The sequence below is a fragment of the Puma concolor genome, chromosome D4 (assembly GCF_028749965.1).
Source record: "Puma concolor isolate L17-30 chromosome D4, mPumCon1.1.hap2, whole genome shotgun sequence".
Classification (NCBI taxonomy): domain Eukaryota; kingdom Metazoa; phylum Chordata; class Mammalia; order Carnivora; family Felidae; genus Puma; species Puma concolor.
Window position 1 is genome coordinate 79,214,937 of NC_141679.1, and position 134,758 is coordinate 79,349,694.

The 134,758-nt window shown below is 40.3% G+C and overlaps 2 long non-coding RNA genes across 3 annotated transcripts; one reads left to right on the plus strand and one right to left on the minus strand.

Moving 5' to 3' along the window:
* Positions 1 to 53,297: 53,297 nt before the first annotated feature.
* LOC147575021 (uncharacterized) lies at positions 53,298 to 101,749 on the minus strand. Of its 2 annotated transcripts, none has more exons than XR_015243341.1 (6): positions 101,315 to 101,749; positions 91,983 to 92,093; positions 59,800 to 59,933; positions 58,939 to 59,018; positions 58,062 to 58,360; positions 53,298 to 53,659 (listed from the first exon to the last, which is right to left on the minus strand). It is a non-coding gene; the product is annotated as an uncharacterized LOC147575021 (long non-coding RNA). The 2 variants fall into 2 exon arrangements; XR_015243340.1 differs by having other exon boundaries at positions 59,800 to 59,936.
* Positions 101,750 to 102,117: 368 nt separating this feature from the next.
* LOC147575022 (uncharacterized) lies at positions 102,118 to 121,504 on the plus strand. The gene is made up of 3 exons (XR_015243342.1): positions 102,118 to 102,207; positions 120,688 to 120,787; positions 120,923 to 121,504. It is a non-coding gene; the product is annotated as an uncharacterized LOC147575022 (long non-coding RNA).
* Positions 121,505 to 134,758: the final 13,254 nt, after the last annotated feature.

The window sequence follows — 134,758 nt, forward strand, 5'->3', positions numbered from 1 at the left end:
AATCACGGTGGATTATTTGTCAGAAGACTTTTTAGCAGATGATAGAGGCCCAGTCTCTAGGTCAACTGAAACAATCATTTCATAAGTGTGTCAGAGAAAACACCAGCTGTGAAGTCAGTAGAGTATGGTCTGGCATTTTCATTTTTATCAGGGTGAGTAGAGTGAAGCCACTTCTTTTCATTTTCCATGTACCCATCAGTAAAATAAGGGAGCTGCTGGCCACTGCCTTACTTAGCATCATTTATGCTTATGGAAGCATTGTCCTTAATCTGCCCGGTGTCCTAAATGGCGTCTCATGAACTTATGCCACCAAGATGTTTGAGAATTGACTCAGGGATGGAGTGGGGTTGTTAGGAAGCTTATGACATGAAAACTCCCAGGACCTACCCCAGTGATTCTAATTTGGTAGGTCTGAAATGGGTCTCAGAAATGGAAAAATTTTAAACACTCCTCAAATGTTGTGATGCAGCCAGCTTGGGACCCACTGAAAGCCAACCTTTGTTTTGACCTTTGTATTTTCACTCTTTATAGTGAGACTTGGTCCTGCCCCATCTGCCCCCTGCCCCACATCCTTCTCCCATCCCAATTACTGCCCCAGATTTCACCTTAAAATGTGGATTATCTGCTCATTCTCAACAGCAATCTAAGAAAAAAAAAAAAGGTTTTTATTGAGGTAAATTGTAGGCAACCCACTTACGTTGATATACCAGAAGGTTCCAAAAGAAATTTTGATTATACAGCAGTAACAGATCATCACTTGCTGTATGCCAGGCACTGTTAATTATTTTTACATTTACCAACTGATTTGATCTTTACAACAGTCTAATAGATAGATAACCCATGTTCTTATCCTTACTCTATAGGTGAGGATACTAAGGCACAGAGGTTAAGTAATTTGTCGCAAGATAATGCAGTAGAGCTCCAGACAGTGTGGTTCCAGAGTCTTTCCTCCCAAGCCCTATTTATAATATCTCAAACAATCCAGAGAATAGAAATGATTCCAATAATCGCATACTATGAAGTACTTAAAATACTGAGACCTTTAAGAATCTGATGAAAATTATGAAAACCTCTCCCAGAGAACATTGGCTGTCATTTGGAATGGCAACAGACTTACTTCTGTGGTTTTGGGTGAAATTATAAAGACAGCACATTATGATTAAAGACAAAGGAACTGACATTTTTCTTCTTTTCTTTTTCCAGTTTATTTATTTTGAGGGGGAGGGGCAGGCAGGGGGAGAGAGAGAATCACAAGAAGCCTCTGCACTGTCAGCACGGAGCCCCACAAAGGGCTCAAACTCTCAAACCACACGAGATCATGACCTGAGCTGAATCCAAAAGTCAGATGCCTAACCGACTGAGCTACCCAGGTGCCCCAGGAACTGACATTTTTAATAATCAGACCTGTTGGAGATTTTGATAGAGTTGGACTTCTTAAGGAGGTAGTGAGCTAACTAACCATTGCAAGGGGTTCTCAAAAAAATGCTGAGTGGCAAATTCAGAGAGATGCTACTAATGGAATTTTTCTATAATAAATCAATTGCCTTTCTGGGAAAAGAAAAAAATACAACTTAATATTCTCTAAAGGAGGTTACCAAAATAGAGTCTCAGTAGCATAGTATCTATGTTATTCAGTATATTGTAGTAGTGAAAATATTACTAGTTACATGAAAAAGCTAGAAAATGTGACCCCAAACTTGGAAACTGGCCCTGATACAACCCAGCTATTGAAATTAGAAAAAAAAAAAAAAAAAAGAATTTAAGGCAACTATCATAAAAATGTCAGGATTTAAAGGAGTATGGACATAATAAGTGAATCTCTAGCAGAGATTTTTGTTTCTAGAAACAAAAATATAATATCTAAAATGAAAAATTCACTGATCTGGTAGAATAGCAGATTGGAAACAGCCACAAAAGAGATGAGTGAACTTGAAGATATAATAATAGCAATTAAAAACAGCAAATCTTTAGCGACTTGCAGGACAATATCAAACACTGCAACAGGCATATAATAATTTGAGTATAAATAAGAGATTATGGGACAGAAAAACAATGGAAGAAATAATGGTAGAATCACCCCCAAATTTGGTGGAAGGTATAAAGACACAAATCCAAGAACATCCAAAAGGGAAATGAGAAAAATTCCCCCGAAAGGATAAAAGCGAGGAAAATGACATCTGGGAACATTACAGTTAAACTATCAAACATTTAAAAAAATATATTGAATGAATCCAAATAAAATGACACATCAGATATGGTAAAACAAGGATGTAAATGATTGGTGATTTCTCACCAGAATCAATGGAGAACGAAAGATGACATCTTTCAAGCACTGGGGATGGGAGTGGGAAACTGTCAAGCTAAAAGTCCATATCCAATGAAAATATCCATGAAAAATGGAGGCAAAATGAAGATATTTTACTTTTTTTTTTAAATTGAGATAATTTGTGTCCTAAAGCTGGAATTCAAGAAAGGCTGAAGGAAGTTCATCCTGCTAAGGGAAATTGACAGATTTTTAGAAAGAGGTAGTGGTAAGCATAAGGGCAAACAGAAAAGACAATTTTTAAAGTTTTCTTAGTATATTTCAATGCATATGATTATTTAAGGCAAAAATTATGCCACATATATATTGCACACATATTAGGTACAAGACATAAAAAAATAAGATGGTAAACAGAACTCTACTGTTGCAAGGACCTTTCACTTTACTGGAAATAGTGACATTAAGTAGAGTGTCATAACTTAAGGGTGCATATTGGAATCCTTAAGGCAATGATTACCAAAAAAAAAAAAAAAAAAAAAAAAAAGTGAAGAGGTATAGCTGAAAAGCCAATAGAGGAATTAAACTTAAATGCTAGAAAATATTTGATTAACCCAAATGAAGGCAGTAAAGGACAAATAGAAAAGTAATAAGAAAAAGGTAGATGTAAATCCAACTATGTGAATAATAATATTAAATCTAGACGAACTCAGCATGACAATTAAAAGGTTAAGATTATCAAACTAAATAAAAAAGCAAGACGCAATGCATCAGGGAGTACTTCAAATATGAAGTCGCAGGTAGTTTGAAAGTTAAAAGATGCAATAAAAACACGACGCACACATTAAGATGAAGAAAGTTGAAGTGACTCTATTAATATCAGACAAAATAGAGTTCAAGACAAGGAGCACTTTAATTTTAAAATTGTTTCAGATGTGTAGAGAAATTGTGAAGTGCTTTTAAGAATTTTTGTATACTCTGCACCCAGATTCTCCACATGTTAACCTCCACTCCTCTCAATATCACTCTTCCTGTGTCTCTTTTCCTCTTGTTCCTCCCCCGTCTCCTTTCCCTTCCCTGTGTGACAATCTGTCCACACACACCCAGGCCTGCAGATTTTGTTTTTCCTGTGCCCTTTGGGAATATGCTACATACATGATTCTCATTTACACTTACATATTTCATTGTGTGCTCCCCCAAACTAGCACAGTCTCTTACAGAAACAGGAATACAATGATAAAAATCAGGAAATCAACATTGCTACCATATTATTACCTAATTTACAGATCCTGTTTCATTTTTCTCAATCATCCCACTGAGGTCCTTTTTTCCCCTTTTTTCTTTTTTCTTTCTTTTTCTTTTTCTTATTTTTTTTTAGCAAGTCTAATTTTTCTTCTCATTGAGAATTTAATCTGGGATTAAATGTTGAACCTAATTATTATATCCCTTTACTTTCCTTTGACGTAGAAAGACTCCTCGGCCTCTGACCTTCATGACCTTTAGTTTTTAAAAAAATCACAAGTCTTCTTTGGTAGCATACTCCTCAATTTGGATCAGTCTGCTGTTTCCCCATAATCAGGCTCAGGTTATGTATTTTTGGCAGAAGTACCTTGGTAATGATACTGTGTCCTTTTCTCTGCAAAATATTAGGAAGGAAATGTTGTCTATTTGTCCTGTTTCTGGTGATTAACTCTGATCATTCAGTCAATGTGGTGTCTGATTTTCTCCTCTAATGTTGCCATTTGTCATTAATAACTATCTTATTGGAAAATTCTTTGAGACCATGTACCATGTGAATATCCTGTTTCTCATCAAGCTCTTACCTACTGGTTTTAGTATCCATTGGTGATCCTTACCTGAAACAATTATTACTCAGGTAGTTTCCATTTGAAAGCAAGGAGTATAGCCAAAGATAAAGAGCAACAATTGATATGGTGAATTCATTGGGAAGACATAGTGATCATAAATGTATACATGCCTAATAACAGAGCTTCAAAATACATAAGGCAAAACTAACAGAATTGGGGGAAAATACATAAATCTACAATTATCACTGAAGATCTTAAAATTGTGAAGCAAACTGACTAAAGAAAGATAAATCCTCAATCATAATTGAAGATTTCAGTACTGTTCTTCAGTAAGTGATAGATAACAAAAAGTCAGTAAGGATATAGGTATGAGTAACACTATCAACCACATGGACATAAGTGACAATTATACCACACTATACCCAGGAACTATAGAGGGTACAAACTTCTAGTATATATAGGATGTTCACCAAGATAGACTATATGCTAGACTATTAAATAGATCTCAGTAAAATTAAAAAAAGATATCATATAGAGTATGGCCTCTAATCAAATGGAATTATATTAGAAATCAATAACTTTAAGGTATCTAGAAAAGCCCCAAATATTTATAAATTAAAATGCTACTGGAGTACACAATGCATTAGCCAAGGAAGTGACCTTATCAACAAGTTCTAAACATAACTTCCACTGTATGATGCGCTTAGAGGGTCTTGAGAGATAAATACTATCATAATGTATTTTGTTATTGCTTGATATTTGCGTATTTCAACATTATGAACAGGTAAAGAAAGGATGACAGTTATAACTAAGTACACATGCAGATGTTTAATCCCATGACTTGGCAAACACTTTTATTGGTGAGGGAAGTAAGGCCTGGGCCAGACCCCATGCCACCCTACTGGCTAGACACAATGATTCCCCCAGACGTATATAGGAAAGAGACCCGGTCCATTTCATAGGACCTGCATAGGACCCCGTGGGTTCAGTGGCTATCTTCTCCATAATTTTGGAAGGAGGGGTACCTAACAACACTGCTTTCCCTAGGTTCCAGCTTTTAGAGAAGTGGACATTATTCTGGCTCAGGGAACTATAGAAATGAAGCAGCCGCCACAGAATTACCTGGCAGCACATCTCTGCATAAATGCCACAGGAACTTTATTAGAATGGGAACAGAATGCTTCAGAGCGGCTGACCTCAGGGGGTTATTTCTGCCAGTAGACTGTGGAATGAAATTGCATCTATATCCAGAAATACATGTATATATTTTATTTTCTTTTGTTTCACCTCTAGTAACTGATTTTTCTATTATGAACACTATTCTTTATATAAGATACATATATGTGTGTGTCTATAGTTTTTTTTTATTTTAAAAGGAAAACTGAATTCAATGCTTATAGCAAGGGAAGTTTTTCTTTGTTCATTACCCTCTTAGAACATGGTACTGTCCCTGTTATTTTGGGAGGTAAATCAGTGCTTTAAAATGATTAGGAAACTAAAGGGGGAAAAGTCACACTTGATTTGTTTTTTTCAGGTGATAAACTTCACACTTGGGAGGGAGAAAGGGAACCGAGAATGTATCTGTGCAAGTTAGGAACCAGTGTGCTAGTCAAAATGGGTGTCAGGAAGAAAAAGGCAGAAGGGGGGCATTGCAAATTAAGAAAAAGCAATTCGGTGATGAAGTGACTCAAAAGGTCAGGCTGATAAGAGTCCCTGCAGGGCGAGAACCAGAAATCACAAGATGCAGCCCACGCAGGCCCACATGAAGGACCAGAATAATTGATGATACGGGAGCCAGGATCTGCGTAATTCACAGGATCTTAAACCACCCACAGACGTGCAGCCCAACTGTCTCTGCAAAACTCCCAGAGTCTGGGCAACCGTGGGAGGTTTGGGGACCGCAAGGTGATAGGGGAATGAAAGAGAAGGTTTATACAGACTGAGGCCAGAAACTCACCCGTTTGCCCTCCTATGGTTTGACGATAAACAGGGACAGTGCTCACACAAGAATCAAACTCCCCACTCGGTGTGAGTGCGTGTGCCAGTCTCTAGTAACACAGGGCAGAAGTCTCTGGTCAGAAGCTGGGACGGAGTTGATGTATGGCTTCAAAGGTTAAGGAGACATCCTCCTGCTCCTCAAATCTGACTTGAGCTGCCACACTCAAGCCTGCTTGGGGGAGAAAGACATGGCTGGTTCCCAGTGGGGACTCTGGTGTAACTTTTGCTTTCTGCCTCTTGAAGAGGTAAAGGGCGTGCAAAAAGATGCTAATATCTAGTCCCAGCTTTCTAAGGCACAGTAAGCCTGTTTACTATTAACCTGGCTCAATGAGTGACTCAGACTTAACCAATCAGATGAACAACTCTTCCTGCCTTGGAAGACAGCCAGGCAGTGGGTGAAGAGTGGCCAGCCTGGTGTGGAGAGAGGGGCAGAACTGTCCCCATATGCCATCCCAGGGAAGGAGTTGTCACCTTCCAGCATGCACATTTCAGCACGTGTGAGCCTGGGTGTTGTTTCCTAACCATTTTTCCCCTTGAAGGGACTCTGGCTTCTCTTGATAGCTATTCTCAGTGCTTCCTAAACCCACAGTCTTGTTACCTTGGACCTGACTCTGATGACCATCTCTTTGCGATTTCTCCAAATCAAAGCCAGGAAGGGTCAGCTCTTGGGCTGGTACAGAGGGAACTTGGGAAATCACTGAAACCCTCTGGGTCTGCCATTTTTATTAATGTTGAGATTCATTCGCCTGGTGCAAAGCCTAGTGCTAGGAACCTTGGGCACAAAGGTGAACAGCTGCTGTCTTAGATGTTCTCACAATTCAGTAGGGGAGGGAACAAAATCATACATACGGTGGCAGGCGCCAGTGGTCTGCTACGGCTGCCATAACAAAATTCTCACAGACGGGGTGACTTAAACAACTGACATGGTCTCAAAGCTTCTCACAGTTATGAAGTCTGGAAATCCAAAATCAAGGTGTCAGCAGTGTTGGTGTCTTCTGAGGCCGCTCTCCTTGGGTTGCAGGTGACCACCTTCTCACTGTGTCCTCAATGATCTTTCCTCCAGGCACACGCTCGTCTGTGTCCTAATGTCTTCTTATAAAGACATTGGTTGTTTTCTATTAGAGCCATCCATATGACCTTGTTTTACCTTAATTGCCTCTTTAAAAGCTCTCTCTTTAAATGCAATCACATTCTGAGGTACTGGGGGTGAGGACTCCCACGTGAATTTTAGGGGAGGGGGGACACAATTTGGCACATAAAATAGGCACTGTTTCAGGCATAAAAATCAAGAAAATATAGTCCCCACCTTTGAGATATTTTCAGGCCATTGGGAACGGCGAGACGCCCATCTAAATATAAATCCAGAAGGGATTTAGCACTTTAGAAGCTTACATTAAAATTGAAGAAATAAAACATGTTTGCAAATACATAGTATTACATGTATATTTGGAAAGTTTTCATGGAAGAGATAGGAAGAATGTTAGGCCTTGAATAGAAGGAACTTTCCCTTCACTCCCTACTAATAACATTGATCCTTATTAGGACATTTGTCTTCCTAACCAGGAGTAAACTGTCAACACAATAATGCTACTGGGGTAGGTGGGGGGAAGCAGGAGGGGTGAGAATCTGGGCCCTGTAGTTCAAACTAGCACATCTCATTTGATAAATTCAAACTGTCTTTTGTTCAGCATTCTTTATATTATCAAAGATTGTTATTAAGTATTGCCATTCAGCCTAGCAGTCCTAATTCATTCAAATATACCCATGCCACGTAAGAGCTAGAAGGAGCCTTAGAATTCAGGGAAATCGAGAAGGAACGCGGGTGGTATCTAGGGAGAGCTGGGATCCTCCGAAACAAGAACCGATTTTGTGATTGTGTGCATTGTATTATGGATGGGGTCCAGATTTCTCATTGCATAAAGATCATGTCATTCCTTTACAGACGACCCCCAAAGGCTTCTTTCCATGGGACTTGGAATGAAGTCCATTCTTGTTACCAGGCCCTACATGATCTGACCCTGTTTACCCTCTAGCCTCATCTCCGACCACTCTCCCCCTCAACTCATTGAACCACAGCTACCCCAGCCTTCTTTCTATTCTAAAAATACACCAAACTGATTGCTGCTTCAGGAAATCTGCACTAGATGTTGCCTCCACATGGAACGTCCTTCCACAGATCTGTGTCTACCTCGTTCCTTCTGGTCATTCAGATCTTAACTTAAATATAACTTAAAAATCACCAAATTATTAACTTTCTCAAGCATTGTTTATCACATGACCCTCACCATCCTCTTTTGTTTTTGCAATAACCCTATCATGATCTGAAATTATTTGCTCTGTCAGTGGGTTAACTTGTTTATCTCCTCTCCTATGAGTAGAATGTAAGCTCCATGAAATCAAGGCTTATGTTCATCCACGACATCCAAGGATCTGCAATTGCACTGGGCACGTGGCAATTTGATGCCTGGATCCTCAAAGTGATCCATCATCCAGTGTTCTATCGAATGCTCATCAAACAAACAAATAGCAAAGAAGTAACACCGAGAAACACTAATTGCACTGAATCTGTTCATTTTTTTTAAATGAGAGAAGCACCTGGGTGGCTCCGACGGTTAAGCGTCTGACTTCCGCTCAGGTCATGATCTCGTGGTTCGTGAGTTCGAGCCCCACATTGGGCTCTGTGCTGACAGCTCAGAGCCTGGAGCCTGCTTCAGATTCTGTGTCTCCCTCTCTCTTTACCCCTACCCCGCTCACACTCTGTCTCTCTCTCTCTCTCTCTCTCTCTCAAAAATAAACATTAAAAAAATTAAAAATAAAATGACATTTATATTTAAATAAATAAGTAAATAAATAAATAAATAAATAAAATGAGAAAATGAGGCCCAGAGTTCATTCATTTTAACAAGCCCTGTATCATAGCATTCCAGCCCTCTTGCCATCCAGGAACTCTTGTTGGGGTCTGATCCTATTGTCAATGTTCTTCCTGAAACATAGCCCCAGAAACACCTCATAATAGGGTGACTGGAAGAGAACAGAATGATGTCCTCGCTTACCCTGCCCTGCCCCCCATACTTTGGATTCTCTTTCAGTATCTTCCTTGTGCCATCAGGCAGCTCATCCCTTGCAGCTCTTTTAGAAGCAGCTGCCATATTTTCTGTTATTCGTTATTACCAATCCAAACAAGCACTTCAGTTTTCCCAAACTCTAGCAGGAGATATTTTTTTAAAGGCCATCTTAATTATGCATAAGCAATGGAGAATCACAGAGGGTTCATTAACATAATAAACAGAAGTCAGTTTCCAGCATATCCGCAAAGCAAGGTGATATCAAAACAGCCAACCTTTGCTGCTCAGCAACTATGAATTTCTTTTCCAGTCTCCTCCTGGCTTCCTTAGTTTGGGGGGGACTCGCTTTCACCTGAGGGCAAGGGGAGGACTTTAAAGAGGAGGTGGAGCTTGATCTTTGCCTTGAGAGAGAGATGGACATAACATCAGGAATTCAGCCCAATAGAGAGTCTTAAAACAACAGAGATGTTGAAATATGAAGAAGAGTGGAAATAGGGCACGGTCTTAGCACCAGAGAGACAGGAGATCCAATCCCAGTTCCACGACTCACTAGTAGTATAACTTCTCTGAGTCTATGGCATTATCTCCTGCTTCACTGGGTTATGAGATAAATTTGCAAGTATGGGTCTCCTAGACGAGTGCCTGGCACATCCTCAGAAACTCCAGTTCCCGTCACCCAAAGTCTTCAGTAGAGTGCGACGCCCTTCCCCACCTCTTCCCCTTATCCTGACTTGGGAAGTTGACCGAACTTGATTCTTCCCAGGGCCTCGGGGCTGGATCGAGAAGCCTGCAGGCTCCGAGTGGTAACTGCCTGCCAGTTGGCAGGAAAGAAGGGTGTTCTGGAGTGGAGATTGAAGTGTTGCCATTGGAGATGGCAACAGATGCTTCCTGGTTGAGGCTGAGTTGGCTAAATCATGGCTCTGTGGTTTGAGACAGAATCCCAATTATTTCCAATTAGGAGATCGCAACGACAGCTGCTCTTTACCCAGCCCCTCCTCTCTGCTGCCGACCTGGCCTCCTTCACTGGAGAGCTGTAACCTGAACTAGAGATTTGTATGGGAGAGCATCTTCAACACACATTGTATTTGAATTCTTTAAATCTGTCTCTGTCTCTGTCTCTGTCTCTGTCTCTCTGTCTGTCTCTGTCTCTGTCTCTGTCTCTCTCTCTCTCTCTGTCTCTGGACCTGGCATCCCACACCCCTTAGCTTAACAGTAGCTAAGTAGCTTCTCCCTTCTTCCTGGGAGAAGGCAAAGGCCAAGAGAAGAATTGGATTCAGTTCCCAACTCTACCACTTGCTGGCTGTTTGACTTTGGGCTTGACCTTGGGAACCTGTGATCCTCTGTTTTCTCATCTGATATGAGGATGATAACTTGAGGCCTGTTTTGGTGCTGAGAGTGAGATGCCCAGTGTGAAAGGGCGTTGGGAATGGGGAGGGCCTCTGTGCAGTCCTCTGTGTCACTGGCGGCCCCTTCACTCTGAACTCGGCCTGATGTAGCCAGTGGCAGGTGAACTTGAACTCAGGGCAAAGTCAGATCTGGATGATGCCAATATGCTGCAAGGCTTAAGCCAGTCATTTACCCTCTCAGAACATTTTTGTGTCTTTCAAATTGAAGTAGAATTAATAGTGGGTTGCTTGCCTCACAGGGCTTACAGTTTTATGAGTGTAATGTGGAGTCCTTTGTAAACTGTAAAGTGCTGTGTACACATGAGCAATTATTATTATGTTCTTAGGGCTTTTTTTGGTTTGGCACCAGTTGAGTCAGCTGAATGCTCTGAGCAAGAACAATCTGTTTTCTTTCCTCTTGGCAAAGAGCACAAAAGACAGAGCAGCTCAGAGAAACTGGGGCAGGAGAGAAAAGTTAACTCTGTTTCTCTCCCCCTCTCTCTTTCCCCTAGACACACACACACACACACACACACACACACACCCCTATTCAGGACTCCCCCACAGATTCCCACAAGTCCAGCATCCCAAATACCACAGAGGAACGTGGGAAGTGGCCTCATTTCTTAACCGGTTTCTGTATCCCTAGTCCCGATGCTCCCTGCTCATGCCCAGATATAGTTAAGATCTAAATTAAGAACCAGTCCCTGGCAGCAGGCCTTGTCACATTGTGTGCAGCCCTAGAGTTGGACCCCAGGTGACCGACTCTGCCACTTTAGCTTCTCCTCAACCCCCTAGTCAATCAGGCTCCAAATTATGTTCATTTTATGTCAGAAATCTCTGAGACCCACCAGCTTCTTTTCCATCCTAACTTAGGCCATTACCCCTCCTCTCACCCCTTCCTTCCCGTCCTCCCCTTCCCTCTCCCCTCAACTCCTCCTCACTCCTGAAAGAGCCTCCTTCCCACTCCCTGTGTCTACTCCAGCTCTTGTCCAATGTACGCCCTCCACTCTGCACCAGAGGGAACTTCTTAAAATGCAGGAGTCACTCCTCTGCCTGAAACTCGTCAGTCTCCCTGCCCCTCTATGGGGAACATACAAAGGCCTTCACAGCTCATAGGACCCTGCACGATCTGGCTCTCTCTGTTTTGCCTCTGCAGCATTGCCCTCTGAACACCAGGAATACTGCCCCTCTGTCTGTTCGGGGAGCCCGTTCTGTCTGCTTCAATCCATCCGTGGAATGTCTCTGGCAAGCCTCTCCTACCCTGCCTACTTTGGCCCACTTCCAGCTAATTAACCCTGCACTCCTCTGCGGGTGCTAGTTCCCAAGTCCGTCCACCAGGAGCATCTGCCTCAGTTTCTCAGAGTGGGTTAATCCTTGTACCGTACATGCTGATGGCACCTAACCTTTTCCTGTATGGCTGTATCCCCGCTTGCCATTATTTTTGTATTTCTGTGGTGATGTCATCAATGAATCATAAAATCCTGAGCTCTGGGAATGCAGGAATCGTATGTTTGCTGACCACACGGTTGTAGCTTCTCACACACTCCATGGTATAAAATATTTTTGAAGGAATGAATGTGAATTGGGGCAATTCATGTATCCTGTCTCCCTGTCTCCTTTCTCATCTACAAAGTGGAGATAATATTACTTTCCCTACCTATTTGAAACGATATATAGAAGAGACAAAGGAGATAATTCATTTGATAAGGGCAGTGAAAATAAAACATCATCTTTTGTGGGCACCTGGGTGGCTCAGTCAGGTAAGCATCCTATCTTGATTTGGGCTCAGGTCATGATCTCATGGTTCAGTTCGTGAGATTGAGCGCCTTGTCAGCTCTGAGCTTTCTCTCTCTCTCTCTCTCTCTCTCTCTCTCTCTCTCCCCCCGCGCTCTCTCTCTCTTAAAAATAAACATTAAAAAAAAATCATCTTTTGAACCAGCACAATGTCAAGTGAGTCAGCAGAGGCTATAGAAGTCAGAGGGAGGAGGCATTGCTTGGGTTTGTATCCCAGCAGTGACACTGTAAATTCAGCATAGGCATCTACAAAATTGGGTTATACACCAAAACTGCTGCATTATTGTGACTCTCAGGGATTATGTACATAATGCAGCTGGCAGCGAGTCTAGAGCATATAGGTGCTCAGTAAAATTTATTACCATTACTGGTACTATTATTATTACTGTAGGTACTCAGGAAAAAAGTTGATTTTTACTTTGCTCCATTTCTTACCTCCCTCAAAAGAGTATTTCCTGCAAGATGTAGTTGGCATTGACTTCCTTTTCTGACAAGCCATCTGCATTATGCATGTCAAATTCAGTATCATGAAATGTATGTATTTTTGTCATCCATTAATTAATGTATGTTTACAAATCCTGCCAGTCCTTAAGGGCAAGGACTGTTGTATGGAGCCATTTTATCACTAGCTGCCCAACCCCTAGTGCAATATGTGTTGCAGGTGTTTGAAGAACTGATTCAGGAGATAGGAGTAAAGTTAACTCACTAATTAACACTTCAGTAATTTGCACTTTGCAGTGAGTGGATCAGGAGCTGAAGTGTGTCTGTAGGGAAGCCAAGCATATTCACAGATAAAGCCCGGGTGTTTAAACTGAGGGGGGAAATGGAAGTCTTTAAGAATAATTTTGGAATCAACTTATCATTAGCCTCCACCAAGAGGTGAATAATTCACAAAGTAGAGTGGAGTTGGATCCTAAACACAATCCACTTGGAGGGACGTCTAAGGCGGGTGACGGCAAGACGTTGGTGAGTCCTCGCTGCAAAATCAGGTGTAAAACTAAATGCATTAAATTTACTCCGATGTCAACCTTGTGAGAAAGCAAGACAGAGAGAGGCAGAGTGAGAAATATAAACATTAATATAATTTGGGAAAACGTTCTCAGCAGGCCACTCAATGTGCGCATGCTCGAGGCGCATCAGCAGCTCTCACACCAGGGAGGGAGTCTCAGTCCGCGGCTGCCCCATCCTAGTGTGAGCATCTTGGCAGGATGGGTATGCTTCTGGTGCTTAAAGAAATGATGATACGCCATGACCCCTAAATCAGGTCAGCTACTGAAATGAGGAAGGCTATTTTATGGATAAAAGGCAGTACGGTGTGGTGGTTAAGGGCAGTTCCTGGAGCCACATTGGTTAGTTAGTTCTAACTCCCGGAAGCACCATTTCATAACAATAGGACACTGACAAATGATTCGATCTCTCTGCGACAATGTTCTCTTCTATAAAATGGGGATGATAATTGGGCTTCCTCATAGGGTTGTTCTGAGGGCTGACTGTACTCATATACAAAGTACTGGGCACATATTAAGTACTCTCTACTAAGTGTTGTTATTATTTGAGGGATTTTCAAGGGCAATTTAGATCACACAAAATTTTTGCCTTCAGCATTGACTATGGAAACTTACACCCAAGGAAGGTACAGCTTCACTAAATCTATACGATAATTACAAATTATTTTAGGTGATTATTAAAGGAGATATTTCATGGACCTGGCTAAGGTAGTGATTTGTCATCCCGATTCAAATAATTGACTTTGTTTCTATATACTCTTTAAATGGTCATAGGATGCACCTGTATTTAGTACAAGTCCATTTTTTTTAATCCTATAAACCTGACTTTTCATTAATTTCTACTTCCTATCTTCCTCCAGTGTCATTTGAAATAATAGGGAAGATTTGTTTCACATTACTCAGCATAAACTCCAGTTGGAAACTTTGTGACTCACTGGGTAGCTGGAAGTCTCTGTGCCAATCAGCTGTAGCAGCATATGGGGAAGAAGAGGCATTTGGAAGGAAATAAAGCATAGAAATTCAAAACAAGTCCTCTGGATTTGGATATGGTAATTAATCCCTGAAGATTAATTTACTTATCTGGAAAATGGGGGATGATAGTGGCATAAGTGTCAGGAGATTTATTGAGATAATAAATGGATATCAGCTGTACAGTATAGCTGATTCATACATACTGTTATCATGAACACCTACCTATGCCTGTGAACATCCCAGTTGTCTGCTATTCATTTAGGAAGTGTTTGCTAAGCTAAATAAAACTCAGAGTTGGGAATCATCAACTAGACAGTTTGGGGAACTGATCTTTCAGAAGACCCTCCTCCCAGACACATTTCTTTTTCTCACAGGGAACATTCAAAATGAGTTTTAAAAATAATTTTTACACATCTGTACATCTCCTCTCCTCTAGAATTGTAGAAGACCTTGGGTCACGAACAGGTTGACTGAGAAGCCCTGTTAAGAGCATATCTAAACATGGGTTTATGCCCTTCCTTTAGGACAAAGTACTTACCAATTACCTGAGGACCTGACAGGTTCCAGATGTGATGTCAGTGTGTTCGTTGCCCAAGAGAAATAAAACACTAGACGCAGATGATCTCAGAGGCTGTGAAATGTCCCTTCCTGATCCTCTCCATCGGACAAAATAACACCTATTTCTTAAAACACAACTCACTAGCCACCTCCGTGTGAATTTATTACTGATCATTTCCAGCCTAAACTGAGCACTGCTTTCTCTGAAGTCTTGCTCAGCACATGCTGACCATCTTCCATGAACACCTCTTGTATGCTTCATTGGACCAAAGTTAGACCCATAGATTTTGTATCTTTGTATATTCTTTTCAGACATCTGGATTTAAATCCCAACTTCTTTACCTGTTCGCTGAGTGATGCTGAAAAAGTTAGAGCTTAAGCTTCTGGAAGGCAGATGACAGGGCCTCACCAGAGTTTTCCAGGATGTATCTGATGAAAATGAAATAAAAGGCAACTTCTGTGAGTCCATAGAGTTTAGCTTTTGTAGGAGTCAAATATTTGGTAGTGTTTCCACAGAAACCTTGGCAAGTGCTCTCTGATGAATTTCTGGAAACTATACATAAATAAGGTGTGGGCTCTGATTTTGTACTTTTTTTTTTCTTGGGCTCCCTTCAGTCTCAAGGATCTGCATGAACATCCTTAGAATTAGTAGACTTGGGATCCTATCCCACCTGCCAACTTTTTCATTTACTCTCAGACCTAGATTAAGTCTTGGTTTACTTATATGAAAAGAGGAATAATTTAATTTTAATTTTTAACTAAATATTTAACCCATAAGATCCTTATGAAAATTTATTTGGATCAGCAGATCCTCAAGAATGTTCTGTAAAATGTTATTCACAGAGCACACAAACAGATATTTTAGGAAAAAATAAAAACCTGGCGTGACCAAATGTATTTGCAGATTGCTGGATTAAAAACACAATTAAGCAGATTTATTTAAGGTAGAACTTCATAAGACTTTTATTGTCAATATGCATTATAAATCTCCAGAAATGATATGTAGAATTCAATGTCTTCCAAAAATACTGTTGGTAGAATCTGTGGTCACCAGAGCCCTTGATTACAAGTGAAGGAGACCAACTCAAAATCGAGGGAGAGACAGAGAGAATGCATTTGCTCTTTAACTAAAAGGTCTCCAGGAAGGGCTATATTCAGAAGATCCAATGTGGTCATTAAAACTGAGTCTGTTTGTTGTTAAGTTCTGATTATTCTTCAGTGTTTTTATTCTGTAGATACAGAATTGGGTTCTTTATCCATCTCTGAACTGACCAGTGATTATAGTCAGATGGATTTGATGCTCGAACCCTGGAGCCTCAGATAAACTACTTTCTTTATTACTTACATAGGTTAACAGTAGGAAAGGAGTGGCTTGAGGTCCCATTATTAGAATGGGTGCAAATAGGTTATACATAACAAGATATATACTACCGAATTGTGCCCTCTTCTTTTGGGTAGAAAATGAAATGACACAAATATACAATATTCTTTGGGAAATATGAGTTAGACAGGTGTTTAAAGGGCCTGGCCATAGTCCTCATGAAATATCCATCTCCTTTATTATTTTTTTTCAGTCCCCATATGTTATGTCAGTGTCTGGATGGGCCAATCAAACCATGTGGAAAATTCTGTTAATACCTAAAACTCAATCCAAGTGTCAAGTCTTACAACGTAAATCAAACTTCCAAGCACTTGAGAAATTCTTTAACCTTGGTCATGAGATCAGTCCTATAGGATGCCTGACTATATTCTACTGAGTATTCTTTAATTGAATACCAGAGAAATAGCCATGTTTCCAAATACCACACATCATACAGCCCCTAAGAGTTATACATATTTATTACTTTAAATGCCACAGGAAAGACTTTCACAACTTTTTTCCATTACTAAGGGTATTTTTTTTCCCCATTCTCTCTGAAGACATTAATACTTCAAGGTGGCCTTGACCTGTCTCTCCTTTCTTCTCTTCCCTAACTGTTTTGAGCTTCCACTTTACCTTTCTCACCTCCCCTGACCCCTCTCGGTTTACGTCTTGCACTCCCCTTGCCCAGTCTCTCTCTGGCATCAGGGCAGCCTCTGCCCCTGCCTTCTTCTTGATCTTTATCTATTTTTGCCATTGTGTACCTCCTCTTGGACCCTTTGGACGCCTTTCCTCTTGAACTTCTTTCCTCACCTTAGACCCTCATGGCATTGCATTCTTAAATATTGTGTCCCCCAAATGAGAGTCATATGACCTTTTGTTTGCAGAAATCATATCCATATTCATAAGTAGCAAGGCATATTTTATAAATCATCGTGAAATACATTAACCCCCTCCTGCTGTTTCAGCTTGCCCAAAAGAGGAAGAAGCTGCAGTCTCTTGCAATTTTGTTCCAGGGAATACAGGCAATGTTTGGCAAATGAGAGCTCAGTCTAGCTCCTGCTGTAGGGAAGATGCCAATAAATCATACTCTGCTAACCTGCTGGGGCTTTTGTCTCCTCAGTAGTTGCTCTGAGTGCAGGTAAATAATAGTAATAATGGAATGGGGTTGTGCATACAAATACATTTGTCATCGGGAGGTTCCCCTCCTTATCCTCAAACACCTTCGCTTCTGGAACAGTTGTCAAGCATCCAACTCTGTTGTCCAAGAACCAAGAAGGAACTAACAGCCAACAAAGAACTAAGCTAAATTACTGACTCTTACGGTAAAACAAAAGAGGAGATAAGAATTAGTGTTTATTGAATATTCCTTGGCAGCAGTAGGGTAGATATTTGACCTTATTTGAGCCTTAAAATTGCATCAATATGTATCTATATCTATATCATCTGTATCTATGTGTAGATATGTAGAGATATACATAGAGATCTAAATAGATCTGAGTCAGCGTAGGCTGCTATAACAAAATACTATATACTAGATGGCTTAAATAATAGGAATTTATACCATACAGTTTTGGAGGCTGGAAGTCTGAGATCACGATGCCAGCATGGCCCTATTTTAGGAAAGGCCCTCTTCCTGGCTTGCAGATGGCTGTTTTCTTGCTATGTCCTCACATGGCAGAGAGATCAAGCCCCAGGCTCTTTCTCTTCTGATAAGAATCCCGTCATGAGGCGTGACCTCATCTAAACTTAATTACCTCCCAAAGTCTCACCTCCTAGTATCATCACACTGGCGGTAAGGGCTTCAACATATGTATTTGGTGGAGGGGGGTGGGGAGGAGCACAAGCATTCCCAGCGCGTAACAGTATAAGATCCCAGTTATTACAGAAGAGGGAACTAAAGCTCTGACAGAGCCCAAGATTACACAGTGATGGAATAGGGTGAGTTCTGAGCCCCAGTGTCTCGGGCCTGGTACATTTTAGGGCTGATTCCTAAAGAGAGAGAGAGAGAGAGAGAGATAAATTCAAGTTCACTGTGAATGTTACAGTGTTAGGGAGCACACTTCCTCTCAAGCCACCCTGGTGTTTTTATAGCGTGGGCATTGAGGCATGGATTGAGAATTGTTCTCACCTAGTTTTTAGACTTGCTGCCTCTACCAGTTCCCTCTCTGGGGCTCCTCATTTCCTAAATAAAGGGGTTAGGAGGTTCTGTATAAGCTCTTTGTTCTGAATGCTTAAAGCTCTTATTTGTAGAATGGTCACAATGCACAGGGCTTAGTAAGTGCTCATTTAAACCACCTACTGGCAACAAACCATTTTTCAGATGAGGAAAACAGGAGCTCAAGATGTTAAGTAACCAGGCCAGGTTAATCCAAGTAGCAAATAGAGGGCATTGGAGCCCAGATCTGACATCAAGCGTGAACTCAACCACAATTCCAAGCAAGAGTTTAAATATTCTTTCCCAAGGAATAAAAATTCCTCTCAAAATGCAAAAGGCAGAGCCAGTGTGGTCTTCCACATGGAGGTGGCCAGTGAACCATCACCCCATTGATCTGTCTGCTATAAACACAGACCCTCAAAATGAAGGACATATGCAGTCTTCCTCCAAGACCAAATCCAAGCCCCCGCCGAGGCTGAGGATGATTGCAGTCCATTCACCCAACCACAGCCAGAGGATGAAAACATTGAGGTTTCTCTGCTGGGATTGGAACCTGTGCCTCCCAGCCACCTCAGGTGTGTGCAGGTGTTGTGCTAATTAGGCCCTCCCACTGACTCTGCCTGCCTCACTGGCTGTATGTCATCTTTGTTAGTTCCCTGCACACCATGCCTGTACTGCACCAATACTGTGCACTCTGATAAAACCTTTCATCTTCATATCTCAGGCTGCTTTACAAACAGTAATTAATTAGGCCCCATAACCCCCTGATGAGATCATTATGTATAAACACAGTCCTGTGTGTGGCCCGGGGAATTTTGTCATCAGGAATTGTGAGTTCAATTCACACCTCCACCATCGACCTCAGGCTACCTCCAGAAAGGCAAAAAGAAACATGAGAAAGAGTGACATTGGGATTCAGATCATGAAACCCCTACTACTGAGCAAAAACAGAAGTATTTTTGAGCGCACAAAGTCCATCGGTGGCGTGACGGTCATTCGTGGAGCACTGGAGTTGGGGGATGGAAGAGGACCAAAGTCACAGTAGTGATGTCACCAGTGTGGTCTCGGGGAAGCTCATTAAAGCCCCTAAGCTTCAATTCTTCATTTGGAACTGGAGATAATGAGTTCCTGTTTTACAGACTTTGAAGAAGAATCCTTCAATCAAGTCAGGACATAAATAACAAAGTGTTTTGGGCCTGCGAAGTGTTACACAAACATGAGTATTTGCGTATCATTATGATCTGAGCTCAGGATAACCTGCAGGACAGAAAGATCAGTGTCGTTCCATTTGCCATGTACCCACAGAGCACCTGGGGATCCTTGCAGTACTTTTGGACACAGAAGGTGTAGAGATAAATAGAGTTCATTTTCTGAGGGCTTGCTGCCTCCTTGGGTCTATGCCAGGATACTATGGAGACAGATTTTGGAATTTTAGTCAGCACTGGTTGCAATTCTGTAATCATTCCCTTGTTTGCTTTTTGTTGTTGTTGTTGTTGTTTTGCTATTCATGGACACTGTGAACACAACCTCAAGGTGGGGTAGCTATAGTCTGAATATTTCTCTTCCCTCCCCCGATTTATATGGAAAATTTAACCCCCAAAGGTGATGGTATTAAGTAGGTGAGGACTTTGGGAGGTGATTAGGTCATGAGTGGAGCCCTCATGAATGAGGTTAGTACTTTTATATGAGTGATCACAAGGAGCTCCCTTGCACCCTCCACCATGTGAGAATCCAAGAAGTCTGAGACCTAGAGTACCCTCACCTCACTAGTTTCTGTTGTTTCTAAGCTATCCAGTCTGTGATTTTTTTAGAGAAGCCCAAAGGAATACAGCTAGCCCCTGATGGGGTTTTGGAGTGATGAGGGTCTGGAGCCAATGACCCAGAAAGAACTTTCCAGACATCTGTGGTGCAAAAAGGTGATTTTATTAAAGCATGGGGACGGGACCTGGGGGCAGACAGAGCTGAACCGGTTGTGAAGAATGACTGGTTATTACTATGGAGTTGGGGGAGATAAATTCAAGAGGAAGTTTCCTAAAGGGATTTCCATATGCTAAAGAAGACTCACAGGTTACTGCAGGCCTAGCTATTGTCAAGCTAAGGTTGTTTTTCCCTCTGGCAAACATTATCATTAAGACAGTAGGGAGTTCCTGGAGATTACGCTATTGATAAGATTTATAAACTGATGGAGACTCTATCAGTTTAACCACTTGTTTTCGGTCCTTTCCAATTTGTTCTTGGGCAGCCAGGAGTGCCTGAGGAGTGTCATATATCCCACCTGGGGAAGGGGGTGGTTTGTGGGGTGTCAGCTTGCCTTATGCTCCCTCATCAGCCTCCTTGGCAAGGCTGTGCACTTTTCTATAACATAGGACAAGATCCTACTATCATATGACAGAAAAGGGAAGCAGTATATATCAAAAATATGTTATTTGTGGTTGGAATATAAATAGCTTCTCTTGCTTAATAACATACTACCTGTATTGCTCACTTTGAATCTTTTTCATCAGATTTATGGTATTTTAAACTCTACGTACATAGCATTGTGCTGAAATTTATTTTTACAACAATCATAAATCCGAGGACTTCATATTTCTGAAAGCAGTTGGGTGATCAATTTAATATGTACAATGACCCCTCTCGTGACTCTATTAAGAAAAAAGAAACAATTTCTCACAGAGAAACTTGTTGTAGAGTTATTTCATGGAAAGTTGAGGTCCTCTGATTCCATTATTCATTATTAATAAGGTAATTAATTAAGAAACTATTAATTTAACAAATATTTATTGAACATGTGAAAATTAGTAGCCTCACTAGAACAGAGTCGGGAGTTTTCAGCAGGGGACGTTCTCACCCTCTATCACTCCTAGTCAGTTGCAGACCCAACAGGAAGAGAGGGACTTGACCTTATGCGGACTTGACCTTGTGGTTGGATACTACTCTACTACTCCAGCCAGAGGAAGAGATGCCTTCCTTATCCCCACCACAGGGCAACAATGGCTCAGCCAATGAAAAGCCACCACACTTCAAACTCCCAGTTTAGTCCAATGAGCTTTTAGTTTATAACAGCCTTCTGGACTCACCCTTGTCTCCTTTAAAAAGCGTGCGTCTCCTTTGTTCCCCTGATTTGCCTATGGTTTTGCTGCAGCTGCATTGTCCCTGACTGCGATTCTCTTTTAGTCATGAATAAACCCCGTCTTCTGTGGGTAAAATAACTGTCAGTTTTCATTTTTAGGTGAACTAGGAAACATTACTGGTAGAAGGTGCAAAATGGCACGGGTTTTGACAAACGGTTGGGGAGTAGCTTATAAAAATAAAAATACCTGCCTACCCTATGATCCCAAATTCCCCCAATAGAAATGAAAATATCTCTTTATCCACCCCCTGCCCATCCAAAAAGAGAAAATAACTGTTCACCAAAAAAAAAAAAAAAAAAAAAAAAAAAAAAAAAAAAAAAAAAAGACTTATACAGGAATGTTTGTACAGCTTTATTTCAGCTTTATTTAAAATAAAGTTTATTCCAGTTTATTCCAAGACCTGGAATAATGTCCAACAACTGGTGGCTGGATCAACAAATACGGTATATCCATAGTATGTGACACTAATCAGCAATACAAATAAACTCCCAATATATGCATCACATCAGAGTGATGGTTCATTTCTTGTGTCAACTTGATTAGGACCCAGCTAGCTGGTTAAACATTACATTTGGGTGTGTCTGTGAGGATGTTCCAGATGAGATTAGCATTTTATTGGTAGACCGAGTAAAGTAGATTGCTCTTTTTTAAAAAAAAAATTTTTTTTAACATTTATTTCTTTTTGAGAGAGAGACAGAGTGTGAGTGAGTGAGGGGCAGAGAGAGAGAGAGAGAGAGAGAGGGGGAGACACAGAATCCAAAGCAGCCTCCAGGCGCTGAGCTGTCAGCACAGAGCCAGATACAGGGCTTGAATTCACAAACCATGAGATCACGACCTGAGTGGAAGTTGGATGCTTAACCGACTGAGCCACCCAGGTGCCCCAAGCAGATCGCTCTTACTGGATGTGGATGAGCTTCATTCAATCTGCTAAGGACCTGAATACAGCAAAAAGCAGAGATATGTTGAATTTGCCGTCTGCCTAACTACTTGAGCTGGGACATCAATCTCTGACCCTCAGACCTTTGACTACATGGCCAGCTTTCCTTGATTTCCAGCTTATAGATAGTAGGTCTTGGGACTTAAATCCTACATAATTCTGTGAGCCAATACCTTATTAAAAGTCTCTTTATGTAGATACTATATATGTATGCTACATAGACTAATTGCTATACACTATGCTATATTATACTATACTATACTATACTATACTATACTATACTATACTATACTATCTGTGTATATATCTATATCTGTCAATCTCTATATATCTATATATTGTGGTAGAGCCCCTCCTTAAGGAATGTGGTGAAAACTTCAAGACAAGGGGAGTCAACCTGGCTATGTGTGCATGTGCGACATTCCTTACATCTCTGTAACATAGACCACCCTTTCAGACTGTATCCTACCATATATGGGAGACAAAGGAGCAAAAATTGTACAAAAGGCTATACCCCCTGCTCTCGGGGCTCAGGTTTTTTGCGTATGAATCCACTGAGCCCATGCCAGCACAACAAATAAAGTAGCTTTCTGGACAGAAAAGCCTCAGTGTCCCATTTCTCTGTGAGAATTCTGCTACAATACACACACACACACACACACACACACACACACACACACACACACACAATTTCTCTGGACAACTCTGACTAATGCAGTCACTGAATCTCAAAAACAGTATGCTGAGCAAATGAAGCCTGACACAAGAGTATATTCTGTGTGATTCCACTTACCTAAAGTTTTAGAATAGATAAAATAATCTATTGTAATAGAAGTCAGATTAACAGTTGCCTGGAACAGTGGGTGGGGAATTGACTAGAAAGGAACAGAGTGGAGCTTTTGGGGATGATGGAAGTGATCTGTCTTTTGATTGAGGTAGTAGTCTTATTGTTGTGAATTATGCCTCAGGAAAGTTGATTTTAAAAGTGTAGACAATGATTTTTATCACATTAAAAATTGTCAATAATATTGGTTTCTTCCTCACAGTGTAACACATGACTTATTCATTAAAAGAGAGCTTTTAAAAAGCCCCCCCACCCATTGTGAGTTTCTATGTATCTAATAACCCATTTGAAAGTCTAGGAATTTGAAACTCCACATGGAAATTTTTTTTTTTTTCATATACAAAGGGATAAGCTGACAGCACCTGGTCTGATTTGTCAAACCAAAGTTATCTCTCCCATATGGTATCTCACAACTTTGGGAACTGAACCAAGCCTTTCAAATAGTACATGCACACATTCAAAGTATGTTTTGGGCAGGGGCGGGGGGAGGGCGTATATATATGTATATACCCATACACACACACACACATATAGTTCTACCTGTAAGTACCTGCTGTTCAGATGTGCTTAACTCATGGAAGATTAAAATATCTCATTCTTAAACTTTCTCAGCAGAATGTCATGTTTTTTAAAAAAAATTTTTTTTATGTTGATATGTTTATTTTGAGAGAGAGTGAGAGACAGACCACAAGCAGGGGAGGGGCAGAGAGAGAGAGAGAAGGAGAATCCCAAGGAGGCTCTGCACTGTCAGCACAGAGCCCAATGCAGGGCTCCATCCTGCAAACAGTTGAAATCACGAGCAGGACACTTAGCCAGCCAAGCCACCCAGGTGCCCCGAATGTCATCTTTAATCGACCCCTCTTCTGTAAGGTATCTGAAGCATAAAGTTCTCACTTCAAGGCTAGGGTGCTATATAAGCTTCAGCTCTGGATAACAAGTAAAATTTGCTGAGTTCTTACTCTGTTCCAGGCACTATATTAATAATCATTTTATGGACATTACCTGGTTTATTTCTCAGAGCAACTTGAGAAAATATGATGTTCTTCCCTTTTTGAGTGAATAAAGTGACTAGTGGAAGAACGCACAGGGCACATAACTATGACGTACCTGGATTCCAATCCAAGGGGAGTGGTGACAAGCATGTGTGTAAACCATGGAGTAGCCTCTCCTTCCTTGACGACACAGCACCTGCCAGAAGCTGACTTACGACTCCTGGTTTTGGAGACAGCCCAGATAATGTAACTTCTATCCCTGGATGAAGTCCTATCATCTGAATAAAGTTGTCCAGAACATATGATCTCAGGCCACTGGCAGAAACATCATCTGTGATTCTCCCCTCAGTTGTATCCTCTGATTTGTGGTAGGCCAAGGCCAGGAGACTCCATTTTAACTGCATTTGTGTTTATGTTTTTTAAATAAAGCCATAGTAGAGCATAAGATCAGCAACATAGTTTGCAGGGATAAGGGCAAAATACATTGTTGGGTATTGGCCAAGGGTGGAAATGTCAGTCTCCACTTCCCACAGGTCCGTTGCCCCAGCGCATGCCACAGAGGTTTCACTCTAAGAGATTTCCAATCCTCACTGACAACAGAGGTGTGTTAAGTGCTTGCTTGGATCATGGGTAAGCAAGAAGTCACTGCTGTGACTTGCCCAGTGAATGCATCATGGTGATGCCAAGGCACGGCAAGACACCCACTACCTTGCCCCATCCCAAGATTCCACAAGACACATGCCTGACTCCAGCCTGCCCTGTGACTTCATGCAGGCCCCCAGTGGGGACAGGAGGTGATGGTGAAACATGAACTTTTTGCTCTGTCAGTGTGATCTGGTCACCACCCTGGATGAAGGGTGGCAGTGGCCAAGAGGTAGGGTCGAGAGGTGGAGTCTGGACAAGGCCCAGGACACCATGGATAGAAAGCTGAATCTGAGAACACATCTCAAGGAGGTGGAACCACATGTAAGCAGTGGCTGTCCACCCTCAGGACATGCTCCATCATCCCATCCACCTTCACTCACAAAACAGAAATTCAAAGGTAAAATTATGAAGACTTTGAAGACAGCAACAACAGAACATTAAACCCCACACGTGGAACCTTTCCAAGTCAGAGGAGGTCTCCGTGTGGTGTAAGTGCATTGGCCACACATCCACAAAGCCACTGGCTGAAGGCAGTGTACGTGATGAGTAGGAGCATGGATTTGGGGGTAAGACCACGTGGATTCAAATCCCATTCTGTGATTTAGTAGCTTTAAGACTTCTGGCCAGTTCCTTAACCACACTGTGCCTTACTTTTCTAATCTGCAAAATAGTGTCATTAAGAAAAATTCAATGTATAAAATGCATTCGGCTCACAGGCTATAGTACCTGGCACATAAAAATTTATAAGTGTTAGCTATTTACTGATTTTTTATACATTTTTCCCACATAAATGTCCCAAAGCCCTTGTATGCATGTCTCTAAGCGATTTTTTTTTTTTTACCTCTAACTCACTGATGTGAATTATAGCAAGCGTGCTTCTGTATTTAGTCATCTCCTGCTGCATGTTTTTATTATTGAATAGATGGTTTCAAAGCAATATTAAAAAACAATTTGTAAAAGGGAAAAACAAATCTTTAAGGGTACACCCGTACATAATTACTTCGGTGTTTGCATATAAGATGCTAGTACTTGCCAATATGCATGCATATTTTTACAAGGCTTTTCTATAGTACTGTATATATCATTTGATATGTTTTTCACTTACCATGAAATTGTAAGCATTTGTTCATGATGCTGCATTGTCATAATTATCATTGTAATGGTTGCATAATACCCTATTATGTTGATACATCATAATTTAATATAAATTATTCCCCTATTGATGGACATTTAAGTTGTTCCTTTTTTTTTCTGGCAATTACAGCTAATGCTATAGTGATGGGCTCTTAGCTTTATCCTCTTGTTGAATTATTTTGTAGAGATCCATTTCCAGGAGGGGGATGGCTGGGGCAAAAGGAATACATATATATATGTGGGTCCTTACTACTGAACCATTGTTTTCCCAAAGAGTAATTGCAGTAACACTAATAGTAATAATTATGGCAATAAGGGGCATTTCATCTGAAGACTCTGTCCTAAACTCTCTGTACATATCATCGCATTCTATCTATGGCCCTAGGTATTATAATCCCCATTTTACATCCGAGGGAACTGAGGCCACAGTTCAATTACTGGCCCAAGGTATATACTTACTAAGTAAAAAAGCTGGAAAAGGAACTAGTCTAGTCTGGCAGTAAAGCCTGGTGGTTAAACCAGGCACTGAAGCCCTGAAGCCACTGACGTACTCCCCATACTTCTAGCTGTTGATATGGCTAGCATCTTATAAATTATCTCATAATTTCCCTTCAGACTCCCCAGAGAGAGTCCCCGCTAGCACCCACTCACAATGAATGCTTGCTCCTTTGAAATGCCTTCTTATCCTATGTAATCTCAAAAAATAATGACAGTTATTTGTTCTGCCTTCTTCTCTTCCTTTTCCCTCCATTATCCATCATTCTTTTCCTTTCCTTCTTTCATTCTTTCTCTTCTTCCTTCCTCTCTGATTTTCTTCCCTCCTTCCTTACTGCATACTTGAAGTATTCATCTTTTATGTGCTAAATTTCATGAGAAGGTGATATGACATCCTTATTTTCTTTGTTTTATTCAGTGGCCATCACATTTTTTCCCTTCCAAGTCTTTAAGCAATTGTGCCAAATGTTAATATAAATTTTCATCTACTTTGCATTTACTTTTTGTACTTACTTGGAGTCCTATTAAAATTTAATTGGTAAGTTCATATTTTTCTTTAAAGACTATAAGCTTTTAAAGAAGGTTACAGAAGTCTTGACTAATTTGTATCCATCTTGGGACTTGTTTTCCCAAAAGAACATTTCATCATATATATCATGTTTTCATCATATATATTTTCACAAGGTATGAGAGAATCAGTCTAGATGTAGGTAGACTTTCTTCACACACCTTTTAAGAACAATCATTTGACATATTTGATTCTACAAAGTTCATACATTGTCTAAACATTTTCAGCATGGAGTTGCTCTAGTCTTGTTGTTTTTGATATCATTTCTTTTTTTTTTTTAATGTTTATTTTTTTAGAAAGAGAGAGGGAGAGAGAAAATCCCAAGCAGGCTCCATGTGGTCAGCACAGAGACCCATGCGGGGCTTGAACTCACAAACTGTGAGATCATGTCCTGAGTTGAAATCAAGAATCAGGCATTTAACCAACTGAAGCACCCAGGCACCCCATGCTATCATTTCTGTTGCAGGAAGGGAATGTTCAGATGGCTGTGAGCAAACATTTATTTAGCCTCTATTATGTAACTTGTAAATAACTATGAGAAAAAAGAGACGGGGAATTAAGAAGTTAAAAAAGGAAACAAAGAAACAAAACACAAGAGGGATTTGAACAGGTTGCAGAATGTCCTGAAGTTGAGGAATCATTGCACGCCCAGCACATTCCATTACAGGTGTTCCAAGGGCACTAGAGACAGTCTCTCAACGTCCAACACATAATTCAGTAGTGAACTTTAGAACTAAGCCCAGCTGAGAAATAACTTTCTGGATCACAACGCCCATCTCTTGGGTCTCACACGTCCCTCTATCTCATTCCTTCCCTCCTCACCTCTTTCCCCCTTAATCCCCTTTCAATCTACAGCAAAATGAAACATTCAAATACATTATTCAGTCTAGGAGAAAATGTCAGCTCTTTCTTTCCTCTCCCTATGTATTGTTTTCTCTGGTTTTCCTCCCAGTCCTGCTGCAGACATGGGTCTCAGTGGTTTTTGCCTATGATAGTTTGGAACAGAAAAGTTGCAAGGAAACATTTCCTTAAGCACAGGAGAGTTGAGTGCTGAGAAGCAGAAAATCAGAGATTTCTCCTAGTGCCCTTTGGCTGTGGTTGTAATAGGGTGCCAAGGAGATAGGATGCAGATTAAAAAAAAAAAAAATAGGTAAATCTGTTAGCCTCTCCTAAGACCTAAGTCATCCTCAGGCCCCAGGGGATACTGGGGCCAAATTATCTTTTTCAAAAAAAGCCTTGAGAATACCCGAAATCTGAGAGACATTTATAGAGCAGTAATAATAGTCAATTCCAATGGTTTTCTACCAAAACTGGGAGACACTTCAATTTTTTTTTTTTTTTTTTGCAATGCTCAATGCCTCAATGTCTCTATAATATTTGCATCTCATTTCTCCATCACATAGGAGGTCTCCACACACAGAACTGTGCTGGGTTATCTTTGAATACACAGAGAGTGCAGATACACCTTTGCTGAGTGAACAGCCATGGGAGGCTCAGTCTCACAATTGTGAGATCATGACCTGAGCCCAAATCAGGAGTCAAACGCTCAACCGACTGAGCCACCCAGACGTTCCAAGGCCCACATAATATTTTTAAGGGAAAAATTTTTTCTGCATACAATATACAGAATTAACCAATTGTTCATACACACTTGGTTATGAGCTAGAATAACCAGAGCCAGAAGAATGAGCTAGAGTAACTAGGAAGTTGTCTGTGTGGGCTGGTGTGCATCGTGTCATTAGGTCCTCGCAAGCCATCCCGAGAGACAGGTCGTGACATCCAGTCCCAATTTTTCTTGAAGAAAATGAGAGCCAGAGAAGTGGCGTCACTTGCCCAGTCACACAGGTCAGAAGTGGCAGTGTGGAGACACAAACCCAAGAGAAAGAAATCCAGGGCAGTGCCACTGGCTACCAGATGCTGCCTCCCAACCACACTGTGAACAGTGGCGTCCCTGGGGGTGAGATCATTGAGGAGCATTTACTTTCTATTTCGTGGACTTCCATTTTATTTCGTTCACTTTGACTTTAAGTATTGTGTTTATCGTAAAATAATTTGTAGTTTGAAAAATTAGAAAGCAGACTACAAAATGCTTTAGGCGTTATGATAAACCATTATCCTGGTGCGGGGTGGGAGGGTGCAGAGTTTACAATTTCAGTGATGGGAGGAGTGAGGAAAAGAAGGGGAAAGTGAAGGAGGGGGGAAGAGGGAGGAGCAGTGAGAGCAGAGGGCAGGGGGAGGAGGAGTTGAAGCAGTCTCCTTTGCTTTGTCTATGGCTATGGGGCTCCAGGGAAGCTTAAGAGGACCCTAAAAGAAAACAGCAACATCAACAGCACTAGTTTGCATTAGCAAACTACAACTATCAATTTCGTAATATTTATTTTTGAATCCTACAAAACCTCTTCTTTTCTTCCCTCTTCCCCTGTGCCCTTTGTCACCCCCACGTGACATGCCCTTCCGTGGCCTGTTCTGCACCATCTGTGATGATGAATCCAATTCCAGGCTTTAAAAACTAGACTTTTAGTTATTTGTACAGTTCATTAACACAAGACTTTGTTGCACAATAACTGGTTTCTATTATTTTTAATTGAATGAGGCAACCCTGTGTGCAACGTAGGACAGGAATTGGCCTCGCCCTACAGTGATGCCCAAGGAAAAGAAGGAAAGGAAGCAGTGCTGAGGTTGAGGCCAGGCAGGGAAAAGGGAACTCGTACCCAGCATCCCTGTGACCTCGAGGGAACCCTCCTGTGCGGGGACTTGGTTGGCTCAGGTGATTGCGCTGGCACTAAGTGCCAGCCTGGCACTAAGTGGCTCCCCTGGCACTAAGGTGCCAAGGTGAAAGCTCAAGTTAAAATGTAGGATAGGAACTCTGTCCTTGGACTGTGCAGCTGGGAATGAGTCTGACACCCCAAGGGATGCGGATAAGTAAAGGCAATTTACTTACTCATCCATGAGCACACGACTTAACTAACCTGGGCTGCCATGAACAAAATGGGCCTAATTGCCCACCTTTCCAGGACTGGCACAAATACCAAGTCGGATAATGCATGTAATGCTCCTGTTGAATAGTAGGTATAAAACATCGTTCATGCTCCCCTCTCCTTTCTTTGTGACTCCTATGCCCACGTCTTGCCAACGCCTGTTTCCCCCACCCACAGAGCTTCCCACTTCTCTTTAGGAGGAAAAAAAGAAAAGAAAAGAAAGCCCAAGTTCTCCTTTAATATATGATTTAGAGCCTAGATTTCTGAAGCTTTTCTGGTCTAACACCAAGCAGCAGTGGTGCGCATGGAACTGTATAGCCACTCCAAGACTCAGTTTCCCCACACGCAAAGTAAGATGGATTAAGGGAATAATTTGAGTCTTTTTAGATATTAAAATCCCTTAAACACGCATATTTTTGTTTCTCTTCCTCTCTTCCTTCCTCCGTGTCTTCCTGCCACTGTCTCCTCTCTGCATCACGGTCTGCTAGTGAGTAGAATACAAACCATAAATCAGCTTCAGGTGTTTACTTGCATCAGTCACACATAGAAGATCCAATCGTGCAAGAATAGGTTCCCCTTTTTCTGATGGAATTAGTCAGTTCTGTGTCTTTCTCCTCCCTCCCTCTGGATCTTCCTTTCTTTCTATTTTTAGATAGACAGTCTGAAAAGTCTTAATATATCAATGACATTTATAACACATGTTAATATCTAAAGCGTCAAAGCTCTATTTGTAGAAATGACGGCTGATGTGATGAGATGCTTTCATTATATCAGTGACTTTTATGATAAATAGGATGAAGCTGTGCACTCTTTTTTTGGAAAATTAAATAATAATAGTAAACTATTCTCTGTCCCAGTTTGTCCAACCATTAGCTTCAAGTACTAGGTTTTACTTTTTTTGGTGCACTTTTTTATAAATTGCTCTTTACAACTTCAGGGTGAATATCTGTCTCCTGGAATAGATGACAGCAGGTTCTTCTGAAAGAATGCATTAGGGAGGTAAGTGCAGACACCGGGGGATCCATTTTATAATCTTTGTAGCTTTTCAGGCTCCCTAATGGGTCCCAGCACCTCAGAACTCTGGGGGTGGCCAGTGCTGCAATCTTTATAGAAAATGTATAACCCCCATCTCTGCCTCACCACATTTCCCCTATCATTAAAGTGCATTTCACAATTATATGAGTTGGAAGTTAAGAGCATCTGTTTTGGGAGCACACAGACATGGGCTGCAGTCGATGCTGTGTCCCTTACCAACCGTGTGCGATCGAAGAAGAAAAAGTCTCCAGGTAGACCCGGAACCATGGTCAGGTGTGCCAACTGAATCGTTACCTAGAGTATTGCACTGCAGCACGAGGTGTGGGGACAGTTATTAATAATTTAGTCCTGTCCTATTACCATGACTTGTTTATCTGGGAACTCCTTGGGGCCCCATGGAAGCGGAGGTGATTAACTCTACAGAAGCCTTACATTCCTAGATTTCTGATCCTGACACCATATGATAGCACCAAAATTTTAACCTGGATTTAGAAGAAATAAATCCAAGCTCTTGCTTACTTCAGTTGCCAGTGGAGACAGCCTGAACACAAATAATGCTATCACAGTGAGCCAAGTACACAGAGTGAGAAGAAGTATCAGTGTATAGTCAAACAGCATTATTACACGAATGATTTTAAGGATCGGGTCTTACTCTCCCAGGCTGCCACTTTTATAAGCTGCGTGATTACATTCTGCGTTTGGGGACCCTACAGGGTATCAGCTATTTGTCCTATGGCCTTTACGAAAGTTCACATACTTTCTAAAGGAGAAGTTGTTCCAAACTGGCTCTCGATCTCGGCTTCCCTCCTCCCTCCAGATTTCAACAAGTTCATAAAAGCATATTGGATGTTACTCGTGCCTTCAAATGTCCCAACTCCGGAAGCCGTGGCAAGTAAACTGATACAAAGAAAACGGGGAATGATTATGAAATAGTCTAGCAGAAGGCACATTTGGCAAAGATGAATCATAGTGAGTTAGTTAGCTACTGCCATAATAATGATGTAATAACAAACCACCCAGAATCTCAGTGGCTGACAATAGCAAACATCCCTTTTCTCACCCCGGAGTCTGTGGGTTTGCTGGGACAGCTCCCGGTTCTGTCTGCAGATCTAATGGGGATGCTCCTAGGATTCAGGTTGGTTTTGGTCTGCTCCACGTGTCTCCCCGCTCTCCTTGAATCAGCACCTCCTGAGATATATATTTACCATGGAAAGTCATAGGAGTGCAAGTGAACAAGCTGATGTGCCCAAGCACGCTTCTGTCTCCGCTCACATTATGTCTGTTAGCATTCTGCTGACCAAAACAAATTACATGGCCAGGCCCGTTACCAATAGTTAGGACTATGTGCACAGTAGGAGGGCATTGCCAAGTGGCGTGGCAAAGTGTATGAGTGAGTCATTGGGAATGAAGAATGGGGACCGAATATCCACCCCAGCACATGTGTATTCTGCAGTTCACTCCCTGTGCACACAGGGCATGTATCATTTCTCCATCAAAACAGTCTTTCCTTTGTCTTCTCAATGCACCGAAGGATGGAAATTGCCAGTCCTGACGCTGGTTGTTGTTCTTGCCAATAGGCAACCTCTTTCTATCTGTGTCTCTTTAAACAACTCATTTCCTCTCACTGGGTCTCACTTTTCTCATTTGTAAAAGAAAGTGGATTTGATGTTTTCTAACATTTCTTCAGCACCTGTGCTTTGGGGACTTTTATTCTTCAGATGGCAGTATGATACAATAATCAAGAGTGGAGGCTCTTAAGTCAGACTATCTGGGTGTGTAACTGGGCATCAAAAGTTTGTGCAACTTCAGACAAGCTATTTACTTTTTATGGTCCACAGTGTCCCCATCGGTAAAAGGGGAACAATAATGGCACCTATTCATAAAATGGTGGTGGGTAGGAAGTCAATTGATGCACATGAGGTGCCTAGATCAGTGCCTAGCATGGAGGTCGCTGGCACTCAACACAAGTTCCCTATTATTTGAAGGTTTAAACGATTCACTACTGGTTGTTCTTTTTTCATATTTCTCTTCCCTCTTTGTCCCTCTCTCCATAGGTTTCTTTCTTTCTTTCTTTCTTTCTTTCTTTCTTTCTTTCTTTCTTTTCCTCCCTCCCTTCCTTCCTTCCTTCCTTCCTTCCTTCCTTCCTTCCTTCCTTCCTTCCTTCCTTCCTATCACCTCTGTTCAAATCCCTGTGAACTTGTATATTTTGTGGACCATGGAGAACTCTTTAAGATAAAGAGTGGTCAATAAGATATACTCTGTGATATAGAAAAGTACGGTAAACTCTGTGATAAGAAGTAGACATCAGAACAAAAAATAGAACAGTTCAGTTGGTCATCCATCCACCCACCCATTCATATAAAAATTATTTATTAACTACCTACCTACTGAAATTGGATCCAAATCAAAAGATCCCAAAATATGATGGCTCCACCAAATTGAAAGTTTATTTTTCTAGAATCAAGCTGTCCAAGACTTACAGGGAAGCTCTGCCATTCTCAAACATGTCTTTCACTTCTGGGTCTAATGTAACTCTACAGCTCTCATCCCCTTCCAGGCATCCGGGAAGGGGAAAGGGGCAGTATTGTCTACAACCATTTCTTTTATATAGCATACATCATTTCTCCTCACATACTAATGCTACAATGTAATCCCTTGGCCATAACAGGCTATAAGGGTACCTATGATATATAGTCTACAGTTCAGTGGTCACATGCTGGGGGAAAATTTAGGGTCTCTTGAATTAGATAGGGGAGAACAGATATTGGCAAACAATTAGTAATCTCTGCCTTAGGAACTGTACTAGACCGACAACATTGTAAAAGATGGACATGTCCCTACCCTCATGAATTCTTGTGGTCCACTTGGGCGACATACAATTAATCTGGCTGGGTACAGGAGTTAACGAAGAAGAAAGGTCAGTAATAAGACCTGCCTAATGGGGAAGGTGAACCAAGTAAAAGCTGGGGGGAGGGGGAATAAAAGGCATCACCAACAAATGGGACTGCACAAATGTCTGGAGAGAATAAGTGATAGGATACATTTCAGGAACTGAAAGATGTTCTGAATGGAGGGGTAGGGACGGAGGAGAAGGTGAGGCTAGAAAAGCAAAGACAGCAGGAAAGAGGGGTTTATGCCGTATTAAGATCTTTGGTTTTTATCCTGTGATTGGTGGCCAATACTACATTTTCAACAAGGAAATAAGAGATCACAGGGGCCTTCACAAACCAGAAAAGAATTGGATGACCCTCAAAGTTGCATAATCAGGGAGCACGCTTTAAAACTATATGCTTTGTTTGGGAGAGAGGGTGAAGAGGGAAGTAGAATTGGAGCAGAGTAAGAGTAGGGAGAATATGTGAAGGAATTAGGATGGTTTAAGTTTAGCTACTTGAAGGCACTTTGCCAGAGGCCCAGAATCCAGCGTGCCGGAGCCCCAGGGCAGGTGACCGCACCTCACCTCCTGTGTGTTGCTGGCTTCCCCTACCTGATGGCCTTAAAAGATTCAAGAAGGGTGACCAGGGGGAATGGGGGGGGGGGGAAGCTAGCTGAACTTTCCTACCTTCCCACCACCCTGGGCCATTTGAGAAGTGAAGTGATAGCGGCTGAGGGCAGAGTTGAGACAGGTGCACATATCCTTGCTTGTGTGCTGTTGGAAGGAGCAGGCACCATGCAGAGGTATTGTGGACCCTGCCTCCTTTAGTCTTTAGAATAAACCCCCAAGGATTTGAGATGGGAGTAGAGCAGTCAGTGTGCAGGCCAGCCCCGCTCCCCTCAGGAGTTACAGCAGCGCGGCCCCTAAAGAGAGCAAGCAGAAGGCCTCTTAAAATCGCGAGGATTCTGGCTTGTTTACATCTTCAGCTGGGTTTGGGGGACACTTTGTTCACCCCTCCACAAATCCCCCAAGGAATGCATACATCCTTCTTTTTTTGCTACTGTTCAAGAAAGGAATCATTTGGGGGCGCCTGGGTGGCGCAGTCGGTTAAGCGTCCGACTTCAGCCAGGTCACGATCTCACGGTCCGTGAGTTCGAGCCCCGCGTCAGGCTCTGGGCTGATGGCTCAGAGCCTGGAGCCTGTTTCCGATTCTGTGTCTCCCTCTCTCTCTGCCCCTCCCCCGTTCATGCTCTGTCTCTCTCTGTCCCAAAAATAAATAAACGTTGAAGAAGAAAAAAAAAAAGGAATCATTTGCTTAGAGATCACCCATGTGTGCACGTGTTTGTATGTGTGAGTGTGCGTGTGTGTGTATGTGTGTGCCCGCCCCTCCTTAGCAGAAGCTAGTCTTTTCTCCCCTCCCTTCCTTTTCCTCTTTCTGTGGCCCCACATTAAGAGAGCCTCTTGCCTGTCCCTGACAGGACATGTCGCCCGGCAACATCTCTGTTCCTGTAAGTGGTCTAAAAATATTTTGCTTGCCTGGGGGCCTGCTGACCAGAGTTGGGTTTGGGGACTTGGGAGTATTGCAAAGGGAAACTCAGAAAATAACTCTGGATTGGAAACCTTGAGTCCTAAGTGTGTAAGAGTCACGAGGAGTGACCTTTAAAGGTCAGGCAGGATTTAGAGGTCATGGTGTGGACTAAAAGGATGTTCAGGTGTTAAAGCACAGATCCTCTATTTATTTTCTTAAGTCTCCCTATTTTGATTTATTTTTTAAATTTTCATTCCAGTGTACTACTTGTTTCTGGTGTACAGCATAGTGATTCAACCCTTCTGTTCGCCACCCGGTGCTCATCACAAGGAAGCACAGACCCTTTAACTCAGCAGTTCGACTTCTGAGAATTTCTCCCGAAAGAACGATTGCAAAGGGATACAAAGATAACTAGCAGGACAGTAGTAACCTCATATTTACAATGGGAAAAAAAAAGAAATGAAATGAAGGGGGGCAAATTTTGCCATCCGGAGCCATGCCTCTTTGGCATGGGAATGATTTTAAGCTGGGTATTTTTAAGAAACAGCAGACTCAGGTGAAGCTCTAAAAATGGAATAGAAGTTACACTTTTGTAAGAGACATTTACATTAATGAGGGAAATCTCTGCTGGTAAGGATGTCTCCTTACCAGAAAATGGGAGATGTCAATCTTGGAAACTCTTATCAGTGGAGAAGCCAGGGACTTAAATCTGCATAACAACATTACCTTTGTTTACTGTGCTTTTCCTAGTGACCTCCCCTATCTGACTTCCCAACCCCAATATCTTCTTTTGTCTTCAGCTAAAAACGGTATTTAAGTGACTTCAGCCATTTCAGGGAGTTAGTTTTCAATCTTCCTTTTTGCTTTTTTCTGGGAATTAAAAATAGATCTTTTAAAAAAAATGGAATTTAAAAATGTTTGTAAATAAATAACCTTGTTTTTGTACAATACTTTCATAATTACTATTTGTTTGCTCCTCACAGCTATTGATGCACAAGGAGCGATGAGGGGGAGAAGAGAGAAGGCAGGAGGGACACGTGCCACTGGGCAGGAATCTATCATGGGCCAGGTGTTTTACATACTTGACCTCATTTGGTCCCCAGGATACTTCAGGGAGCCATAGGTGAATTGTTAATCCTGTTTGCAGTTAAGGAAACTCTCAGATCAGGAGGTTGATGTTCAGGGCAATTTTAGAACAGACACAAGTTTATCAGTTCACACTGAGGGGGAGCAGGATATAGCATTCCAAACTATGCCACTTTGGTATATTGATTATTTTGAATGAAAGTTACTTAAGAAACAGCCTGTGCCAGAGGACATTCTGATCTCCCCTGTCCCTCTGAAAGCAGGAAATATCTCTCCCATGAGAAAGGTGTTCTCCTGTCCCAGGAGGGGAGAAGGCATCCTCCTCACCAGACACAGAGTTCAGCACTGTGAAAAGTCCGTATAAACAAACCTTGTTACTTCTTCACTAATACACTTGCCAAGCCCAAATCCTTTTGTCTTATCAATTCTTCACAAATGTGTTGCTTTCTTGTCTGAAAGGTATGAAAGCTGCCTGCCTCACTCATGTCTTTGAGTCTCATATTTTTATGGGTTACCGTATATATGAAATTAATTTTTTTCTCCTGTTAATCTGTTTTATGTCAGTTTAATTGTTAGACCAGCTAAAGAAGCTAGAAGGGAAGAAGGAAAAGTTTTCCTCCCCTTCAGTACCTCCATCAATCCATGAAATTGAGCAGGCCCAAGTGAATTAGGGAACTCCAGATTGATATCCAACACTCCTCGGAAATCAAACACAAAACGAGCCTCTTGCTCAGTTTCCCCCTCTAATCCTCTACCCCATGCCGGTAGCTTTCCTTCCTCTGGTACAGTTTATATATCTGTAAAATGAGGACAGTAATAATTTTCTGAAAAGATTAGTGGTAAGAATTAAATTAGTTAATACTTTAAAGCTCTCAAATAAGGCCAGATGTATAGTAAACTCTAAATAAATATAATCTATCTATCTATCCATCTATCTATCTATCATCTATCTATCTATCTAATCATTATCATTGTTAGTATTAATTAGTTTTTGGCCCCAGTCTCTCGTAGATAAAACCATACACAATCACCATAGGGTCTTCCATTTTCCTCAGTGTCTTCCTAACCCTCTAATCAGGCACCCAGTCCTGTGGATTCCAGCCTTCATTGTATCTCTCATCTTGATAGCCTACTCTTCGATAACTCAGGGGAAAAAAATTACAGTAGGGATTTTATCGATATGGCAGTTATCTCTCAGGGCTTAAGCTGAAGGATCAATGCTTATGAGGCTCAGGAGGACAAGATGGCCCTCAGAGGGGCAAGATAAAAAATGGAAGGCTGATTAACAGGCAAGATAAGTGATCACTTCGGCACCTAAAGATGTCCCACTTCCCCTGGTTTAACAGGTTAAGGGAGAAAAGAAGATTCTCTATCTACAAAGGTCTTTTCAGCATCTAAACCAACCTCTGTTCTGCTAGCTTATCCGACTTAACAGAGAGCAATCAAGCTACTCATCCTAGACCTGTGGATGCAGGAGCCACGTAGAAGGTATTTTAAAAGAGGCGGTAAAACAAGGCCAACATTAAAAGCAGAGAATGTTGCTTTCATTACTGGCTGTGTGATTTTGGAATATGTAACTTCACCTCTCTGAGACTTGTTTCCCTCCTTGGTACTTAAAGATTATAATATCTGGGGCGCCTGGGTGGCGCAGTCGGTTAAGCGTCCGACTTCAGCCAGGTCACGATCTCGCGGTCCGTGAGTTCGAGCCCCGCGTCGGGCTCTGGGCTGATGGCTCAGAGCCTGGAGCCTGTTTCCGATTCTATGTCTCCCTCTCTCTCTGCCCCTCCCCCGTTCATGCTCTGTCTCTCTCTGTCCCAAAAATAAATAAAAACATTGAAAAAAAAAATTAAAAAAAAAAAAGATTATAATATTTATTTCATGGGGCTTTTATGAAGATGAAATATATGTAATCGATCTGGCACATGGGAGGGAATCAATAAATGGTGGCTATTATCATTACCAATCATGGTGATAAAATGAGTAAGACACAGCTCTTCTATTCTGGTAGGAACGTGAGGAGCAAGTGAATGTTAATTGAGTAATATTTAACGAATGGCAATTACATGTCATATGGTGTGAGTGTATGTATATATTCATACACGCATATAATCAATGCTTATTGTTAATAATTAAGAGCTGTTAAGAGCTAGCGGTTGTTAATTGGCAATGGTTGTTCACAGTGCCTTAGCTTTGACAATAGTATCCCACATTAGGATGATAAAAGTTCTGAACTCAGAGCTCAGAGGGGCTTCCTGGTCGGTGTGCACATCAGTGTTCTGGAAGGGGGATGTGCTCTGATTCCACAGGGAGAGGGCATGGAAGCCCTGTGTTTCAGACTCTTCCAGATCTCACCCTCTATGTGTTCACTTCGCTGTTCCTAAGTTGCATCCTTTATAATAAAACCGTATTAAAAGTGTAATAGCACTTTCTTAAGTTTTGTGCATTGTTCTAGCAAAATATTGAACTTGAAGTGGTCGTGGGAACACTGGAATTTGTAGCCAGTAAGCCAGAAATGTGAGTAACCTGGAGATGCCATGAACTTGTGGCTGGCACCTAAAGTGAAGGCAGTCTATGGATTCTTGTGGGGGATCTGTGGTACATCTGAAGGGCTAGTGCCAGAATTAAACTGCAGTACACCAGTGAGTGTTGGAACAGTTAGGGCTGAAACAGAAGAGTTGATCTCAGAATCGTAATCCACCATTCACAAGCAAAAGAAAAAAAATCACATGATCGTATCAATTAATGCATTTTTAGAATTTCACAAATTTCAACATTCTTGGTAAAAACTCTTAGAAAAATGGGAACAGAGGACTTTCTCAACACGAGAAGAAGTGTTTGTTTTTTAAAAAATAAACGATAGCAAACATTACGCGTAATAGTAAAAGGCTGAACCATTTTGTCTGAAGATTGGTAGCACGGTAAACATATCTACTCTCACCACTCTTATTCAACATAGTGTTGGAAGTTCTAGTCTGTGCAATAAAGCAAGAAAATGAAGTAAAAAGGCATACAACTCAGAAAAGAATAAATAAAAATTTCCCTATTGAAGATGACATGATTGTCTACACAGACTGTCCCAAGGAATGTGAAAAGAAGAAGAAGAAGAGGAAGAAGAAGCTAGAACTAATGAGTGAGCTCAATAAGTTGTCACAGAATATAAGATCAAGGTAAAAAAAAATTGTATTTATTTATATTAACAATGAACATGTAGATGCCAGAATTAATAATACGCTACCGTTTCCAATGACTGAAGAAAGAGGTGTAAGCATTGCAAAACATGTATAGGACTTGATTACTGAATGCTACCCAATATAGGAGGAAATCAAAGCTCTAGATAAATGGAGAGACACAGCACATTCATGATTTGGAAGATTCCATAAAGATGCTATTTCCCACAAATGGATACACAATTTTAACTCAATTTCTATAAAAATCACCCCAAGGTTACTTTGTAGATATAGACAAGATTATTTTTAAGTTCTGAAAAAAAGAAGAAGAAGATGGTAAGAATCCGTCTCCCTGATCTTCAGACTGACTATAATAAGCTACACCAATTCAGATAGTGTGGTATTGGCACAAGGATAGACACATAGATCAGTAGAACAGACTAGAGCACCTAGAAAAAGAACTACACAAATGTGCCCTACTGATTTTTGGCAAAGTTGTTATTTTAAGCCACTAAGTTCGTGGTCATTTGTTATGCCAGGAAGTGAAGATTAATACAGGGTCCTTTTAAAAGGACCTTTTATAAGATTATTTATATAATCTTAATAATATAATTATTAAGATTATATAAATGGGTCCTGAGGCCAACCATTTGAGGACCACTCTCCTGTGATCTTGGGCAAATATTTTAAATTTTACTAGCCTCATTCAGCTTCCACCCCTGTAAAGTTAAGATAACAATTTTCCCAAAATAATAGGGCTTTCTGAGTATCAAATGAGATCATTCATTTAAAGTAGATAGCAAAAATGTTTGGCATTTGGTTAGTGCTAATATGTGTTAGCCATTATTATTGACAGAACTATAGTTGGTTAGATCAGAGTCACAGAGGAAAGAGGAGGGTAAAGAAAAGTACTAAAAATGAATAAACACAGTAAATAAAAGTCCTAAAAGTATCTTTTTCTTTAATGAACCAGATTTGACTGCAATAAAAATAAACTCTGTTGGGTGACCCTTCTCCTGAATCACTTTTTATTGTTGTGAAAATATTGATCTGTTGAAGCAGGTTCTCCTCAAAGTGTATAAAATACTATAACTCTTCAAAAAACAACAACAGCAAAACTCACACCAACTCTTACTGATGTGAAATATAATGGCCGATCCGACACTTTTAATTTTATTTCATTTCTGCCTATCTTGGCAAATGTCTTGCATAAGAAAGGCCTGGCCTTTTCACAAATTATCTTGATGCTTAAGAGCACATTTTTCTGAGCCTAATCTTCTGTCTGCATGCCTTAGGAAGGATAGACCCCCAAAGATCTCCTTTCTTAAAACCACTGGGTAGATCAACTGTCATCATCTGATCTTCGGGGATAGGGATGAACATGTTCTTGTAAAAGCGACCAGGCTGGACCTCACAACCCAAAAAGCAAACATACTAACAAGAAACAGAATTAACATCTTTAGCCTTCCACTACCCCCTTTTGATCTCAAAACCAAGTTCATGAGGGGGTGCTGTTCTTTATTCATGTCTCCAACCATTAAATATATTGAGCAGGTACCATGCGTAAAATACATTTCAAGTCCCTGGGAATGTGCTTCTTGCTGGTGTAGGTCTATAGTCCAATATTCACTATAGTCGAATCCTTATTCACGCACCATGCACCGGTAATTCAATTAAATATTCCATATAGCACTCTGTACCACCCAGGTCCTAAGACAGTGCGTGCTGGTTGTTATCATACAAAGTAAAGAAATGAATTCTTGTCATTCAGACTCTGTTCTGAGATTCTTCTTTTAGAACTTGATCTAACCCAGCCCTCTCCTCCTTTCTCTGAGTTACTTTCTATCATATCAACCCAATTTTTTCCTCCTTCTGCTTCTTCATATCCTTTGGAGCTGTCTGAAATTATTTTCTCCACTTGTTCTTCTACTTGCTTGTTGTCTATTACCCCCCAATTAACCAAAAATTCCAGGAGAGAAGAGATGTCATATAACTTATCTCTGTAGCCACGTGCCCAGATCTATATGTGCCATAGTTAGTGCTCAGAACACATGAGTGTATAGATAAGGGAATCATTTGCCAGTCTCACTTCTTTTGGTCTGGAACTTCACTGCCCAATATGGTAGCCACACATGGTTGTTAAGTACTTGAAATGTGGCTAATGCAGAGTGAGATATGTTCTAAGTAAAAAATACACATTGGATTCCAATGACTTGGTCCAAAAAAGCTTGTAAAATATTGCATTAATAATTTTTATGTTGATTCTATGTTAAAGGAATAATATTTTGAATATATTAGATTAAATAAATATATTATTAAATACGTTAAAAGTTAATTTCACCTTTTTTCAACCTTTTGGAGTGTGGCTACTAGAAAATGCACAATTTCATATGTAGTTCACCTTTATGGCTCGTGTTATGTGTCCATTGGACAGCACTGGTCTACAATGGTAGCCATTGAAAACAAATTCCAAGAAATACAGAGATGTGGATAGGTTAATTACTACCAGGGCCCAGGAGAAGAAGGAAACATTTGGAATAAATTCAGATTCTGGCTCCAGGCAGCTTAGAGAATGATCATTCCAAATGAAAAGAAGTGGTACCTTTATGTCCAGTGAGGTGTTTAGTAGAAGCCAGACGCCGCACCCACAAGCCGCACTTTTGGGAAAAGTGGGCTAGGATTAAGGCTGCCACAACCACATTCCAGACCTCTTCAGAAACCGCATCCCTCCCCTTGATGTGTGACCCAAATACTATCAGGATGTTGGGCAGCGATTAATGGTGACAGTTTTACGAGCACAGTGGTGCACAGGGATACAGACAAGGAGCTCCCCAGCTGCTCAGGAGGGACTTTTAAAGGCCATTAAATCAATGCTGTGATATTTTATGTTTCACTCCAACGGTCCTGGCTTCAGACGGGCCAATTCAGAGAGGGATCTGTGTATGCATGCGTGAAGCTTCTCTAGAATTACAGTGGAAAGCTTTGATAACAGGCTGGTTCTGCTTTGCCTTAAACACGGGGCTTGGAGAACTTCTCAGGTAAGGAGCCTTGTCTTACGCAGTTTTCCCAGTGGAGAGAGGCTGCCTTTTGTTCAGGGTTCCTGATCTCTATTTTTTTCTTTGGACACTTGAAGTATGTGGACGTCCAGAAAGCCAGGGATGGCTTTTTCTGATATGGCTCTGAGACTTTTCTCGACTACTGCTTTTATTTTTTATTTATTTATTTTTTTACATTTATTTATTTTTGAGAGACAGTGACAGAGCATGAGTGGGGGAGGGGCAGAGAGAGAATGAGACACAGAATCCAAAGCAGGCTTCAGGCTCTGAGTTGTCAGCACAGAGCCCAACACGGGGCTCGAACTCACAGACCGTGAGATCATGAGCTGAAGTTGGACGCTTAACTGACTGAAGCACCCAGACTTCCCCTCAACCACTGCTTTTAAACTGCAGCGGGAATAAAATTCCCCCAAAGGAGAAACAGCTGATAATGCTCATGTTCTGCTTCCGTCCCAGGTCTGGAGCTCAGGAATCTGTTTTTAAGCCCAAGTAATTCTGACGCCGATGGTCTATGTAATTCACAGTGATCTGAGATATTTGCCTTCTAGGACAATGAGGGACTTGAAGTCCCCATAAGGAAAGGAGCTTGTCCGAATCTCCACTGAACCCCAACTTCTGGGGATGGTGTAGTCATGACGTTTTTAATGGCTCACTGAGACAAACCATGACCAGACTTTCGGCAGAACTGTTAAGCTAAACACTTGGGGGTGGAGGGCGGGTGGCACGTTATGATCTTCGGTGCCTTCCTTGACTTGGAGGCTGATCCCACTCCTACCCTATGCTCAATTGTCTTTCAAAATAGAAGCTCTTTGTATGACCTCCCACTCCTCAAAACACGTGAAAGGGGACATTAAATGGTGCTTCCAGGAGACTGAGTTCAAGGGTAAAGTTAGATTTGGAAACTACTAGGTTTCAAAACCAAATAAGATTTTTGTTTATTCATATATACTCTGTTTACTTATAGCAGGGCTTATCAGGGTCTTTAATACATTCATGGCATTCAATTAATTTAACCTCAGAAATCTCACAAAACCCTAGGTAGGGAAACAACAAGGACTCTAGCATATTCAATGTTATAGTATTTTAATATTTATTACTTCTTGCAGTTATGACCACTCTCGTGAGGGAAGGGTTGCTACTAGGACCTTCCACAGTTAATGGATGAGGGAAGCTAAGGTACAGGGGGTTAAGTCACTTACCCAGAATCACAGAACTCACACTCAGGTCTTCAGCCATGAAATCTAGGATTTTTTTCCCAATGTCCTGTGCACTGGGTTAGTGGAAAATTAAGGGGTCTTATTCAGGAAAGGGCACTTTCTATTTTGTCCTTCTCTCCAAATTACTTTGCACTTTTTTCCCCCTCCCAGACCCAGCTAGAACCCTGCAAACAAAAACGTGCCAGTTTCAACACCCCAGATGTGGAATCTGTGGATGAATAGGTTCGCCACCTGCCTGCTCTCCACCCTTCACCACTGACTATGGATCCCATGCTTTCTTGATTGTCAATTAATATTTAACTTAAAAACAACACCAACACACACACACACACACACACACACACACACACACACACTAACAAAAAAACAAGAGCATGGAAAGTGCATGATGACTTCAGTGCTCACATTTCGGTGACCATTGTGACACCTCGGAACAGAGGAAAGTTGGGAATGAAGGGACCCTTCTCAGTGACCAACCCAAGCCTCAGACCCTCCATTCCTGTGAGGCTGGCAGTCTCCCCCACTCCAAATCCAGTCCAGTGAGAGTCAGATATGACCAAGAAACACAGTCCTTTTGGAACGTACCAGTGAGCAGCACCCAGGATCAAGCATTTGAGAGATACAGAGAAACAGAGCGTAAGAGGGGAGGGGCAGAGAGAGAAGGAGACACAGAATCCGAAGCAGGCTCCAGGCTCCGAGCTGTCAGCACAGAGCCTGATGTGGGACCCGAACCCACAATCTTCGATTGAGATCATGACCTGAGTCGAAATCAGGGGCTTAACCAACTGAGCCACCCAGGCGCCCCTGGGGTTCCCAATTTTTTGTCTCCTATGTACACGTATACCTCTGGCTGGTAGGCCTGAGTCAGAAGCATCATAACATGGCAGTCTCTCTGGACCTAGATTCCACATTTCTTTTTTATAGATTTCCATTTCCTTTTATTCTTGTGTTTGTATGAGTGCGTGTGCATTGTGTATACATGAGTGTGCATATATGTGTGCAAGTGTGTGCGTGTGCCCCCACTGAGTGCACTGACGAGAAGGAGAGACGTTTACTAGTTCCTTAGTGCCACGTCGTAGACTCGTGTTCTCTCTATATAAACACATTTCTGCAAATGACAAATGCAGTCATTAATTATTCAAGACCTCAGCTATCCTGGCATTCACCACCGGGAAGCCCTTGTAGAAGAAAGTAACAGACTTGCACAGGGGAAGCAGGACCCAGGGATATTCCCAAACACCCCCCACAATCTTATCTTCCGTTTCTACCTCAAAGGAAACCACTGAGCGCTAACATTACAGACTAGTGCTCGATAGCACCATGGTTTAGATGCCCTTTGTGATGAAGAGCTGGCCACCTCGGGAGAGTTCCCCGCTACTGTTTCAGGTTCTCTGTAACAACTTCTGTTGGTCCTCAGTGGCTCTGTAGAGCTTTAAGGAGCTAACCTGTCCCTTCTACCTAATAGCATTTCCTATCTTTCCTCGGCCCCCGGCAGGAAGAAAAAAATTAAGTTTTAGAACATTAATAAACAATACCACTTTTCCTTTACAACGATCAGAGCTTATTAAGAAATAAGATTCAAGAAACACAGCAGTGAAACTAAAACCTCCCCGATTTGTTACTGACAAAGCTTATGTGGAAGGTAAACCAGGTCAGCAGTCATTAAGGGCTTTATTTTACCTCACCTCTGAATTAAATTTACCCACCCGTTGTATGCAGCACTGGGTCACTGAGTGCTCCCCATGTCCTGACCCCAATCTGGGCAGAGACTGCCTCTGTAAACTATCCACTGGGAAAAGGCAGACGTGTAGGTCCTGTGGACAGGGGCTGGCTCTACAAAGAGGTAACTCAGAAGGGGACGAGATGAGCGAAGCCAGTGTTTTCCTCTCAAACAGCAACCATGTAAGTGAATACTTATCCTCTGGGGAAGAGGGGAAGTTAAACCAGAGAGAAACAGTAAGTCTCTTTCCCCTTTTTTTTGCAGTGGGATAAGATTTCCCTCCCTCGGCAGATACTTGAGTTGTAGAGAAGAGGAACATCCCTCCCCCTCCCTAGCGATTGATATCTCTTGTTCGGCTGGCCTCATTAACTCATAATCCTGGTTGACCTTCTCTGGAAGTCATTTGTGCTTCAAATTTCCCTTTTGCTTGTGAGCCTGAGAATAGATAAAACTATGATGTCTAGGCAGAGCAGGGTCCAGTTGAGGAAACTGAGGTCCAGAGTGATTAAGTGGCTCCTTCAGGATCACACATCCGCACATCAGACCCCTGCCTCCTCCCCATCAGGGTTCTTTTTTTGCCACAGCACCTCTCGCTGCCATGCTGGCTCCCCAGGTGAGGACCATTAGCAGGGCAGACTATTGTTACAGTATTATCTGTCAAATGAAATAATGATTCTGAGATCCTGGCAGCCTGAGCCAGATGAAAACTGGCAGCCCCAGGAGGAGAGAGTATTTGACTCAGCACAGTCCCTTAATCCATCCTGTCTTCTACTTCCTCCTTGCACGGCACAGGGGGAGAGTGGTAATCTGTCTCTATTGCCTTGGCAAACAAGCGGATGTTGAAAGCAAGCTGAGAACTGACGACCGGAAAAGCAAAATGGGGGAGGAATCTGTATTCTAAAGGAAGATTTTGATTTGATCAAAGGGGAGGAAAATGAGAACAAAGGGATAAAAATGAGACAAAATGGTTTAAAGAGGGGGAAAGTTTCACTGTGCCAGAGCCGGGGAATAAGAAAATAGGGAAAGGTGATCATCCCTCATTAATGGAATCCCATGCCTTGCACACCCTTGGCGGGTGACATCCATGAGAATCTTGTTCAATTGGCCTGGTTTTGCAGCCAATCGGAAGTGAAGCGCTCAACGTGATCTATTTTAAATGTATTGCAGCTGAATTATTTAATTCGAAATTTAGCTGGTGCCACAGGCGCTGGAGCGGGAGCAAGAAGAATGAGCAAAATTATTTCATTGGAAAACGGTTTAATTTTTAATTATGAGAGGGAGCACTTTGGGGGAATGAGGTGATTGGTCCATGAAAGCTCTGTCTCCTGGATTCATGTGGAGTCAGGACAAGCACTTCAGCGTATTTAATTATCCTGTCCTGGTGTCTGTCCACTGATTCTGGGAACAAACAGGGAGAAGAGGCATAACCAGCAGAATTATAATAATAACAATGATAATTGCAACTCATGTTTGTGTGGAGGAAACTTCCATTGATTTGCTTGTTATAGATACCATAAGGTAACCTTGAATTCTTTTTGTCTTTTTGTATGAAAAGAGGAAAGGATACAAAGCCCTGTGCAATAGTAGAAAGCACACTTGGGCTGGGAATGAAGAATACAGTATCCTCTCTTTATTATTGCCACGGTAACTATAATCATGCAACCTTGAACAGGTCACTTTACCTCCCTATGTGGCTGGGGACTTTTGTGATCCCTTTCAACGTTAAAATGTGCCTCTCCTATGTGACTCTAAACCAGAATCTGTTCTCTGTAGATGAGGCTCTTTGGGAATCCAATCCATTCTACTAAATATCATTCTTATAATGCATCATTTAATAACTCTTTACTAAGCAGTACGTGGTCCATATGACCTCTCAGAGTCAGGCAGACTTGGATTTGAATTCAAGTTATGATAGTTCCTAGCCTGGTACTCCTGAGCATGTTAGTTGATTTCTCTGAGCCAAAATCTTCCCAAAAAGAGGAGATTTTGGGAGAATGGTAGTGTAGCTGACTCTTGAACAATGCAGGGGTGTGGGGTGTCAACACTCCATGCAGTTGAAAATCCACATGTAACTCTCGAGTCCCCCAAATTCAACCACTAATAGTCTTCTGTGACCAGAAGCCTTACTAATAACATAAACAGTCAATGAATACCAATTTTGTATGTTCTATGAATTATATACTGTATTCTAATAATAAAATAGAGAAAAAAGTTATTAAGAAAATCATAAGAGAAAATATGTTTTTAGTACTGTACCGTATTTATTTTAAAAATTCATACAATCAACAAACTAAAAGACAACCTACTGAATGGGAGATGACATTTGCAAGTGACATATCCAATAAAGGTTCAGTATCTGAAAGGTATAAGGAACTTATACAACTCAACACCAAATCATCATCATCATCATCTAGTTAAAAAGCAGGCAGAAGACATGAATGGACATTTCTCCCAAGAAGACATACAGTTGGACAACAGACATGTGAAAAGATGGTTAACATTACCAGTCATTAGGGAAATGCAAATCAAAGCCATAATGAGATATCACCTCACACCTGTCAGAATGATGAAAATCAAAAACACAAGAAATAGCAAGTGTTGGTGAGGATGTGGAGTGAAAGGAGCCCTTGTGCACTGTTGGTAGGAATGCAAACCGGTGCAGCCACCATGTAAAACAGTATAGAGGTTCCTTAAAAAGTTAAAGATAGATTACCATATGAACCAATATTTCCACTACTGGGTATTTATGTAAAGGCTACAACACATTGATATATGCACTGCTGTGTTTATTGCAGCATTATCTACAATAGCCAAATTATGGAAGCAGCTCAAGTGTCCATCAATAGATGAATGATAAATAAATGGTATGCACACACAAACACACACACACACACACACATATGCACACACAGTGGAATATTACTCAGCCATTAAACAGAATGAAATCTTGCTATTTGCAACAACATGGATGGATCTAGAGGACATAATACTAAGTGAAATAAATAAGAGAAAGACAAATGCCTTATGATTTTACTTACATGTGGAATTTAAGAAATAAAACAAATAAGGGGCACCTGGGTGGCTCAGTCAGTTAAGGATCCGACTTTGGCTCAGGTCATGATCTCACAGTTCAGTTCGTGAGTTCGGGCCCCGTGTTGGGCTCTGTGCTGACAGCTCAGAGCCTGGAGCCTGCTTCATTTCTGTATCTCCCTCTCTCTGCCCCTCCCCAACTCGCATTCTGTCTCTCTCACTTAAAAATAAACATGAAAAAACAAGTTTAAAAAAAAAAGAAAAAGAAACAAAACAAAGAAACAAAGAAAAGAAAAGAGCCAAACAAACAAACAGACTCTTAACAATAGACAACAAATTGATGGCTACCAGAGGGGAGATGGGTGGAAGGATGGGTGAAATAGGTGAGGGGGATTAAGAGTACACTAGTATACTTACCATGGGGCACCTGGGTGGCTCAGTCAGTTGAGCATCCAGCTCTTGATTTCAGCTCAAATCATGATCCCAGGGCCATGGGATCAAGCCCTGCATTGGGCTCCATGCTGACCGTAGAGTATGCTTAAGATTCTCTCTCTCTCTCTCTCTCTCTCTCTCTCTCTCTCTCTCTCTCTTTCTCTCTCTCTGCCCCTCCTGTTTGTGTGCACACACATGCATGCTTGCTCTCTCTAAAATATATATATTATATATATAATATATATTAAATATATATAATATATGTATATTATAAAAATATATATTAATATAAAAATTTTATAAGAAATATATATATATATTCTTATTATGAAGAGCACTGAGTAATGTATAGGACTGATGAGTCACTATATTATACACCTTAAACTAATACAACATTGTATTTTAATTATTCTGGAATTAACATGTGTTTAAAATATTTATAAGTGGATGTGTGCAATTCAAACTCCTCTTGTTTAAGGGTCAATTGTACTTGCTTCAAGGTTTGTGGTAAAAATTAAATGATGTTGTCCTTGTAAAGTACTTAAAAGTGAAGTTCAGTAAATACTAGTTTCATTTGTCATTGGCATCATCATCCCCATCACCATCATCACCATCACCATTATCATCATCATCGTCAGTAATATCATCACCATCACCATCATCATCCCCATCACCATTATCATCATCGTCACCATCATCATCAGTAATATCATCACCATCATCACCATCATCATCACCATCACCATCATCATCATCATCTCCATCACCATCATTGTCATCATCATCAGTAATATCACCATCATCATCATCACCATCCCCATCACCATCATCACCATCACCATTATCATCATCATCGCCATGACCATCATCACCATCATCAGTAATATCATCATCACCATTACCATCATCACCATCGTCACCATCATCATCAGTAATATCATCACCATCATCACCATCACCATCACCATTATCATCATCATCGCCATCACCATCATCACCATCATCAGTATCATCACCATCACCATCATCATCACCATCACCATCATTGCCATCACCATCATCACTATCCTCGTCAGTGATATCATCACCACCATCATCATCACCATCACCATCACCATCACCACCATCATCACTATCACCATTATAACATGCTAGGTTCTCTCATAGACATTGGGAAAATGGAGCTGAATAAGATGTAGTTCCTATTACCAAAGGGACATTAATAGTCTAAGGAAAATAGACACAAACTGTAAATGTTGTCATTCAGGTTTGAACAAGGGACTCTAAGACTATAGAAGAAGAATGGGAAACTGTGGCCCATGGAGATCACATGACTTGCCCAAGAACATCCAATGTGTTATGCGTAGTGCTGGAACAAGAAGCCCAGCATTCTGTCCTCATTGAAAATAAACACAACCTCCCCCCCCAAAAAAAAACCTTTATAAGAAGATATTTCAAGAAACTAAATGAAATTAACGTCCTGAGTCTAACCTCTGCAAATTGTCCAATAGTCTCTTCTATTTTCCCATACCTCGGGGACTATCAAACAAAGATTTTTACTATTTTCTATTCACAACTCGGTTTTAAATCAGTAACAAATGGTGCAAAACATGGTACATTTATATACATATGTGTAATCTCGTGTGAATGTGTAAGTACAAATATTCAGAAATGTGTGTCTGTAAGCACATGTAGCTGTATATAGCGATGCATACTTGATCCCTATGCACAAACATTAGTCTGTTTGTGGATAGCCCATGTGCACATCCATATGTGACCATGCATATATTTATACACAGGCATGCATGTGTTCAAACATACATCCACACAGATACATATGCACAGAGGGTGTTTTGACAACACTGTGAACAGCTCCAGCAGCAAACACCGTGGAGATTCCTATAATTTAATTCAGCAATTGTCACTAAACTTTGATTCTTGTTCGGGAGGAGCTGGGATCTCCAGCTGCACTGGAGCCTTAGCTCTCAATCATCTTAAGTCAATTAAAACAATGCTTTAAAGCATCAGGCTTCTGCCTTAACTGCACATCTAAAATATAGAGTTTGTACTTCGTCCCAAGTAAATCAGAGAATCCTAGATCAAGAATAGAACTTGACAATGGGTCTCCAGTGCTATAACAACTGCAGGAGCATGCTTGAGATGCCCATCATTCATTCTCAGTCCCAGAGACTCTAAGTCCAGACCCAGGGGTCTATGTTTTACAAGCCTCATCGGGGGCTTAGATGTGGTGGTTTGTGGAATATCTTTTGAGAAGTACTGCATTTGAGATGATCTAAGCCTCCTTATTTTGCAAATGTAGATAGAGATCCCAGATGGTGATGTGACTTTCCAAAGTTCTGCTGTTGTTGATGGCAAGATGGGATTTGCAACACAGACCTTGTGCCCATTTCTCAGCAGGTTTGTGTATGGTGTTATTATTTTACCTGTGCAAGTCCCTCATCTTCCAACAGGGTTTTAAGCTTCCCAGGGTAACCTCTTTCTCCTCATTCTCTCTTTCTATTTCTCCCTCTCTCATTTCTATCCCTATCTCTATCTCTGTCTCATCTCTATCTCCAGTATTTGAATACACGTGATAAACCAAATGAAGAGAGCAAAACGTGGAGAAATGCATAAGAAAAATAGCTTGGTGGAAAAGGGGGTGGCCTGCGTCTGGAAGAGAGTGAATAGTTACTGAGTTTCTATTTTGTGACAGGCGGTTTGTTAGAGCTTTCTATCAGCTAGAACTACGATTGCCTGCAAGTAACCGAAAGCCTAACCAGAGGGCTAAAACTAATAGAAATTTATTTTCGTTGGTCAAATATGGATCCAGAGTAAGGGCTTGACAGTATGGAGACTGGTAGCTGTATGTTAATAGTTCTGTTTGCCATTTCCTTGTCACCTCCTAGTCACAAGATGGTTGCTGCAGCTCCACCCATTGCATTTGAAATCAAGGCAAGAAGAAGGCTGGCTAGACATACCAGTTTCATTTTTCCTTTTTATTGAGGAACAAAAGTTTTCCTAGAAAATTTCATGAGGCTTTAGGTTATGTATAACCGGGGAAATATTTAGCTGGAAGATTGTTCTGAGAAGTAAAATGGCTTATTTGTTGTTAGCAAAGACGAAGAAGGATCGGCTTTGGGATATTTTGCATCTTCACACTTATATCATGATGGAGAAGGGAAGGAATAATCCATGTGATATAAAGACAAAACGGTCGGCCCTTCTTTGCCAATGTTTTGTAGGTGATGATGGGAAAATTGTGTTTTCATGCAGCAGGCAGCATTCCAAATTTACTTTACATACCAAGAACTGAACAAATTTCCTTTACATACCAAGAACTAGGTGCTGTAAATATAAGATAGAAATAGACATGATTCAAGCAATGGTTACACTTAAGGACCAACCATGGGAGCAACATTGAAATTCAATATAACATGTGCTACAATGGAAACAAAGTGTTCTATTTTTGCATGCCATTTGCATGCCCCTCTAAGCCTTGATTTGCTCTCCCTATGTCTTAGGACAAAGAACTAAACCCCACAAAGTTCAATATGATCAAAACTGGGACCACCTTACCAGACTCATCCCTTCTCATTCTGGGCACACATCCATCACAAGCTTTCTGTAATTACTGTAATGGGCCAAGCTTCTTCGTACCTCAGGCCCCTTGCACATGCCATTCCCTCTGTTTAGAATTATGTTTTACCCACCTCAACACACTTCACCTATCAATCTCTATTCATTCAATCTCAGCCCTCATATGATATCTAGCCCCTTTGACTAGACCATATCCCACCCTTCTAACACTCATAGTGCCCATCACATTTTGCTAGTATATGCTTGTGTGACAATTTGATTGATATATATTTCTTGCCCTATATTTTAGACTCTGTGAGGGCAGGGGCTATGTGTACTTGGATAACCATTTCACCTCCAGCACCTAGCACATAGTAGGTACTCAGTAAACATCTCTTAAATTGATGGACACATGAATGAGTAGAGTGAAGCCTCAAGTTCTGTTTAGGCTCCATGAGGTCTATAGCATTTGAACTTGTCCTCCTCGATCCTTTATTTTACCACCTCTTAAATAGATAGGACACAGTGATGATCGCTCAGGGGTTTCCCAGCTTTATTTTTTACTGAGACCTACTCCTGAGCTCTGACTCCAACGCTGCCTCTCTATGTGACCCTGGGCAACACGCTTAACCACTCTCAGTCTCAGTCCCCTTCTCTGTGAAACCAGTAGAGATGATCTCTAAGGTTCCTTCCACACCTGAAACATCAGTGAGTTTTTGAAACTCCAGAAGGAACATGAAAACCACAGGATGAGAGCCGGAGGGATTCTGCTGAGTTGTGGGTTTTGCAGGTGTATCTCAGCAGGTTCCCGGGAGCCATTCTTGAAGGGACTCAGCGTGTTACCTGGACTAATTTATAAAGGAAATGAAAAGGAAATGGACTCGTTATAATGAACACCATTAATTCACCACTCCAGACTTCACTGTTTGAACAGCGAGTATCAAGCCATTCAATTGTCATCTGTCGATTGAATTCTGCTATTTTGCCTGTTGGAAATGACCGGCCAACACAACAGCGTGCAGACAACGACATGACTACTAATTAGCATATATATTGTTTGTCCTGGTATAAATTTATGGCAAACAGAAATATTTTACACTCCAGTAAAGTTAATAAATGAAGCTTTGGGCTATAAAAATTTCATGTTCCTTTGTGCAAAGGTCAATTATAAATAGTTAAGCACATATTCATTCAAAAGTGTGAGGCCTCGCAGCCAGGAGAATGAAATATATTCTGGTCAATTTACACTCTGGCTGGACTTGCCTCTCATTTTATAGCTTTGATGGCATCCCTCTTTGCTGGTCCACACTGGCTGGTTCCTAAAGAACTCCTCTGGCTAGAGAGACTGAATGAAATGAGTGTGTACATGTTCCCAGGTCTGGTTTGACACCCACAGTGTATTCAACAAATGTTGGTTTAAACTGAAGGGGACAGCCCATGTGAGAGAAGGAGGAAGGGATCCAGAGCAACTCCTAAAACGCTTTGCTCATGGCAAGAACACTGGATAGATAGGGGTTCTGGTCCCAGTTCTGCTATGAATCCACTAAGACACCTTGGCAAAGTGACTTTCTCCTCTCCAGGTCTTTTTTCTTTTTTTCCTCTCCAAATGAAAAGAATGGATCGTATCAGTATTCCAGTATCTATGGCTCCCTAAAAATTACCCAAAGGTAGCTTGGTTTGTTGTTTTTAAAACATTAATCATTTTCGTACGTCTCATGCTTTTGTGGTGAGGAAATTAGACTGGGCTCCATAGCAGATCCTTCTCTTCTGTCTCAGTGGAGACCGTAGTATTTCCCTGGCAGATAAGCTGGTGTGGAGAGTGCAAGATACCTACTTTCATTTGTCTGGTGCCTTGGGACTATGGCTAGAAGGCTGTGCTCCGCTGAGACTGCTGACTGGAGCACCTATGGGTGCACACCCTTCCAGCACGGCATTAGCAGGATAATCAGACTTGGCATATGGCACCTCAGGGCTCTAAGAGAGTTTTCCAAGGGGCAGGAGGTGGATGCTGACAGTTTCTTACAATCTGCACCCAGAAAACTGGTATGGCACCATTTCTGCCACATTCTACTGCAGAAAGCGATCGTAGGGACTACCCACATTCAAGTAGAGACAACATAGACCCTGCTTCTTGATGAGAGCGAGATCAAAGATCTTTCAGCCACCTTTAAGCTGCCACTATCTGTGCTTTTGATTTTGCTCCATATTGAGAAGTGTTACATGGAAAAGGATTTGGTGGATAAGTAAATTGAGGAAGTTGAACCATTGTTTTTAAACAACCAGACACCTCAGAGTCTTTTACTTATCCTTCACTCTCTCAACACTTACTGTTCACTTGTGAGGCTACAAAAAATGTAGGAGTGAACAAAATGGAACTTACCTTCTAGAGAGGAGGCGGAGTTAAGCAATAATAAATGCATAATGTCTGGTCCTGGTAGGTATGTATTAGGAAAGCAAGCTGCAGTGACAAAATTAACATTTCAGACGGGGCAATTAGATGGGTTGAGGAAAGCATATGTCAGGAGGTAGCTGAATAGTTAGAATGGAAGCCATACAGAGAATCTGCACCGTACCAACAGCAGGGTCCGAGGCCCTCGGGGTGGATGGGTTATTGGCCGAAATGGCTGGGATGGAGTGAAAGAGAACCTAAGAGCATAGTGTTGAGTCAGAGAAGTAGGCGGGGCCTTGGGGAGCCAGGAAAGACTTAGGAATTTATGGAAAGGGTAATGGAAAACAGCTGGAGGTTCCTGGGTAGAGGAAGGATACAGTGTGACTTTCAAAAGAGCTCTCTGCCTGCTCTATAGAGAATAAACAATGAGGAGTAAACACGTAGAGGACTGGTTAAGAAGTCATTGCAGTATTCCAAGTGAGAGATGATAACGTTGGCACGACCAGTGATGGAGATGAGACTAGGAAGTAGGCGCACTCTCTCCTCAGATGAGTATATTTTAAAGATGGCTCCCAGGCCCTTGAGAAAGACATTTCTGGGTTATAAAACTTGCAACAGTCTGGGAGAAGATTTACATCTCAAAGGGACAGAGAAAGAATTTAAGACTGGAAGTTTTCTGAAGCAAACGCTCTACGAAAAGGCAGGTCGTGTTCAGGAAGAAACCTGTCGAAGGCTTAGTTAGACTAGGGGCAGTGTTAAGACTGCCTGCTCACTCTGTCATCTGATGCTTCCAGGTTCGGAAACTTTGGCACTTGAGATGGAATCTCAGCAGCCTGGGGCTGTTCTGCCACAGACTGCAAGACCCTGCACAATTACACTAAATTATCTTTGTCTCCACTTGTTAATTCTTCTACCTCAAAGCCTTTGCATGCTGCTTCTTCTTTTTTTTTTTTTTTTTTTTGTTTCCGGAAAGGATCTTCTACCAGATCTGGGGGTGTCTGACCTCCTTATTTCCTGCCAGTCTTCAGTCTTAGTGAGGCCTACCCTGACCACTGTATTTAAAGCAGCAACTGTCCCTCTGCTGTCCTCTCTCCCCTTTATCCCTTATGTACTATTTCATTTATTTATTACATTTCTTGTTTATGATCTATCTCCTTCTGCTGGAATGGCAGCTTTATGGGCCCTATAATGTAGTCCGTCATAGAATTACTTATGATAAGAAGAAATTTAAAATTAAAAACACTGTAAGGACAACATTAGAGGAAGCGTCAAGGAAGCTGATGCCTCTACTCAGAGGAATAGTATGCAGTCACTTAAATTATGTTTATAGAGAGAATCTATCAGGAAAGCATGCGTATAGAGAGGATAGTTTAAAAGGTTCACGTAAGTGCTATCTTATAAACACCAAAATTTAAAAAAATAACTATGAATAGAAAAAAACATTGGGAGGAAATGTGTCATGGCATTCATAGAGATTATCTTTAGGTGATATTATATCTATACTTATATATGTATATTTATATCTAGATAAAAAGATGCCTATCTATATTTATGTAGATATATAATGTTTTATTCTTCTCTTAACTTTAATGTTTTTTTCATTTTTAATATTTTTTAAATTTATTTTTGGGAGGGAGACAGAGCATGAGTGGGGGAGGGGCCGAGAGAGGAAGACACAGAATCTGAAGCAGGCTCCAGGCTCTGAGCTGTCAACACGGAGCCCGACGTGGGGCTCAAACTGGTGAACCACGAGATCGTGACCTGAGCTGAAGTCAGACACTTAACTGACTGACACCCAAGCGCCCCTAATGATTTGCAACTTTTAAATAATGAGCAGGTTTGTTTTTAGTATGGAAACGTAAAATATTTAAAAAATTAAAGACTCTATAAGACTCTTAAGATTATAAACTTCTGGTCCCAAATTTGGGACACATCCATTGTCATCCAAACTGCCTTGGTGCTTATAATGGGCCATGTCTTAAAATTTTTTAACTGATTTATTTATTTGGAGAGACAGAGAGAGCCCAAGCAGGGGAGGAGCAGAGAGAGGGAGAGAGAGAGAGAAAACCAAGCAGGCTCCATGCTGATAGCATGCTGAGCTCGATACGGGGCTCGAACTCAAGGACTGTGAGATCATGACCTGAGCCGGAACCAAGGTCGAATGGCTAACCTACCGAGCCACCAGGCGCCCCTAATGGGCCACGTCTTGATGTGTATGAGGTATTGAGAACAGAGAAAGCTGAAGCCTATCTTTTGAAAAACTCCCATGGAGCAGTTTGGGGACAGACGCATGCCCACAGGGTGCTTTGGGGACCCCGCATACCACAGAGAGGAGCTGGGTACGCAATGCAGCAGGTATTATCAATATTAGCCCAGTAACTAGGCAACTAAAAGATTTGTAAAGAAAGCACAGCATCACGCGATATGCAGGGATGTGTTTTAAGGAGACACGGTGGGGATTAACAGCCCTGTGATTCATGGAAACAGCAATTTGTCACCGGCGCTATCTGCAGCCGGTAGGGGACAAAGGTAAAGACAATGCAGAACTGTGCCAAGGAGCTGAGTGATAAGCACAGACAGGCAGAGCACCAGCATGACTTTGCTTTAATTATTCTGAGCCTTCCTCTAAGCAAAGTCTGGGGGCATTGTTGTCCCACTTTTCTTTGTTTTCCTGTTTGTTTTTAAACACTGAAGTCAGTTTTTCTAGGCTGTCTCCTTGGACCAAAGGGAAGACTCTTGTTTTATTGCATACCGACTAGGTCCAGCCATTAGCTACAGTGGTATCTTTTAAACCTCTCCGTTACCAGCAGCATGGGCATTATTATTATTCTTATTTCAGACATAAGTAAATTAAGACTTACCAGAGGTGATGGTGCAGTTTTGTTACAAGATTATACATTAGTAGCTGTAGGCTCTTTGTATACAATTCCTGTCTACCCAGCCTTCCTTAATGTCCGCATCTACATTGCCAATTAAGTTATACTTGTGTATCGAGTGTTTCCTCTGGAGCTGGGTTCAGAGAGACCTCCAAACCTGTTGCTCAGAGTTGGAGAATTACAGACGATTGCAAAAGGAACCACAGCATTTGGTGTTGGGTCTGTCAGTTGTCCAGGCTGCACACTGATGTGACAAGTTCACAGGCTTCTCAGCGTTCGATTTTCTAGCAAAATGGAAAATGCAATTACAGTATTCCGTAAAATATCGTTGTTGGTTCAAATATAATTAAGCATCTTATTAAATCACTGTTTTACCAAGTGGGATGCAGAGACTCGCCAGGGCTTCCTTAGAGAAAAACAGAGGCTGCTCTGAAAGGGGGGGGGGGGGGGGGGGCGGGGCAGTACATCTCCAGGGAGTTATAGTTAATAACCAGAGTTCTTAGGAGAAAGTGCTGCAAGGCGACTCCCTTATAAGGCAGACTCTGTTATTAAGAGTTTAATGGTAAAGTTGACTGAAGCTGACTCTTTCCATTACAATAGCTTTGGAATTTATTTCCTGGGGATCTACTTTCACTGCTTGACATTAAGGGAGTTGGCTGCAGGGAGAAGATCCAGGAGGTGAAACACCACTTGGGGAGATACTTACCTTGTCAAGGAGAATAAAAGAAGCCTCCATTAGAAAGAACCATAAGGACTGAGCATTTACTGTGCACCTACTATGCTCCAGGCACTGGGTAAGGATATTGTCCATTTTATTTAGAGAGAAAGAAGATGAGCAATTAATGTCCACGAACAGACTCACATGTCACTGAGCTTCTTTTCTGTGCCAGGCACTGTGCAAAGGTACTGATCAGGCAGTTTCTCACTGATGGCCACGACAGCCTGAAGAGGCATTTAGCAGGTGAGGAACCAGATCACAAAGAGATTAACAAATTGCCTGTGCCACATGACTAGTAAATAGGAGATATGCTAATGATTTCCAGAATCTTCATCTTTGGCCACTGTTTTTAAATTTTTTTTTTTTCAACGTTTATTTATTTTTGGGACAGAGAGAGACAGAGCATGAACGGGGGAGGGGCAGAGAGAGAGGGAGACACAGAATCGGAAACAGGCTCCAGGCTCTGAGCCATCAGCCCAGAGCCCGACGCGGGGCTCGAACTCACGGACCGCGAGATCGTGACCTGGCTGAAGTCGGACGCTTAACCGACTGCGCCACCCAGGCGCCCCAGGCCACTGTTTTTAATTGGCAGCTAAGAAAACTAAAGCTCAGACACTAAAGAACTTATTCTACACTAGAAAACACCTCATGCAACATTACAAGTTTAAGGGAAGACGCACCTCATTTCAAAACCTAGTGCTGTTCTAGGATTGTAGGCAATTTCCTTTGCCTTTCTGAGGCTGTGGCCAACGTTACTGACACAACAGTAGTCGTTAGAATCATGCAAAGGACTTGCTGAAAAGTCCAGATGGCTTGGTTCTACCCCCAGGGTTGTTGATTCAGTGTGTCTGGGTGGGCCAGAGCACTTGCATTTCTAGCAAGTTCCCGTATGACACCGATACTGCAGACTGGGGACGCCACCTGGACAAACCCCACTCTGCCATACTCAGAATTCAAACTCTGGTTGTCCCTGGACCAGACAACCTTGGCTACAGACTTGGCTACAGACTTGGCTGTAGCATCCGGGACATTGATGTTGGAGACCTGGTCTGATCCTTCCTTCTTCATTGCCTGGTTGTGTGGTCTTAGGCAAACTTATTAGTTCTTCTGAGCCTCATACTGCTTCCTTTGTCACCACCCTGCTGATGAGGATTATAGGGAGTGTTGTATTGGAAAGTATCTAGCCTATGATCTAGCCAAAATTTTCAATAGATACCGATTGTCAACATTAGAAAATTATCAAGATGATTTCCATGGTGCATGGCTTCAGACTTTCTTTACTTTTTTATTCACTAAATATACCAAGCGCTGCAACATTTCTTGCAATATTTTCATTTCTTCAGTCTCTGCATTCCTAGTTACCAAAATATGCTGTAGGTCCACTGTAAACCATACAGAGAGCAAACCCTGCACCTACACCTCCCATCATTATTGCTGGAGAAATATTACATATGTAGTTTTAGTTCAGAAGTCATGATTCACAGAATCCCCTAGAAGACAAGGTTCTAAGTGTTTTTGAATCTTAAGTTTCTGTAACCATCAAGGACCAGGAATCACCAGGGAGGAAGCCCAGAGATAAAAGTCAAGTTGGAAGACGGGTAAGTCCTTAATGCCAGAGGGACTGTGTCTCAAATTGAGAAGCTTCTCACCCTCTTCCATTAAGAAGGCGTTGCTAGTGAATCTACATTAATAACTGTTGACCAAACCAGTTAGAAACTCTATTGGATTAAAAAATATCCTTTAGTAGTTAAGATAAAACCTTACCTCTCCCAGCCCGCTCAACCCCAAGCAGAAGCCACTAAATACTACATTCTTTCTGTCTCATCTTTTGTTCAAGTTGAAAATCAGTCCATCTGGTTCACCTTGAATCCTGAGCTGCATATTTTTAGCAGCATAAGAACCTATGTTGCCAGCATTGCTGGGGAAAAGGCAGAGCCCACGGTGTTCTCTAGCCAGGAGGAGGGCAGGAGGCTCAGAGGAGCTGAGCACCTGAAGCTTGGATGGTTCACCAGCCTTGATTCTTAACTAAGGAGCATGCTGGCTGGTGCCATGACCAAAAGACCGTGGGCCAGGAGTTAGAATTCCCAAACAGGAACTCTGATCTCAGGCCACCAATTCTTTAATGATCAAGATCAGTGTGGGAAGAAGTTTCAGAGTAATGAAGAGGGCTCTCATGTACTATTATTGTAATTAATACCAAGCAGTATCTATTAAGGAATGGACATGTCATGTAGTAGGAATTATAATAGTTAACACTCATATATGCTTGCTGTGTGCCGCTCACTGTTCTAAGTGTTCTACCTTTGTTGGCTCATTTTATTATCATAACATTTCATAGATGAGAAAAACAAAAAACAAGGAACTGAAAGGTTGATGAACTACCAGGTGCTGTGTCATTAATTATCCTGCGATTTCGAGGGAAGGGTATTCTTGAAACCCTAATTTAGCAGATGAAAAAAAATGAAGGTGACTTCCCTGAGATCACACAGCTTGCTTGAGACAGAGCTGATAGATTCTGAGCCCACAGAGTAGAAATCTTTGCTAGATTAGTCTGAAGGTTTCCCAGAGGGGATGAGGCTTGATAGAGCTTTGAAAGATGGAACAAACCATATTGAAGAGTGTATCTTGTTAAGATTCAGGAAGCCCAAGTTTGGAGGAAGGTTTTCAGGATGGCCCACAGTCCCTGTGCTGGTTAGATGTCCAGGGTTATCAGAAAGGCCAGGTGTTAAAATGGATAGAAACTCTGTCTGGAATACCCTTCCTCTGACAGATCCACACAGCAAACTCCTGTCATCTCCCGAGCCCTCCCATCAAGGGTCATCACTCTCAGAGGCCGTATCTTACTCTCCTTCAGTCTTTGGGGAAGGTTTTTTCTCTTTTTCATTTGCCCCCATGCTTTCTTTACTTACTGCCCTGCAGATCCTTAGCAGGAAGCCCTATCTTCTTCACTAAAGTGAGGAGAGCAGAGTCTTGCCTCATTGGTGTCCTCAACCCTGTTGCTAGCAGGGACAGTCACACAGCCAACACTCGGTAAGTGTTTAATTAATTGTATGAGTGGACTTTTCTCACCCAGGCAACATTTGCCTCTCCTAACGTAAAAGATGGCTAGACCATTAATTGCACAAACATTTATTGGGGTGCTCTGAGCAGGACGCTGTGGCAAATGTGGGGGATACACGTGTGCACATGACAGAATAGACATAATTTAATAGAGGACACAGCCAATGAACAACTTATGTTTTTTAACCATTTGCATCCCCCCCGAAATTCATATGTTAAAATACGAACCCTCAAGGTGATGGTAGTAGGAGGTGGGGGCCTTTGGGAGGTGATTAAGACAGGAAGACAGAGCCCTCATGAGTGAGACCCATGCTCTTATAAAATAGGACTGACAGAGTTCCCTTGTCTTCCTGCCATGTGAAGTGACATTAGAAATAACAGCCATCTAGGGAGCAGGTTGTCACCAGACACCAAATCTGTGAATGCCATAACCTTGGATTTTCCAGCCTCCAGCATTGTGATGAATAAATAAATTAATTAATTAATTTATAAACCACCCAGTGTTTTAGTGACAGCAGTCCGAATAGACTAAGACATCCATATATCCACTGAATCATTCATCAAAAATCATAAGCATTTATTCTATGGCATGGACCGTGCAAGGTACTGAAGATAATCTTCAACGAGATCTAATCCCTGTCCTTAAAATGCTTATACCCTAGCCAAATCCCCAATTATAATCAATGAACATAGCCCTGGGATTTTAGCTACAAATATAGAACTAGCAATTGAAGCAATCTTGCCTGTGATGGCTGCAGCCTGGCTTGCAGAATTTCCTCACAGCTCCCTCTTTCCTCCTGGGAAAAGAGGACCGTGGTTCCCAGGACACCACGCAGCAGTGACATTTCCTCTGGCTATTAATCGGCACCTTGCCGATGAAGCTGCAGCAGCACCATGGGGACAAGGGTGTGGAGGAGGCCTCAGATGCTATTTACTGTCTCTCCAGAGAAAGTCTCTGACCTCAATTTCATTTCTTGTTTTTATTGACCCGTTTCATGCTAGTGGAGTGAATTTCAAAGCCCTTTAGGGACAAATCAGCTTCTCTTGTCCTTGTTAAGTGGACATACTCCATGCGGTCATGGCTGGACACAGCCTTATCATTGGAAAGATAAGTTCTGCAGTGCTTGATTTGGCTGCAGTTACCCAGAGTGTGTCTAAGTCCTCAGAAATCAGGCTCTAGTGGCTGCATTTCATGAGCAGAACCTAGGATGGGTTCCACATTCTGAGACTTGTTTGAAACAGGAGGAGGGCAGACAGAATGATTCTGTCCCTAAATTCAAGTATACTCATGTTTCCCCAGGGAGACACCCCCACTGAAGGAAGACTGTAGAAAGGAATTGCACAGGACCGAAAGACAGAACGAAAAGTAGAAGGAAAGAGGTAGTAACAGAGGAGGAGATGGAAGACCTGGGGCGTTGTGATTAAGCAGAGAAGATTCCCAGGAGGAAGAGGCGGGACATTGAAATGAGCAAATTGGATGGATGCATCAGTTAAGGTGGACTGTTGCACTGTAGTAACAATCAACTCTGAAATCTCAGTGGCTTAAATCAACAAGAACTTATTTCCCATTTAAGCCGCATGTCTATTGTGTGTCAGAAGTATGTTGTGGCCATTGCTGTCTTTCAAGAATCCAGGTGACAGAACAGGCAGCCTCACAACCACGGCTGGTCATTGTGTCAAGGGGAAACTGAGTTCAGAAGGGTCTCACACTAGCAGTTAAATGCTCTAATAGCGACACACATAACTTTTGTCCATCCTACATTGGATGACCTAGTCACATGGCCCCACTCTCCCAAAAGGGGCCAGAACCATGTGCTCAGGAGTCAGAGAGCACTAACGTCTACCCCAGGGGAGCCAGGAATTGAAGGAAAGCCCTCGAAGGCGTTTATGCCAGTATATTGTTTCAGAAGTGGACAGGTCTCCAAACACTCTCTGATTAAGATTCCAGTCCTGGTAGGAACGTGACCCACGCTTCCTTCCAGTTGAAGAGGAAACCGGCAACAAAGCCTAGGAAGGAACAATAAGTTCAAAGAGATAATGTTTAATGAGCTACCATTCTATTCGTTCATTTCCGTTTTTCTGTGCAAGTTTGAATGCCAGCTACACCTTTCTCTAACTCTGTGACTTGAAGACTTTCTCTTTCTTTACTTTATAAAATTCTTTACTTTATATTTTTATATTTTATATATTTATATATATATATAATATATATATATTTATATATATATATATAAATATATATATATTTTATACTTTATATTCTATTCTTTACTTTATAAAAATAGGGATAACCAAATTACCAAATCCCCAACCATTTGTGCATGTTAAATAAGTTAATACAGGGCTTAAGACAGGTCCTGACACATAGTAATAAGTATCCCATGGTGTTAACCATTCTTCTTAACAACTCAATGCAGTGGGCTATGTGTTATGTTTAATGGGTTGGGAATCGAAACCTGGGGAGATTTAGAATAGTCAAGATCACGTACATTGTCAGTGGTGAAGCCAAGGTTCACATTCAGGCACTTTGATTCCGGAGGATGAAGTTTATATTCCACATCAAAATTATCATCCCCTCAATTGATCCCCTCAGTAGCCCTGTGGGCTAGAGTCAACAATATTTTTCCTATCACCAACCCTCTTTCTACTATTATGGTCGTCACTACAACTTCCAGACATCATTCATAGAGTGCCCATACCTGCCTTCCATAAATCATGTCTAAGCCTTGCAACACTTCCCTGAAGATCGGGATGGATATCCGTTTTTATACAGCAGTAAACTGAGCCTCAAAGAAGTTAAATAGTGTATCAGTCATCTAGGGCTGTCATAGCAAAGTTCCATACACTGGGTGCTTTAAATAATAGAAATCTGTTTTCTTAGTCTTTCTTCCTGGAAGCTGGAAGTTGGAGACGGGTTGGCAAGGTTAGTTTTTATCTATCTATCTATCTATCTATCTATCTATCTATCTATCTACCTACCTATAGAAAGAGAGAGAGAGCCAGTGAGGGGCAGAGAGAGAGGAAGAGAAAGAACCCTAGGAAGGATCCATGGCATCATTGCTGAGCTTGACCTGGGGGCTCGATCCCATGAACCATGAGATTATGACCTGAGCCAAAATCAAGAGTCGGACACTCAACCCTGTGAGCCACCCAGGCACCCCTGGGTTGGTTTCTTCTACGGCTCTGTTCTTGAGTTGCACATGGCGGTCCTCTCCCTGCGGCTTCACATCATCATCCCTCTATGTGCGTCTGTGTTCTAATCTCCTCCGTAATGACACCAGTCATATTGAATTAAGGCCTACCCGTATGAATTCATTTTACCTTAATCACCTCTTTAAAGGCCAGATCTCCAAATACAGTCACATTCTGAGGTATGAGGGGCGGGAGTTCAACATATGAATTTTGAGGGAACACAATTCAGCCTATAACAAGTGGCCTGCATCCAGATGGAACATGGATTTAAACGTAAGATGTTCTGATTCCGAAACGACATCATGCTTCCACCTTCAAGCCATTAGTACAGCCCTACTACATGCTCAGCATGGTCCCTGGTGTTTTCCCTTCCTTTTAAACATACAGTCCTCAGAGGAAGTGTTGGTTCTTTCGGATAGATGAGAAAATCGGGGTTCAAGGTAGAGGGGAATTTCTCCCAGTCTGGTCACCCTCGATCACCTTGAGATGTGTTCAGATCTTCTCTGACTCCTGACTAAGAGAAACTTTCTCTCGTAGCTCACTCCTTTGGAGAGGAGGCAGTCTTTTTAAAATGATGCCACATCCATTCTGTCACCAATAGTTAGCATTTTTAAAGTACTACTACGTGTGGTCACGAAGACAGGCACTTACCACACGGAAACCTTAGACACAATGCCAGTTTTCTAGGAAATTGCAACCGAGATGAAAGGACAAGTAATAGGCAGTAAAACATAAATACCGCTCGATCTTCAGTGAGAGGCTCTGTCAGTAAATCCTGTGAAAATCCAGGGGAAGATAGAAGTACTATAGCCTGCGTACTCAGGGAACACTTTTTGCCAGTGTTTAAGGAATGCATTTGGAGGTTGGAGGGGTTCAAATGCCGGCAGCAACAAAGATGGAGGTTTGTGAGTCGTGTTCGTGGCATGATTTCTGGTCATACTCTGGCTTATGTATGAATGGTTCACCATTGTCTTCAAGGTGAAATCTCAGTGTACATGTTGCATCCGCCCTAGCTTATGCTTCAGCTTTATTGTCCGCCATCTCTGCACTGTGCAACCTTGGAGTAAGAGCCTCGCGTGCCTTTCCTTTCCTGCCTCTGGTCCTTCACCTGTGGACGGACGCTGGGGCGTCGAGGTAGGGGCCCGGTTCTCCATCAGGCAGGTCTGAATTCTGGCCCTGCCCCTTACTAACTAGTGGGACATTCGACAGGTTATTTAACTTCTCACTTTCCTCCCCCATAAAGTAAGAAGAGTAATAACCTCCTGGCAGGGCAGGTGTGAAGATTTAATGGAATGAAGTCTATAAAGCACCCTAGTTACTGCCTACTCTATCATGCATACTCGGGAATGGTAGTTATCATCATAATAATGATGTTTTTCTTGGGCCAGCAACTCACGACTACTGCTTCTTAGCCTAAACAATTCCCACAGCACTTTTTCATATTTATACCTTAGCGTTGTATTACCGCATCATCTTACTTACAGAGAGAGGCAGAGCAATGTTTAGGGGCTCGGTCCTGGCATCTGCCTGCTTACCATTTATTAACTGTGCGACTTTGGGCCAGTTACTTGGCCTCTCTGTGTCTCAGCTTTCTTACGTAAAGTGGAGATTAAGGCATTGTCTCTTCTACAGAGACAGTTTGAAGATTGGATGAGTTTGCATCACAGGGCCCGGAATTTAGTACATACTCAATAAATGGTAGGTATTGTGACCTCCACTGCAGAAAGGAGGAAAGAAACTAAGGAATTTGACCAAAGTTGGATGACAAGCGGGACAAGAACTTTTAGCATCAGAATTTTGAGTCAGATGGCTCCACAGTCTGTGCTCTTTATCACCAGGCGTTTGGCTTCCCCCATGAATAAGAAACACGTCCACCTCCAAGTCCTTCCTCACTGTCATTATCAGATCCACATACTTGACAACTCCTCAGGCCGTGCGACAATCAGACTGGAGATACAGGACAAGCTGCCTCCCACAGTCATTCACTTTAGAGAGAACTCTGCATCGGTACCACCCCACTCCCTTTACCCGCCCTCAGCTCGTCCAACTTTTGCATGAAAACGGAAGGCTCCGAGATAAAGCAACATGTGCAGGGTCCCACAGAAGACAAATGATCGAGGCCGAAATACAGATCACATCTAGGTGATTGTGTATTTTGGGGCTCCTGCTAATTGTCCTGGCCAGTGTTAGGCACTGGTGTTGGAGACTGGGACGTGTGTGTTTCATCGTGTTAGGAACTGGACCATGATTCCATGGCACACAGTGGGCACTCAGTGAACATTTATCGAATGAATGAATTCATACACCTATCTACTCATCTCTCTCTCCCTCCCTCTCTCCATTTCTCTATCTACCTACCTAACAAAGCCCCTGCCTCATCGAATGGGGGAGAAAGAAATAAATACTTCCTATATGTTGCATCAGGAGCTGTGATAAGAGTGGGTGCTAAAGGCACCAAGAAAAGCTGTCATGACTAGCAAAATGGTACATTCTGCTCCGCCCAAGGTGCCTTCCTGCCCACACCAGCACACCAGAAAAAAGTCACGATTACAGTGAGAGCTTATATAATGCCATAGTTTTGCTTTTAGCAAGCAGCAACAATCGTGAAAAGAACTTTAAATACAAATGAAACAAAGAATGGAAGAAATCAAGTTGCCTTCTCCAATATGGAAAAGTAGTACTTTTAATTCTTTTTTTTTTTTTTTTTGCCCTTTTAGGAAAACAGTGTGGTTCCACATGAAGACCAGAATCTGTAGTACAAAATAAACACTGTTCTTTTTTTTTCAAGTTTATCTATTTATTTTTGAGAGAGAGAGGGCAAGCAGGGGAGTAGGCAGAGAGGGAGGGAGAGAGAGAGAGAGAGAGAGAGAGAGAGAGAATCCTAAGCAGGCTCTGCACTGTCGGCACAGAGCCTGATGTCAGGCTCCATCCCACAAATTGTGAGATCATGACCTGAGCCAAAATCAGAAGTCAGACACTTAACCACTGAGCCACCCAGGTGCCCCTAAACACTGCTGTTTCTTAATTAGCTGAATCTTAGAGTCCCTAATATTTTTCTCTTGGCCAAAAGGTCTTACTAGGTACCTAAACAAGCTTCACCTCTTTTCTATTTTCTTTGTTAATTTTGGGTTTCTCAGCTCTTCTCGTTGCTTACTCTCTTATTTACCAGTAGCTTTTCTATCGCTTGTTTTGTTCTGGTTTGGTTAACTTTAAAGATGTATCAATGTTTTTAATGAATCGTGCGAGTGTGTGTACTCCATAGATGTCTGGTAAGTAGAAAGCCTCTAGGTACAACAAGGAAAACATTACTTCATCTGTATGTCATGTGTTCAAAATAACATACTGGGGCTTCCTTGATGTTTTCCTCACTTTCATTTCTGCACCTTCAGAGTCACCAAGGCTTGTTACTTCTACACCCTAAATTTCTCTCACACTCAACCCTCTCTGGCCAACCTTAATAACTGCCTTTTTGCAAGCTGTCACCAGTGCATGGACCATCGCGAAGGCATCTGAAGTATCCGATCTCCATTTGCTCTTAAGCAATGCCATTCATCCCCGAAAATGTTGCCAGAGGGATGCTTCTGAAACCCAGATCTGATCGTGCTCTCTGCTAATTCAGTGGTTTTCCATCTGTTGGAAGATTCAGTCTCCTTGCATGACACGATGGACTGACCTAGCTTGACCTGGCTTTTGCTTATGTCTCCAACTTTGCCTCTAACCCAGACCAACGAAAAAGTAGAGATATAGTAACTTGACTTTCAATGTTTGTCCATTCTCTGCAAAAGGGCTTAAATCCCCTTGTCCTTTTTCCATACTGTCTCTCTTGCCTGCTTGAAGAGTCTCCACAATTTTTGAATACCTATTGTCTGTTTTTTTTAACTGCGAAACTCAAACATCAACTTCATCCCTACAAAGAGCATTTGTAACCCCCTTCATTTTAATACTAGAATAAGTATTTTATGGGTGCTGTTATCTTTACACAGATTACATTGAAATATTATTGCTCTCCTTTTTATTGTAAAGTAATATACACACCTTCTAAAAATCTTAAGAAAATATAGATACAGAATGGAATAATTAAAATCATGCATAATTTGGTCACTCTGATGCAACTCTTGTTAACATTTTGGTGGACTCTACCTCTAGTCTTCTCTCCAAACATATGTAAGTGTTTATTTGCAAAAATATGGTCATACTATCCATATTGTTTTATCACCGGCTTTTTGAAATCGAAGGGGATGTTGTAAAAATCACCTTGTCTTTAAAGTTATTTCCTAACATCACTGTCAATGCTGAAAAGTATTTCCTTGGATGAATAAAATAATTTTCTATTACTGGAACTACAGTTATGTCTAAAAGTTTTTATTACAAACAAGGCAATTTCTCTCTTTATAGCCAAATCTTTGAGTGTGATCGTGATTATTTCTGTTTGATAAATTCAGCAGGAGTAATTTCTCGATCAACGAGGATATACAAGTTTAAGCCTTTTGATACACATTTTTAAATTGTCTTTCAAAAACATGCTATTAACTGGTACTCCCAAAAGCAATATATGTCCATTTCCTCACAAAGGTAATATAAATATATGATATTTAATAGCAATTGAATAAGCAAAAAATATGACTTGTCTTAATATAATCCCTCTGTGAGGTATAATATACTTTCTTTGCATACTCAACTCATATATATATATGTTTCTTTTGTGATTTTCTTAATTGGGTCCTCTGATTCACTTTCAACTGCAATGTTTATCTCTTTTTTTCATTGGTTTTATATATCATCCTTTGTCTGTCATGTATGCCTCACAAAAATTTTTATCTCTTTTTGCTGTCTGCCTTTGAATTTGAAAATGATTTATGATACAATTCATCCAATCCCCATTGATTTGAAATGCTACCAGTGTTATATATTGATTCATATATATGCTCAGATCGGTTTATGAACATTTAAAAATAATACATCAACCTGTTCCTCTACCACTATTCTATTTTTAAGTTAACTTTGGTTCATATCAATATTATTTTTGTTATTATTATTATTAACACCATTACTGTCATAGCTACTATTTCTTGATCATGACTCACATATTTCAGCATGCAATGCTTAATACTTTTACAAACTATATCTGATTTATTCTTTCAAACAGCTCTGTGAAATAGGTACAATTATTATATACATGCTTCAGCTAAGGAAACCGAGACTTATTTATTATCTAGTAGAACTGAGATTAAAACTCGAGTTGTCCTGACACCAGACCTACAAACTGAAATTCAGAGCAATACTTTCTCTTTACTCATTTTCAAAGCATTTTTCTGCCTATTCTCACATGACTTACTCTTGGAGATAAACTTTAAAATAACTTTATTGGGGCGCCTGGGTGGCGCAGTCGGTTAAGCGTCCGACTTCAGCCAGGTCACGATCTCGCGGTCCGTGAGTTCGAGCCCCGCGTCGGGCTCTGGGCTGATGGCTCAGAGCCTGGAGCCTGTTTCCGATTCTGTGTCTCCCTCTCTCTCTGCCCCTCCCCCGTTCATGCTCTGTCTCTCTCTGTTCCAAAAATAAATAAACGTTGAAAAAAAAAAATTAAAATAACTTTATTAACCTTATAAAGCCAGTCTTTGAATCTATTTAGTAGACTTTTTATTGTGGTATAGCATACATATGTACATGAGCCATAAGTGAACAGATATGTGCAGCCCACACCCAGACCAAGAAATTTATCAGCACATCAGAGGCCCCATAGTGTCCTTTTCCACTTGTTACTACCCCCCACAGGTAAGCCCTGTCCTGACTTCCACATCACACATTAGTTTTACTCAGTTTTGGGTTTTAAAGGAACACATGCATTATGTTCCTTTATGTTTATGTTATCGAGGGTCTTTTATGTTCCTTTTGGCTACATGTAGATCTTCTATTATGAAACATCTTTTATTTTTAAATTTTTATTTGTCTGAGTTGAAGCGTCCTTTATCTATTGTTATACTAGCATTTATTGAAAATACTCTGTCTCTGTTGAATCACCTTGGAAACTTTCTCTAAAATCAATTAAGTATATAAAAACAGAGGTCTGTTTCTAAACGCTTTCTCCTGTTCCTTGGCCTATAAGTCTTTTATTTTGCTAATATCACACTGCCTTGATTATTTCAAGCTATATAATAAGTCTGTTACATAAACGTTCACTTTTCTCTTTACTTCCAAAAATTGTTTTAATTATTCTAGGTCCCCTGTACTTCCACATACATTTTAGAGCTAGCTTGTCAATTTCTAAAAAAAAAAAATGACTGGGATTCTGATTGGAGTTGCAATGAACTCATGGGTCACTATGGGAAGAGTATTGAATCCTATTGTCCACGAAACTGGTATATGTCTCTATTTACTTAGGTTTTCTGTAAATTCTCTCAGTATACACAAGCCTGACATATCCATTTTACTATGCTTTTACATCTGTGTATACTCAAGGGACTTCCTCAAAAAGGAGCTCTTTTGGAGGCACCTGAGTGGTTCAGTCAGTTAAGCATCCGACTCTGGGTTTTAGCTCAGGTCATGATCTCACTGTTCATGAGTTTGAGCCCTGTATGGGGGGGCTCCATGCTGTCAATGCAGGACTTGCTTGGGATTCTCTCTCTCCCTCTCTCTGCCCCTCCTCCCCCACTCACTCATTCTCTTTCTCTCTCTCAAAATAAATAAACTTTTTTTTTAAAAAAAGTAGCTCTTTTTCATTGTATTTCTGGTGCCTTTGAAAACTGAGTCACTAGTGAGTATCTTTCTGTTTTATGCTTTCCTTTGGTCACCTTTTTTAACATGCCAGATAACTTTTAATTGAATGCTACCATGTTATTTTCCTCCAGAGATGTTTACCCTGTCCTTTGGTGGAAAATAGACTGATGGTGGATCACCTTAATCTGACTAGAAACAGGGTTGATATGAAGCAGAGTTGCAGTTCTTACAAAGTATCATCTACCTCTGGTTAAGCACACTCCTTAATTCAAGCTCTCCATGGATTCCTAACTGAGATCCTTGGGTATTTAATAAGTTCCCCTGCCCACAGCTTCACAACCTTTTGTGGTTTCTCATCTCCAATTTTTATCTTGTCAGCTCTGAGAGATTTAAAGACAACTGTTCTACACTCAAAAGTTTTATGCCTTGCTTACTATTCCCCTGACCTCTACTATTGAAGAATTTAGCAAATGCCTCAAGGAGAAACCAACAATTATGCTCATTTCAGTGAACTATCCTTTTCATTAGAATTTTGGCTCCCTAGGTATTGGCTGCGTTGGCAGTCAAAAAAGCATTTTTTTCTTCTCCTTAGATTTATGAGTTCACCAACAGTTCTGCTGAATACTTAACCACTCAGGAATGGGCACCTGGCTCCATGTTCCAATAATTAGCAAATGCCCTACGGAATAATGTGGGTGCGTGCTGTATGTGAGCTACCCTCTCCATGATTCTCTTCACTCTGATTCTTGGAATTTCAGCCTCATTTCCCTCAGTAGTTAGTTGTCTTGTGTCTTTTTAAAAATTATTTAAAATTTTCTTCTCCTCCTTCTTCTTCTTTTCCTATTTTGTTCTTTGTGGGAGACTGGTCTTATACACAAGCTACTGCATCACAGCCTGAGAGAAATTCTTTTTGTATGAGATTTGCCTTTCAAGACATTTGACCTTTTTATTTATATCATCAAATTTATTGGCTTGAAGTAGTTCATATTATTCACTTATTATTTTTCAATGTTTGTAATGTCTAAATGATGCCTTCTTTTGTTCCTGATATTGGTAATTAGGGCATTCTCTCTTTCTTCTTGATCAGTCAAGCTAGAAGTTTTTCAGTTTTGTAGACTTCCAAAAACAAAACAAAACAAAACAAACTCCAAAAACAAACCAGCTTTTGGCTGCAGTGATTTACTGAATTTGTTCAGTTTTTAAACATTTGATTACCACTCTGTTATTTCTTTATTTCTACTTACCTTAAGCTTACTTTTCTTCTCTTCCTTTAACCTCCTAAAGAAGAAGATTAAATAAGTGTTTTTAGACTTTTCCTGTAAATTAATAAACAATTTAAAGGTATAAAATTCTCTATAGGCACTGATTTTTGATATATGACCTGCAATACCTATCTATATCTATCTATGCCTATATCTACATCTGTACCTATATCTTACACAGCTATGTTACACTCAACAATACTCATGGAATAAAGTTTGCTTTAAATAGCCATATGTCTTTTGATATTTTCTGTTTTCATGTATATTTGAATTCAAAATAATTTCAATTTTTTGTGTAATTTCTTTCATCCATTGGTTGTTCAGAAGTGTATTATTTAAATTTCCAAATATGTAACTTCCAGATTTTTTCTGTTGTTTTATCTCGAATACAATTATGATAAAAACATGTTTTGTATAAACTTATTATTTTAAATTTATTGAGACTCCTATGGTCTAAACAATTACCTGTGTTCGTGAATGTTCCATGTATGCTGGAAGAGAGTGTAATCTCTTGTTGGGGATGGAATATTCTAGAAACATCAAGTAAGTTCAATTAATTAGTAATGTTCAATTAGTTTAGTAGTAATTTCTTCCATATGCTTGGTGAATTTCTTTCTGTTTGTTCTATCAGTTAATGAGAGACAACTATTGAAATCTCAGATATAGGGGGAGCCAAGATGGTTCCCTTCACATGGAAGTTTTGTGTGTGTCTCTCATTTGTGAAATACAGCCAGACCAACACTAAACCATCCAGAAAACTGATCTGAGGATTAACACAACAACCTGCACAACCTGAAACACAGAATTCAGCAGGTACACAGCACGGAGAGGTGAACTTGGGGGAGAGAGAAGCCACGGAGGGCAGGGAGGTGCTCTTGCGTGTGGAAAGAGGACAGAGACAATGGCAAGAATACGGGAAAAGCATCACTTTCCAAAAGCAGCTGGAGAGAAAGTGGAAAATTGGAAACAGCCACAGGGACTAAACTAAAAAGGGAGAAAGAAGAAAGGAGAGGGGTTAAATTCCATTAAGACTGTAAACAAGGGGAGCGCAGAGTCTGCAGCTCTGCAGCTCGATACCTTGGTGGTGCTCTGGTGGGAAGGGCAAATCCCCAGGAGTTGAATGGGATCTGGGAGGGTCTCGGGCCACACGGGGAGAAGCGGCTCCACTGCTGGAAGGACATTTGGTAGAGACTATTGAGGCCACCTGGTCCCAGCAGACCCCAGAGAACAGCCACATTCACTGGTGCTGGAACAAGGTCCTTAAGGGTGAAGTCTGGTGCCAGATGTGTGTTGAGATTTTGTGATTTTCCATAATCTCGAAACACTGCTGCTATACTATCTCATGAACTTTTCCTGGGGCAGGCTGGCACTGGCTGCAGTCTCTGGGCATGGGCAGCAGCATAGTCCTGCAAACGTTCTTGGGTGCGGCCGGCATTTGGCCATTGCTTGGTGAGACCCTCTGCAGAGGGGCGGAACAGGTCAAAGCTGCAGTCCCTCAGAAGTAAGGGGCCGGGGAAAACAGCCGTATCTGAGACAAAACTCAGGAGAGAGGTACTAACTGGGGCTTGATCATGGACAGTGTAAAAGCAGAGAGTGGACTAAAGCTGAAGACAAAGGACAGGTGCACAATTGCTGATGGGAGAGAACAGAGTTCCAATACTAGAGACTGGGTAGCTGAATGACGCCATTTTCACTACTCCTGCACATGAGCATTTGCACCTACAAGCGCCACAACAATCCACCCCAGTAGGCTAGTAGCGCCATCTAGTGGAGAAGGGAGCCATTACACTAAGCCACGCCCAACTGGGCCAACCTGGCTCTTCAAGAACAGAAGTCTCACCACCTGCTTAGTTTATGGACTATGAAGTGCTTCATAGTCTGACTTCTAGGTGAAAATGAAGTAATTTCAGTCCTATTTCAGTCTGTTAGCAGGTCCATCTATTCAATTTTCTTTCTTTCTTTTTTTTCTCTTTTTTTTCTTTTCTTTTTCTTGAATAAAGAGAAAAAAATTATTTTTATTTTCAATTTTTATTAAAAATATTTTTACTTTTTTTACTATATTTTTTACTGTTGTGTAAATTTTTTCAAATTCTATTTTACTTCCATCATTTTATTTTAGTCTACTTCAGTGTATTCATTTTTTCAAATTTTGAAACGATTTCCTTTTTTTCTTTTTTCTTTTTCATTTCTTTCTCTTGAATACAGAAAGAAAAAAGTCATCTTTATTTTTAATTTTTTTTTTTTTAATTTTTTTTTTAACGTTTTTATTTATTTTTGGGACAGAGAGAGACAGAGCATGAACGGGGGAGGGGCAGAGAGAGAGGGAGACACAGAATCGGAAACATATTTTTAATTTTTATTAAAATATTTTTCTTTAATTTTTTTCTACTATATTTTTTACTTTTGTGTAAATTTTTTCAAATTCTAGTTTACTTCCATCATTTCATTTTAGTCTACTTCAGTGTATTCATTTTTTCAAATTTTCAAACGATTTCCTTTCTTTTTCTTCTTTCCCCTTTTTTCTCTAATCTATCAAGCCACTTTCACCACCCAGACAAAAACACACCTAGGATCTAGTATCATTTATCCAATTGTTGTGTGTGTGTGTTTTTAATTTTTTGATTTTAATATTTTTTAATTTTAATTTTTTTAATTTTAATTTTTCTACCTCATTAATTCCTTTTCCCCCTTCAAAATTAAAAAATGAAGGAATTCACCCCAAAAGAAAGAGCAGGAAGAAACAACAGCCAGGGATTTAACCAACACAGATACAAGCAAGATGTCTGAACCAGAATTTAGAATCACAATAATAAGAATACTAGCTGGAGTCGAAAATAGATTAGAATCCCTTTCTGTGGAGATAAAAGAAGTAAATATGAGTCAGGATGAAATAAAAAATGCTATAACTGAGCTGCAATCACGAATGGATGCTGCCGTGGCAAGGATGGATGAGGCAGAACAGAGAATCAGTGATATAGAGGACAAACTTATGGAGAATAATGAAGCAGAAAAAAAGAGCAAGACTAAGGCAAAAGAGCACTATTTAAGAATTACAGAAGTCAGTGGCTCATTAAAAGGAACAACATCAGAATCATAGGGGTCCCAGAAGAGGAAGAGAGAGAAAAAGGGGTAGAAGGGTTATGTGATCAAGTCATAGTGGAAAACTTTACTAACCTGGAGAAGGACACAGACATCAAAATTCAGGAAGCACAGAGGTCTATTAGATTCAACAAAAACTGACCATCAACAAGGCATATCATAATAAAATTCACAAAATACTCAGGCAAGGAGAGAATCATGAAAGCAGCAAGGGGAAAAAAAAGTCCTTAACCTACAAGGGAAGACAGATCAGGTTTGCAGCAGACCTAGCCACAGAAACTTGGCAGGCCAGAAAGAAGTGGCAGGGTATATTCAATGTGCTGAATCAGAAAAATATGCAGCCAAAATTCTTTATCCAGCAAGGCTGTCATTAAAAATAGAAGGAGAGATAAAAAGTTTCCCAGACAAACAAATATTAAAGGAGTTTGTGACCACTAAACCAGCCCTGCAAGAAATTTTAAGGGGGACTCTCTGAAGGGAGAAAAGATGAAAATACAAATAAATAAATAAATAAATAAATAAATACCAAATGCGACAAAGATTAGAAAGGACCAGAGAACACCACCAGAAACTCCAACTCTACAAGCAACATAATGGCAATGAATTCATATCTTTCAGTACTTACTCTAAATGTCAATGGACTCAATGCTCCAATCAAAAGACATAGGGTAACAGAATGGATAAGAAAACAAGATCCATCTATATGCTCTTTACAAGAGACCCACTTTAGACCTAAAGACACCTTCAGATTGAAAGTAAGGGTTGGAGAACCATCTATCATGCTAATGGTCAACAATAGAAAGCCAGAATAGGCCTACTTATATAAGACAATCTAGACTTTAAAATAGACTATATCAAGAAATGCAGAAGGGTATTATATCATAATTAAGGGGTCTATCCACGAAGAAGACCTAACAATGGTAAACATTTATGCACCAAATGTGAAGCACCCAAATATATAAATCAATTAATCATAAATGTAAAGAAACTCATTGATGGTAATACCATAATAGTAGGAGACTTCAACATCCCACTCACAGCAATGGGCAGATCATGTAATCAAAAAATCCACAAGGAAACAATGGCTTTGAATGACACACTGGACCAGATGGACTTAACAGATATATTCAGAACATTTCTCCTAAAGCAGCAGAATATACATTCTTCTCGAGTGCACATGGAACGTTCTGCAGGACAGACCACATACTGGGACACAAATCAGCCCTCAGCAAGTACAAAAAGACCAAGATCATCCCGTGCATATTTTCAGACCACAATGCTATGAAACTCGAAATCAACCACAAGAAAAATTTGGAAACGTAAAAATACATGGCGACTGAAGAATATCCTACTAAAGAATGAATGGGCCAACCAAGAAGTTAAAGAGGAAATTAAAAAGTATATGGAATCCAATGAAAATGATAACACCACAACCCAAACCTGTGGGGTGCAGCAAAGGTGGTCATAAGAGGAAAGTATATAGCAATCCAGGCCTTCCTAAAGAAGGAAGAAGGATCCCAGATACACAACCTAACCTTATGCCTTAAAGAGCTGGAAAAAGAACAGCAACCAAAAATCCAAACCAGCAGAAGACAGGAAATAATAAAGATTAGAGCAGAAATTAATGCTATCGAAACCAAAAAACAGTAGAACAGATCAATAAAACCAGAAGCTGGTTCTTTGAAAGAATTACCTAAATTGATAAACCACTAGCCAGTTTGATCAAAAAGAAAAAGGAAAGGACCCAAAAAAATAAAGTCAAGAATGAAGGAGGAGAGATCACAACCAACACAACAGAAATAAAAACAATGATAAGAGAATATTATGAGCAATTATATGCCAATAAAATGGGCAATCTGGAAGAAATGGACAAATTCCTAGAAATATATATACTACCAAAACTGAAACAGGAAGAAATGGAAAATTTGAACAGACCCATGACCAGTAAGGAAATCGAATTAGTAGTTAAAAATCTCCCAATATTAGCAATCAAAAATCTCACAAAAAACAAGACTCCAGGGCCAGATGGCTTTCCAGGGGAATTCTACCAAACATTTAAGGAAGAGTTAACACCTATAGTATTGAAGCTTTTCCAAAAAATAGAAATGGAAGGAACACTTCCAAACTCATTCTATGAAGCCAGCATTACCTTGATTCCAAAACCAGATAGAGACCCCACTAAAAAGGAGCCCAATTTCCCTGATGAACATGGATGCAAAAATCCTCAACAAGATATTAGCCAACTGGCTCCAACAATACATTAAAAAAATTATTCACCACGACCAAGTGGGATTTATACCTGGGATGCAGGGCTGGTTCAATATCTGCAAAACAATTAACGTGATTCATCACATCAATAAAAGAAAGGATAAGAACTACATGATCCTCTCAATAGATGCAGAGAAAGCATTTGACAAAATACAGCATCCTTTCTTGGTAAAAACCCTCAAGAAAGTAGGGATAGAAGGATCATACCTCAAGATCATAAAAGCCATATATGAACAACCCAACGCTAATATCATCCCCAATGGGGAAAACTGAGAGCTTTCCCCCTAAGGTCAAGAACAAGACAGGGATGTCCACTCTCGCCACTGTTATTCAACATAGTATTGGAAGTCTTAGCCTCTGCAATCAGACAACACAAAGAAATAAAAGGCATCCAAATTGGCCAAGAGGAGGTCAAACTTTCACTCTTCACAGATGACATGATACCCTACATGGAAAACCCTAAAGAATCCACCAAAAAACTGCTAGAACTGATTCATGAATTCAACAAAGTGCAGGATATAAAATCCATGCACAGAAATCAGTTGCATCCCTATACATCAACAATGAAGCAACAGAAAGAGAAATCAAGGAACCAATCCCATTTACACTTGCTCCAAAAACCATAAAATACCTAGGAATAAATCTAACCAAAAAGGTGAAAAATCTATATACTGAAAACTATAGAAATCTTATGAAAGAAATTGAAGAAGACACAAAAAAATGGAAAAAGATTTCATGCTCCTGGATACAAAGAAAAAATATTGTTAAAATGTCAACACTACCCAAAGCAATCTACATATTCAATGCAATCCCTATCAAAATAACACCAGCATTCTTCACAGAGCTAGAACAAATAATCCTAAAATTTGTATGGAACCAGAGAAGACCCCGAATAGCCAAAGCAATTTTGAAAAAGAAAACCAAAGCAGGAGGCATCACAATCCCAGACTTCAAGCTATACTACAAAGCTGTAATCATCAAGACAGTATGGTACTGGCACAAGAACAGACACTCAGATCAATGGAACAGAATAGAGAACCCAGAAATGGACCCACAAATGTATGGCCAACTAATCTTTGACAAAGCAGGAAAGAATATCCAGTGGAATAAAGACAGTCTCCAGCAAGTAATGCTGGGAAAACTGGGGAGTGACATACAGAAGAATGAACCTGGACCACTTTCTTATGCCATACACAAAAATAAACTCAAAATGGATGAAAGACCTAAATGTAAGACAGGAAGCCATCAAAATCCTTGAGGAGAAAGCAGGCAAAAAACTCTTTGATCTTGGCTGCAACAACAGATTTCTCCTTGATTTCTCTTTCTGTTACTTCTAACTCAACACATCTCCAGAGGCAAGGCAAACAAAAGCAAAAATGAACTACTGGGATTTCATCAAAATAAAAAACTTCTGCACAACAAAGGAAACAATCAGCAAAACTAAAAGGCAACCGACAGAGTGGGAGAAGATATTTGCAAATGACACTTCAGATAAAGGGTTAGTGTCCAAAATCTGTAAAGAACTTATCAAACTCAACACCCAAAAAACAAATAATCCAGTAAAGAAATGGACAAAAGACATGAATAGACACTTCTCCAAAGAAGACATCCAGATGGCCAATAGACACATTAAAAAATGCTCAAATCACTCATCATCGGGAAAATACAAACCAAAACCACAATGAGATACCACCTCACACCTGTCAGAATGGCTAACATTAACATCTCAGGCAACAACAGATGTTGGCGAGGTTGCAGAGAAAGAGATCTCTTTTGCATTCTTGGTGGGAATGCAAGCTGGTGCAGCCACTCTGGAAAGCAGTATGGAGGTTCCTCAAAAAATTAAAAATAGAACTACCCTACGACCCAGTAATGGCACTACTAGGCATTTATCCATGGGATAGAGGTGTGCTGTTTCAAAGGGACACATGCACCTCCATGTTTATAGCAGCACTATCCACAATAGTCAAAGTATGGGAAGAGCCCAAATGTCCATCAATGGGTGAATGGATAAAGAAGATGTGGTATATGTGTATACTATGGAGTATTACTTGGCAATCAAAAAGAATGAAATCTTGCCATTTACAATGACGTGGATGGAACTGGAGGGTATTATGCTAAGTGAAATTAGTCAATCAGAGAAAGACAAATATCATACGACTTCACTCATATGAGGACTTTAAGAGACAGAAGAGATGAACATAAGGGAAGGGAAACAGAAATGATATAAAAATAGGGAGGGGACAAGCATAAGCTACTCATAAATATGGAGAAAAAACAGAGGGTTACTGGAGGGGATGTGGGAGGGGCAATGGGCTAAATGGGTAAGGGTCATTAAGGAATCTACTCCTGATCATTGTTGCACTATATGCTAACTAATTTGGATGTAAATTAAAAAAAGAAATCTCAGATATAATGTTTGTCTATTTCTCCTTTAAAGTTTGCCAGTTTTTGCTTCATGCAGTTTGTAGTCTTTTTGTTAAACATCTATAAATAATATATTTTTATATTTTTATTGTAGTCCTTTCATTGTTATAAAGTATCTCTCCTTTTGTCTAGAAATATATTTGTTTTAATGTCTACTTTGATAGTAATATAACTACTATAGGTTTCTTACACTTACTGCATGCAAGATTACTATCTCTATAAATTTAATTTCCACTTATTTGTGTCCTTGTATTTAAAGAGTATCTCTTGTAGACAGCATATAGTTGAATCTCACATTTGTATTGAATTTGGCAATCTAGGTTTTGATTGGAATATTTAATTCATTTACACTTAATGTAATTATTAAAATAGTTGGAATTAGGTCTAACAGTTTTATTATTTGTCTTCAAGTATTCCTTGTTTTGTTCTTCATCCCTTTTTGTTAAGCAAATATTTTCTAGTATACCATTTGAAATCCACAACCGAATTTTGGCTACATTTCCTTTCATTTTTATTCTTGCTTGATCTAGAAATTACAATATATCTATTTAAATGATCACAATCTACTTAAAATTAATACTGGATTTCTTCTGGCTAAAACAAAAAATAGATTATTCCAGCCACAGTACATTTCTGATTACCCCCTTCTAGCCTATGGAGTATTTTGCCATATATGTTGCCATATGAATAGATAGGTAAATCAATAGAGATAATACCTGTGTTACCTATAAAACCTATCCATATACCTTAATTATCTGTAACACCTATCTGTAGCTCTCTATACACATATCTACATCTATATCTGTATATTTACACAGGTATGTTACACTCAGCAATGCTCATGATACAATTTTTGCCTTAAATAGCCATGTATCTTTAAACGAATCAAGTATGATGACCGTGGAGATGCATTGATTTGATCTCCTTTAAAACTACATGCCGAGGGGAGCATAGTTAACTGACACCTCCCAGTGATATTCCCATGAACACTGAGGTCATGCCTCCCCCAGGCTTCTCATAACCAGTGACTGAGCAAGCTAGAAAAATTAGTGCTGGTGCATTTCTGCCCAAGGTGGGATTACTCTGACAGGCAGCCTGGCTGAAATTTTCTCAGAAATGTACTGCGGGCCGAGCTTTCTCAATCCATCTTTTGTTAATGTAATTATTATGTTACATTTCCATCCATCTTTTGTTCTCTTTATTCATAGATGCTGGAGCTGCACTATAGTCTCAAGGCTCTCTGCCTACTCAACTTCTCTCCTTATTAATTCTTCATAAACATTTCCTTAAAATAATCGATCACATCTTAACCCATCGAGATAGCTAATTCTTGGATGACTTAAACTTAAAAGAAGAAAAATATATATAGACATACTTTTACCATTTCCAGCGTTCTTCATTCCTTCCTATGTACACAAGTCACTATCTGATAGAATTTCTTTTCAACCTGGAAGATTTCTCCTAACATTTCCTTAAATTGTGTACGATAGCAATGAATTCTGTCAGTTTTTGTTTATCTGAGAGTGTCTTTATAACATCTTTTTTTTTCTTTCAACGCTTTAAATATTTGAATCCAATATCTTCTGCCTTTCATTGTTTCTGATGATAATTCAGCTGTTAATCACCATTGTGTCTCTGCTTGTAATGTGTTGTTTTTATTTTTGCTGCTTGCAATTTTTCTCTTTTTTTTGACTTTTAGTATTTTTACTGTGATTTACTTACATGTTTCATTTTGTTTTGTTTTTCATCTGTATACTTCTTGGGGGTTGTTGAGATCCCTGGATCTGTAAATTAATGTGTTTTCTTCTACAGTTTGGGGAAATTTTGACCATTATATCTTCAACTATTTTTCTGCCCCATGCTGTCTTCTCATTCTGGGAGTTCATTTGTTGGACTGCTCAATACTGACCATAGGTCTCTGAGGCTTTTTATATATTTTTCCATGTGTCTCTTCTCTGTTATTTTGATTGGGCACGTTCTATTGATCTTTCTTCACATTTACTGATTCTTTCTTCTGCCATCTCAAATCTATCATCAAGCCTATTTAATGATTTATGTTTTCATCTTAGGTGTTGTATTTTCAGATCTAGATTTTTAAAAAATTCCTTTTCATAGTTTTGATTTCTCTATTCACCCATTAATACCACATTTCCTTTTAATTCTTCAGATTTATTTCCTTTTTAAAAAAATTAATGTTTATTTTTGAGAGAGAGACACAGAGCATGAGCAAGAGAGGGGCAGAGAGAGAGAGGGAGACACACAATCAGAATCAGGCTCCAAGCTCTGAGCTGTCAGCACAGAGCCTGATGGCGGGGCTCAAACCCACGGACCACAAGATCATGACCTCAGCTGAAGTCGAACGCTTATCGGACTGAGCCACCCAGGAGCCCCAAACTTATTTCCCCTTAAATCTTTGAATGCATTTATATTAGTCATGCTGATGATTTTGCCTGCAACAATCCAGAAGTTGAATGCACTCAGAGTCAGTTTCCATTGACTGGGTTTTATGGCTTTGTTTGTTTTCTTACATATTGCTCATACTTTTTGGGTTTTTGCATTTTTGGAAATTTTTGGTTGAAAAGTTGGTTATAGGGATTATGGAATCTGTCGTGTTCTTCTGAGTATTATCAGTTTAACTTGGCTGTTCTCACACTGAGTGCTCTCTCCCTGTGGTTGCAGCAACTCTTATCTTTTTTCAGGGTCTTTGGCCTCAGGCGATTGCTTTTTTAGACACGGAGCTCCTTAGTGGTCAGTGGAAGTTTGGGGCAGACTTTATACCTAGCTTTTTAGGGGCTCAGTGCTCTGTGTGGTTTTCATGAGTTAAGGCTTTTCCCTTACGTTTCTGCTTCCTGAAACAGTTTTCATTCATGCCTCTAACACGTCCAGCCGAGAAGGCTTCCACTTTCCTACAACTGGAGCTCTGTATGGGCTGTGCAGCACTAGTAGATAAGAAAGCCGTGGCATCACAGTTCTTTTGTGGCTCAGTGGCAGTCTGTAGGTATAACCTCTTGCCCCATTCTGAGCTGCTGTGTACTGTTTTGTAGTGTCTCCAAATGGTGGTGGTTATTCATTTTGTCCAGTTTTTATCATTATTATTATCTGTCTGAGAAATCACCGATCCTCATCATGTGGCTATTACTGGCAGTCATGGTCCTGATTTCTTTATTTTTTAAAGTTTCTTTATTCTGAGAGAGAGAGAGGAGAATCCCAGAGAGACTCCGCACTGCTAGCGTGGAGCCTGATGCAGGGCTGGACCTCAAAAACCATGAAATCATGACCTAAGCCAAATCAAGAGTCAGACCCTCAACCAACGGAGCCACCCAGGTGCCCCATTCGGTACTGATTGAATAGCATTTTCTTCATGCTGGTTTCCATTTCTAAGTGTAGATAAAATTATATATTATATTTCTCACATTTTGGAATAAGTATAGTTTTATTACAAGTTCATAAAATATATTAAAAAGCATCCCTCCATTTTTAGGCACTTAGGACGTCTAGAAGTTACATAGGAACTGGGTTTCTTAAAGATTTAGAAATCTTTCCATTAAAAAGTCTGAGCTCTGCACTGTCTCTATATTGCTTGGATGATTTGCACATTTTGCCTATGATCACTATGCGTTTCAGACTTTCAACATATGCTTCCATCAACCTTGATAATTTGTATTTATTTAGAGAATAATGTTCTAGATATTTTAGAGTATATTGGCAAAGAGTTCCACATCGTATTATTTCAGCCATTTAAATGGCTCCTCTCTATCCAGAGTTATAGGTTCTTTCTGTTTCCTGGCATGGCATCGAGTTTCCCTTGTTTTCTATTACTCTCATTTAAGGTGGCTATTTATAGATCAGCCCTGTTCTTTAGGCTCTGAGCACCTTGAAGTCAGGAATTAGGCTTTGCTCACCTGTGTCTAAGCCACCAGCTACAGCGCCTTTCACACTGTAGGACTTAACTGTTTGCTCAAGTGAACTGCACAGACTTTGGGTTATTTATGGAGAAACTATCCATTAAACTGAAATCCAAGAGTTTATTTTACGAATGGCAAAGCGAGAAGAGAGTCGACTTGTCCAAGTTTACACAGCAAATTGGTGGCAGAGCAGACGTCTTCCCAACAAACCATGCCGTCTTGCTAAAATGGATTGAACCTAAGACAGCCTCAATTACCATCTGTCCTGCACATATATATTAAAGTAAAATATGTACTGATTCCAAAGCAAGTTGAAGCTCTAAAATTGTGAAAGTCTTTGCATGAGTATTCTGCTTCGTAAGATCTGTTTTGGTTATTAATGACATCTAAATTAGGGCCTCTTGTTCGTGGTGTTGTGTCATCCCAGGAACATGTCAATGTGTGATGGATGTGGCTAATTTAGCGATTCTTTGCAACTTTATAGAGAATCATCCTGCCAGTTTTTGGCAAGAAGGCTTGCTTTATTAAACTTGGAATCCACCATCCAGGATAAATAATGTCTATGTCTGTCCCATTTTAGGTATGTGTTGCAATCGAAGGTAATACATAAGCTGTCTTTTTTTCCCTCTCTCTCTCTCAGCCATATCTGTTTGTTTTTATACAAAAATAAACAGATATTAAAGAAACGATTAGACTAGAAGTCAGCAGACCTGGGTTCTTGCCCAAACTCGGCCATGAAGTTGCTGATGACTTCTAGGGATCACAGATTCCTTATCTTTAAATGAAGCACTTAAATAAGTACACAAAATCCGAACATACCTCAGAGGTGCTTTAGAGGGCTCTACTTAATGGATGAGGCCAGAAAAGCTTTCAGAAGCCTTATCTTTGCCTAACCCCAGAAAATAAAAGGGAAGCCCATTTTTTTTTTTGAGGGAAGCTTTTGCTTTTGAATCTGCCATTAATCAGAAAGTCAAAAATAGCATCCCTGTTGCAACAGAAGCCATCTCCCAAACATTTCACAAGGGAGCTACAACAAAAATGTTTTAAATGTCCAAATGACTGAGAAATCACTTTCAACACTTTTAAGATTGTGGCTATCAGAAAGCATAAGATAAAGCTGTATAGGGGAGATGGCATTTGAGATGGTCCTTGAGGAGCAAACAAGATTTTTTTTAATGTTTATTTATTTTCGAGAGAGAGAGAGAGAGGGTGAGCAGGGGAGGGGCAGAGAGAGAAAGGTGGACAGAGGATCGGAAGCAGGCTCTGTGCTGACAGCAGAGAGCCTGATGCAGGGCTTGAACTCAGGAACCGTGAAATCATGACGTAGGCTGAAATCAGACGCTTAATTGACTGAGCCACCCAGGCACCCCAGGAGCAAGTAAGATTTTTTACATCCATTTATTAGTCCATTAACTTTTCTAATGTTTCATTTATTCACTATGTACACATTGAGATCTTACTGTGTACCCGGCACGATGCTATTGTATGCACTGGTGGGAATTATGGAGCTTACAGTCTACAGAAGACATAGCTATGAATCAAATAATTGCGTATGTATGTTATTACAAATAACTATAGCCGTTATGTAATAAGAAAAGTACAGTGTGAGTTGACAGAACTCGGTGGGGATGGTGAAGGATGATCGGGGAAGGCTTACTGCCTTCGTGAAGCGATACCTGGGCTGACATCTGCATTAACTGGGTTAAGGGGTGGGGGGGAGTGAGGGAGAGGAAGGGTCCTGAAGAGAGAGGGAGCGTGGTTCCCTTATGGAATGGAAACGAGGTCAGTGAGGCTGGAGCTGAGAGTCAAGAGGGGACGCAGGAAAAGGATATTCTGCACTAAGAAAACAGATCTAGAAAAGAGCATCCCTTGTCCTGAGAATTAGCAGTAATTGCATTTGGTACGGGCTTTCAATACCTGAGGAGGAAAAGTGGAAGTTTTTGAAGGAAAAGTAGGTTGAGTTTGTATTGCAGAGGGGTTGAGTTGACAAGTTAAATAATCTGGGCTAAGGTACTCTGTGTTAAAGAGAGACTCAGAAAAGTTATTGACCTTGGAGCCTGCTTTTATAACATTTGTTGCCAGATGAGGAGATTTAAAAAAAAAAAAAAAAAAGGAAAGGATTTAAGAAAAAAAGTCACTTGTAAGGGCTACGATGTGCACGGACAGCTGGATAACTATCTGCACTGATATTACCACACATTTCGTGGGTCCTTTTATGTGGCTACTTGCAAAATGTGTGAGGAATGGAAGCCTTGACTCGCCCTTTTCATCACTGATGCCGTTTGTTGTTGCTTTCTGCCTTTTTTTCTTCCTTGAGGTGTCACCCCAGCAGTACAAAATGACATAGGGAAAAATAAAAGCATCTCTTTTTCATAGTTGGGTTATAGTAACAGATGGTCATGTTCGCTCGGCAAAGACAAATAGCTCAAGTGATAAACACCGCAGGTTTGAGAGGTGGAGGAGAAAGGTTTTTGCCAGGATCCCCATTCGTAGCTGGCTCTGGAAAGAGAGCAATCTGCTTTTACAGGTTCCAGCCCCCACCAAGGAGGGGCAGTGGAATTCCAGTGCTGGAAGGAAGGTGGCACCAAAAGAGAGGGGAAGAGGCTGCTGGGATACACGTTTCATCACCCCGCGGAAGGAGGGTTCCCGCTCACCCCCACTCAGCTCCTCCGTCTAATCTCCCACCAAGTCCTGTCAGGTGCATTTCCTAAGTTTCTGTCTGTCTCTCCCCTCTTCCACCATTTATTCGGGCCTCCGTTATCTCTGGCCTATGTTACTTCTTTTTTAAAAAAATTTTTTTTTAAATTTTCCCGGTTCTTTATTGTCTTGATTTCAGTACTGAAATGTTCAAGACAATATCCACAGGATTTAAGTAAGCACAAGATAAACCGCTAAATCTAAATTATATATTTTTCTAAATCTGTTCTAAAGACAATACTTCTTGTTCAGCTTTATTGAGGTATAATTGACAAAATTGCAAGATAATTAAATGTACGTTGTGATGATTTGATATACCTATGCATTGTGAAAGATCCCCCCATTTATTAGCACAGCCATCACCTCACATATTTACCTTTTTTGTGTGTGAGCACATTTAAGTTCTACTCAGCACATTTCGATATGCAATACAATTATCCACTATAGCCATACATTATACATTAGATATTCAGACCTCATTCATCTTATACCCGTGCCCTTTTACCTCTCTATTTCTCCAACCTCCAGCCCCTGGCAACAACTTTCTACTACATTCTACTGTTTCTGTGAATTTTACTCATTTTTTTCTAGATTCCGTGTGTAACTGATACCACGCAGTATTGACCTTTCTCTGTCTGGCTTATTTCACTTATCATCCATGCCCTCAAATTCCATCCATGTTGTTGCAGATGGCAGGATTTCCTTATTTCTCATGACTGGATAATACTCCATTATGACGAATATTCCATATGATATGTGTTCATATATATACATATATATATATGTATGCAGTTCTATATATCATACAGTTACATATATATCATATCTTCTTTATCCATTTGTCCATATCTTCTTTACCCATTGCTTAGGTTTTTCCATATCGTAGCTATTGTGAAAAATGCAGTGAACGTGGCAGTCAGATATCTCTTCAGTATTTTGTTTTCGTTTCCTTTGGGTATATACCCACAGGTGGGAATCCTGGGTCACGTCTATGTTATACCAATAGCCTCCCAATACTTCCCTCCACTTTGCAACTTCTGCCTTCCTTTCTAATAACTATGTTGCTGGCAGCAACATCTTTCTAAAACACAAATCTCATTTGAAACCCAGTGAAGGATCCCTGTTGCATTCAGTCTACAAACTAAGTTCCGAAATTCAGCATGAATAATCTCCAGGAATCAGCCCCTTCCTAGTGTGGAACTTCATCGCTGCTTGTAAAAGACAGGTGGATTCTAAAAGAGGGTAGTTGGTTAATTATTCAAAGCTGTGGAAGCAAGCTCAAAGTGAGGCTCACAGGGAGGAAATGCTGAATAGGGTTTTGATAGGTGAGCAGGAGCAAGGAAAGTTACTCCAGTAAGAGCAAACCAGAAGGAGAAAGCATAGGGCTTGAATAATTTAGAACTTCATGAAAACATCAGTTTTTGAACAGAAGTATGAGCATGTGTGATTTCCACCTGTGTGCTTTCATCATTAATAATTGTAATATGTTATAATTATTTGCTATGTGACAATTTCTCCCTTACTTGGGGGCTTCCTGGGGAAAATAGGCATTCTTCATTCATCATCATTTATCCACAGAGACCCTTATGAGTTCCCTGAGCAACAATGCTAGTAGCTAATATTTATGGAGAGTTGCTACGAGCCAGGAATTGTGTTAAGGCCTCCTTTCAATGACAGCATAGGAGGAGTCTTTTTGATTCCAAGTTGCTCATCAAATGGCATATGATCCATTTGCTGATTCAAAAATAATGGGGACATCAGATTGTGTCCTTAAAGCATTGACTGTTGAGGATTTGAGATGGAAGAGACAATTAGGAGATGAACGAAAGAGTCATATGAATGCTATCCAAGACATTCAGTCTAACTTAAGAGTATTGATCAAATATCTGCTGCATACCCAACCTTGGACTAAGCAATTAACCAAGTGTTTGTTTCAATACAGGTGTTCCACCTTATTCAAAGCCAGCTTTTCCAATCTGTAAATGAAAATATATTAGTATTTTGATCATCGTGTTTTAATCCCATGCACATAAAAATTCACAGCAGGGGCTCAATGCCATGCTAAGTTCTGTGTCCAATGCCGACCGAGCATGTAGCATAAGAGAGAGCATGAACCTGGGAATCAGGAGGGTCCCAGCCCCTATTCTGCTCCTTTCTTACTGTGTGAGCTTGGGTTAGACTCTCCCCACCTTTGTATCTTAGTTTCACCATCTTAAAGTTGAGAGAAATGACCTGGATGGGCTCTCTTGTCTCTTCCACTTTGATACAATCTATGGCTCTATGGCTCCCTCCTCAGAAGTTTCTCTACAAATGCTGTTTTCTTTGCCTCGAATTGAAGCAATTTCCCTCCTAGCCTTGCAGGTAAAAATATCAAGAGAAGCGGCCAGTGGCATCAGGGACTTCTCTCCATAGGATAATTATAAGACTTTTTTTTGGAGGGTGAGATATATTCCTAACACCAAGAGATAGGCCTGCAAAGAGTCTGTTTCCAGGCTCCGTGTTATTCTGTTGCCACATAATATCAGGCCAGGTGCTGGAGAAGTTAGAGAAGACGCCCTGAAGTCACAATATCTGGAATCAGCGGCACCTGGATGGCTCAGTCTGTTGATTGTCCAGCTCCTGATTTTGGTTCAGGTCATGACTCCAGGGTCGTGGGATTGAGCCCCAAGATGAGCCCCATGTCAGGCTCTGCACTCCGTGTGCTTGAGATTTTCCCTCTCTCCCTCTGCTCCTCTCCCTGCACTTTTCTCTCTCTCTCTAATTTTCTTTTAATGTTTTGTTTATTTTTTGAGAGAGAGAGAGACAGAGTGAGTGGGGGAGTGGCAGAGAGAAAGAGAGGAAGACAGAGGATCTGAACAGGTCTCCCTGCTGACAGGCTGAAAGCAGCAAACCTGATGTGGGGCTCGAACCCAAGAACCATGAGATCACGACCTGAGCCGAAGTCGGACACCCAACCGACTGAGCCACCCAAGTGCCTGTCTATCTCTCTCTCTAAAAGCAAAACAAAGCAAAACAAAACAACCCCCAATGTCTGAAATCACATCCCAGCTCTGCCAGTGGTGTGCCCTGGGATGAGAAGCTCACTCTCTCTAGGTGTCATTTCTCTCAACCTCAGAATGGAGACAATGGTACATACAGCATAAGCTAAATTTTGAGTAAATACATATATAGTGTTTAGAATAGTTTTGGCATATAGTGAAAGCTCCTTAAATATTGTTCTACTGTTACTATTGTGCATATCATTAATCAAAGGGCTACCTCATTTAACAAAAAAGAAAATCAAGACCCAGGGAGGTGATATGAAATTATTACATTTTGATGGTCACAAGAGCAACCCCCTCGCTAATATATATATACTATATTATATACATGCATATATAATAACAGTAACAGAAACTGATATTTTTTTTTTAAATTTTTTTTTTCAACGTTTATTTATTTTTGGGACAGAGAGAGACAGAGCATGAACAGGGGAGGGGCAGAGAGAGAGGGAGACACAGAATCAGAAACAGGCTCCAGGCTCCAAGCCATCAGCCCAGAGCCTGACGCGGGGCTCGAGCTCACGGACCGCGAGATCGTGACCTGGCTGAAGTCGGACGCTTAACCGACTGCGCCACCCAGGCGCCCCCAGAAACTGATATTTGTGTAACATCATAGATTTGCAAGTGTCATCAGATAGGAACTCCTTTTCCTACTTTGCAAGACAAAACCCAGACCTGGAGTGATTAAGTGACTTGCCCAAGGTTGCACAAATAATTCAGAACAAAGCTGGGATATGAACCTGGATAATTTAATGCCAAAGCCTCTCCCCATTCCATTAAATTCACCCCATCCCTTGTGCCTCCCTAAACTCTTGGCACCTCAGTTCCATAAGAAAGATTCGGAAGGTTTGGAGATGAGAATGTAGCAAGGTCATTGTATGTGTCAGAGTATCTGTTCGTCTGCATATCAGTCATCCATCTTCCAGTTACTCCCAGTGGATAAGGGTGAGCAGTGAGGGGGTGCTACACCCTGACTGGGCTTGACTTTGCAGAAGAACATGCCTCCTTTCTCTCTCCAGAGTCTTGCTGGAGTCTGCCTCCCCAAGTGCTCCTTTGAGCCCATAGGGGAACCTTGAAGTTTCCTTTGAAATTCTGAGTCCCATACCCCCAAGCAGATGTGCAAGGACGTTTGCTCACTTAATGGCCTGTTCAAGACGTTTGAGGATCCACACTATCTCCCTATCAGCCTCTCTGAAACATGCATTATCCATCCGTCCTTGAAGCAGGTCCCCCGGTGCAGTGATTAAAACAGTCCTGTGTTGGATAAACCCGATGCAATTTTCCAAAAGTCATCATCTCGGCATTTCCCCCGCCACAGCAGAGCACCTCACCTCCAATTTCTGGGCTTGCTCATTTGTTTTCCTTCAGACAATCTTGGAGACACTCGTTCGAGTGACCTCTGCTAAGGGAAGGGAACAGTACACTCTTATCCTGACATTATGCAGACGCAGTGACAAATTGGTCTATTTTTTATGCTTGACAGAAATGGTGGGAGGGGGAACAGGAGAAACATATTAACTCACCATATCTTTGACCACTGGTTGATAGAGTTTGGAAAAGACTTGTTTCTTCTTTCTTTTTTCTTAAGTTTCCCTCCTTATGTCTGGTCTCATTGGTTCTTCTTTTAATTAGTCCTGGAATGTGACAATACTTCCAAAGTAAGCTGCAATCTTAGTAGATTTTTGAAGGTAATGTGATCAGAACAAATTTGTCATTACTCTCTTAAACTGGCTTCTTCTTACCTTGCTCCCTACCCACTCTTAAGACGCAACTCTCCAAGTTATCTGTGATTCAAATGCTGGATTCCATTTTTCCCCACCCTCTTTTCCATTTCTTGAGTCATTAACTTTTATTGATTCTTCCTCAGAAATATATGTTTTTGTTGATCTCTCTTTGCATTTCTACTGTGTGCCCCTAGTGTGGGTCTATGAGGGGGTGACTCTCTTGCATCGGTGTTTGTATAATTTTTGTGATCTCAATCACATTATCTTGATCACTGCATATCATCTGTTGTTTTGCATTGAATTGTAATGAAGGTAAAGCATGGTCTCTCTACTCATCCTTCCTCACCCAGGTGGGTGTGGTGTTGGTTGGTGTTCTTTCCTGAAAGGTACAGTCACTCAGGGCGCCATTGTCCACGATGTTTCTCAAACCAGAAAGCAACAAAAAGAATGAGCTATAGACGTGGGGCGCCTGGGTGGCGCAGTCGGTTAAGCGTCCGACTTCAGCCAGGTCACGATCTCGCGGTCCGTGAGTTCGAGCCCCGCGTCAGGCTCTGGGCTGATGGCTCAGAGCCTGGAGCCTGTTTCCCGTTCTGTGTCTCCCTCTCTCTCTGCCCCTCCCCCGTTCATGCTCTGTCTCTCTCTGTCCCAAAAATAAATAAAGGTTGAAGAATGAGCTATAGACGATTTATCTGTTGTATGATGTTGTATGATGAAGATTTATCTGTTGTATTCTTGATCATAGAGAGATCAAGGTGGCTGGAAGATAATTCTATGAGGTGAATTGTATGCTGGAATTGTACACTTAAAAATAGATCAGGACATAGAGGGAGAAAACAGGAAAGTGGCCAGCTAAATCATTCCTTCCTCTGGGCTGTCTTTCTTCCTTATTCCATCTACTGTTACCGGACCTGTCTTTCCATACTCTCATTTACTCCTTACTCATCTCTCTCCCTACATAAGACTATGAGCTCCTCATGAAAAAAAGAATTCTGCCTTTTCTAATCAATGTACCCTTAGCCCCTAGCAGAGTTCTCAGTTTCTCTTAATAGATACTTAATACTTTTTAATTGAGTTGAATTGTGACAGCCTTTGGGATCAGAGACTTTATAACAACTTTCATTTGAAAATATCACTTTGTTGAGGTGCCTGAGTAGCTTAATCAGTTAAGCGTCCGACTCTTGATTTTGGCTCAGGTCATGATCTCACGATTCATGGTTTCAAGCCCTGTGTCAGGCTCTGGACTGACAGTGAGGACCCTGCTTGGGATTCTCTCTCTCTCTCTCTCTCTCTCTCTCTCTCTCTCTCTGTCTCGGACCCTCCCCCCATCACATGCTTGCTCTCTTTCTTGCTCTGTCTCAAAATAAATAAACTTTAAAATTAAACAGAAAATATCACTTTGTTTTTCTCCTGTGTTTATTTTCCTTTTGTTCTTGTTTGGCATTAAATTTTTTTGTATATGTTTAATCCTAACAGGTCTAAGCTCTATCATGAAAATTGAAGAAAGGAGAACTGCCTAATACTGGTAGGCCAGGATATTAAATTGGAGAAATATATTGCTTGGAAACTATTGAATTCCAAGCAAGAGAATCCATAAAAGAAGGCAAAACTCCTGGAAAAGTGTGAGATCACTTGTTCAGAGTTTTTGCTTGTATAATCATGTTTGCATGAAAAAAAGAAAAACTCTGATATAAACTGACATATACGAAAATGGTATTTATTATTTCACAGCATGAAATTCAAGACTTGAGATAGATTTGAGGGTGAATAGATTCAACGTCTTCAAGAACCTGAGATATTTCCATCTCTCTTCTCTGCTGTCTTCAAAAGATACACTTTATCCTCAGGCTCATTGTTCTAAAGTTCACAAGATTGTGGCCGACAGAAAATGGGGTGTTGTACTTCCTTATTTACATCTAGTAGGAAAACAAGATTCCTGACTTTGAAATCTATTCTTCCCTTTAGCCAATTAAGTAGGTATGTGGACCCCAAGATGAATACTAGGCATCAACAGGATGTAATACACTCACAGGCTTTTGGCTGGATTCCTGAAACCATCAATGGCAAAAAGGGAAGAATTACCAGGATTGGCTTAGACCAAAGTTTCTCAACCATTGCACTATTGACATTCTAGGACCAGATAATTCCTTGTCCTGAAAATGCTATCCTGTGTATTGAAGGAGAAGCATCCCTGGGTCACTAGATGTCAGTAGCATCCCTCCCCAGTTGTGACAAACAAAAATATCTCCACACGTTGCTATATGTTCCCTTGGAGATAAAGTCGCTTCCAGGTTAAGAACCACTGACTTAGACCAATTGACTTAGACTTAGACCAATTGACTAGAATATTTGAAAAACAACCACAATCTCAGCCATAATTAACCATTCCTCTTTTCACAGATTTTCTCCTGTGAGAAATAAGCCTTTGAAGCTGTATTTTTATTTTAAAATAAATGGTTCACTTAAAAGATCTGTATCATGGGATGCCCATGCACAATCTAACTGGTCTCTGATGTTTGCTTCTAAAGTCAGAGAGTAGAATCTGCAATGGCTACCTGCCACCTAGCTCCCTACTTTTACCTAACATTAACTATGCCACTCTCTAGTATGGTATCTCCTCAATATCCAAATGGGAAAGGTGCTAATGTGGAGGGCAACCTACTTCAGGGTAGTTGATGTTACTATAAGTGACAGACAGAGACAGAGACAAAAATAGAGATAGAGACAGAGACACAAAGAGAGAGAGAGAGAGACAGAAATGAGGGGAAAACATGTGAAGTGTGGTAGCAAGCTGCGTTCTCCACACTCCTGGAATAGTTACCATTTGGTTGGCTTCCATTCTGTGGACAGGCATTGTGCTGAATGCTCACTTTGCATTATATTATTTAATTCACAATGATACGAGTAATTTATGCATGTGCGTAACAATTTTACAAGTGAGGAAACTGAAGCCAAGAGGCATTTTATGCTTGCCTAAGGTCAGAAACTCTTGCATTTGTGCAGCGAGTATGACATAGAAACACAATTTGAACCCAGTCCTCTGCCACTGTAAACTTGTTTTAGTCCAACGTCTGCCAATATCTCTGTCATTCTCCATTTATGCGCTCAAACCTTCTAGGATTCTGTCTTTCATGAGGACAGGGATACTGGACACAGGAAGAAAGAGGAGTGTGTGGGGGGAGGGTCGGGGGGAGAGGCTCTGAAAGGAAAGGGAGGTTATTAGATGAAAGTCTGAATCCGCCTTACAGACTTGTCCCCACAAGGCTGCCTTCTGACTCATGTGATAAATCCTGCTCCCTCAAGTTGCTTTCTTCAGCCACAGCTGCACACAACACAGTAATCACCATCAGAGGGGTCATCTCCAAATTGCGAAGGACAGCACAGCAGAGGAAATTATAACAGATAACACACACCGCCTGTATATATCTGTCATGCAGACAAGAGCTGCATGTAGAATTCTAGTCCCATCCCCTATAGTTCTCCACTGTCTTCCATTTCCTTTGCAATTACAATGGTTTGAACCACATTTTTCAAAAGTCTCCCAACTGGTCTCTCTGCTTTTTCTCTTCCCCCCTTCAATACATTTTCCTTAATTGGATTAATTTTTTTCCCCGGAACACCTAACATTTAATTTCTCTACTACCAAAAATGAACAAACAAACCAATAAAGAACTATGATAAAGAGAAATCAAGTCATGATTTTTCAGTTCTTTGTGGCAACGTCCCTGGCACAGTATTCCTATCCTTCTATGATCTGGTCTGTTTAGATCTCATTGCTCTCTGTCAGCCCTACCAGATTCCACCGCACTGAGCCTCTGCATTTTACATGTTGGGACTGTGCCCCGCTGCCCTTGCCCAGGCTACTTCCTGCTTAGAAGGCTGTCTGTTAACTCTTTCCGGTTCGCCCTATTTTGGCAATCCTACTTTCTTCTCCAGCATTAATCTGAGAGGCCATTATCATTTTTGGGGGGACCAAAAGGAGGATCAAAGATGTAAGAAATAAGATCCATGTCACGAAGTTTGTAGGTTGTAGAGCAGGGGACTGAAATCCACGTCTTCTGACCTTTGAATTCCTCGTTTCGTGTCATAATAGTCACTATTTTCACCATTCAATCCAAGCCTGAATACGCATAGCCAAAACTGCGCCCAGCCCCTTTCTCCCAGCTGCCTTATCTCCAGACTTCAGCTGCTAATATCAGCACAGCCCATTTAAGAGCATTATCAACAAGCCTTCTCTCCTGCTTCCTTTGTCCTAAACTCAAAGGAACCATCTCCATGAGATTAATTCCAAAACTGCTATCGCATTTGTAGAGATGATGCCATCTCCAGTTATATTAATTGCATATTTGGGAAACCCGCCCTGTGTCTGTTTCATATGGCACGCCATTTGGTGTTTATGACCATCATACTGGAGTTAACAGCATATGGGGAGCTCACCCACTCTGAATACTAAGCTTATCCAATCCTTCTCTCAGAACCGACATGAGAAATAACTAATAAAAATGATTATAATAATAGAGGGTCATATAAATGCCAAATGCAAAAGCTATTCTTCATTCTAAAGTTTCTTAATATCTTTTCTCCACCAACATCATAAAAGTAGGGAGGGGGAAGACAAGATATTATACATAAATAATTAGAAGTGTTTCCTTAAGCTTTATTTCAAATCCTTCCATTAAGGGTTAAGATTCAATTTTAGGGTCAGCTGGAAGGTGAGGCAAAGTTTTAAGGATAATTGAAGTAGAAATTGTGTGACCTTTGCATAGACCTCTCTTTGTATTTATGCATTTTTCTCCAACCAGCAATAATAATAATATAAAAAGATACAAGAATAACACTTAACTAAATCAGATGCAGATGGCTGTTTTATCAAGCAGAGGCAATTTTTATCATTTTAAAAGCTTTTGTTTTTGTAAAGGAAAGAAAATGGGCCATGTTCCCTGGCTTTTTTTTTTTAAGAGAGGAAAAAGCATATGTTTTTTAATTTGAAATGGAGTATTAATGGTGTTATCTCCCGAGAATTGCTGCGCTAGAGTGAATTGTAGAAAATGCATTTACTTGCAAGCTTTCTGGTAAATTCTTCTCTGACTTACACAGTTAGTGGCATATTATATCAGCCTACCTTTCCAAGACTATACTGTACACACACCCCGAGAGTCAATTTCCTGAGCCTCTTTTACTAGATCATCTTGTTTCCTTTGTTTATATTATTGATTTAGGGAAAATCATTTGGTGAATATTGAGTGTTCACCTAAATGAGAAGGTGGTAATATGCGGCAAGTAGACAGAGAGGGATATAATATAACTGGGATAATAAAACCTTGTATCTGCGCTGCAATTTGTGGTTTGCATTATCCTATTTGAACCTCACGATACCTCTGAGAGTTATGGGGACAGACTATCATCCCAATTTTATAGATTGGAAGTGAGAGCATGGAGAGATTAAGTGGCCCCCTTCCTGTGTGCAGCTGGTAATTGAACCAGGACTACAACCTTCATGAGTCAATCTCATGTTCCCTCTTCTGCACAAAGTTCCCTCTCAATTAACAACCACCCCAATCATTCAGGAACATTTAGGGAGCACCTACTGTTTACTTGCATTAGAGTTGAAACAGTGACAGACATAATGGTGTTTTTAGGTACTGTCCCAGTGCACAGGTGCGTACCATTGGCTCAAAAAGCAAAAGTGAGATGTAGGAACTATTCTGTGAGTAAGATATGATAAGTACGTAAGTATGAACAATTGCAAAACCAATATTGGCTGGTAATGTGGGAGGCCTTACTTGGAAATGAGTAGAAAATTAAGGATGACATTAGCTAACACTTATGGAGCAGTTACCATGTGTCACTTGAGTTGTAACTTCTTTCATTTGTTGGGCAAATATTCTACAGTTTTTACCCAGTGAAGGTATTTTGGACACTTACAGGAAAGAAATTCTAGTTCTGGCACTTTTAATTAATGACCGGGAACATGTGACTTCACCTCTTTGGGTCTCGTTTTATTCATCTGAAAGAATGTTTAGAAAAAGTACCCAATTTTTAAGGTTTATGTAAATAGTGTGTAAAATAAAATAAAATAAATAAAATAAATAAAATAAAATAAAATAAAATAAAATAAAATAAAATAAAATATTGCCAAATAATAATGGCCCTGCAATAATTTGGGGGTTTTGGTAATACAGTTATTTTCATTATTAGTACTCTGTGATAAGAGCTGGAGATACAGAAATGAATATGAAAATGCCTCTTGCCTTAAGAAACTTCACCTAGTAAGAGAGATTCCCACATCCTTCCTTCCGTCTCCCTCCCTTCCTTCCTTCCGTCTCCCTTCCTTCCTTCCTTCCTTCCTCTGTTCTTCCTTCTTTCTATATTCTTTTTCCATTTGTTATTCCTTCCTTTCTTCCTTCCCTCACTATTTACTGAGTGCCTCCTTCGTGCCAGACAAAGCACTAGGTCCTTGCTTTTTCAAGAACATATTAGGCATTGATCAAGCCCTGAAGGTGATTTCAGTATAGAGGAGAAATAATTCACAATAAAGAATTATGACAAAGGGTGCACCAAGATGCCAGGGGAACACAGTTCAGCAGCAAGAACATTTGAGAAAGTTACAGAAAGCTCCTCCCAAGATAGGAGAATTATACTGGATCCTAAAATACAATTGGGAATTGGCCAAATAAATGAACATTTGTTACTTTACTAGGTCTGAACGGTGTTATTCTTCTAGGAGGCCAGAGCCTAGACCAACTGCATGTTTCCCGGGTTCCTACAGCCACTAATCCACCAAGCAGGATTACTCTGACTCCAAACTTCCTTCACCTAATCTAAATGTTGTTTGTTTGTTTTTTGACATCTTACACATCAGCTTTTCTAGCTGTAAGATCACAAGAATAGGCTAGCGTTTTAAGGTGATGTTTCATCTTGAATATTAAAAACTTCTGGGGCGCCTGGGTGGCTCAGTCAGTTGAGTATCCAACTCTTGATTTCAGCTCAGGTCATGATCCCAGGGTCATAGGATTGAGCCCTATGTCAGGCTCCATAGTGAGCATGGAGCCTGCTTAAGATTCTTTCTCTCTCTCTCTCTCTCCACAACCCGCCCCCCACTCTCCCCACCACTTTCTCTCTTTCTCTAAAATAAAACAAAAAAACTTTCATAGATGTTAGAGCAGTGGCCAGCAGGTGTCTATTTGGGGTCTCTTAACTATTTGTATCCTTTCCTTGGGGATTGCATTTTATCCCAAGGCTTCAAAGATCACTGAAAACTCCCAAATAAAGGTACTCAGTCACAAACTCTCTCTAGTTTGGGAATCATCTATTAAACTCCATAAATAAACTTGAATATCTAGTAGATGTCCAAAATCAAAATGTTGATTTTTTCCCCATCAATCCCTTGTCATCCCCTAATCAATTAATGGGATCAACGTTTGCCTGGTGGCTCAGCTTAGGAATCTTCACTTCTACTTTCTGGTGCCATCTAACATCAAGTCTTACTGCCCTCCAAAATAGCCTGTACTCTAATGAAACAATGCAGATCAAGGCACCACATATTTATGGCTGTTAAAACTATTAGGTAAGAAGTTAATGGGGGAACTTCATAGAGAATGAGTCAGATCAATGGTACCCTAATACACCAATCAACCTTAGTGTCACTGAAGAGTGACCACTAGACCTTGTGTCCCCTGGGATGCAACAGGAAGTTCCAGTCACCATCTATTAACCTGAATGGAATCAAATCTCTAGATATAGCTTTCAAATCTTAGGAAGTACAGGGGATAGAGGAACATGTATGATGACACCATGAATATATAATCAGACAACTACAGAATGTGGGAATGTCTGTGTGACAAAAACCTTACTTTAAAAAAAGATAAAAATAATGCCAATTTTATGTAAGAGATGGAAGAGTTTTCTTTTAGTAGTAATTCAGTCAAAACCAATCTGTACTACAAAATACAGCTTGGTGGTTCCTTGCAGGGAATGAAGTGTCATGCAGTTCGAAGTTATCTGGCTCATATCTGGCTCGAAATTATCTGGCTCATATATGGGTATGCAAAATTTATTGAGCTGTACATTTAGGATTTGCATAAATTATACTTAAAAACATTTCAATTATTTTATATAAACAGGGAGAGAAAACTATTATAGATCAAGGTGGATTTAAGAGACAAATCAGCCTAATTCAATGTGCAGATCTTGTTTGGATTCTGATTTGGGGAAAATAACTTGTAAAACACACACATTTTTTTGATACAATGGGGGAATACTGAACATGGGTTAGACATTAGATGACAATAAGAACCTTGTAATGTTGTATGTGTGCTAACAGTAATATAGTAACAAAATAGCAATGAGATGGAGAAAAAGAGGAAGAAATAGTCATGATCTGTTAGAGATAGTTCCTGAATTAATTGCTGGTAAACATAAGATGTGTGATATTTGCTTCATAAGATTCTAGGGCAAGAGCAAAACAAAACTATAGTTCATGAGTTAAATCCAACTTCTGCCTGTTTTTGTCATAAAGTTTTATTAGAACTCACCCATCCACATTCATTTACATGTTGTCTAAGGATATTTTGGCATCACAAGGGCAGAATTGAATAATTGTAATAGTAATTTCTGCCTTCAAGACTGAAAATATTTACTATATGGCCTTTATAGAAAAAGTTTGCCAACCCCTGCAGTAAGAAGAGAGTGAGAGAGAAAAAAAAGGAAGGGAGGAAGGAAGGAAGGAAGGAAGGAAGGAAGGAAGGAAGGAAGGAAGGAAGGAAGGAAAAGAGGCAGGAGGGAAGGAAGAAGGGAAGAAAAAGTGCAGGAGAAAAAAGGAAAGAGAGAGAACCATAGAATGTTGATAAACTGTGTGATGACTACATACAAATTTATTTTTCTGATCTCTCTACTTTTACAAACATTTGAAGAATTCCATCATATATATATATATATATATATATACATATATATATCATATGTGATATATATATATGACTATATATGACATGTATATGACTATATATATGAGATATATATGACTATATATAAGATATATATCTTAAGATAAGATATATATAAGATAAGATATATATCTTAAATGTAGATATCATATATATAATATATATATCTTAAATGCAGACATATCTTACCATAATTCAAACCATCACGATCACCTGGAATTCTTCAATGGCTTCCAACTGTACTTCCAGCATCCTCTCTTGTCCTCCTACCCTCTTCTCACTAGACTTAAACCAAGATATCCCTTTAATATTTAAATTGAATCATGTCACCATGGATTAAAATCTCCAATGGAAACCCTAAAGTCTTTGAAAAAATTCCACCCTTTGGTCTATAACATGACCGTAAGTGAACTGGCATCCCCCTATCTCATAGGCTTCATTTTCTAACACTCTCTGCAAAAGCCTCTTCTTAGTATTTGTGGTAAAGTCCAAACCTATCCCCAAATCAGGGCCTACTACATGCATTTTACCTGGAAACACTCTTATCTGTCTCTTTGACTTCTTCCATCATACAGGTTTCATTGGAGAAGCCTTCTACCTTATTAAAATAGCCATCGACCCCTCCCTAACTAATTTGAATTCTCTATTACCTTGCAGTGTTTTATTTTCTTCAGAGCATTTACTTGTGGCCTTGTGTTTTTTTTTCCACTAGAAAGTAAGACTACACATAAATGGAAACTAACCTCTCTTATTCCTTACTTCATTTTCAGTCCTTAAAATAGAAGCAGAGCAGAGGAGTGGAAAGTGAAAAGAAAGAAAGAAAGAAAGAAAGAAAGAAAGAAAGAAAGAAAGAAAGAAAGAAAAGAAAGAAACAATAAGCAGGAGCTAGCATATTTAAAATAAGTATACAGAGATATTCTAAAAGAATTCTAAAACATAAAGATTTCTGTGAGGTCAAAGAAGCAGAATGCTGATAGTTATAAGAGAGCTCTATAGAGCTAAAGTCCAAGAGGGATGAAAAAAATAGCAGTTCACCATGATTCAGTTCACCAGACTCTTATGGAACCCTTACTGGATAAAAGGTGTGATATGATATTAGGAATTAGGGGTATAGAAATGTCTAATGCAAATTCCTTTATACTCAGTGACAATATTGGTGAGGTTAATAATAGGCTTACCTGCTAACCAGTATTGATCATGTCCCATATTCTGGGCCCTCTTCTAAGGACTCCACATATATTTTCCCATTGGCTTTTTTTTCTCACAACACTATGAAGTAAGTTCTATTCGTCTTCAATTAAAAAAAAAAAAAGGAAATTGAAATTCAAGGCAACAGTGACTCAGAGCCAGTGGGCAAAATACTTGTAGACAGCGACCGATGTAAAAGACAGTGTTAGTGAAGTATTTGCTAAATCCCTCTGTAGGATTGAAAGAATAGGAATGATTTATCAGGACATGTCAGGGAAGGCCTCATAGATGAAGCAGGCAGCATTTGGTCTGGGCCTGCTGGGATGAGAAAGGTACTGCTACCTGGAGACTGGGGTAATGGAAGGCCATGAGTACATTACAGAGATGTCAAAACGCAGTTGAGTGCTTAACTGCTGGAGCTATAGAATCTGCTAGTGCTCAAAGTTGGGATCCCATCGTGATATGTACCAGTTCTATGACCCTATAAGCAAGGTCTTAGCCCCAGTTCCCCATCGGGCTGTAGTAAGAATTAAGTAAACCTTGCATGTGAAGCCCAGTACCTGGTGCATGGGAATCACTGATTTTTTTTTTCCAGCTGTTACTCCTTCCAATTTGGGAACAGTAAGTATAGTAAGCATATCACCAAAGAAGTCTGGTGTGATAGAAGTCTGTAAAAAGTAATCTAAGTTCATTGTAAGTGGTGAATGCAAAAAGCTTGGACTCTGTTTCAGATTCACATAAAGGGGAATGAGTGCACAGGGGAGGAGATCCTAGGAAGCTGTGGTTTTAAGATGAACTCAAAAGGGCACCTCAAAGTGTTAAATCTTATTTTTTATCATTATTATTAAGTAAAGTTCATGGCTAAATAAAACAAAACCTCATTAAGAGTCAAAAAAGCTCCCTGACAGAGGTCTTCTGTAGAAGGTCTCAAAGTAATGGTGATATTTTTAGAAAGAGCACCCTCCAATTTATTTTTGGAAATATCACTCAAGCAACAATGGGGAGAATGGATGAAGGGAGGTGAAACTTGGGTCAGGGGGTCATTTTGAATGTTTTTGGAATCAAGCAAGTAGTGAACCCCTGAACAAGGAGTTGCAGACAATTTTAGAAGACGAGGGCGAATGGACAAGCACTGGGTCAAAAAGAAAAAAAAAAAAAAATATATATATATATATATATATATATATATATATATATATATATATATATGGCAGAACCAAAACTGAAAATTAGAAAAATAAAATTCAGACACTGGTTTTGATAAAAATTAATTCAGAATTTCCAAAAGTTATGAAGTTATCCAAAACAACCCTTAGGGCAACTGGATTTACTCCAGAAGACCTGCACATCATTCAGGGCCTAAAGTTGGTGACATTGGTGGCAAGTCTGAGAATGTTAAGACCTCCTATCCCAGGGTGCTGTTGGTGACTTTGCTGCAATATATCTCATACAGCTAAGAAGACAGACAAATAGGCATTAGAATGTCAGAGTCAAGTATCAGAGACTGGCATTCAGGAAAGGTGATGGGGGGTAACCAATTAAGACTTCCTGCATAGTACATCATATTCTTTTATATCACAGCAGAAAAGTCTATCTCTGAAGCTTCATAATCCTGCGTTTTCCATGGAAGCATTTACGGAAACAATTCTTCCCAACAGACCGCGCTGAGTACCACTGTGCAAATGATTGTACTGTAGGCCATGTGGGTTATTTCAAGAACAAAGTCCCGGCCTCTTACCTACATGGTTTCTAGCCCTGAATTGTCCAATATGATAACTACTAGACACGTCCAACTCCAAACTGAGATGTGCTATAAATGTAAAAGTCACTCCAGAATTCACAGATGTACAATGAAAAAAACAAAGGAAGTATCTTATTAATGTTTTTATTTGCAGTGCATTGAAATAATAGTGTATTGGATATATTGAGTTAAAATATACTGTTAAAATTGATTTATCCTATTTCTTGTTTACTTTTCTAATGTGGCTACTTGAAAAACATTGCACCTGGCTTTCATTTGTGGCTCATATATTTCTATTGGATGGTGCTGCTCTAGACTCTGGCCAATTAGACTTCCCGCTGCCCCCTAGTGTAATTGGCATTTCAATGGCTTCATGTCTCACCCCATGCTCATTTGTCAAAACCTACCTATTCCTGAAACCCATGTGAAAGGACGTTGCTTCAATTTATTATTTTCTGAAGTCTCTAACTACATATGATATTCTTGAACTTCTCTCTTGAACTTCTAGAGGAATTTATTTGTCCTTATAATGTATTTATCATAGCTCTTTATGTTTTTGTTCTAATTTATTTTACCAGAATATAAATTCTTTGAAGGCAATCATGTATATAACACATTTTTATGACCCACAGAGACTAGCACAGTGCTTAAGTTTTCTTTCTTCTGAATTTAAGTCATTCAAGAACCCTATAATCTATTATGGAGTCGTGATGCTTCCTGGATCCCAGAAATTCTGATACATAAAGGGAAGAAACTTATCCCCTTGTTTCTGCTTTTGTGATAGGATAGCTACTAATGTAGACTGTCAGCAGCTTTGTACGGCATGGGGCGGGGTCGGGGGGGGGGAAGGATGGGAAAAAAAGAGTTCCTAGGAATAGGGAAGCTTAGACTTGGAACAGAGAGACTTGGAACTTCTCTAAAAGAAAAGCTAATAAAATGTGTATCCATGTACAAAACATGAGAGACAGAGACAGATGGACAAAGGTCAAAAAATGCTGATTTGTTGTTTTTGCTAGGGAATAGCACACAGTCCAATTGGTCATATTTCAGATGTACTACTCAAAGTAGGCTAACTCCTGTAACATGTAACCTTCAACTTTCAATGGCTTGATGAAATAAAAGCCTAACATTATTTTTCCTGTACAGTACAATCCAATGTGGAGAATCAGAAGTTGAAGGGATGCTTGCTCTACATAGTCATTCAAGGTCCTAGACTCCCTTCATTTTGTGTCTTCTCCCTCTGTTAGGTCACAGGAGAACTTGCCATCCAGCTAGTGCAAGAGGAAAAAGAGAGATTGGGAAGTTTATTAATGGGTCAGTTCTGGAAGTGTCATGTGTCACTTTTATTTACATCTTATTGAACCAAACCTAGTCATGTGGCCACCCCACTTTAAAGGAAGGGTAGGAAATGCAGCCTAGATGTGGGTTAAAGAGGAGATCAAGTGTGTTGGTCAATACTGGAGTCTCCAGCACAATAGAGCACATGTAGGATAGGGCTTTGATCATTTGTTCTTTCATTCATTCCTTTAAGACAGGATTTCTCAACCGTTGACATTCTTGGGCTGGACAACCCTTTGCTATACAGGGTTATTCTCTGCCTTGTAGGAAATTAACCAGCATCTTGGCCTCTACCTTAATGTGCCAGCACCACTGCCTCCCACCCCAGTCACGTCAATAAAAAATGTCTTCAAATATTTCCATTTGCCCTGGGGGTAGTGCTGGAGGGGATCACCCCTGGTTTGATGTCATATTCCTTTATTCAGTATTTTCTGAATGTCATGAAATATCTCCTATTTGTTAGGGTGGTAGAATTACAGAATTCTTTATTTGATGACATCAGGAGGTTTTTGGTTGTTGTTGTTGTTTTTTTTTCCTTCCTGATCCTTTATACACAGCTGTCCCTCAAGCATCACAGCAAGGAGAAACCAACTGTAGACAACAGGTCTAATCTCAATTTTCTGCCCATTTATTTGCCTGCATGTAATATTTATCTCCACTTTCATCTCTCTGGATCTCCTGTCTCATATTCAATCACTGGCCTCTAGATTATCTTCTATTTTTAAATCCCTTTAGTCATCTCATCCTGGAATATTGAGTTCACCTTCTCACAACTCTTAAATCTACATGCTTAGTCCAAGATAATCTTTCTCCTATTCTCTAACAGAGAATAGGAATCGTACAGGAACTAAAAGCATCATACGTACACCAAGTACGTAAAAAAAAAAAAAAAAAAAAAAAAAAAATGGCACTCATGTTGTCATTTCCACAACCTGTGCCCTTGGTAGACATTGCTAATCAGCCTTGATACTCTTCCCCCCTGAGCCTGGAGTCCGCCACTGAATCAAGGAAGTATTTGAAACAGTCACTATTGATTGAACAGGGTTGTAACAAGAGATTAAAATGATTCGGTCTCTGAGTTCTGGTCCCACTCCTTCATTTCAGAGAAAAGGAAACTGAGAACCAGATTATGAAATGGATTGCTCAGGCCACATAGAATTTTGACATTTTGGCCTTTTGTTTCTTCTCTCGTTCCTGTGGTAAGAATTAACAACGAGGCTTGCCCAAGTCCTGTGGAAATGAAGCCTTGAAAAAGGTTGCTAAAAGCAGGACAGTTGCTTAAGAGTGTGTTAGGATGAACTTGAGCTCAGGCAGATTCTTTTTTCTCTGCTTTTTTGAACAACAAAGTACACTCTAGTATATTGAGCAGAGATTGGAGGGGTATAATTACCCCCACCACGCTGGTTTTTTAAGAGATCAAAGAAAAAGGAAGATTCTGAATACTAACTAAATGCCTGAATTTAAAATTCAAGAAAAATGCCACATGAAAATAGGGTTAACTGCAGGAGAATTCGCCAAGGGTGAATGTGATATGTATATTTGAATGATAGGATTTGAGATTCAATGTTAGGCAGAGTCTTTTTAGGGAAAAAAAAAGCATCAGTGTCTGGTGGGAAATCAGAGGCTGTTTATGCTTTATCATTTGTATACAATAAAGTACATTGGGAAGAAAAATTGACCCTGGTTCATTTTCTCATCTGGGTTTTATTTCTCTACTTTCAGCTTTCCTGGCCAAGGCTCATACCATCCATGTTTATGTGAAATGGGCCAGTGCACCCATCTTGCCTTTCGATAATTATAGGTCTCCCCAGGAAAATGGCTTTACAGAGGGATTTTATATAGGTTTTAAAGATTTTATTATGAAGGATTCAGCTCTTCCACAATTATTAGTTTTAAAAGGTGCTTTGTAGCCGCTGCTGGTAGAACAGATATTGATCCCTTTACAATGGGAAGCCTAACTCTCACATACCCACGTGAGTGCTGTACTTTGGCATCTTTTAAACTGATATAAGAATGCAGTGAAGCAAAATGATCATTTTCCTTGTTGGAAGGCCTTATATCCCCACTAATGATGACAGAATAAACTTAGACCCGTGGGCAATAGTAACCACAAATTTCACTTTGGTTTTAGCAGTTACACTGGAGGCTGTAATGAACTTCACACAGTTGCATGGCGTTTGCTCAAGAGGCAATTGCTAAACTTGTTAAATAGACAACATTCTAAGTATCTTTTCACTCAGTCATCTCCTCTCCATCATCTCTGCCTTAGCTACCACCTCCTTTGGTGACTCAGCTTCCCAGTGGTTATCTCTTTGGCTTGTTTGCTTCCCTGTTGTAATTATTTAGTGCCAGGATCTCCCTTGCTATAGGAGTGAATCCAAACTGTACCATATGTATTCCAAACCCCTGGCACTCTGGTTCATATATACTTTGTGTCTTAACTTTCTCTCACATGAACCTCATGAACCAGGCTAACAAATTAACAAACATAGCATATCTCATTTGGCAGAATAAAACAATTTATGGTGTGTATTTCAATGCAGCTATATGGTCCAAAAAATGGCATGGAAGTTTTAGAGCCAGCCTGATTATATCTATATCAATCTACATCTATATTTTTAATTTTTTTGTTTCTTCACTTGGTGAATGGCCTTGAGAAAATCATTTAACTTATCAGAATCATATGTCCTAAAATGAGCATAACGGTGAAGAGAAACAGATGTAAGGGGCCAGACGCAGTGGCTGGCGTATCACTGCTATGCCATTAAAAAAGGGAACTATATTTCCTGGACAGTGCTGGAGCCCAGGCAAAGGTAGGGGGGATGCCACAGGGCTGGAAGAGTATTGGCAGAAGGTAGGAGCTTAGGCTGGAGGTGATGGAGACCACTGAAGATTTTTGAACACCAGAGCAACATGGTCAGAGAAATACACGGTCAGGTGGCTCTGAAAGACAGGATAGGGAAGGGACAAGATGGAGATTTGGAGACCAGTTAGAGGCTGTTATAATAATCCAGGTAAGAGTTAACAAGGGGACTGAGGTGTTTATCATGGAAATAAAAGAAAAGTCCAGATGTGAGAAAGACTGCAGCTGTTCTAAGGGAATGAACATTTAGTCAATTATTACTATGTGGGGAACACTGTACTTTTTGTTAATTATTGCTGTGTTCTGGCTTGTAAGCCCAGTAATTATTTTGATGTTTAGACAAGAAAAGTTTCTCTCATCCAAAGCAAATTTTGTTAGCAAATATGGTCAGGTGACTTTTCTATGGCCACCCTACAGTCGATGTTGGAACCAAGATTAGAATGTAGATTGGTTCAAAAAATAGAACTACCCTATGATCCAGCAATCAAACTACTGAGTATTTAACTCAACAAATACAAAAACACCAATTCAAAGGGATATATACACCCCTACATTTATTGCAGCATTATTTCCAATAGCCAAACTATTACTCAGCCATAAAAAAGTATGAAATCTTAACCATTTGCAATGACATGGAAAGAGCTAGAAAGTATAATGCTGAGTGAAGTAAATAATTCAGAGAAAGACAAATGCCATACGATTTCATTTATATGTGGAATTTAAGAAACAAAACAAATGAGCAAAGGAAAAATAAAAGAGAGAGAGATACAGACCAAGAAACAGACTCCTTAACTATAGAGAACAAACTGATGATCCCATCACCAGAGGGGAGGTGGGTGTGGGAATGAGTGAAATAGGGGATGAGGATTAAAGAGGGCACTTGTAATGATGAAAAAATAAAATAAAATAAAATAAAATAAAATAAAATAAAATAAAATAAAATAAAATAATAAAATAATTGAAAAAATATAGGTTGACCTGGATCCAAAGTTTATGTACTTTCCATGTGTGTGTTCTATCATGCTGCCTTCTGGAAAGGCATGTGCTAGGGTACTTTGCTTTGCTAGGGAAGGTGTGATGAGAGCATAAAGTTCATGGAGGAAAGTGATGAGAGATGAAGCCATACATATAGACAAGGATTAGGTCCCAGGAAGCCTAGTGTGCCAGATGGTGGAGTCAGACCCTGTGGGTAATGTGGAATGCTTAAAGAGTTTGTGAAGTTAAGAAACAAGAACATGGGAAAGAATGGAGGCAGGGAGGTAGGTTAGGGATTCTTACAAAAATTCAGGCAAGAAAACTAAGGAAGCTTGAACTCAGTCAAGGCGGTGGGAGTGGAAGTGTATTTATTGATATAGAAGATATTGGCTATGTATTGCCAATGAGTAAAAACAAGTTTCTAAATAATGTGAATCCCACTTTGCATTCCAAAGATAAATAGATATGCCTGTATTTTTATATGGATCTTGCTCGCTCTCTCTCTCCCTCTGTGTGTGTGTGGGCGGGGGGGGGGGGGGGTTGTCTGTCTGTCTGTCTCTGTAATGTCTTCATGGATAATCCTGGAGTGAGAGGGTGACTGGCATTTTTTCCTGCTCTTTTTGATTCTAGTTAATACATTTTAAGTAATTCCTATATCAGGAACTATGCTAAAAGCTTTATGGCCCTTTGCTTATTTAATAACTATAATAGATGAGGTGGATACTAATATGAAATCAAGTTTTATGGAAAGTAAGCAGTTTGCCTAGAACGTAGTTGCTTTGTTGAATGAATGAATACAGACTGTGTGTATTTTAGTGGTAGGGGGAGAACCCCCAAAATACCAGCATGCGTCTGTGGATTGATCTTTTAACCATTACATAATATTTTGTAATTCATCTATCAGTTTATTTGAGCCAAAACACAGCTTGAACAACATGGGTCCACTTACATGTGGATTTTTTCCCAATAAATACATTATAGTACTCTAAATGTATTTTTTCTTCCTTGTGATTTTCTAAGAAACATTTTCTTTTCTCAAGCTTACGCTATTGTTTTTTTTAAGAATTTTTTTAAGGGGTATTTATTTTTCACAGAGAGAGAGAGAGACACTGAGCGCAAGCAGGGGAGGGGCAGAGAGACAGGGAGACACAGAATCTGAAGCAGGCTCTGGGCTCTGAACTGTCAGCATAGAACCCAACGTGGCACTTGAACGCACAGATCGTGAGATCATGACCTCAGTTGGATGCTGAAGTTGGATGCTTAACTGACTGAGCCACCCAGGCGCCCCTTGAGCTTACTTTATTATAAGAATGCAGCATATAATACAGATAACATGTGTGTTAATTGATTATTGATGTTGTTGGTAAATCTTCTGGTCAACAGTAGTCTATTATTAGTAAAGTTTTGGGGGAGTCAAAAGTTATATGTGGATTTTCTACTGTGTGGGGTTTGGAGGCCCTACCCCGTACTGTGCAGGAGTCAACTGTAAAATACATTGTATGTATTTGAAAACTGATTTAATAAGGTATAAAGTAGTTGTTACAGGGCGCCTGGGTGGCTCAGTCGGTTAAGTGTCTGACTTCAACCCAGGTCATGATCTCACGGTGGGTGAATTCTAGTCCCACGTCGGGCTCTGTGCTGTCAGCTAGGAGCCTGGAGCCTGGTTCAGATTCTGTGTTTCCCTCCCTCTCTCTCTTTCTCTCTCTCTCTCTCTCTGCCCCTCCCTTGCTTGGGTTCACTCTCTCTCTCTAAAATAAATATAAATAAACATTAAAAAATTTTTGAAAAATATTTGTTACAAATAATATAGTTATCCAGCTCTCACTCATTCATAGAAAAAATGACCATTTTGTCTATTTTTAAACTTTTATTATAAAATAAATGCATGCATACAGTAAAAATATAAATCATTTAAATAATAAAATAATAAAAAAGAGTCTCCCTGAAAAGTCAGCTTCACATTTACACATCAAAGAATACCACTGTGGATTGCTTATATGTGTGTATGCGTGTATGAATCTTTCCAGAAATGTTGAAAGCACAAGCAAGCATATGTATATATCCTTTATTTAATTTGTTAAAAACAGATGAGGTCATACTATATACACTGTTTGAAACATTGATCTTGTTTTTCTCTAAATGTGGATTAAAGATCCTTCCGTAACTGCACATAAGAAAGTCCTCAATCTTTTTGTAGACTGTAAAAAACAAAACAAATGAAGAAACACAAAGCAGAAACAGACCCATAAACACAGAGAACAAACTGGTGGTTGCCAGAGGGATGGGGAGTGGGGGATGGGCAAAATGGGTAAAGGGGAGTAGGAGATACAGGCTTCCAGTTATGGAATGAAGTCATGGAGATAAAGGTACAGCATAGGGAATATTGTCAATGGTATTGTAATAGCATCATATGGTGACTGATGGTAGCTACACTCCCGGTGAGCACAGCATAACCTACAGACTTGTCCAATCACTGTGTTATACACCTGAAACTAATGCAACACCGTGTATCAGCTGTGCTTCAATTAAAAAAATAAAGTCTCGGTTTTTTAAATGGAATAAAGAGTTGCATGAGTATACCTTACTTAATTTGATTCATCTTTTATGGACATTAGGAAAGTTCTTACATATACATGACCAACAGTATCTAGGGATAAATTATTAGAAATTAAATTGCTGGCTAAAAGAAGCTGTACATATTTAATTTTAATTGAGGTGGCCAAATTGACTCTCTCTCTCTTTCTCTCTATATCTATCTATCTATCTCTATCTATCTCTGTCTATATATCTCTCTCTATATATAGAGATAGATAGAGATAGAGATAGAGATAGAGATATAGGTATAGATATAGATATATCAGAAAATATATATCCACGATTTACATATATCTGCAATATATGTATATACGGAAATATATATGCTGATATATACATATATATGTATATATCAGTGGTACATGATAATGTCTTTTTCCCCTTATACTTACTTGCTAACACATTTGCTCTTTGGCAAAATGATAAATAAAAATGGTGTCTACTTATTATTTTAATTTTTTTCCTTTAATTATGAGAAATTTTGGCCATCTTATATACATGTTCACTGGCTATTTGTGTGTGTCTGTGCATGAGTGACATTTTCTATGAATGACGTTTTTATGTCCTTTCCAGCTTCTCATTGGGCAATAGTTATTTTTTTCTTACAGATTGGTAACGGTTCCTTTTATTTATTTATTTATTTATTTATTTTCAACGTTTATTTATTTTTGGGACAGAGAGAGACAGAGCATGAACGGGGGAGGGGCAGAGAGAGAGGGAGACACAGAATCGGAAACAGGCTCCAGGCTCTGAGCCATCAGCCCAGAGCCTGACGCGGGGCTCGAACTCCCGGACTGCGAGATCGTGACCTGGCTGAAGTCGGACGCTTAACCCACTGCGCCCCCAAGGTTCCTTAAATATTAAGGGGATTAACTATTTTCCCTGTGTTGCATATAAAATTCTCATGACTTATGTTTATATTTTGGCTATGTCTCTAAATGTTACACAAAGTATTTATGTATGTATAGTTAATAGTCTATATGTTGGTAGTTTGTGGTTTTAGGCCAAGTATATTAAGACCGTTAGTTTGTGGTTTTAGGCCAAGTATATTAAGACCGTCCCAACTCAAGACTTTCTTTGATATTTTTCTCGTTATGTTTTCCACTTCATCTTGGATCTTTGCTCCATCTAGAATTTATTTTGGTGTGAAAAAAAGATGGGGTATTTAGCTTCTACTGTGCTACTCACTCTAAATGGCTAGCCTGTTGTCCCAGAAAATCTATTTAATAAGCCATCTTTCCATCACATTTGAAACACTGTAATAATGCATTTGTTCAATGTACATTTGGGCCCATTTGGAAAATTTGTATTATGTTCCATTAATTTGTTAGTATTTTCTTGCTACAATGGCACATAGTTTTTACTACTATTTCCTTGTAATACATTTTAGTATCTGATGGGACTTGGCCCCTCTCATGTTCTCTTGTTCAAAATGGTTCTCGCAATTTCCTCATGCTTATTTTCCAGATGGATTTTGGAATGACATATTCAAGTTCTAAGGTGAAATATTATATTAATATATTTGTTGGGGTTACCATGAATATTTAGATTAATATAATTGACTTTTTAAGCCATTTACACCTTTTTGTACAAGAATAAAGTAGGTCTTTTTATTCACTATTGTATTCTTTTATGGTTATCAGTAGAGTTTTACAGGCTTTTTTTTTTCATACATGCCTTGTACATATCTTATGTTTATTTCTAGGAAATTAATCCTTATTATTACTTTTATAAATGAGATATGTTCATATGTTAAATTTATATTAATATAATATATAAGCATTATTGAATTTTGTATTAACAATTCTAACCAATTATCTTATGATCCTCTTCTAATAATTTAAGTAATTTCTCTGTTTTTAATGATAGAGTCATTTCATTTGATGATAATTTTCTATTTTTCCTTTTATATAATTTTCTTTTCTAAAAAATTTTTTTAATGTTTTTTAATTTATTTTGAGACAGAGAGAGACAGAGCATGAGCAGGGGAGGGGCAGAGAGAGGGAAACACAGAATCTGAAGCAGGCTCCAGGCTCTGAACTGTCAGCACGGAGCCTGAGTGGGGCTTGAACTCACAGACTGTGAGATCATGACTTGAGTTGAAGTCGGATGCCCCAACCAACTGAACCACCCAGGCGCCCCTATAATTTTCTTTTCTAAATGCAATGGCTAATACAACCAGAGCAATATTAAATAATAGATGATATGGTATGTCCCTTCCTTGTTCTTTATTATAATGAAAAAGCTTTCATTATTTCAAAATATTAACATTTTGTTTGACATAGGGTTAAGGGAGTATCTATTTCATACTTTATTAAGTACCAAAAAAAAATCAGGTATAGACAAATCTGATCATTTTTTTGTTTTGGTATTTATTGAGATAACCACATGCTGAGTGTTCCCCTTGATTTAGGAAAATATTGACTACTGTTAATTCATACTTAATCTCGAATAGTTCTTTCCTTCCTAGGTGAAGAAAAAATCTATTTGGTTATAATGTGTTAATGTGTTAATTCATGTGAAGATGGACTCTATTTGCTAGGAGTTTAGGGTTTTAAAATCAGTATTCAGAGGGGTGCCTTAGTGGCTCAGTCGGTTAAGCCGCCAACTTGGGCTCAGGTATGATCTCGTGGTCCGTGAGCTCGAGCCCCACATTGGGTTCTGGCTGACAGCTCAGAGCCTGGAGCCCGCTTTGGATTCTGTGTCTCCCTTCCCCACTCGCGCTCTGTCTCTCTCTGCCTTTCAAAAATGAATAAATGTTAAAAAAAATTTTTTTTTAATCAGTATTCAGAGATGGGATGTGTCTGCATTTTCCTATTTTGTCCTAATTATCTGATTTTGGAATCAATATTGTCTTTTTCCAGTCACTTCCCCCTGCTCAACATACATAAACACACATACACTCTTTAAAGTAGATAGTCAATGGGGGCACCTGGGTAGCATCCAACTTTGGCTCAGGTTGTGATCTCACGGTCCGTGAGTTCAAGCCCCGCGTTGGGCTCTGTGCTGACAGCTCAGAGCCTGGAGCGGGCTTCAGACTCTGTTTCTCCCTCTCTCTCTGTCCCCTCCCCTACTTGTACTCTGACTCTCTCTCTCTCAAAAATAAATAAACATTAAAAAAAATTTTTTTTTAAATAAAGTAGATAATGGATGGTCTAATTTTTCCTGCAAACAACTGTCTTTCATTTTATTTATTCTACTGTGTTTCTGTTTTCAAAATCATTAATTTTGATTTTTACTTATTAATTCCCACCTTTTTCCTTCCTTTTATTTTATGTTGCATTTCCTAACCTTTTTAGTTGGATAATTAATTCATTTATTTTCATGCTTTTTGAATATAGCAATGTGTATGCATCTATGAATAGTTCCTTGAGCATAATTATGACTTTATTACATAAGGCCCTATCTATGGTATTTTCATCACTGCTATTTTTAAAATATTCAGCATTTTTAGCTGTGCTTTTCTCTTTGTTCTAGGGGTCATTCAAAGAGGGTGGGAATCAGTGAGGATTCTGATTTTGTCCCTGTCCTTACAAACCCATTATGACTTTACTGTGATCAGAAAATATGATCTTTTAAACTGTTTAGACCTTCTTTAAAAAAAAAAATTTTTTTAAATGTTTGTTTATTTTTGAGAGAGAGACAGACAAAAAGACTGTGAGTGGGGGAGGGGCAGAGAGGGAGAAGGAGGCACAGAATTAGAAGCAGGCTCCAGGCTCTGAGCTGTCAGCTCAGAGCTCGATGTGGGACTCAGACCCATGAACCATGAGATCATGACCTGAGCTGAAGTCAGATGCTCAGCTGACTGAGCCACCTGGGTGCCTAAACTGTTTAGACCTTCTTATACAAGAAGAAGGAACATCTTTTTATTTACTCTAATCTTCTTTTATGATTATGAGTAAAGTTTTATAGTTTTTTTTTTTTTCATATAGGCCTTGTATCTGTCTTGTTATTTCTAGGAAATTAATCTTTATCATTACTTTTATAACGGATATTTTCTTACTTTAAATTTATATTAACATAACATAATTATAAGTATTACTGAACTTTACTAATAATTCTGACTAATCATCTTATACATTATCTTACTTCTTTTTTTTTTTTTTTTTTTTTTATAGGAAAATCACACTGTTTTCCAACGTTTATTTATTTTTGGGACAGAGGGAGACAGAGCATGAACAGGCGAGGGGCAGAGAGAGAGGGAGACACAGAATCGGAAACAGGCTCCAGGCTCCGAGCCATCAGCCCAGAGCCCGACGCGGGGCTCGAACTCACGGACAGTGAGATCGTGACCTGGCTGAAGTCGGACGCTCAACCGACTGCGCCACCCAGGCGCCCCTACATTATCTTACTTCTAATAATTTAAGCCATTTCTCTGAGGTTTTGTTTTTTCACTTCTCTGAGTTTTTAATGATAAAATGACTTTTCCAATTTCTACCTTTGATCAATTATTGAAGTTTTAATAGTAAAGAAATACAAGACTGAAATACATAAATGTCCAATGGGCACTTGTAAACAATAGGTGTTTACTATCCTCTGATATAGAATTAATATCTGCCTCATGGGTTTAGTTATTTAAGTAATTCTTTATCTCTTTCCTTCTACTTGAAGTGTCTTTCTTAAGCTGAGAGTTCATTTATTTATTTATTTATTTTTTTCAACGTTTATTTATTTTTGGGACAGAGAGAGACAGAGCATGAACGGGGGAGGGGCAGAGAGAGAGGGAGACACAGAATCGGAAACAGGCTCCAGGCTCTGAGCCATCAGCCCAGAGCCCGACGCGGGGCTCGAACTCACGGACCGCGAGATCGTGACCTGGCTGAAGTCGGACGCTTAACCGACTGCGCCACCCAGGCGCCCCATGAGAGTTCATTTAAAAAGCTCTGTCTGGGTGCCTGGATGGCTCAGTCGGTTGAGCTTCCGACTTCGGCTCAGGTTATGATCTCACGGTTTGTGAGTTCAAGCCCCGCATCTGGCTCTGTGCTGACAGCTCAGAGCCTGGAGCCTGCTTCAGAATCTGTGTCTCCCTCTCTCTCTTTCTCTAAACCTCCCCCAGTCATGCCCTGTCTCTGTCTCCTTCAAGAATAAATAAACATTAAAAAAATTGTTTAAGTTCTGTCAATGTTGTTTTTTGTAATTTTGACATTTTCTACATTTTTTCCCTTAATATGGATGCTGTGGTATTAGGGAAGTAACAAGTGATGATTTTAAGATCCCCATTGTTGTATCATTAGTAAACCCCCTTCTTTATCTTATTTCATTCTTTTTTCCCCCTGGTTTTGATTTTATTCTATGCTTGCAACTTAATTCCCGGTATGTTTTTGTTTGAATAGTAGGTCTTCATTCGGTACTGTCATCTTTCAAAGGCACTTGTTCAAACTGCTTCTAACTTCATGTTGTTTTATGAATCAATACAGTGGTCTTCTTGAATAATCCGTGGGTTCAGCCCATTGTAATTATATAGTATGTGTGGGTTTCATTTCAGTTCTGTCATTTTATCTTATGTTAATTTCTTAGTTTTATGCCCATTAGATTTTCTACAATTTGCTTTTGGACATGCCCTTCTTTGATTCATCTTGTGTCTCTCATTTTCCTCTGAGAAGTTGGAAGATTCTTTGGAAAGAGTTTTTAAAACACCCTATTGGTTATATTTATAGTTAGTAATAATATGCCTAAATATGTTTTTCTCCACTTAACAAGTAGAAGTAATATTTTTGGAATCCTCCCACCGTGGTGGAAAATAAGAAAAATTAGCTCCGTGTATGCACACACAGACACACGTCTTTACACCTCCCATGTTTCCACTTCAATTTTTTGTTAGTTTCATGTTCATATATATTTTCATGGCTTAGAGGAGCTACATTTTGCACTGCAACCAAAATTCTCACAATTCTTTAAACTTAGTTCTACATTAAAATAAAGTGAGTGCGTAAGAACTTTGCTTCTATAGTTCTTCCTTTCTATGCATTTTATTTTGCTTCATTTCTTGGTTGACTGGATTGTATAACCATGCCTTTTTTTCAAGAAAGGCTCATGGGTGACATTTCCTCTGAGTTCTACCATGTATAAAAATGGCTTTCGGGTGCGTTTATGCTTGAACACCAATTTGGCATGGTATGAAATTCTTGGGTCACGTTTCCCTTGCCTTGGACCAGAGTAGACATTGCTTGTATGCATTGCTTCGCTGTCTGCCAGCAGTGAATGTTGTCTAGACAGAAACAGAAGCCAGAGTGTTCCTCATTCCCTTCTCTTTAGGGGATCCTGTCTGTGTGCTCAAGTGCCTTCAGGAGGCATTCTTTATCTTTGAAAATTAAGAACCTATATGGCTGTGTCTCACAGCTGATATGCTTTTGCTTGTCTGGCTTTGTTAATCCACTTTCCCAAGACCAGTTGTGCCCTTTCACTTGATACATGTAGGTGTTTCTTTAATTCATTATGTTTTCTGTCACATTACTATAAGCATATCGGTGTGTTTTTTTGGTCTAATTTGTTCTCTTTTTAGGGAACATTCATCATCCATATGTTTTCTCTCCTCTAGAATGTGTCACTACATTTTTCTTTCTGATCACTTTTAGTCCTTATTCTTTTTCATGTTATTTTATATTATTTCTCTAAACCTAAACGCTTCGGTGTTCAGTGAAGTTAACTCTCTCTCTTTTTTACTTCTCATGATAATTTAATTTCTATAATAAAGTTGTAATTATTTGTCTATTATTTTATTTGTTATATCTAATTATTTGTTATATCCTCTTCCCTGAGTTCATTCCTCTCCTTAGTGATTGATGTCTCTGTTTCTGCAAGAAGAAGTCTCTTGTGTTTCCCTGGAATCCCTCTATGATTATGGTGCTCTAGGTGATGATTTAGATCTGTTTATCTTTACTCAGCTAATTGTGCCATGTGAAAGATTACAGAGCTGATCTAGCAGCAGACCTGTGTTTCAAAGAGGTATACAGGAGATGAGTTCAGACGAGACCACGGCAAAGGCCTGGTTGCAGTGCCTTAGGAATAGAGTCAGGGCAGAATTTTCAACCAGCTGATCTTTCAGACTTCTAGTGCAGGAGGATTTTCTGTAGCCTAACTCTGTAATTGCTCATCCAGTCATCATGGGGAAAATCATCTCTCCCTACATCATCCTACATCATCACCTTACCAGCTACCCCCAACACCCCTGCCTAGAGCAAATACTGTGTATTCCATGGGGGATCTGTGAACCATGGCTGAATCTTCTCATTGTGACCCCAGAATAGTTGAAGCTGTGGAAGGATGCCTACCTTTTAGAATAGCTGCTACAAAAAGCTGGCAATACCAAATGCTGGTAAGAATATACAGCAGCAGGAGCTCTCTTTTGTTGCTGCTAAGAATACCGATGGCAAAAGCCACTTTGGAAGACAATTGGCAGTTTCTGACAAACCAAATACAGTCTTACCATGCCATCGAACATTTGCACACCTAGGTTTTTTCTCCAGTGGTTTGAAAACACATGTCCAGTTAAAATCTGCATGTGGGGGCACCTGGGTGGCTCAGTCAGTTAAGCGTCCAACTTCGGCTCAGGTCATGATCTCATGGTTCATGAGTTGGAGCCCTGCGTCAGGCTCTGTGCTGACAACTCAGAGCCTGGAGCCCACTTCAGATTCTGTGTCTCCCTCTCTCTCTGCCCCTCCCCCGCTCATGCTCTATCTCTGTCTCTCAAAAATAAATAAACTGTTAAAAAAAATCTGCATGTGAATGTTTACAGCAGCTATATTACAATCACCAGAAACATTTTAGATGTCCTTCAATAGGTCAATGCGACAAATCAATAGGGGAGTACATAAACAAATTGTGGTATATCAATAAAATGGAATACTTATTTATTTATTAAAGTTTATGTATTTATTGTGAGAGAGATAGAGACACAGAGAGAGTGAGCGGGGCGGGGGGGGGGGCGCAGAGAGAGAGAGAGAGAGAGAGAGAGACAGAGGATCCCAAGCGGACTTCACACGGTAAGTGTGGAGCCTGACATTGGGCTTGAACCCATAAACCATGAGATCATGACCTGAGCCCAAACCAAGAGTTGGACGCTTAACCAACTGAGTCACCCTGGCACTCCAAAATGGAGCATTTAAAAGAAATAAGCTATATGGGAGTGTGTGGGGGGGGGGATGGGTGAAATGGGTGAAGGGGATGAAGAGTACACTGAATATGTTGAGCACTGAATCCTGTATAGAATTGTTGAATCACTATATTGTACACCTGAAACTAATAAAACATGGTATGCTATACTACAATTAATTTTTTAAAAAAGAAATAAGCTACTAAGCCATCAGAGACACAGATAACCCTTAAGTACATACTGCTAAATGAAAAATCCAGTCTCAAAAGGCTACATACTGTATGATTTCAAGTATGTGCCATTCTGGAAAAGGTAAGACTATTGAGTCAACTAGGTGGAGACTGAAAGAGGGAGGGTTGCGTAGGTAAAGCACAGGGGATTTTTAGAAAGATGGGTCTACTCTGTATTATATTGTAATGGTGGATACATGACATTTTGCATTAGTAACACCCACGGAGCTTTATAGCACGAAGAGCAAATCGTAATATATGCAAACTAAAAAAAATCTCAGAGGTTGCGGGATCCCAGCAAGGAATGTACATCATGGCAAGAGAATCTAACTGTATCACAAATGTACGAAACACCCTCAATGTCAGTGGTGGTGGGGAGGGAAATGCCGACCTAAGTCACTTTGAAATAAATAGTGTCTGTAAGACAAAAAGCAAAAAAAAAAAAAAAAAAAAAAAAAACTGCATATCAACACCATACTCTAGTTGATAAAGTTGGTTCCCACGGGTATACAGGTTAACAATTCTGATATTTCCATCTAGTGAGAACAGACTCTGGACATACTGAGGCTCCATTTCAGCTCTGCTTCCAGAAAAGAAGCCACAATATTCTCATACTCCATTTCCTCCTCCTGGGCATACAGTAAGACTTCAGTAGGCTACAGCCATGTGGCTCTATCTGGGAAATAAAAGATGGGCTAAAGGGATGCACAGCACAGCCAGGCCCGGCTCCTAAAATCTTCAGCCACGTCCAGGTCCTCCTTTTCTTCTTCTACAGAGACCTGCAGAGGACACATCTTTAGGATACATACATTACAGGAAGAAGGGAGTCCAGATTTTCAAGTTACCACCTAGAGGGGAGCCTCCGAGGAGAACCACCCGATCCACATTGGAATATCATGTGAGAGATAAATAGAATTGTTACACTGTTATGACGCTGAAATTTGGGGATCATTATAGTCAGTGCAATCTTCCTAAGTGGTCATTCATCAGGGCATCATTGTATCAATATTAAATATCTGAGCTCAGATTTGGGCTTTGGACAGTTAGGGTAGGAGAGACAGAAAATATTACTAACACTTGCTTCACTGGACTCAAGGAGGGACGTGGACTCAAGGACGACTATGCCTTGTTTAAAATGGCACTCTTTGCTTCCAGAAAGGCCCGCTGATGCCTGTATTAAATATAAGCTCACGTGCACCATCTGCGTGGCATGCTTAGAGCTGTGAGGATCATGGAGGGGAAGATGTTACTCATTAGAAATTATATTACTCAGCCATCAAAAAGAATAAAATCTTGCCCTTTGCAGCAACATGGCTGGAGCTAGACGGCATTATGCTAAGTGAAATAAGTCAATCAGAGAAAGACAAATCCCATATGATTTCACTCATATATGGAATTTAAGAAACAAAATAGATGAACATGTGGGAAGGGGGTGGAGAGAAGAGAGGGAAACAAACCATAAGAGACTCTCAACTACAGAGAACAAACCGAGGGTTGATGGAGGAGGGTGGGTGAGGGGATGGGCTAAATGGGTGAGGCGTATTAAGAAGGGCACTTGTGGGGCACCTGGGTGGCTCAGTCAGTTAAGCATCTGACTTCAGCTCAGGTCATGATCTCCGGTTTGTGAGTTCGAGCGCTGCGTCAGGCTCTCTGCTGACAGCTCCGAGCCTGGAGCCTGCTTCACGTTCTGTGTCTCCCTCTCTTTCTGCCCCTCCCCCACCTCATGCTCTGTCTCTGTCTCTCTCTTTCAAAAATAAATAAACATTAAAAATTAAAAATAAAAAAAAGAAGGGCACTTGTGATGAGCACTGGGTGTTGTATGTAAGTGATGAATTACTAAATTCTCTTCCTGAAACCAATATTGCACTGTATGAAAAGTAACTAAAATTTAAATAAAAAATAATTTAAAAAAGAAATATATTAATAAAAAGAAAATTTTCTGAGGTATTACAAACACTTTTTCTCGTTTTTTCTCCTCCTCAGCTATCTATGTTGATCATTTTACAGAAAACTGAGGTTTAGAGAGGTTAAGCACAAAGCCCAAAGTCATACATTTAATCAGTAGCAGAAGCTGGGCTCAAAATTCAAAATGTCTAACCACTAATCCCGTATTCATTCTATACAATGCACTTTCTCTGAGCCTAGAAATACATGTCAGGCTCAAGGAGCATTATCTGGTCAATCCAAATCCGTGTTTATCTCAAGAATCAAAGATTGAATTTCAAGAATGACCAGCAAACGCTAAGGACTCCTTAGAGTCCCGAGTCACTGGGTAGATAGATATTTGAGACAGCCAGGATGCAGTCTGGCACATAGGTTTGTGACAGACAGTGCCACATGGGACTCAGGGCAAGGGGCTTTGCATTGTCTGGGTGGATCTGAACATTACCTCTATCATGTATCAGCTCTGGAGACCTGAGCACTTTTAATACCCCTGAGCATCCATCTGTGATTATTTGTAGCAAAAAAAAAAAAGTAAATTCTGCCTAGAAAAATGCATGGAAAATTACCAAGCACGAATGAGATCTTCAATACGCCTGCAGTAACTGTGGTGGTACCCAGTAGCCGTTGGTGGAGTGTTCTTGGAGATAGTTAGGTTATGGCTTGTACAACATTGAGAAGTCACGTGGTCTATTGTGCTATGCGTGAGCGGCCTCTGTTTGACCCTGACGTTTGAGCTCCTGGGGAACACACACAAAGACAGCTTACCTTCCTCACTACCACAATCTTGCCCACAGAATAATAGATGATTTTGGATGCAAAATAAGGAGCAGTCTTGACTCACTTCATAGTCTAAGCTGATTTCAGGACCAAGTCACTTCCAACATGGCATAAAGATAAATTTTGGCCTTCGTGTCAGCCGGCTTCTCGCTCTCCCCACCGAGTCTTTTTATTCAAGGATGCTGGATGTGATTTAACTCTATTCCATACAAACTATTTGGGGGGAAAGATCTGGTAAATATTAGGAAATGTTGATTTACGTTCTTATGTTGATGATAAAAGTAAGAGTTCATTACAGAAAATACTTACGAATATGAAGTCGAAAATAAAAATCACCTTTAATCCTCCCCAACCATAAATAAGCTCTTTCATTTTAAGATGCTTTCATTGTATTTTTAATGCAGACACACATATGTTTATGTGTAGGTACAATATGTTTGTAATATATTTAGCATTATGGGGGAGAGTATCCCGTGAATATTTTAGAAAGATATATAAGCCTTAAATTTACAGATTAGCAAACGAAAGAAAACATTCGCCAAACAATATTATTCTTTGAAGAACCGGTCTTTACCTTTAATGAGCAAACACAACAGAAAGTGCTTCTTGTGGCCCTTCTGGAATCCCTTGGAGGTGTTTGGGAACACTGCCTCTAAACAGGTGAAACTTCTCACCCTGCAGTCTTATTTCCACTGCTGATTTATTTAGGAAATCTTTTTACTTCTGGAGAACACAAAGTTATGTTTTAGTCTGGCCTGAATTACTGGAGCCTGAATTAATGCGATTTGCCTGTATTTAATTCAGCTTCTTTAAGCACGTGTTCCTCCTGGTAAAATCACCTCGGGACGCGAGAACAAAACGGTAACAATTCAAATATGCAACAGCAGAACACCAGCTCTGAGCAGACCTTAAGAAATCGATGAGACGCCATTAAGGTTTTAAATCTTGCCTCGTAACCAGGAGGTGAGTGGATTGTGTTTCAGCACGGATAAGCAATTCCGGGGCACAGGCTTGCCACAGAAACTACCCCACAGGCTCTGGGTCTCTGGAGGTGCAATTCGGGCTCTGTCAGCAAGAGCCTTGCAGCAAAAGATGCTAAGGCAGGCTGCAAGGCAGGCCGACCACGAATCTGAATGGCACTAGAGTTTGGTATAGACTGAGCACCGGCCAGCGGTCAGTGGAACGTCTGGTCCGAGATACCATTGTTGGTGAGGGATCAGACAGCTGCCAAATCACAAGTGGGTGTTGGGAATAATTGGGGGGTGGAGCAAAACGAGGCAAATGGAGGCCAGAGAGAGGAAGAGGAGGTGATGGGAAGGCAGAAGAGCAAGTGTATTTGCAGGGCACATAAGAGGTGACCGACCTGGAAATGGACCACTTCCTCATCAACGCCCTCCTTTATCCTGCAAATTTCTTGAGACTCGTACTTGCACTCTTTGTGAGTATGCCCCACTTCCTAATACTATAAGTAAATCCTCTGAGGCAAAGACTTAGTTGTTGTCAGATCCTCAGAAAATAGAACATCTAATACATAGCTAACGCTTAACAAACGTTCATTCCATCAACAGATGAAGGAATGAAACCACTTTATTAGTCCGCCAAAAGAGGGAAAGGCGAAATAGGCCCGCGAAGTGGTGACATAGCCAGGTCTGAATAAGTGGAGGCACTCTGATGGGAGGTGAAGCGATTTGTACACAAAGGTTTATGCTTATCTTACGTATCAGGTACAGGCTTTGGGAAACAGTCCTGGGTCTGAAGGGAGGAGAGTTGTTTTCCTTAAATAGATGATGTTAATTAAGTTCAATGAAGGTTACTTAAGACTTTTTGCATTTTAAATATCTGCAGTGCCTGACACTGTTGAGACCTTGAGAGTTATAAGTCAACAATAAGAAGCACAGCGTTTGCCATGAAGTCAATGTAGAATGATATCAGGGGATGTGTCCTGGGCTCTAGGACCACTGGGAATTCGAGTCCTGAGAGCATCACTCCCTTCTCACAACATGCAAGACACTTGCTTTCTCCTGGCACTGATACAGGCACAAGGACATCCATTAATTAGAAGCATGCTCCAGGCCCCTCTTTACCTCTTTAATTTCCCTTCACATGGAAGTAGAGGGCGTTTCAACGGTCGTTAGGAAGGGCGAGTGCCCTTTCTTCTCTGAAATCTGTCTCCTTGTAAAGTAGTTCACTGCTCTTCTCCCCAATAGACCATACTCTTGGGATGGAAGCTTTATTTTCTTTAAAAATTTTTTTTTTCTCAACGTTTTTATTTATTTTTGGGACAGAGAGAGACAGAGCATGAACGGGGGAGGGGCAGAGAGAGAGGGAGACACAGAATCGGAAACAGGCTCCAGGCTCTGAGCCATCAGCCCAGAGCCCGATGCGGGGCTCGAACTCACGGACCGCAAGATCGTGACCTGGCTGAAGTCGGACGCTTAACCGACTGCGCCACCCAGGCGCCCCGGAAGCTTTATTTTCAAGGAGAGAGACCTCTGGTTTTCCAGTGCGCTCTGTGTCTGGGTGGGTATGCTTGTAATTCTGGGGTGTGCTATCAGGGAGCCCAGCATGATGCACACCCGAGCCTCTCCTTTATCCGTGTGCTGGTGATATTTAGATTTTTCAACTGCTTAACCACTCTGAATCTCGAGTGGTTTAGCATCCAGGTGACATTGGTCCCCCTAAGACATTGTCAAAGGAAGGTACTTGTCCTTATGAAGCCTAGCATCCCTCATTCATGCAATAGATATGCCAATGCAAGTGCCCTCTGAAGTGTGATAAGGAGTGAAGCAGATGATGGGTGGAGAAGTGGATGGTTGTTTCAGGGCTTCCCAAGACCACTCTGAGTCTCCATGATTCACTAGAAAAAGTCACAGGACTCAGAAGGTGTCACACTCACTGTTATAGCTTATTACAGGAAAAGGACACAGATTAAAATCAGCAAAGGGAAAAAGTAAGTAGAGTAAGGTCCAAGAAAACCAAATGCAAGCTTCCAGTTGTCTGCTCCCTGTGGAGTTGCATGGATACATTTAATTCTCTCAGCAATGATGGGTGACAACACATGTGAAGTGTTGCCACCCAGGGAAAAATCACTCAAGCTTGGTGTCCAGGGTTTTTATTGGGGTCAGTTATGTGGGGATGCAGTGTCTATGTGACTGATCTCAGCTACTCTGACTTTATATCCTTAGAGCAAAAACAGGCATTCATAGTAAATCACATTTGTTAGCATGGACTATCTGGTCAAATGGGTACAATATGGCTCCAGATCCCTAGGTATACATGAACACTCTCACCAGGTAGAATTCCAGAAGCTCAGGTCTCATCTCCTAGGAGTTGGCCAAGAGCCAGTCTTAAAGATGGCTTTTTTTTTTAGAACATGAATGGTTTGAGCAAGCCAGGTCTGCTAAGTCAATCCTTGCTTGCATAATGGTCAATCCCACTGTACTGTACTCATCTATAAAGTTAGGTTTATTAATGTGATGGTAAAGAACCCAAAAGAATGAGGTCTATCTTTCACATAGAAGACTGATACACTAAAGAATGTTATGAGAGTTTATTGACTGGAGAGGATCCACCATTTCCTTTTGAGGCAGCGAGGCATTTAAGTACAGGACAAAGCACATAGTAGGCACTCAAGATTTGCTAGACAAAAGAAGAAACGAATGATTTTAATAACATGAGCATGGGCATTAGAGCTGATGTGAATCCTTCTCTTCCAAAGCCCCAAAGCCAAACATGTTTTCTAAGACTCAGTTTCTTCTTCTGTAAAATGAGGATGACTATGCCCGACTTTCTTTCAAAGTGTTTTAGAGAATTAGAAATGTGACCTTCAGCTCGGTTCCAGGCATATAAGTAATAAAATGGTCCTGCTTCATGAGGCACAGTCAGAAGTCAGTCCATTATAGGGAGGCCTACTGTTTACCTATGACTTTATCCCTCATGTGTTGAACTGGCAATAAAACAAATGAGGGATCAAGTGAGATTTATTCCAAGGATGCAAGGATGATTTGGTACCACAAATCAGCCAATGGGATATACTACATTAGCGAAATGAAGGATAAAAATAATATGATGATCTCAATAGATACAAAAAAGTCATTTAATAAAATTCAACATTCATTTGTGATAAAAGCTCTCAACAAAGTAGGTATAGAGGAAAAGTATCTCAACATAATAAAGACCATATAGAACAAGCCCACAGCTGACATCACACTCAACAGTGAAAAACTGAAAGCCTTTCCTCTAAGGTCGTGAACAAGACAAGGATGCATGCTCTTACCACTTTTATTTAACATGGCATTGGAAGTCATAGCCAGAGTAGTTAGGCAAGAAAAAGAAATAAAAGGCATTCAAATTGGAAAAGAAGTGAAACTATGCCTATTTTCAGATAACAATATTATATAGAGAAAACCCTAAAGATCCCATCAAATAGCTGTTATAATTAGTAAACAAACTCAGTAGTTATAGGATACAAAATCAATACACAAAAATCTGTTGTATTTCTATACATTAATAATAAACTATCAGAGAAATGAAGAAAACAGTTATATTTACAATTGCATCAAAAATAATAAAATACCTAGGAATAAATTTAGCAAAGGAGGTAAAAGATCTGTGTATAGAAAACTGTCAGACACTAAAGAAAGAAATTAAAGACTACACAAATAAATGGAAAGACATTCTGTGCTCATGGATTAGAAGAACCAATATTTTTAAATTGTCCATATCATCCACAGAAAGCTACAGATTCAATGTCATCCCTATCATGGTATTTTTCAAAGAAATAGAACAAAAAATCCTCAAATTTATACGGAAGCACAGATAAACCCTGAATAGCCAACGCAATCTTGAGAAAGAACAAAGCTGGAGGTATCACACTCCCTGATTCCAAACTATATTTCCAAGTTAGAATAATTAAAATAATCTGATATTGGCATAATAACAAACCTATAGATCAATGGAAGAAAATAGAGAGCCGAGAAATGAACCCAGATTAGTTTAGACTAATTTACAACAAAAAGCCAAGAATATACAATGGAGAAAGAACACTGTCTTAAAAAATAGTGTTGGGAAAACTGGGTAATCACATGCAAAAGAATAAAACCACTATCTTACACCATACATGAAAATTAACTCAAAATGGATTAAAGACTTGTAAGACCTGAAATCATCCACAAAACTTCTAGAAGAAAACACAGGCGGTAAGTTCCTTGACCCGGGTCTCAGAGAAGAATTTTTTAATGTGTCACCCAAAGTTAAAGCAACAAAAATAAAAATAAATAAGTGGGAATACATCATGCTAAAAAGCTTCCACACAGCAAAGGAAATGATTAACAAAACGAAAGGGCAACCTCCTAAATGGTATAAAATATTTGCAAATCATGTATCTGATAAAGGGCTTATATTCAACACATAGAAGGATTCGTACAACTCAATAGCAAAAAGAAAATAGTATCACAAAATGGGTTGAAGATCTGAATAGGTATTTTTCCAAGGAAGCCATACAGATGGACATCAGGTACATGAAAATGTGCTCAACATCACTAATCATTAGGGAAATGCAAATCAAAACCACAGTGAAATATCACCTCACACCTGTTAGAATGGCAAGTATCAAAAAGACAAGAGATACAAGTGATGGCAAGGATGTGGAAAAAAAGAGACTCTTTGTACACTGCTGGTTGGAATATAAATCGATTCAGCCACTATGGAAAACAGGACTGAGGTTCCCCAAACAGTTAAAAATGGAACTATCATATGATTCATCGATTCCACTTCTGGGTATTTATCTAAAAGAAAAAAAAACACTCAAAAAGACATATGTACCCATGTTCATTGAAGAATTATTCACTATAGCCACGACATGGAAACAACCTAAGTGTCCATCACAGATGAATGAATAAAGGCACTGTGATACGCACCACACACACACACACACACACACACACACACACACACACACGATGGGATATTTTTCGGTCATAAAAATGAAATCTTGCCATTTGTGACAATATGGATGGACCTTGAGAGCATTACACTAAGTGAAATCAATCAGACAAAGACAGATAATGAATAACCTCCATAATATGTGGAATCTTAAACAAATACATACACAAACAAAAACAGAAAAAAAAATAAACAGCAACCAAAAACCAAACTCAGACACAGAGAGCAGCTCAGTGGTTGCCAGAAGTAGGAAGTTGGGGATGGAAGAAATAGGTGAAGTTTGTTTTATTGTTGTTGTTGTTTTCTTAATTTCAATAAACTTTAATTTTAAAAAGAAAAAAGGGAAAAAAAGAAACAAGGGAAAGTTTAAATGGGGATATCATCATGTCAGACTTTTGCTCTGTCAACCATGAGAAATGTGCCATGATTCAAGTATGAGAATCTTCTAATTCAACAGGATTCCCGCTTTCTACACTCGGCATGATGTTTCCATTCACTATTTCTTATCAGATGTCTGAAAAGTACAATTAAGGCTTCAAAAATATTTTTAATCAGCTTATTAGAGACTTCCATGTACAGTAAAGCTGTTATATGGCAGCAAATCCTAGCTGCTGTGAAGGGTTCCTTGCAACATGACAGATTGAGGTCAGTGTCATTAACGAACATCCAGATTGATGTTGCCAGCTTGATGATCACAGAAGATGGCAAATTCCCTTCACAAGGGGACAGAGGGAAAGAGGATTTGTCACACTAGATCATTCTGCCCATCCATTGGCGTGGCCCAGGCAAAATCCTGAACCAGATGCTTCTGGAGAAAGAATGTTACCTATCTACATAGGCTTTGAGCAGAGCACTGGAATGGAAGTCAGATGTTTTTGTTATTGTATTGTGGACTGAATGTTTATGTACCCCCCCACTCCAATTCAGATATTGAAACCCTCATAACCCTGATATTTTGAGATGAGGCCCTTGAAAGGTAATTAAGTTTACATGAGGTCATGAGGTTAAGCTCCCAAAATGATTAGTGTCCTTATAAAAACAGGAAGAGTCTAGAGCTATTTCCTCCACACGAAGACACAACAAGAAGCCCTCTATAGGGGCACCTGAGTGGCTCAGTAAGTTAATTGTCTGACACTTGATTTCGGCTCAGGACAGGAGCTCATGGTTTGTGGGGAGCTCCCAGTTGGACTGACAGCACAGAGCCTCCTTGCAATTCTCAATTTCTCCCTCCATCTCTCTCTGCCCTTTCTCCACTTGTACACACACACACACACACACACACACACACACACGCACACACACACACACACTGTCTTTCTCTCTCAAAATTAATAAAGACACATTAAAAAAAAATAAGCCCAGTCCAAACCAAGAAGGCCTTCACCAGGAACTGAATGGCATCTTGCTCTCGGACTTCTTGGCCTCTAGAACTATGAGAAATAAATGCTATTTAAGCTACTGATTTTAAGATATTCTGTTTTCGAGGCCTAAACTGACTAGGACACCATGTGTCTGCCAAGGACGCACAATCACTATGTGACATTGGCTAGGTCGCTTTTACTGCTCTGGGTCTTTGTGCATCTTTGAGAGAAAGTAAATAGCAAATGGGTGAAGTAAAAAGGACATTGCTTTCATTCAACAAATACTTACCGAGCACACACCTGGTGCCAGGGGCTGGACTGGTACCAGGGATGCGAGAGAAATCGAGATAAAAACGGCCCTGATGCTAATACTGTGACTTCATAGCTGTTCTGTCTACCTTTATATAAGGGCTGTCCGTTTATTCCACAACACACAAATGCCAGAAATGCTTCTTGCTTTTTAAGTTACGTCTTTGAGTTGTCACCATCCTGATTACCAGGATGACCTCCACCACCCTCATTGATGAAGTGCCCTCCAATCCCCTTTTGAATACTGCATTCATTCTGCACACATATCGTCCCAGGAAAATGAGGCAGAGGCCTGGTGTCTGCTTTCCACTGACCGCTACCTTGCAGCTATCATCGGGAGACGCTGCGGAGGGATTCCGCTTACTTGTCACACAGAGGGTCACACTGAGGTCACTCAGAAGAACGCTGGGTACCTCCCTCAGGCCCTACACTGTGTGTCCATTCTCCGTGGCACCTAGGTCAGCAGTTGCATCAAAGATCCAGTCCCCCACGGGGACGCAAGGTGCAGCCTCATTCGCGGCAAATCCAAGTTCACCGTGGCGTCTCCCGGTGAACCAGTTCTCCCTTCTGATTCAAGTACCAGTCTCTCTCCACCTACCTCCACAGTCACATCAGCCTACTTATAGGCACTGTATGAGCTTCCTAGGGCTGCCACAGACTAGGTAGGTAAACAACAGAAATTCTCACGGTTTTGGACTCTCGAAGCTGAAGATCAAGGCGTTGGAGGATTTGGTCTCTTCTGAGGCCTCTTTCCTTGGCCTGCAGATGTCCAATTTCTTGCTGTGTCCTCACAAGGTCTTTCCCCTGTGTCGACATTTCACTGGTGTCTCTTTGTGTGTCCAGTTGTTTTCTTCTTATAAAGACATCAGTCAGATTGATGGGGGCCCACCCTACCAGTCTCATTTTAACTTCCCTCTTTAAAGATTCTGTTTCCAAATACGGTCACATTCGGAGGTACCAGGGGTTTAGAATTTTGACGTATGAGTTTGGGGGGACGCAATTCAGCACATAACAGTAATTAGCACTTTCAACTACGGCACAAGATGCCATTCTTCTAGACTGAGGTGAGAATGGGACCCATGGAGTCGTGCAGTGCAACAATTCTGCTAACCTCCCTGGACGGAGTCGTTTATAGGATGGCCTCTGAAACCAAAGAAAATGCTGGCGCTTTTCAAAGATTGAAAAAAGCCCTTTAAAGAACACATGCTGCCTCCTGTGGGTGGTATGTGTGAAAACACAAAAAGGACAGTCCTGAGTTGGTTACTTCTTGTTCATTTACTATGAGCCTGTATTCCCGAAAATAAGACACAGTTCATCTCTCCTCATAGGTTATTCTGCTCCATTAATGATAATTAATAACAATAGCTAATATTTATCTTGTGTTTATTATTTATCTGGTGCTTTACATGCATTATCTCTTTTAATCCTTCACTCTTAGGAAGTCAGTGTAAGGATCAAAACCAGAAATGTAAGGAGGTAATGTACTTCCAGAGGAATAGTGAACAGGAATATTTCTTTTCTTCCCACTAAGTATGAGGTGCTATTCTAGGTTGTTGTTGTTTTTTTCTCTCCATGGTCTCTTTCAATCTTCATAACAGCCCTGTGAGATAGGTGTGAATATCTCACATAAGGATGAGGAAACTAGGCTCAAAGAGATGAACTAACTTGCCAGATCACACAGCTAAGTCTTGATATTGGCCAGGGTGCACCCTGAAAGGAAGTTGACTCCAGAGTTTGGGACCTTAACCACTATTTTCAAGAGGCTAGTGGGTTAGACGGATTTCTTGCGTCATCCCTAGGATGACCAGAACTTGATATGAGACACTACTCTATGGAGTGGATCAGTTCCTGGGCGAGTAGTTGGTTGGTTCAGACACAGTTGCTGCAGGTGAAGAGGAAGATGACCACTCAGTGGATTTTACCTTGTGTTGGAAGGATGAAGAAAACGATAGTCGGTGATAGATAGTCCAATCAACCAGCCACTGGGCAATCATAATGGTATATGGGGAGGGGCAGGAGGGGCAAACCCTGTGACTGAGAGTCCTAAAATAGGCAAAATCAGAAGGAGAGGAGGCAAATGAGCTCAGGCTTAAGAATAAGACTCCGTACATTAGGGTAAGGGTGACAATATGGAGGATCTCTTCACTTCAGAAAATTAGGCAGGAAACCACACCAGGAGCTCAAGACACTAGACCAGGGACCCAAGCACTGGGATCCAAGCATGGAGTGGACTACAGAAGTGGATCCAAGCATGGCTGACTGACTGTATGCTAGAGAATGTGATCACATGCTTGAAATTCTGCAATGGCTGCCAGTTGCTCTTAGGATAAATTCCAGAAATGTCATGAATCGAAAGACTCTTCATTGCATAACTACATAATACTCATATATTCTGCTCCTACTCCTCCTCACCCTCACCCCCAATTCATTCTCTCCTCCCCCTCCCATCTTCTCCCCTCCTCCCTATCTTTTCCTCTCTGTCTCTCTCTCTCTCCCCTTTCCTCTCTGTCACTGAACTGGACCATTGCATAGACTGTTACTTCATGTGGAACAAATTTCCCTTCCTCTTTTTATGCAACTCTGACTTATCATTCATGACTCTTATTAAATATCACATCTTCTGGTGCTTTTCCTGACCTTCCCCCTTCGCTGTCCATTCTAGGTTAGGGGTCCATGCTGTATATTCCCACAGCATCTTATACTTTCCCTCCTTAACATGTATCACACTTAAAAATTAATGCCTGTCTTCCTCTCTAACCTTCCAGCTTCCAAAAAATATCTGTTGAAGGAATGAATATAGAGTTGAACTCTAACACCTTCAATCTCTACTGAGCAAGGACAGTATTTTCTCTGGATCTTACTTTGAGATTGAATTTGTAGATGGCAATCAAGCGACTGCAGCTGTTGGGAGAGGTGGCCACATGAGCTAGAAACTGGGCATGTCCTGCTGGCCTCAATTGCCACATCAACATTCAGTGAAGCAGACTCACCAAGCCCTTGGCTTGGCAAATCTTTCTTAGCACATCGAATTTCTGCACCATTTGAAGGAAAGAAAAAAAATCACTCTACATTTTCCCAGTAATTTAGACTGAGTATTTTCCCCTATGCCTGCCTTCTGCCCAATCTAACCTCTCAGAAGACTCTCCTCCCAAGTGCTTTCAATTTGCAGGTGTCGCTTGTGCTGTAGGTGGGGTTTAAAGCAAAAGTTTGGTCCTGTTCAGGAGCTCTGGTTCCCAGAGTTCACTCCACTGTTCCTGTTTGGGTTGCTAAGCAACGTCCCTGCTTGCCTGGAAATGGGGTGAGGCTGTACCAGGCTCTGTCAGGGACAAAGCTGGGAACAGTCAGTTGGAGCTTCTTGTCTTCATTACTTCTCTTACCAGGTCAGTCTTCTATTCTCCTTTTCCAAGATTCCATTTTTATAACTTAAAAATGATTTCTTCGATTGCATCCTGCCCCAATTTGGGGTTTTAAATATGTGTGTTTCTGTAGTGCCTGTGAACTTTTGGAAGACAGGGATTCATCTAAGTCTTTCGCGCAGTTCCTGGGCAGTAGACAATTCCAGAGGAGTAACATAAGCAACAAGGGATGCCAAAGGACCTGAAGGGGCCCCAATTTCAAGTCCCAGTCTTGAGCCATGCCTGGCTCAGAGGAATAACCAAAGCTAACTTTTACTGAGTGCATAAGATGTACCAAGGAGTTCTGGGCAGGCCCTTACCTGCACTAACTCAGGTAAGAGGAGGAAATTTGGCAGAAGAAAACATTCTCGCAGCAACCTCATGAAGCGGGAGTTAGTATTCTCCCCACATGACAGATGAAGAAGCTGAGGCACATACAGTTTAAGCAATTTTCCAAGGTCACAGAGTTTGTAAAGGGAACCAATATCGGAACCTCTTCAAGCCTTAGATCTCATGCTGCTAAGTACTCCACCTTACCACTTAATTTTGTGCTAAATGTGTAAATTGCAAAACTAAACGGAGGTCACCTGGCTTTTGCGGTGCCCTATTTTCCTCACCCATATGATGTAAACAATAGCAACTCTCTCAGGGATTCATGAGGACTGAATTAGATACATGGTAAATACCTGGGACATCATAGGGGCTCGGTAAACATTACTTGCCTTCTCTTCCTTCTCACAAAATGTGTGCTGAATCCCATTTCCTAAGACCTGGCTGACCTGGCTGACCTCACAAGATTAGAAGGTAAAATGGGCTTGCATACTCCCCTTTTCCATAAACATTGCTTGAGAAAATACTTGTAGACGTGGTTCTGTTTTTAAA